Raw genomic sequence first — 123,649 nt, 5'->3', positions numbered from 1 at the left:
AAGTGATGCATGCCATTCTAGTTTCAGTGGGTTGGTCTAAACGCAGGCCTAGTGCATGGCCCAGTGGTTGATGACGGAACTTCTTGTTTCCTCACGTTTGTACATAAGATACCAACAGGTGTCAGTATTGCAAACCGTCAAAGCACAAAAATCACTTACAGGAAGCGCATGAGTACATCATGCACTGGAGGAATATTGCGTTTCAATGACACAATGTCAAACAAGGCACACGCGGGAAGACCCTGTCTTAAGCAAGTTCATTGGCATCCAAGAATTACCCCAGAAAAAAGCCCAGGTTTTCTAGATGATTCCAAAAGATAAGATCAGGTTAGACTTCAAATGCATGATTTTAGAGGGAGCTGGCAAGGCTTTTGGCTCTTTTTTGTGAGAAATGACGCATCAGAACTTCTACATGGGGATGACAGTGGTACAGGAGGTCCATGAGGTACAGGAGGTAGAGAAGTCGTTTAGTAATCAGAAGGTTGCTAGTTCTATTCCCTGTCAAAGTGTCTTTGAACAAGAAACTGAACCCCTAATTGCTCCACTGCACGTGTGCCATCAATGTAAATATAAAATGTGTATACATCCTTGTAAGTCGCTTTGGGTTAAAGCTTCTGCCAAATGACTAAATGTACATGACATGAAACCCTTTGGCAGCTTTTTTCAGTGAAAGAGATGACAAAGCAGCTTTTGAAAGAGATGACTAAGCAGTTTCCCAAGAAGAGCTCAGAGAAGCATGTAGAACAGGTTATCACATTACATACATAAAAAACCTGCTGCAACCCCAGTCAGGATATCTGGAATGCATTGCCTCTGTGCAGGAATGTGAAATGTGTATAGCACATGCAACCACTGGGCTTTGAAAGTATATACTACTTCATGACAATACACGTTCCTCAGTTTTCAGACATAGCACATGATACATAACAAAATTATATTTTGGTATAGAGAATAAAAGTCACTTTTGTGTGGCATTGTCCCTGTGATTGATAATGACTGATGACTTAGCCATGTCATCTAAATTATTTCAGAAGACCTTGTGTGGTATGGTCTATGGGCCTTCTAACCCTCTATGGGACTTGTCATTTATAAATTACGCTAAGAAAAACTGCTTTTAAAAAAAACACCTAAAACTTTGACCAATAATATTAACCTAAAAATGTGTCACATGACATCCCCTTCAACCAATAAAATCAAAAGTTGTTACATATCTTGGTGATATTTGTTGCTATAAGGAAGTATAGCAGAGGAGAGCACATGTGAGTCACATGCCGGAAGAGCACGATGGTAAGTTCAGTTTTTAAGCAATATGACATAAAACACACCAACCAAAAAAATATTTCTTGGTAGCCTAAACTGTTTTCTTATTGTTTTTGCAATTTTATGTAGAGATACAGTATGTTGAAATATTTGTGTAAAACCTTGAAAAAGTTCATGTCATGTATAACTAACAAAGTCCTATAAGGGGATAGGAATTTACGCAATTGCTCAATATAGTTTCCAATTGTCTTTCTCAGGATGTTTCTAAGTTTTATGGAAAGGTGAGAGGGACAGCATCGCCAATTCCTGAGGGAAGTGAAGAAAGTCAGTCAAGCTGTGATGAGGATGAGGTAGTTAGAGTACAAAATGACAGAAGCAGTGATGCTGAGAGTGGTGAGGAAGAACAGGATGAGGATGATATAATAAATAAATGAGCAAAAAATGAGTGCAGGCTCTGTGTGGGCCTAGTGAGGGCTCCTGTGGGCTATGTTAGGGCTGCCCACGCAGGGCCATCACTGAGGGGCCAGCATTTTGCCAATGAGCAAAAGCTCAGGGGTCCTGTGTAGGCAGCCCTCAAAGAGACCTGTGTGGGCAGCCCTCAAAGGGCCCTGTGTAGGCAGCCCTCAAAGAGACCTGTGTGGGCAGCCCTCAAAGGGCCCTGTGTAGGCAGCCCTCAAAGTGCCCTGCGTAGGCAGCCCTCAAAGGGCCCTGTGTGGGTAGCCCTCAAAGGGCCCTGTGTGGGCAGCCCTAAAAGGGCCCCGCGTGGGCAGCCCTCAAAGGGCCCTGTGTGGGCAGGCCTCAAAGGGCCCTGTGTGGGTAGCCCTCAAGGGCCCTTGTGCCACTTTTAAGGGGTCCCGTACAGGGCCTCTGGAGGCTTGCTTGCTGTGGGCTATGTTAGGGCTGCCCACGCAGGGCCAGCACTGAGGGGCCAGCATTTTGCCAATGAGCAAAAGCTCAGGGGCCCTGCGTGGGCAGCCCTCAAAGGGCCCTTGTGCCAGCCCTCACAGGCCCAGCATGGGTTTTCTGGGCAGCTTAGACTCTAGAATCTTTTGTTGGGCTATCCGGTGACAGCCCGCAGTGAACCCAACGCTGCGGGCCCCGCTTGGGCAAGCCCACACCGGGCCTGTGTAGGATTGGTGTGGGCTGGCCCTAGCCCACAGTGCCCACAGCCTGCCTGCATGGGTCCCGTGGAGGCTTGCTTGCTGGGGCCATGACCCACTTTTTAAGGTCAGACCTTTTCTTACCTATACACTTGAGAGAATGCAAAGCATCCCGCCTAGTGAACATCTCTGTGTCGATGAGCAGATCTTTCCATATAAAGGAAAAAGTCATCTCATAATTGATTTTAAATGATGAATTTTGAGATGATTTATGTTATGAGTGTTTTTCATTAAAATGTATAAAAAATATATATATGCCTCTGTGTTTTTATCAATGGTATTTTACATTAGGAAAGTTTTCTTTTTTTTTTACCCAAATGGGCCGTAGTCATTTATAAATGACGGTACCCCAAAATAAAGGTCAAAGGTCAAATGTGGAAAGTGAGCTCCAAATATTTATTCTAGACCTAAACACACTTAAAATCAAAGGTCTGTAAATGTTTTCCATTAATAATCTCCACAAGGCCCATAGAGGGATGGTAACGGTGCTTACCACAAAAGCCTGTACAGTCACCCAGTGGTTTCATGAACATTATGGGGTGTCATGTCACAAAATAGTTTGGCTCACACACAGTCAGACTGAATGCTTTTGATGAATGCTTTGTTATTTTACATTTAGTCATTTATCAGGCTCTTATGTACAAAGCGACATACAAGGGAGAGAAGTCAAGCACAAGCAATTATCTGGCTCTGTTCATCGGTTATCTGGTTTACTTAAAGCAGCAATAGGGAGTTCTTTTCCAAAACTAGTAAGCTAACTACCTTAAAGGCATGCAAAAACCTTGCAAACACCACCAACAGCCCAGCTGACACTGATAAAAGCTTGCCAACACACTTACTGGTGTCTTTTGGCAGTTTAGCTGGCAATGTCATGCGTGTGAAAGCTTTTCCTGATTATTTGCTACATAGGGCATATCCTGGATGGTTAGTGGGGAAGACACCGGTGTTTATCTGTCCTTCACATGACCATATGCTATCAAAATGAATTTGAGGATGGTACCTAAACTAGTTGCCTATAAAACCATATCTCAAAAAGTGTCAAATTGTTGCATAGTGTTACTTTAAGAAACATATCTTAAATCAGTAAGCAACCTTCCTCCATAGAGGCTCATTATGAAGATATTACAATGTGTATGCTTTTGTACAGCCAAAGTCAACAAGTATGTTAGGAAATGAGTTTGACTGAGCAAATAAAAACAGCAAGGTTACTCAGTCAAACCCATATCTGTTTATGGTCATCTGAGATTGAAAATTGAAAATCAGTGCTATTGATGACCAGACCAACAGTTGAGGCACACACATGCATGGCTGGAACTGACATTGGGAACCTTAAAATACATTTTGTTCTTAGCTAAAAATTGTGCACTGTGAAGCACAGATTCTGTGTGCTCTTCCTGATGCAGATAAACAAAAAGTCAATATCATTAAAATAACATTCAAACAAAAACATGCCAAAGAACTGAGAATGTAAAGATGTCAATTCAACCATGTGTATGCAGAACAATTATAGTGCATTCTGCAATTTTTTTATTTATAAATTCCGATACCGTTACAATATGTCAATTGCTAGACGTTGCGTATCCTGTTTGTTGTGTGCCCCTTTCGAGTGGTTAATTTTTACAGAGAAAGGGCGTTTTAACAGTTATGGGTGTTAAAAACAGGATGTGGCTTCATATTCCTCTGTCACTGCTGTCAGTCGAGAAAAGGCCTTTCTTTATCTTTATAAGTATTCAAGACATGGCATAGTGGAAATAATCGTTTTTTCAACGACATTTGGCATCTCAAAGTTAAAATTAGTCTATGTGTGGACAATGTTGCAGACAAAAAGGGAAGTCACATCAATGATGCGTGATAAAATCAAGACTCACCCTTCCTATCAAAATATAGGTCACATTACTGTTTCTGCAGTATGCACAGTGTGCAGATCAATGTATGTGATCACTTGAAGAAAATGCATAATTTTCTTCAAGTCTATTTGTAAATAATGAGAACCAGGTTTGTTCATAAATGGAAATGTTAATCACCATGGGAATCATTTAAAGTACATAGAAGAGGTCAAACTGACTAAAATATCAACTGTACATACTACATCTCAGATTGATAGATACCATGGGTACATAGTGTGAGGAAAATACGTTTTAGTGTGCACTATGGTGTTGAACCTACTGTACATTTGCAGCTGAGGGAAATGATCTGAGAAAGCTGAGGTGGCTCATCAGTCTGTAAACACGAATCTGTAGTAAGGGAGTGGTGCTTCCCGTTTTGCTTCTGAGAAAGATTGCCAATTTCCAATTTGAGGATTTTGTAAGACTGATGGCAAAATACTGATTTAGTAGCAAAACACCTCTTGCAAAATAGTAGATGACCATAAGATATGTGTAACACAGCATGAAATATATGCGCATCTGTGTTTTTTCTCTAGTTATACATGTATTGACACATAATTACTGCACATCCCAATATCTGGAAACATAAGAACATGCAAATACAAAAACATAGCATTTTATACAATATATTCAAACATATTGATTGCCTCATGTTCTATTTCACCAATATTATTCCACAAGGATAATGAGCATTTGAATTAATCTCATAATTTCCTTAAAATGACCCAATTATACACTTTCTAAAAAATGTGAGGAAAGAGAGGAGGGCTTGCATCAGGGTCTTTATTCCCGTATAGGGTGTGCCAACCTGCATACGTCACCAAGCTTCCTTCCTCACAGCCTTTAAACTCGCGAAACATCTGCTCAAACGCAGGGGAGGGGATGAGCATCTGCATGAAGCATCTCTTCAGAGGTAAGTGAAACTGCTCAAGCAAGTCATTGTTATAGTATCAATTCTTCTTACATACAAAAAAAATACACTTTAACTGTTGTATATAATTGTGATACTGTGATTTTTCTAGTTGTTTTTTTAAATTGTAGATGCTTTGTTTTGTGTGCGTGTTGTAGTTTGTTTGTTCGTCTTCAGCTGTTAAGGGGATTTGCAGGTGTATAGTTCATTTGAACTTCCGAGACCAATACAAAAAAGTAGTATTATAGTATCTGGAAATTATTTTGTATTCTTTTCTGCATTGCATGTATTTGCCAGATTTATTTATTTGTGACTTTTTAGTGCACTGCACTTGACATCTTCACATGCGGCAGTCATTTAAATCCCCTGTGAGTTTGCCAAGTCTCTTAACCACAACGAGTAGTGAAACTAGAGAGGTATTTAAATACACATGACTGTTATGGGTGTGAATCACAATTCGACACCCTTTTTCCCTTTAACCTACAAAACCTACAATTTATCATTGAGATGCACCTTTTCTGAACAAGAAGTAAATTACACGCTAACACACCCCCTTCCCTTTTTTTGTGTCAGGTTATTTTTGCCAGAGAATCAGGTCACACTTGTGTCTGTTTGTGGAGGTAAAGTGATAGCCTGAGTCAAGAAAAAAAAAGAATCAAACTCAAGGAGTTTCACTGCAACTTCAGCACCAGTATGGAGGCCCTCTACTCCTTCAGCTCCCCCACATCCTGCCCCTCAGTGTACGGCTCGAACAACTCCAGCGTCATCCTGGAGCATTACAACCACACGGGGCGTCTGCAGCACCGGCAGCCGGGGAAAAGCGGGTTCAGTGTGACCACAGCCAGCTTCCTGGCCATTAGCATCTTCATCGTCCTGGAGAACCTGGTGGTCCTGCTCGCCGTGCTCTTCCGCATCCGGCTGCGCAGCCGCTGGGTCTACATCTGCATCGCCAACATCAGCCTCAGCGACCTGCTGGCTGGACTCGCCTACGTGGTCAACCTGTGCATGTCTGGCAGCAGGACCTTTGAGCTGAGCCCGGCACTCTGGCTGTTCCGCGAGGGGCTCCTGTTTGTGGCCCTGGCTGCATCCATCTTCAGCCTGCTGCTGATTGCCATGGAACGCTACACAACCATGATGAAGCCCATGAACCAGAAGTCGGCCAAGAAGACGTGCCGCATCTACACCATGGTGGCACTGTGCTGGGTTCTGGCGTTCGCCATAGGCTTCCTGCCCCTGCTGGGGTGGAATTGCGTGTGCAACCTGAGCAGCTGCTCCACCCTCCTGCCCCTCTACTCCAAGAGTTACATTCTCTTCGCCCTCATCCTCTTCTTCATCATGCTGACAGCCATCGCGTTCCTCTATGGCGCCATCTTCCTGCACGTGAGGAACAGCACGGCGCTTAGCTCCACGCGGAGTCGCACTCGCTCCATGCGGCTGCTGAAGACGGTCATCTCCATCGTGGGAGCCTTCAGCCTGTGCTGGGGCCCGCTCTTCTTCCTGCTGCTGCTGGACTTCTTCTGCTCGTCCCGCGACTGCAGCCTCCTGTTCAGCTCCGACTGGGTCATTGCCCTGGCCGTGCTGAACTCCGCCATGAACCCCCTCATCTACTCGTTCGGCAGCATGGAGCTGCGCAAGGCCATCGCCAGCATCCTGTGCTGCTGCTGCCTGTGGGCAGGCCTGTGTGACCCCAAGACCTTCATGTCTAAGGAGACGGCCAGCACCTCAGGGAGCCGACATGACAGCCTGCGAAACAGCTTCAGCAAGGTGAGGAGCATGAGCACGAGCCCAACGCCCAAAACCAGAAAGATGCGGCTCAGCACCACCACCTCTTGCTTGTCTGTGTCAAGTGGTTAGATACTGTAAACCACAGGATACACCTTTCTCAGTTCTCAGCAGCTCCACCCAAGCACGCTGCAAGTTAAGCACTTCTCCAAAGCTGAAGTGTGCAGGCCTTTGCATTATTCCGCCTGACTGTTTGTTATTCGTAAAATGAAAGAGATCAACGCACAGAGACAACTGCTAACTGTCAGGGGGCACGGAGATCTGGTGTTTTGATGCAATGTTTAATGAACTGTTACACTTGCGACACCTGATGTGCGTTCAAATTAGCAAACAAATCAACAGATTTTCGTTTGCCCTGAGTTTTGGGGCGAACGTTTGCGCTTTGCACACAAACGGTGTGAGGAGGTAGTTCTCGGCGAACAGCATGGATGCTGGACTTTTCAGCGGGTTATCATTTGAATCAAACAACTTGAAATGTTTACACAAAAATGTTCAAATTTAAAGGTTTAAAGATTCAAATTCAAATTTGTCGGCCGACAACATTCGCCTCTGTTTGCCACATTTTAACGCACTTCTGATTTATTGCCAGTTATGTCACAGTCATGATAGTCAAATCTGTGATGAACATGCTTTAATCATGCCGTATTATTTGCTCACTATTCTCATCTTTTATCATACTTTCATGTAAGCATTCAAAATATCCTATAAGGCTGGTATATCTTTGTATATAACATAAACTTAACGTGAAAGATATATTGTTGTTTTTTTTCATATGATATTTGTATATCACATTAGTATTAAATATGATTTGAAGGCAAAACTGTGAACTGCATTTGTACTGCATCTTGCACATCAATATATTTTGTGACATTTTTTGAATGGCTCTGTATGCCTTTTTGTATTGAATATAATAAAGTTATTGTGAATATTAAAATAAAGATGTTTTCAAATTTAGATTAAGACTAACTTCCTCTACTTCCCACTGTAAGTTACACCAAGTCAACTCAAGGTGGAGACATTCAAGCAGACAACTGCGCTGGTGAAGTTAAGAACCAGCACAGCCCTTTAGTCAGCAATAGGAAGTGCTCCTTCAGTAAGGCCCAGGTGTGTGCAGACTTTCTGCAACCCTGCACTCAGCTGTCCAGTTAAAGGAAGTGGTTATCTTTAGGGAGATGCCACCTTGCCTCAGACGCTGATTTAAGGTTCAGGTCCTCAAAAGGCTGTGTTTTGTATCAACTCAGCAATGGTATTTCTGTCCCCTGCCCTTGAGATAGTCATGCCTGGGGCAAATAGACAAGCACATAGTTGATTGTTTGACTTGGCAGTTATGCCTTTTAATCTTAAATGGCAAAGCAATCTATTTGCTGCTATGCTGTTTAATGATACAGGTTAGGATCAAAAGGCGCATATCTTCAACCATATTAGTGTCACTGCTTTAAGCAAGATGTAATTAACTGATTATTTCACAGCGTAAGGGGAATCATAATCTCGCCCCACTGTGACTTTGTGACATTCCACCCAGAATGTGGGAACATATCATGTGCAGTTACAGTTACAGCTTCACACACTGGTAGGGTTCTGAAGACGACAGTAGTAGAGCTCTGCAGACGACAGTGGTTATCCTCCTCCTCAGTTTTCCAGGTTCTTCTCCCTTCATGTTCTCACCTCAAGCCCATTTAAAAAAAAAAAAATAGTCACGTGGCCGTTGGGTTGAGCTCTGGGCGAAACAGCTGTCATAAATCACTCTGATGGATCACTCACCGGGCAGCACCATGGATAATCGATGAGGGGAGACAATGAAAAATCCTTGGTGCAGATGAAAGGGACATCTCATGATCCGAGTGACAGGGTGCGCCCGTCTCCAGCCGTGCCATACCATATCAGGGCTGCTGTTTGGAGCCAGATGAGGTGTGCGGAGAGGGGGGAAAAATTCATTTTTTTCCACCCCCTCGCTCCGTTTCTCTGTGTGATTGATGTGCCCTAACATGGAGGCATGATTCATTGCCTTTAATTCATTTGCCCTTTTTTGCTTTCAGACGGAGGTCAGAAAAGCTGAGATGGAGGTGTGATTCAAATCTGCTCCCCAAGGTTTTCTCTGTAAGCAGAGCGTTACTATGGTGAGCATGCGAGGTTAATGTAATATTCTCTCTTCAAGGAGCGTATTCATAACTCAGAGCGTTTGGGAGGATCACACATACATACAGCATGTGCCAACAGTTTACAAAGCCAAACAGAAAACTGTATTAAATCACATCACATATTTTCCGCATAAAACATTAACAAGATTCTTCCAATACAGGCTGTCTCAGTGAAGGTTGTTTGTCATACAAACAAGTGGTTGCTAGCACAGACTTCGCAGACTGTTCCTCAGCACACACTGCTGCATGTTTTACTGTTAAAGTTGATAAACCTCTCCTCCTGAACTCTGGCAACAGTCCAATTCATGGCAGGGGCAAAAAAGAACCGGCAAAATTTGGTCACTGGTTTGGCCACTGGTTATGTGATATTTTGACGTGTCAAAAGCTGATCCACTTTTTCTCTTTTTCAGTCTCACACACCTATTTCTGTCTCATGTTTTATTTCCTCTCCCCTCCCTACCCCTTTGACAAGCAGTGGGTTAATAGCTGTTGCGTGCCGATGCAGCTGTGCCCTCTTTAATTACTGTGCATAGCCTCCAGGTGTGAAGCAGACAGATAGAGAAGTACTGTCTGAGGACAGTCCCCAGCTCAACGGGGCTCTACTTTGCACTTAGTTGACATACTGTACTGCTTCACCAGCCACAGTTAATATGCAATACACAGCATATGCATAATCACCATAGGCACCACAAATGTACTTTTGCTGTGATCACAAACCAAAGAGGTTTAACCACAGGTCTTATACCATATGTGTCACTTTTATCTGAAAAGGAAAACCATGAAAATAATGACAAAGTACTTTTGGAATGGTGTGATCTGTAACAGCTGTTTAATTGTGAAAAGGTTTGCACGCACCTTGAAGCGGTACTTGAAATTGAGCCTTATCTTCACCATCATAATAATAGGTAACAGAATCAACCAACGTTCAGCGTTCAACCACAGTTTTCCTGAGGAAATCAAAAGGATGTCACTGGCAGTTATTTGGTACATTGGCTGTTCTGATTTTAGAGGAAATTATAGGAGCTGTATCCTCAATGCACATTAGGGGTATTATGTTAAAGCACAGACCCCTCTAAAAAATACCAGAACACAGATTAGCTGTATAGAACTGATTGTGAAATCTGCTAACTTATGTCCATATATGTTTATTGTGCAACTAGGTACTAGATATCAAATGTATGGGCTTTCAAAATGCCGTTGAAGCTGGTATGTTATTTGGAATAACTGGAAAGACCACTCAGTACAAGTTTAGTTTCATGGTTTAATTTAGACACAACAACACAACAAAGGTAAGTTACTGACATACCATTTATGAACCAGATAATCAAATCCACGTTATTAGCTCATTCCTGAATGTGCGAATCACAGAACCCCTGACCAAATTCTAGTTGATACATTTATTTAATAAAATAACTAGATCTATAGTTTAAACACTGACGCATCTGAAACACATAGAACTAAAACCAAACTGGATTGATCTCTACGCTGTGGAGTTCTTCATGGCGTGACCTGGGGCAACCTACAGAGGACAGAGGCCATGGCAGCAGTTGTTTCTCACATGGCTTTGTTGTTTTATTGCACAGATGGTTTTGCTTAGTGTAAACTAATTATAAAGGCTGCCCACAGCCATGGCCAGGACCAGAAAGACCCTGATTGAAGAGTGATGCAGGCAACAGAACAAAATCAAACAACATAAAACAGCCACATCACACGGGCCGGTCAGCGTCAGGCAATCTGACATTTCTATGGAAACTAAAATAAGTAGCTGGTAATGAACGCCACTCTTTTGTGTTGTTACCCTCCTAGAACTGGCTGAGCAAGGAAGTAATTTATTCACCAGATATCATATTTTCATCATTTCAAGGAGTTGACCTGTGGTAAACTATTACAGCTCAGACTCAGCTACTGGAAACAAGGGACTGAATGTACTCCACAGTTGTCTCAATGGACTCATGCAACTTACACGACTAACATGAAAAGACAAGTAAGAACAGACTATGGCCATCGGTTTAATAATTCATAATTTATCATTTTCCTGGAAGAATACAAATTTAGATGGAATAAAAAATGTCAAATACATGCTGATGTCTATGGGCTCAGATTTTAAGCTAGGTGAGCCAGGTGGAAGATAGCTAACAAGCTGTAATTTGATCCCAAGTCCAGGTCAACCCAGAGAGCGTCATGATTCAATGTTTGTATTTGGGAAGACATGAGAGGGGGAAAGGGCAGGTACGGACACCTATGATTCACATGTGGTTGAGAAGCAAGGGTGGGAGAATGATGATAAGAGTGCAATTGCTGCGCCAAAAAAGAGGTATGATTCAGCCTTTGTGTGCAGAGGGAGGGAGTGGTGAGACTGTGGCTGGAAAGGGTTGGTGGCACAATTATGTGGTCATTATGGGAGGAAGCAGAGGTGAGAAAATGGAAGGGGATAGGAAGAGATAAGGGACGGCTCACAAAATGGCGCTGTCTAGTCTTGTAAGAGGGGCAGCGATGTTGCAGATTTAAGATAAGGCATGCTGTGGCTGATCACTGGAAGTTGGGCGAGGACGCCTGAGGTTGATGGCAGTGCTGATGAGATGAATGCTCCCACACTGTTCTGTCATCTCTGGCTAATCTTAAGATGAAATGAACAGGCTGTAGCCAGTCACGCAGAGCAGGATAGTGGAACTGTTGCTATAGGAGGTGAAAGTGAGAAACGCAGTGGCCAGAATCCAGATGGGTGGGACGAATACTGGAGCTAACATGAAGCGCCTGAGAGAGGGAAGTGGTTGAGCCTGGATTCAGTCTTGTGTTGACATCACATTCTAAATGAGGGTTGTTAATATAAGTGGCTGCTGGCTTGTGGAGCCAGAGGTATGATGGTGGAGACTGCGGGATGGGACTGGAACGAGAGAGTTTAGGCTTGATGGTGGTTTCGTTTTGGAGTCAGTGGACTTAGGCCTAGAGGCTGAGGGTTGGGGAGGCAGTTCTGGTGCAGGTCAGTAGACATGATGAGCAAGAGCCAAAGAGGTGTGAGTGAGACATGGAGCTTGAGACAAGCACGCACCACTGGAGATGCGCATTTAAATTGGATGATGGACTAGCGATGTCAAGCTAAACTGTTAAAAAATGAAACTGGAAACTAATCGCTGAACTCGGTCTAGACTTATTTGAGCTTTTGGCATGGAGTCATTTCAGTAAGGGGAGGAGAGAGTGAAGTACATCAACTCACTTCACCTTAAGGCATGATGACTAAAATTAGATTTTTCATTTTCTTCTGGGCAAGAATTTGGATGTTTTGTCCATAAAACTCGTCATGGAGGTGGGTTCCATGCCTGTGTTGAGGGCTTGGTCTTTCGTCTCTGAATTACCTAATATGCTTAAGTGAGCTTGAGGAGATGGTGAGGCGATGAGGTAACCTATAGGGCTGCCACTTAAACCACCAAAAGCTGCTTCATTGTTCCCCACTCCTGGTGCAAAGCTCTTAAAATAACCTCTATCTCTAGACACTAGAGAACCTCATCTGTAGACACCAGAGAACTTCTATCTGTAGAGACTAGCGAGGCACAGCATAAAAGGGTTAAACCACCCACATCAATCATGACTCTGGCACCTCCAGCTTTGGGCCGTTCTAATGAGCACAATTTACAGGTACAAAACCAGACTTATTGGCCTTATCCCACCTTTCAGGGACTCTTGCTGGTTGATCGAGACACCCAGACAAGTGGAGGATGACTATAGGGAGCATAGCGGGAATCTCCACGCTCATTACAACTCCTTTAAAAGTCTGCAATTGTCTGGTGAAAAGTAAAGGCTGGCAGATCCACTTACAGCAGAGGAGACAGATGACAGCCTGTGATCATTGGATTATTGGATTAGTAGATTAGTAACAATGCAACTGAGAGAGAAAGAACAAAATTCCAAAAAAGACACAAATTCCATGTGCAAGGCAGAAAATAAGAAAGAAGTTATAGCTTTTACATAACTTAATATTCCTGGAAAAATTGCTGGATTTGACAACACTGATACATTGCAAATTTTAAACTTTAGTTTGAATTCTTTGTTTTACTCACCACCAACAATTTGGTCATGTGTTCTATTATCTTCATCACAAAACATAATGTCACACTGCAAACATTGTAGCTCTAAAATTCTGGTATCTTGGGTAAAATCAATTATAAAATCAAACATTTTAAACACTTTCAAAGGAATCTTCCACAGAGACCTTCAGTTCAAGTCTGAGATGTCTTAATGGACTTGTCTGTTTGTGCTCTCGTAAAGCTAAGAATGTTATAGTGATGTAACCTCAAAAGGCCTGTGAAGTAACACTGCATGCGTTTACAGCTAATTCATCACAGCCCAGAACTTAACTCTGCCCCTCAGAAACCTAATCAAATGTACATTCATCAAATATACACGATCACACCAGGAACCGTCTATGAGAACTGTCCTTTATGTCGAAGGGTCATAACTGATAAGCGGAATGCTCAGAACATCCCGGCCAATTACAAGTTGAACTTTTCTGGCCCGTGTCTAACCAACGAGCTGAACTCTGCTGACCTTTCTGCTGCTGCTGCTGCAGTGGTTGCGCGGAATGATGAGTGATGTTACTGGTGTGGGAGCAGTGGGCCGCACTCCTGTTCCTGCTGAACTGAGCCAGTATTCTGTGGACACACTGATACCAGTTCAGTAGGTACAGAAGGTCATAACCCGGTTCACGTGTTCTTCAGTCAAATGAACGATTCTTGAACTTGAATGGGATGCGTGTCCCAAAATGCAGGGGTGGTAGGTGAGGTCATGACAACACAATGATTCAGAGAGGCTTTCACGGAGACAGAGACAGTGTGTGCATACACAGCATATGCATGTTTATTCTGTCTTAGCCTGGCTTGGTGCAGCTTGCAGAGCTGCAGGAATGGGCCACTCCATCACAAGCTGACGGTGCCGTTCATTAGTGGGAGGATGACATGCGTGTGTGTGTGTGTGTGTGTGTGTGTGTACGCATGAGTGTGTGTGTGTGTGTGCCGTTCATTAGAGGGAGGATGACACGCACACTCCAGAAATGAAAGCAGGGCGTGTCCCTTTCTCTGTATAAATGCACGGCCTTGTTCAGGGCTAAGCGCCGACTGAAAGGGACAGGCCCACTGCGTGCTGCAACTGGCTTGACATTTGCAGAGCATTCCTTCGGTCTTTATGGGAAATGTGCGCTGCCCGCCGTGGCTGCCTCCGAGCCCACATCACTGAGTGGGCTTCCTGCAGCCCTGTGATTAACTCTCCCTTCTTCTTTTACAATGAGGTGAGCTGGGTTTTTCAGCAGAGCCTTTTTACATCCTATCAACTATTTCACTTCAGGCACTGAACTTAGCCACTGTGAACAGTATGTTTTAGGGATCAATGCTCATCAATTAGCTAAGCTCTGTGCCTTTAGCAAGTGACGTTATAGGATGTATAGAACCCGTAGGACTACTGAGGAGAAAGTGTTCTACCACCTGTGATGTACAGCTTGGTTGTTTGTTGCTGTATCATGCAAGTGTGATTTTGGATGGGTTGTGTGTGGCGGCATTGCAGACTCATCACAATCTCTGCTGGGTGTTCCATTAACTTCACGCTGTGCGGCAGAGCAAATAGCCTGCACTCATTCAATATTAAATCTTGTCAGAGGTCTGGGAGGAGTTCCCACTGCTGAGAAATCCCAGCCCTATTTCACAGTCAGTCTGCAATCCTATGGATTAAACTTGTTATTTACCCAAGTCTCACATCAGTAAAATTCAATTCTCATATAATGCAAATAAGCTTATTTGGCAGGTCGTGGATCTGTTTGGTTTATAAAACCTTAGCCTCGGCCAGCCTGGTAATCTTTAAATCTCAGCCAAATATGTGACCTCCTCCATATTCATTCAGTGCAGCACAACCTTTTCGCCCCTCGTCATGCCACTTGTCTCAGATCCAAGAGAATTGGAGTGAAGTGTGGACAGATGTGCCTTCGAGAGAAGACACACCGATGCCAGCAGTGTCCTCTCACACACCTGGAAAGCAATGAAGAAGTGGAAATCCCTGGCAATGTGATTTTTGTTTATGTTTGTCCACCAAATCACGGTGCCAGGAACCCTCCCCGCCATCGCCAGACTGGATGCACCAGATGCTCCCCAGCTGTTGCCCAGCTGTGACCTGCGGCTGCTCTTACCCTATGGGGAAAGAGAAAAAAAAAGCATCTTTATCTACACATCATGAAAATCAGAGAAGTTTAGCCCATGGAAAGATTTACCACCACTGGAACATGGATGTCAATTTCTGGAAAGGATTAGAAATAAATCAATGATACGCCTCAGACTCCTAACTGATGTAGTTTGACACCACTGTTCAGAATGAGCTCAAACGTCCAACCAAACTACTCCAGGTGAAACTGGTTCTCAGTGTATGATGTGAAAATGTTCATAGAATCGTATTTCAGAACTGTAGAGATGGAAAGTATCAGTATGATTTCATTCAAACATGAGATTCTATAAAGACTGGCATTTCAGAAAGCTGTCAATTCCTTCTTTAGAGCTCTAAAATAGCTCTTTGTCCCTGATTGCCACGATGAAGTTAACAGATCAGAATGATCAACTGCCTTTAAACATACCAGAGCAAGACATGGCGGGAAGAAGGAAATGTTTTCAGATCCAACGCTTTTGCACTCAACTGAAAAGTGCTATGTTTACCATCCTAGGAAAATTCCAAGGCCACCCTGCTGGTAACCACAAAATGCTGCGATTGTTCGTGGAAAACAGTGAATGAGCTGCAGCTCGATGAGCGATGAGAAGACGGCTTGCAAGGTAAACGCAGACTTAACCAAATTTAGAGCAGAGCAAGGCACTCAGCAGCTGAATACCATGTTTCCATGCATTGTTTTTCACACAACAAGCAGCCCTCACTGGCATTCAGCAGGAAATTGCTGAAATCCTCCTAGGTATATATAGGGGTGTACCTTTAACTGGCACTCTGGTGCAGAATTTTTCCAGAAGGGGAAATGTATGTCTCGGTTTGTGTTCATATTTAAGCCCCGTCCTACCCAAAAGAATCATGAATACATACTGTGTTTATCAAGCACTGAGACTAACATGTGAGGAGCTCACGCTACCACGGGGAGCCACAAGAAAGGAGAGACTCTGGAATGCCGGCAAAAGCATGAGATGAAGACAAACTGCGGGACTGAAATATGTTAAAAATGTTGCCCTGGTCCATGGAAAAACAGATCATGCAATGTGAGCAGGATAGCAGGCCATACCGTGGGGATCTTTTGCATGCAACGTACATACAATACTGCCTTAATGTCTGGTTGGAGAGCAGAGCAGACATTAACATAAAACAACATCCACACACAGCTTGGGATATCTGGTTGACCTTCTGACAGGCCCTACACTTACAAACATACGCACATTAGAGTGACCTGTGTGGAAAGACAAATTGAGCAGACTGGTACTTTACTTGTGGTTCAGGAAGCTTTTTTTTTTTCACGAAAAGCCAGCAAGGATTCAGCCGACAGAAAATATTCATGCCTCACTTTGAGATTTTTCCCTTCCACAGGCTGATACCACGTTTGCAAATCACGGGCCAAGCTATTTGTTTACAAAGCAGACTCTCACAGGTCCCTGAGATCTACGAGCCCCTGTGTCAGTTTCACACAGGTCCCCTTTGCCATGCCCCGTTTGCGTCCTACCAGCCATCTTTATAGAGTGGCGGCCATTAGCTATCAGAACGTGTTTACCTCGCGATGGTCAACAAATGGTCAACACATGGAAAGGTCAGCCTCAGTGGGTGCCTTCTGCTGCTATCACATCAGTGCGAGAGCTCCACTCACGGCACCAGCTCGCTTTGAAATGAATACATGGTGACTCACGGTGTGGAGCGCATGCGGAGGGTCAGAGGCGAGGGCTGAGAATCAACTGAAACACTGCTATTTTAAACTACAGTTTGGAAAAAGCACTATTTTAAGCTACAACACATTCATCTCTTTAATTGTTTTGGGTGGCAGTTTGTGGTAGAAATGTACATAGGAGGAATTCCATTGCTAACAGAATGCTCTTGGGCAAATGCGCCACTGGAAGATCGAATGTTGATTTTAATTTTCTGTTCAGAAGAGTCTGTAAGGAGAAAACTCTGTCTCAACCCTGCCCCATAATTACACATAGCCTAACAAAGGCGACCTTAATGTGTGAAATGTCAGCTCACCATACAGCATTGTTGCACATTAATCACAGACTAATTCCTTAGTAATTGGGGTGATTTGACAAAAAAAAAGACACCCTCACATCAGCACTGCATGTGATTCACAGTTGAACAAACACTTGCATACATACTTGAAGTCCAAAATGGTTGACAATATCAATCATGGTTCACTGACTGGACAACACTCCTTCCTAATCAGACATGCAATCTGTCTCACAGATGTCTCCGGCTGCAGGTCCTGAGAGACACGTCCATATTATTACATGCCAACATCTGAGTCATCTTGCCTGCACCAGGAACTCAACAAAGTACATCTGATTCACAGATTACAGTACATTGGATGGCCTAGTCCTTCCTCTGACTTCAGCGTGAACAGGTATATCATTGTCTCTGCTTCACTGAATTATGTCAAGTGCATGCTTTTTTTTCTTCCATCAAACGTATTGCAGGTGGTCAAACCTTTAATTGTACTTGTTTTCAGCTCATGGGCTGCCGCAATGGTGGCAATGTTGCCCGCACATTCATCTCTGTGACAATCATTTTGTGGTAATCATGTCATTAAGCGTGAGGGTTGTGTTTCAGCCTCACTGGCACCTCCCATGTGGGCTCTGGCAGAGGCTGGCAGGGAGGATCAGGATGCCAGTTCAAACAAATCTGAAGAAACCATGGCGTGATGCTGCCATGAGGCCATCACAGAAAAGCCTCTCCCTAAAAGAGCGGTAAAACGATACCAGTCATTTGGCTAATGGCTGGGATCTTTGGTTTGCTACTTATGATGCCTGTCGGCTTACGTTAAAGTACTTAGGACCAAAGATGCATTTTTGTTTGCTGAGACTTGAGAGAAATATTTAGAATTTAAGAGCTCAAAATTGAGAAAAGTTACATTTACATACAAGATATGATGCCACCAGTCTTCATGATTGAATAAACATTGCCTTCACTTTTGTTATGGCCTCACTAAAGATTTCTATCTGTGATTACAGACAACATTTATTTTTTACCCTATATGTACGGCAACTCAAAACTACTCAAAGTCTGTAAGCATTTTATTAACATTTCAGACCAGCCACCTGGGAGCGAAACTTCATCAGTGTCCACAAAGGAAGCAACCACCCTGGGCACAAAACAACAGATACACTCTTCAAAGTTTTACTTACTGTTGGTTTTTGTAAACAGACACAGAAGGAAAAGAAAGACAAGAAGTGCAGGGAGAGAAAACACACCACTCACCGTGTGGATTTTAAGTGCTGCTACCAGACTGCGCAAAGTTCAAATGAGGATATGAACAGTGAAGCAGAGTTCAGTTCACGCCTTCAGATTCCATGAGAAATGCGTAATGTTCCCATCCGACACTATTCCGTTTGTTGTGTGGGGAAGAGTGCGCCCCACTCAGCTTGTCCTTCTCCGTAACCAAAGGGGAAAGAAAGAACGAGAGAGAGAGAGGGGTCAGGTGTGGTGTGAACACACCCGGTAGGCTGAGTGCTATCCTAGTGTCTATCTCAACCTGATGAATCACTCCAGACAAGGCACAGGCTCCTGCACAGTCCACTCAGGCAGAAGAGGGAAGGGAGAGAGAGACAGACAGAGTGAGGGAGAGAGAGAAAGAGAGAGGGGAGGGAGTGTAAGAAGTAAAAGGGAAAGAAAGAGGGAGAGAGAGACTTTTAACTGGCAGTCCCGGGAGATGCACTTTCCATTGGAGACTTGCAATCAGTGCTGCCTTCTCTCTCCCCTCCCTCACCCCACCCTTTTTCACCCCCTTCTCTGTTTTTTTCCAGGCTCCGTTGAGACTGCTTTATTGTAGCAATTGCATTAGCCTTTAGCCAGAGAGGAATGATTCTTAGTGCCTAATGCATTCTCTCTCTCTTCCTCCCTCTCTTTCTCTCTCTCTCTCTCTCTCTCTCGCTCTCTCTGTCTGTCTGACTTGTACACGTACACACCTTCTCACACTCCCTCTTTTGGAGTCTCTCTCTGTTTTATCCCTTAAAGGGCCACTGTCTTGTTTTGGCTTTTTTTAGCTTTAGACTTTAGACCATTTCTTGCGCATATATATTTGTCCCTGTGTATTGTGTGTAATACCTTATTATCGAAGCAAAGACCTGATAGGCTTGAATAAAGCTTTGCTCAAACTACATGGACATGATAAATGCATCAGGTGGGTATTTGCATTGCACTCATTATGAATAGATTTGAATTATGAAATTATTTAATTAACATTATCAATATCAATGGCTGGTTTATAATTATTTATGAACAGAATACTGTCAGAAAACATATAGTATATTTTCACTGTTTTTTACTTTCATTTCTAACTGCATTAAATATTGTCTGGCTTTGAGGGCTGTACTAGACAGTTGACCTTGACTGACTTGGCTCCTGTAATTCTTGGCATGCTGAGATAAATAAGCTTTTAAACTTATATAAATATCAGTGGATAACTGACAGACTTTGTGTAACCAATGTAAAACAGTGTGAAATCATCAAAAGGTCATCCAAATAGCTTTTCACAGCATGCTAAACTCATTTCAGAACAACTAAAAAGTGTTAGCCAATATCTTGAACACCAACAATGGCAGATAAAGCATGTTACTGCCCATAACATTCTCACTAAAAAAGTTAGCACAGCAATGAAGCCATCAGTGCCTGATTTTAGTCTCTCCAGTTTAAATAATGCAAGAGAGCGTTTATTAAAAAAGGCAATATTCCTGTTCTGGAGAGGGCAATGAAGCTTGACAATTACAAGCACTGTGACCTAATGTCTGATTAGCTTCTTGTTTTGTGTCCTCAATCATGTTCTTTTCCAGGCTTTGGAGGCAGCTTTGAGGAGTGAGCACTGGATGAATAAGTGGGCCTCATTTTTTCTGCCCCTGGTTTATTTATTCTAAGAAAGGGCATTTAGACTTTCCAGAGCCCGGTGCCAGGCCAGCCGAAAAAGGGGTAGCCTGTCTTTGTCCGAGGGGACTGTGGGCATGAGCCGTTAGAATGCCATGCGAATTACCCGTTGAGAAACACCCACGCACAAGGGCACCAGTCTGCAGCTCTGCGAGGAGGTTGCATGGCATGTGGCAGAGGCCTGGCTCCTATGCCCGCAAATGAGCACAGCAAGAGTTCAACTTTTCATCAGAAAACCGTAGAGTCCTCAGGCCCCACAATGAGAAGTTAGCTTAACACTCAGAAGATGTATTACAAAACAAATGCTTTAATTTACACAAATATGTGTAATGAAGTGTAATGTGAATTTAATGGTGGTTTTAAGGAAATGCAAAAATCATAAACATTCATTCTTCCAAACAAATTATATCTTTATTAGCTGATGCTATTGGAATTGTTTTTTTCTTTTTCTTGTTCTACCCATGTTTGCTGTCAGTATACATGGGTAGAAGTGATATCCTGCAGAAGCAAGTTGGGAAGGACATTACATTACTTTTCTATTGAAAGTACGTGCACATGTTTTCTAAATCTATAAGAATTTAACTTTAAGCCATCTATGGAGAACAGTGTGGGGCAGACTGCTTGCCAAGCATCTAACTTTGCCAAAGCTATTTTCAGTCAGCTTTTTGTGCTGTTGCTGCCGCTGTTGTTTTATTAAAACAATCATCTGGATCATTCACAGAGGGGAGACTGTTAGACCACCTTGACTTGTTCCCCGAACTCTCACTGGCTGTAGGGTAGCTCTCACACAAGGGGTGGGGGAGATGGCTAGATTGCTGCCTCCGCTCTACCCGGCCGTCTCTGAGAGGGGCAGCACATCTGCAGCTTGCGCGCTTCCGCTACAGAAGATGGTCTGAAAATCTGCTGGGACCATTTGAACTCCCTGGTTCTGAACCGCAGCTGGGCCTCCACATCTGGTGGCCACCCCTCCTCCAGACATCAAAGGCTGGGCTCGCTCCATGCAGACAGGTGGCACAGTAATCCCTCTGGAAGCCCCTCCCAGCCCTCCCCAGCCCACCCCAGCACCCCCCCCCCCCCCCCCTGTGGAAGCCCACTGCATGCCCCCAGGGTTCTCGTGTAATGAAACGTGCCGCACCCAAAAGCAGGACACGCTATAGCAAACCTCACCGCCAGCACCACCGCCTATAAAAGAAAGATTGGGGCTGTCGAGGGCACACTGCAGACCCACATGCCTGCCTGCCCAAGCCTGCATTGAAGCGCTGCCCCCCCCCCCCCCCCCCCATAGTATATGCATAGTATATATGTTGGGGCAAAATAAAGAAAATAAAGAAAACATTCAAATACTTGCATGATTAGATGAGGCACAGGGCATCTTTGGACATTTTGATGAATGAACCCACACGTGGGCCTCTAAACGATACTAGTGAGGTGTGTGACATTACTCAATGTCACATTAATCACAGACCCTCTGAGCAACCGGACACAGTATGCTAAAATTAACACAGTGTCCTCTGTGACTAAGAGCTAGGATGTGAACCTCTTATACTTGTATGTCACAAGTAATGGTTGCATTTCAGTTGCTTAATTTCCTGTGAACATCTTGAACAGTTCGGTCTGGTCAAGCATGCACGTATCTACTCTGTGAAAAGGCCTACTGATTCATAACATGAATGGAACATGAATGTGGCTGATTAGGTTAGATTGAAACTGCTGAGAAACCACCCATTCCAGTGAATTTAGGCAGGTACAGTATATCACCTTGTGCTTTGTCCAAAAACTATTTTCATCCTACTGTTTTCTATTTGCGCCACTAGATCTTGTAAACGCTCCCACTGATATGAGACGCAGTGGATAAGCTGTAGGTCAGTACAGAGACTTTTCTTAGGTCATGTGAAAATAAATCTCATACCGCACTAATCTCTAGGTGAGCGTAAGCTTTAACACACGGAAACAGTCTTTTCTGTAGGAGATTCCTCTTGGGAAGCGCACTAGAATTTCAATCGTGTCTTCCCTGCATCTGGCCTTAGCTCTTGTTTGGATTCATAACAACCAGTGAATCCACGTGGAAAACACACAGGGGGAAAAATACCAAAAGCAATATGGTTCAAGTGGCTGGCAGGTTTCATCACTCCGCTTTTACCACAAAAATACTGATCGTCAGATGGAAGCCGGGAGACACACTGAGGCTTTGTCTGTCCTATAATCAATACGAATCATGTGTGGACAAAGCTGTCTCGTGAACTGCTAATTGACCCATTTCCACGCTGAAGAGGAAATCAAGATGGTCTTTTCAAGCAGATCTGTGTTACCGTATATCACGTTTCTACTTAAAATACAACAAGCATTAAGGGCACAAAATGGATTCCTAATTTTGTTCCTCTCCTCTTTATCCACATGAGTGATGGTCTACACTACAGAGTGAGCTGGTAACTTGACCAAATAAGGCTAATCCAAATAAACACAGAGCACGTTTTGATGGTCGCCTAATCTAACCCCATGATCTAACCCTATGGTCACCCTCCTGTCTAACTGGCAATCGCACAGCCCACACTTCCTACTCCTGGGGACATCTACTAAATAGGCCCATTCTCTCAAGCTGCTCTGGCCAGAAGGCTACGTGGGAGTTTAATTACCTCGTATTTCCATTGCTGTGTTCATTACGCTACCTGCTTGGCCTACGCTACATAGCTCCAACTTGCTGTACTTTGTTATGTGTTTGTCGGTTAGAGTCAGATTCCGCAAGTGTCGGTTAAAAACGGTTGAGACATGCGCCTGCTTTGTGATTCGCCAGCCATGCAGATCAAAACATGACAAAAGGAGATTATACAGTAAAACACGAGGGATCATTTGTGAATGTTTTAGAAAAGTAAAATGGAAAATACTCTGATGAGGCTTTCTCATTTTCAATCCCTCCCTCTGGGGACATTTAAGAATTTGTAAGTATGTTATTAAGTTCATGTAAACATAAGCCAAAATGAATGATGATCTTTTCCCCTTCCTACTATAAGGATTTGAAAAATGAAAAATGACATTAAATCAAAAATATTTTGATGTCAGCTAAACACAAACATCAGGAACCCATTCTGGGACTTTCCTGAGAAACAGTGGAGACATAGAGAAGATGCTTTAAGGCCGGATGCCATCAAGGACAGATAAATAGTGATAAATAAATCAGCAGGCCCTAGAGGACATCAAAACCCTCACCTCCCGCTGGCACCTTGGGTAGATTGCTATACCGTCTGGACATCTAATCAGGCCGCTCTCGTAGGCAATACACCTTACTCTGTTTACTGACAGTAAAAGGCAGAGGGAAGAAAAACAAACAAAAAAGGTTGGGGCATTTCAGCCTTGTGTTTATGGGAGTGAACACATGAGTCACTCTCGAGATTGAAATGAAAAGCAGAGGCAGTGCAAGACGCACACGCTGTTCAGATCTGCCCATCTCTTCTATTCTGTTTATGCCATAACCTCACAGACACATTATCAGATTTAAGTGGAAGAAGCTCAATCAAAATTCAACATAACACTGTCGCATATTGCAAAAGTTAATTTTATTTTTACCCTATCAAGCTGAATAAGCATTCCACGAAACCAGTGTTTTTCGTGAGAGAAAGTGACAATGCATGCGATCTTCTGAGATGAGATTTTGCACAGTTCTTGGTGAGGCTGAGCTCTGGCTGTGGCTGAAGCAGTCTGAAACAGGATACGCAGACATGAGTAAAAAAAAGAGACCTTCCTGAATGCATTAATGTAACTTAATGGAATCTGTGGCTCCAGCTGACCTTCCCATCCATTATCTCTGCGTCCATACCGAAGCTTACGAGACGATGACCAAATTACAGCATTGACTTCTCATAAACACTAACTCACACCCATACTAAGACATCCAGATTAGCATAATCAGTTCCGTATGTATTATTTCAAATATTGCTCTGTTTCCTCGGCTGTTTAGTGGATTTAATCTTGTTTGTGTTCTTAAATAATTGAAAAGGAGATGCACTATGCCTTGACAGTTGAGGTTCAAAGTGCCTACTGTATGTTACATGGCACATCTGACATAAAATAAAATAATGCTAAATGATTGCTAGTGAACAAATCTGTGTTTGTCTGTTTATCATTTAGAGCAATGGATGATGAAGCTATTTCTTTAGTGTTGAACAAATAAAGAGCTTTCTGTAAAATGATGGCAAAATTTAATTCAAAGCTTACCATGCATGTTTGAAGACTGTGCAAAACTGATGTTTGTAAATTGTTTAATTTACTCTGTGCCCCAAATGCAGACTAGACAGAATTTTGTAACCAGCGATAACAGGCCCTCTGCTCCATTAAGTGAGACGGCAAAACAACATCTGATGGTCTGCTCATTTGTCTTGCTAATGGAGCCACGTGACATTGAGTGAATCTGCATGACTTCATCGCTCCCATATTTGGGCACAGTAGCCTAGTTATGGTATTGTAACATTTCGTAAGCATTATTCCTATGTTTGTGGTGGTATTTTAAAATGTCAACAACAATTTTGTTCTGTAGGGCATAAATGGTGCGTTTGATATGCACATTTTTATTCTATCATCTTTACAGATTTTTTAAATGTTTTTGGAATATGAAAAGACTGCTGGCCTTTGGATTGTATGTTGATGACACCCAGGAAAAAAAACATCGGTGTGTTAAATGTACAACAGGTATAAATAAATATGACTTATGCTTCAAGGCTCTCCACCATTCTAAATGTTTTCAAAACTCTGCAAACGCTGCCCTCTGATGGCCCAAACCAGAACAGCCAATGGGCTACTGAAACAATGAATAAATTACTCTCTGGTTAGGTTTCCTCCGGTAGGAGGTAACCTATTGTTATTAGGTTTCCTCCGGTAGGAGGTAACCTATTGTTATTAGGTTTCCTCCGGTAGGAGGTAACCTATTGTTATTGTAGGCTTTCTTATTATGTTGCTGCAATGGGAGTCAATGGCAGCCCCTAGAACCATATGGTAACTTTTTGTGAAATTTGGCACACTCATTAAGGACAGTCCCTTCTTCATTCACACCAATTTTCATGGCTCTCATTAGACCACTCTAGCGCCACCAACAGGTCAAAGTTGGACTTTTGTAACACACGCAACTTTTGAACCGTATGAGCGATTTTCAAAAATGAGGTACCATTAGATTCCCTGGATCAAGACGAATTAAACCCTACCCATGGCGTCAATTTCCGGTTATAGAGATTTTCCGCTATTTCCGGTTTTATCAAAAACCTTTGAAAGCCTACTCCTCCTACAATTTTTGGCAAATCTTCATCAAAATCACCAGAGATGATCTTCAGACCTAGCCTCACAAAAGTTACTATTTAGAATTTTGATCCTCACAACCGTTTGTCCGGTACAGCCACTCAAATTTAGCAGAAAAGTCGCCAAACAGGAAGTGAGGTCATATCTTGGCAAATCTTTGACAAATCAACACCAAACTTGATATGTCACTGGAAGACACTACAACATGTTGCCATGTGCAAAGGCAACTTCATATGTTGAAAAATGATTGATATAAAGCAAATTGGATAGATTGTTAACGCTAAAACAATGCTTTACACATCAACAGGTCAAAAAGTTATACTCTGATTGAATCACAAGTTCATGTGAAGACACTTGAGAATGTTTAGAACACAAATCTGAAAAAAAAATTGACTGTAAGATGAAAAGTAGATTTTTGGTGAATATTTGAAATACGCATGCTTGGCTAATTGCTAGGGTGTTTCTCAAGTCTGCCTCTCTGCTCCTGCCCCTCTGGTCTTGCGCCCGTGTGCGCTCCAGATTCTCTCACACACACACACACACACACACACACACACACACACAGGGACAGGGACAGGCTCCTTTGACACGCGCAAGCACACACACACACAACATTTAAGGAAATTTACGGATGACCACACCCCTTCTCACTCTTAGCTTGAAGCCATGGCCCTTGAGGATCTTCAAAGTAATGCATTTGAAATGTAATATCCCATTGGCAAGTCTGCAGCATGGATTTTTCTATACAGTGACAAATTGTCACAAAAATACATTTTTCCCTGGTTCGCAATGTCTGGAGGAGGAAACCGCCATCGCTGCTTGCAGCTATATTTGTAGGCTTTCTTATTATGTTGCTGCAATGGGAGTCAATGGCAGCCCCTAGAACCATATGGTAACTTTTTGTGAAATTTGGCACACTCAATGAGGACAGTCCCTTCTTCATTCTCACCAAGTTTCATGGCTCTCATTACACCACTCTAGCGCCACCAACAGGTCAAAGTTGGACTTTTGTAACACACACAACTTTTGAACCGTATGACCGATTTTCAAAAATGAGGTACCCTTGGATTCCCTGGATCAAGTCGAATTTAACCCACCCCATGGCGTCCATTTCCGGTTATATAGATTTTCCGCTATTTCCGGTTTTATCAAAAACCTTTGAAAGCCTACTCCTCATACAATTTTTGGCAAATCTTCTTTAAAATCACCAGAGATGATCTTCAGACCTAGCCTCACAAAAGTTAATTTTTAGAATTTTGATCCTCACAACCGTTTGTCCAGTACAGCCACTCAAATTCAGCAGAAAAGTCGCCAAACAGGAAGTGAGGTCATATGTCAGCAAATATTTGAGTGAAATTTACGCCATATGGTGTGTTTAATTCGTCTTGATCCAGGGAATCCAATGGTACCTCATTGTTGAAAATCGGTCATGCGGTTCAAAAGTTGTGTGTGTTAACACAAGTCCAACTTTGACCCGTTGGTGGCGCTAGAGTGGTATAATGAGAGACATGAAACTTTGTATGAATAAAGAAGGGATTGTCCTTAATAATTGTGCCGAATTTCACAAAAAGTTACCATATGGTTTGTCCGGTACAGCCACTCAAATTCAGCAGAAAAGCAGCCAAACAGGAAGTGAAGTCATCTCAGCTAATCTTTGAGACTTCAACACCAAACTGGTATGTCACTTGGAAGACACTACAACATGTTCCCATGTTCTCAACTTCATATCTTGAAAAATTATTGATATAAAGCAAATTGGATACATTGTTAATGCTAAAATAATGCTTTACACATCTGCAGGTCAAAAAGTGAAACTCTGATTCAATCACAAGTTCATATGAAGACCCTTGAGAGTGTTTAGTACACCAATCTGAAAAAAAGTTGACTGTAAGATGAAAAGTAGATTTTTGGTGAATATTTGAAACATGCATGCTTGACTACTTGCTAGGGTGGTTCTCTATAGAATGTCTCTCTGTCTCCTCATCCGCGCGGCTCCTAAATCTCACACACTCAGTCTCCCCTTAACACACGCGCAGGCTTTGTTTTACGCACACACATTCTCACAGACACACAGCTTGGTGTCACACACATACATTCTCACAGACACACAGGGTAAGCGCACACACACAACCTCCACTCACTCTAAACTTCAGGACAAAAGCATTGTAAATGTTGGATTTGAAATGTAATATCCCATTGGCAAGTCTGCAGCATGGATTTTTCTATACAGTGACAAATTGTCACAAAATTACATTTTTCCCTGGTTCGCAATGTTTGGAGGAGGAAACCGCCATCGCTGCTTGCAGCTATATTGTTATCGTAGGTATTATTATTCTTGTACCATGGGAGTCAATGGCAGCCCCTATAACCATATGGTAACTTTTTGTGAAATTTGGCACACTCATTAAGGACAGTCCCTTCTTCATTCACACCAAGTTTCATGGCTCTCATTACACCACTCTAGCGCCACCAACAGGGCAAAGTTGGACTTTTGTAACACACACAACTTTTGAACCGTATGACCGATTTTCAAAAATGAGGTACCATTGGATTCCCTGGATCAAGACGAATTAAACCCACCCCATGGCGTCAATTTCCGGTTATATAGATTTTCCGCTATTTCCGGTTTTATCAAAAACCTTTGAAAGCCTACTCCTCCTACAATTTTTGGCAAATCTTCATCAAAATCACCAGAGATGATCTTCAGACCTAGCCTCACAAAAGTTACTTTTTAGAATTTTGATCCTCACAACCGTTTGTCCGGTACAGCCACTCAAATTCAGCAGAAAAGTCGCCAAACAGGAAGTGAGGTCATATCTTGGCAAATCTTTGACAAATCAACACCAAACTTGATATGTCACTGGAAGACACTACAACATGTTGCCATGTGCAAAGGCAACTTCATATCTTGAAAAATGATTGATATAAAGCAAATTGGATAGATTGTTAAAGCTAAAACAATGCTTTACACATCAACAGGTCAAAAAGTGAAACTCTGATTGAATCACAAGTTCATGTGAAGACACTTGAGAATGTTTAGAACACAAATCAGAAAAAAAATTGACTGTAAGATGAAAAGTAGATTTTTGGTGAATATTTGAAACATGCATGCTTGGCTAATTTCTAGGGTGATTTTCGGTAGAAGGTCTCTCTCTCTCTGCTCCTTTGCGCGTGTGTGCTCCAGATTCTCTCTCTCTCTCTCTCTCTCTCTCTCTCTCACACACACACACACACACACACACACACACACACAGGGACAGGCTCCTTTGACACGCACAAGCACACACACACAACATTTAAGGAAATGTAGGGATGACCACACCCCTTCTCACTCTTAGCTTGAAGCCATGGCCCTTAAGGATCTTCAAAGTAATGCATTTGAAATTTAATATCCCATTGGCAAGTCTGCAGCATGGATCTTTCTATACATGACAAATTGTCACAAAAATACATTTGGTTCGCAATGTCTGGAGGAGGAAACCGCCATCGCTGCTTGCAGCTATATTTGTAGGCTTTCTTATTATGTTGCTGCAATGGGAGTCAATGGCAGCCCCTAGAACCATATGGTAACTTTTTGTGAAATTTGGCACACTCATTAAGGACAGTCCCTTCTTCATTCACACCAATTTTCATGGCTCTCATTAGACCACTCTAGCGCCACCAACAGGTCAAAGTTGGACTTTTGTAACACACGCAACTTTTGAACCGTATGACCGATTTTCAAAAATGAGGTACCATTGGATTCCCTGGATCAAGACGAATTAAACCCACCCCTTGGCGTCAATTTCCGGTTATATAGATTTTCCGCTATTTCCGGTTTTATCAAAAAACCTTTGAAAGCCTACTCCTCCTACAATTTTTGGCAAATCTTCATCAAAATCACCAGAGATGATCTTCAGACCTAGCCTCACAAAAGTTACTTTTTAGAATTTTGATCCTCACAACCGTTTGTCCGGTACAGCCACTCAAATTCAGCAGAAAAGTCGCCAAACAGGAAGTGAGGTCATATCTTGGCAAATCTTTGACAAATCAACACCAAACTTGATATGTCACTGGAAGACACTACAACATGTTGCCATGTGCAAAGGCAACTTCATATCTTGAAAAATGATTGATATAAAGCAAATTGGATAGATTGTTAAAGCTAAAACAATGCTTTACACATCAACAGGTCAAAAAGTGAAACTCTGATTGAATCACAAGTTCATGTGAAGACACTTGAGAATGTTTAGAACACAAATCAGAAAAAAAATTGACTGTAAGATGAAAAGTAGATTTTTGGTGAATATTTGAAACATGCATGCTTGGCTAATTTCTAGGGTGATTTTCGGTAGAAGGTCTCTCTCTCTCTGCTCCTTTGCGCGTGTGTGCTCCAGATTCTCTCTCTCTCTCTCTCTCTCTCTCTCTCTCTCTCACACACACACACACACACACACACACACACACACACACACAGGGACAGGCTCCTTTGACACGCACAAGCACACACACACAACATTTAAGGAAATGTAGGGATGACCACACCCCTTCTCACTCTTAGCTTGAAGCCATGGCCCTTAAGGATCTTCAAAGTAATGCATTTGAAATTTAATATCCCATTGGCAAGTCTGCAGCATGGATCTTTCTATACATGACAAATTGTCACAAAAATACATTTGGTTCGCAATGTCTGGAGGAGGAAACCGCCATCGCTGCTTGCAGCTATATTTGTAGGCTTTCTTATTATGTTGCTGCAATGGGAGTCAATGGCAGCCCCTAGAACCATATGGTAACTTTTTGTGAAATTTGGCACACTCATTAAGGACAGTCCCTTCTTCATTCACACCAATTTTCATGGCTCTCATTAGACCACTCTAGCGCCACCAACAGGTCAAAGTTGGACTTTTGTAACACACGCAACTTTTGAACCGTATGACCGATTTTCAAAAATGAGGTACCATTGGATTCCCTGGATCAAGACGAATTAAACCCACCCCTTGGCGTCAATTTCCGGTTATATAGATTTTCCGCTATTTCCGGTTTTATCAAAAACCTTTGAAAGCCTACTCCTCCTACAATTTTTGCCAAATCTTCATCAAAATCACCAGAGATGATCTTCAGACCTAGCCTCACAAAAGTTACTTTTTAGAATTTTGATCCTCACAACCGTTTGTCCGGTACAGCCACTCAAATTCAGCAGAAAAGTCGCCAAACAGGAAGTGAGGTCATATCTTGGCAAATCTTTGACAAATCAACACCAAACTTGATATGTCACTGGAAGACACTACAACATGTTGCCATGTGCAAAGGCAACTTCATATCTTGAAAAATGATTGATATAAAGCAAATTGGATAGATTGTTAAAGCTAAAACAATGCTTTACACATCAACAGGTCAAAAAGTGAAACTCTGATTGAATCACAAGTTCATGTGAAGACACTTGAGAATGTTTAGAACACAAATCAGAAAAAAAATTGACTGTAAGATGAAAAGTAGATTTTTGGTGAATATTTGAAACATGCATGCTTGGCTAATTTCTAGGGTGATTTTCGGTAGAAGGTCTCTCTCTCTCTGCTCCTTTGCGCGTGTGTGCTCCAGATTCTCTCTCTCTCTCTCTCTCTCTCTCTCTCTCACACACACACACACACACACACACACACACACACACACACACACAGGGACAGGCTCCTTTGACACGCACAAGCACACACACACAACATTTAAGGAAATGTAGGGATGACCACACCCCTTCTCACTCTTAGCTTGAAGCCATGGCCCTTAAGGATCTTCAAAGTAATGCATTTGAAATTTAATATCCCATTGGCAAGTCTGCAGCATGGATCTTTCTATACATGACAAATTGTCACAAAAATACATTTGGTTCGCAATGTCTGGAGGAGGAAACCGCCATCGCTGCTTGCAGCTATATTTGTAGGCTTTCTTATTATGTTGCTGCAATGGGAGTCAATGGCAGCCCCTAGAACCATATGGTAACTTTTTGTGAAATTTGGCACACTCATTAAGGACAGTCCCTTCTTCATTCACACCAATTTTCATGGCTCTCATTAGACCACTCTAGCGCCACCAACAGGTCAAAGTTGGACTTTTGTAACACACGCAACTTTTGAACCGTATGACCGATTTTCAAAAATGAGGTACCATTGGATTCCCTGGATCAAGACGAATTAAACCCACCCCTTGGCGTCAATTTCCGGTTATAGAGATTTTCCGCTATTTCCGGTTTTATCAAAAACCTTTGAAAGCCTACTCCTCCTACAATTTTTGGCAAATCTTCTTCAAAATCACCAGAGACGATCTTCAGACCTAGCCTCACAAAAGTTACTTTTTAGAATTTTGATCCTCACAACCGTTTGTCCGGTACAGCCACTCAAATTCAGCAGAAAAGTCGCCGAACAGGAAGTGAGGTCATATCTTGGCAAATCTTTGACAAATCAACACCAAACTTGATATGTCACTGGAATACACTACAACATGTTGCCATGTGCAAAGGCAACTTCATATCTTGAAAAATGATTGATATAAAGCAAATTGGATAGATTGTTAACGCTAAAACAATGCTTTACACATCAACAGGTCAAAAAGTGATACTCTGATTGAATCACAAGTTCATGTGACGACACTTGAGAATGTTTAGAACACAAATCTGAAAGAAATTTGACTGTAAGATGAAAAGTAGATTTTTGGTGAATATTTGAAATACGCATGCTTGGCTAATTGCTAGGGTGTTTCTCAAGTCTGCCTCTCTGCCCCTGCCCCTCTGGTCTTGCGCGCGTGTGCGTTCCAGATTCTCTCACACACACACACACACACTCACACACACACACACACACACACACACACACACACACGTTTTTTACCACGAAAAACGAATAGGCCTATTGCAAAAAGGAATGGCGTAGTTGTTCTAATTCTCCCATTCATTGCTTGACATGACGTTGCATGTGCACTACATAATTATGAAGGGCAAAGTAACAAAAATAGAGGGGTAAAAATGTATATGAATTGAAAAATAGAGTGAGAGTGAGTCTTTTGATTTGATAAACTTGATTGACATTTTATTGGAACAACACTCAACTGACATGTATCCAGCAAGTACGGATCGGTTGTCAGATTTCAACTTGAAGGCCTGCCTGCTCGTGTGAACTTAGATTTAGAAGATAGAAGCAAATAGAGTTGCAATCTTACGCCTGAATTATGGCGTTTAACTAGGTCCAATCCCAAGGTCCACACTCACCAAGTCAGACTTTGAAATGTATTTCCAGCGAACTCCGCTAAGTGCATGAAGATTCTCTCACATATATGAAAGGACTAAGTCCGCACTATAATATTATTTTATTCCATTTGATTATGTAATCTACTGTCCCTGTCTTTAACCGGCAAACAGTTAACCTCAATAATGATTTCATGATTTGAATAAGTCAACCCCCATACATATCTTGCAGCATCCGTCTGTTTACCAAGCAAAAAGGTCTTTTCAATAGTACTAGCCTTAACAATGAATTCACTAAGGTCTGAAACCTGTCCTCGGTGGATTTGTACCACCTGCCTAAATTCAACTGGGCTAACAGCTGATGGGAACATGGAGCAGTTGTTGTCAGCTTCGTCATATCATCCATGTAAACTGGATATGAGGTAACCGGGTGCTGTTCTGCAGTCTTTCACCACTAAAGCTCAATTTATGGTTGTCCGTTTTCACAAACACGCAAGCGCAAGAGCCCCTTGCGTGCTTTCGAACCCCTTCTTGCGTGCGTCTCCCAATTTTTGTAACTATCCAACAAGGCTACGCAAGCCTTCGACTTCCACAGGCACAGATGTCATGGGATAGTAGGCTTCTCTAAGGTCGTCTTTGAAAAAAATAAAAACTTTGAATTGCTTTCTAACACGCACAACCCTTGGAGAACCATAAATGAAGAGTCCATCGATACAACTGCGTGGCCAGCCCAAGCACAGTCGCAGGACCATATTTCAGCCTTTAAGACGCCCTTAAACTGGTGAAAGCCAATGGTGAAATGGTACATCCAGCCATGAAACCAAACTCCAAATGCTGATAGGATGTGTAGTAGATACTTGCGTTAAAACAAGTCAAGTCAAGTCAAACTTTATTTGTATAGCACATTTCATATTTACATAGACTCAATGCGCTTATTAGGTAAAAGAAACACAATACAAAATAGTTGAAAACATTTACAACCCAATAAAGTAAATAAAAATGCAAAAGATCAGTAAAAAAAAGAGAGTAAAAGAGAAAAATCATGAATTATATGCCAAAGAGAATAAAAAAGTTTTAAGACCCTTCTTAAAAGAGAATATGGATTGAGGTGACCTGAGTTCTATCGGTAGATTATTCCAGAGGATTGGAGCACAGTAGCTAAAAGCGCCATGACCGTTTTTTGTGTGAATTCTGGGGACATTAAGAAGATATTTATTGGAGGACCTTAAGTGACGGATTGGGTTATGAAGAGATATTAGATCAGAAATATAGGGAGGGGCTAGATTATTTAATGATTTGTGGACAAGAAGGAGTAATTTGAATTCAATTCTTTGTTTAACTGGGAGCCAGTGAAGAGATTTAAGAATAGGGGTGATGTGGTTGTATTTGGGAGTTCTAGTGAGTATTCTAGCAGCTGCGTTCTGGATGAGTTGTAGTTTGTTTAACATTTGCTGAGTTAAACCAGCATAAAGTGCATTACAGTAGTCTAAGCGACTGGAAACAAGAGCATGCATTAATTTTTCACAATCATGTTGTGAGAGTGTGTTGCGTACTTTAGAAATGTTTCTGAGATGGTAAAAAGATGCCTTAAAAATGTTGGATATGTGCTTTTTAAAATTAAGATCAGCATCGAGGGTCACTCCTAAGTTTTTGACCTCCTCCGAAGGTGTTGAAAAGACAGAATTAAGAGTTGGATAAAATTTATTTCTGAGTGTTTTTGGGCCAACCAACAAAACCTCTGTTTTTGCATTGTTTAACATTAAAAAGTTTTGGGCCATCCAGGTCTCTATGGCAGAGATGCAGTGAGTGAGATCCCCCAAAGGACTGGGATCATCAGACGAAATAGACATATATAATTGGGTGTCATCAGCATATGAGTGGTACGAGATGTTATGTTGCCGGATGATCGACCCAAGAGGTAGCATGTACAAGTTAAAAAGTAAAGGACCAAGAATTGACCCCTGCGGCACCCCGTATAAAATAGGCTTTGTGTCAGAAAAAAGATTATCAATAGAGACAGTAAAAGATCTTCCGCTTAAGTAAGATGAGATCCAAGCGAGGGCTATACCTTGAAGACCAACTAAATGCTCAAGACGTTGAAGCAGAATAGCATGATCAACCGTATCAAATGCAGCACTTAAATCAAGAAGAACAAGGACTGACAATTTATGATTGTCAGTGGCAATTCTAAGATCGTTAACCACTCTGACTAGAGCAGTTTCTGTGCTGTGATTTACACGGAAACCAGACTGAAAGGGATCAAAGATGGCATTCTGAGACAGATAGGACACAAGTTGCTTGTAAACAACCTTCTCAAGAATTTTGCCAAGAAAAGGCAAGTTTGATATGGGTCTATAACTGTCACAAGTCAGGGGATCGAAGCTTGGTTTTTTTTTAACAGTGGAGTAACAATGGCATGTTTCAAACAGACAGGAAAAATACCAGATAGTAATGATGTATTAACAATTTTAAGTACGTCAGCAGCCACGCAGCTAAAAACCTGCTTAAACAGCTTAGTGGGTACAGGGTCAAGGGAGCAAGTAGCTGACCCTAGTTTCTGTACCACTTCTTCAAGTTCATTTTGGAAGATTACTGAAAAATTCTGGAAAGTAGCTGTGCTAGTGGGTAGAGTTTGGCTAAAAGGTACATGACTGAGACCCACAGTAGTAGATGACATAATGTTGTTTCTGATAGTTGAAATTTTATCACTAAAAAATGATGCAAACTGGTTGCACTTTTCTTTTGTGCGGAGCTCATCGGGTATCAGACGGGGAGGATTGATTAGTTTGTCAATGGTGTTAAACAGGACTTTAGAATTGTTAGAATTTTCTGATATAATCTGTGAAAAATACTGTTGGCGAGCTTTTTTTGCTTCACAATTATACATGAGCAAATGCCTTTTATAGTTCAGAAAATCACTCTGAGCTTTGCTCTTGCGCCATTTACGTTCAAGTTTACGACTAGTTCTTTTAAGAGTACTTATGATTTCAGAAGTTCTCCAGGGTGGTTTACGTTTCTTTGGGACAGATTTTAGTTGAATCGGTGCAATCTTGTCCATAATTTGAGTAACGGAGACATTAAAAGATCGGACTAACTCCTCACAGTCTGAAAAGAGATCAGTGCTATTACAGAAACTTTTAGTAGAAAAGATCTGGTTTGAAACAGCGTGAGACCCAATACCATTGTAAGCAGTGATAAAATCATTTGGAGTATCTACCCCAATGTAGCGTCTCAGAACAGTTTTCCGACCAGATGCATTACATAAAGTTGGCCAAGCAACATTGAAAAAGATACACAGATGATCAGAAATACCCACATCCAGAGTACCAGTTATGGAGATGTCTATGCCTTTAGAAATAACTAGATCTAAGGTGTGACCATGGTTATGAGTAGGCACAGAAACATGCTGTTTTAGCTCAAACATACATAACAGATCAGTAAACTGCATAGCATAACAGTCTTCTAAATTATCAATGTGAATATTGAAGTCGCCACAGATGAGAATAAAATCATAGTTAGTTACTATAGAAGACAGAAATTCTCCAAGCTCGGAGATAAAGCCTACTCTGTTCTGTGGTGGATGGTAGATTGTAACCATTAGACAGGAGTTTGGTTGCTTCATTTCCATTGCTAGGTATTCAAAAGAGGAGTACCAAGCGAAACATTATTACAGGCTAGTGCATTGGAAAACAGGGCAGCTACGCCACCACCTTTCTGAGAGAGCAGAGCTGAATATCCTCAAAATATACCCTGACCTATGCTGAATTCTTGGGACCTGAAAATAACTGAACGCCTTCCAGAACAGACCGTGTGGCACTGATCCATTTACACTTCCCATTTTCTCTTGAGTGAATAAAGACTTCACAAACATATATGAATCCTTGTAGAAGGCAATTCTAGCTTGTTCCTTCTTCTTTCTTTTTCATCTGAGGAGCTCTGCCCTCTTTTACATAGCCAGTCTCCTCACCACAACCTGCAGTACACTAACACATTCTCTTTGTTCATCATTCTTGTTTCATATTACTTCTTCGGCTGCCTCCTTTCTCAAATCAGCCTTTCTATTTCAGCCTGTTGTCTTGACTTGGTTTGACCTTGCTTTTCCTTCCTAACTTTCTGAAAAAGTCCACATCCTTCCATGCCATAATTATAGATGATCCTACCCATGTGATTCAATTTATTCTCCATTGTACCCTTCAATCCTTCCAAAATTCCTTTTAATTGATGCGATTCCATTCCTTGACGTGACCCTTGGTTTCTGCCCACTATCTGTTTCCTTCTTAGTCTATTTGACTTGTACTTGTCGTTTGCCAGCTACATGACCCCCACCATTCTGTGCAAGTGTGCCGAGTGAGTCCTCCTTCCACTATAGCAGGGGTACAGATATCCCGTGGTCTCTGGTGCTCAATCCACCACTGGACTTCAGCTGACTGACTTGAGCTACGTACTTCTTAACGAGTAGTGCTCAATACAGGGCCCCTCTACTCCTTCATCCAGGCACTCCTTCCTTCCATGGTGGATCCTCAAGCCTTTCTGTGAAGTTTCCCTCCTCCATCCACATAAACAAACTTTCCCCTTATTCCCTGAACTGCATGTGTCCTTGTTCATCCCCTTTCTCGTAGTCTAACCATGCCAAAGTCCAAGGCCATGTAGTCTGGCTGTTGGTCGTCTTCCACCCCTGCTCTTGATGCCTCTAGAGGTATTCTGTTGGATTGTTCTTCTAAGCTTCTGTAGCTTACTTGGGTGCATTTACTTGGCTGTGTTTTTCACAAATGCTACTGCTATGTGTGGCCAGCCCAAAACAGCCCCAGAGGAATGTAATTACCTCCTACCAGCTGTCTTTCCAAGCCTTCACATCGTCTCTCCCTTGTTGTTGTCCACTGCCCTATTCACAGCAGTCACTAGATACTTTAGACTGGTCATTTTAGCTATACATGACGTTAAATTCCTTGTGCTTTTGGTTGGGGGCTTCCCATAGCAGCCAATCTGACTGTCACATGCAACTCTTACCCAACAGCTTAACCTAACCAACTGCCCACCCATAGATCCTGAGCAGCAGGATACAACACACAACTCCTTCTTCCAGCCTGCCTGGTGCAATTGAGCAGTGTCTTTTAACCAATGTTTATGACCATATAATAATCACACGCAGGGTGCGATTTGTCCAAAAACCAGAGGGGGGGATGTTTTTTTTTTTTATCATGAAAATAAAACAAGCAATACACAGGCCTAATTCTCTTCATATACATGCATCATATATATCTATGATATGATAATCGCTGCTAGACGCTCAGTTCTTGTGCTCCCTCTCATTCACGTTGAAATACTGAAACCAAAACTGAAACTTTGAAACTGAAACGCAACTGTTTTGGACAGAACTCGCTAATTCAGTGAACAAAAAAAAAACCAGAGGGGGGGTAAATCCCCACCATCCCCCCCGGCAAATCTCACCCTGATCACACGATACTTGATCCAGAGATGGCCACAATACCATAGAACCATGAAGATTTGCTGTGGTTCTGCAACCATTTCCTCACTCTCAGTGAACAAAGATGGTTTGTCATAAAGACGGTTTAGGATCTTTGGGCTAAGGTTTTCCCACACAGACTAACTGGATCTTTCTGCTTTTCAAAGCCACCGTTTAGCGACACAGCCTACAACCTAAAGAAGTTGAAGACTGACTGTAATAGCCTATCAAACCATAATCATACATTATTTTACGCTTACAGGAGATGCACATAGTATCACTCACAGGGATGTTTGTCCAGAAAAACCGAGGGGGGGGTCACTGCTTTAATGGTGAGATTAGCCTACTGTAGAGTAATATTACGAGATTTTACACAAATATGACTGAGCATAGTTTTATTAATTGTGACATTGGCCAAGATGACCAAAAGGATAACAAAAAAAGAATAACACATTTTTGTTTAGCTGATTTTGATATAAAATATGTCACCCTTATTCATAATTTGCAAACTGTTGTACTTTTTAATCACAGAATACCTTATTTGGTTTGCTTGTATTACATTGTCACATTTCTGATGAGGATCGAGTTGTCAAATAAAACGAGGGGCAGACAACCAATAGGATTATTTTTAGTCACATAGTGCGCGTCAATATCTCGAAGGCCCTGTTTATACAAAAAGATAACACTGCATTCATATACTGTAGTTAGGTTGAATTGTGGTTAATTGTCCCATTATTACTTTGCATGTAGTGAAATAAACAATGAAGTGTCATACATAGATGTATATGTCTGTCCTCAGAAGAAATATGGCAAATTGCATCAATGTTCCAAACAGAAGACGGGTTTCAAGAGGATATTAGGTATCAAAATTCACGTCAGCCATGTTGGTAGGACTCAGACTTCCAACTAAACTGATATTTGTGAAATATTCAAGCTTGCATAAGTAAATTCACTATATTATCGTTAAAGTATTTGTACCACGCACCCAGTTGTTTAAATCACATTTTATCAATTAATTTCTGTCCATCCCACTTCACAATTGTTTACCTTGTGGGTCCCACCAGCATAAGCCCTTCTGGTTTCAAAATTTCTGTTCTGCAATACAACGCTCAATGAGCTCAACAGCACGCGCCGGTTGTTAGGTGGCAGTTGACATTGCCTGTTGCAAAATGGTAGCAGCGTGCTGCTAGCTAACAAGCCTCTGACAGCGACCGGTGTACCCAACGTCAAACGATTGCCGGAAGAGACACGTTCAGTTGTCACGTTTCCCCTCATATACTTGGTTCATTTAAACGCCAAGATGTTCGAAGAAGCGAGCGAAGTGTTTGAGAACATGTTCAAATCATCATTTCCTTTGACATTCATTGTATTTTTGCCGGCTGTGCTTATTTTGGTGTCACCGCTTCCAGCCGAAGCGGCACATGAATTTACAGTGTACCGCATGCAGCAGTACGACCTGCAGGGACAACCCTATGGTATGTTACATTTTGAAAAGTGAATGAGACATAATACAAATGCAGACTTTGAAGAAATATACCTAAGTTATATTTAAATACGTATATGAGCGTTAAGTAGGGTAGTTTGCGGTGAATGTTTGCCACAGTATTTTGATAGCTTGCGTTAGCTTAGCTATGCTAGCAAGCTTGCTAGCTTAGTTCTTATTTCAGTCAAGGTTGCTTTCTAGCTAACTTCATTGGCCAGATAAGAAGCTAACTAGCTGTGTTACCACTGGCTAATGTGTCCACTAACTAGATATATTAACTGCCTACATTAAAATGGTCATTCGGAGGCACTCAGACACCTGCAGGTTGCCATTTCAATTTAGGCTGCATGATGTATTTGGTTGTGTGGCGTAGTAGCAGCTATTACTGTAACCAAAGGTGGTAATTGACAGTATATTGGATGTATGCTACCAGGTTAAGTTGGCTAATAACGGAGTAATGTAGCCAATTTTAGCTGGCGGATACATCCAAGTTCTTGAAATGTTTTTTTTCTTAGTATGAATGTAACTGCAGAACAACAGTGACTTCTACATTGATGTGTTATACGTCCTCTGTCAGGCACAAGAAATGCGATTTTAAATACCGAGGCTCGCACGGTGGAAGCAGAGCAGCTGAGTCGCCGCTGCGTGCTACTCCGGCTAGCAGATTTCTCCTATGAGCAGTACCAGAAGGCTCTTCGACAGTCTGCCGGAGCTGTCGTCATTATTCTGCCAAAAAATATGTCCACCATGCCGCAGGACATTGTGCAGGTACAATATTGTTTGGAATATCCTGTCAGGTTATACACTTAAATTAGTAAGATAAATATGGTTTAATAGTATTACAAGATCACTGTGAAGTCATGTATAATTCAGCATGGATCATCATGATTTATATTTGTATATATATATGTGTGTGTGTGTGTGTGTGTGTGTGTGTGTGTGTGTGTGTGTGTGTGATAAAACATTTTCTTAGTTACCATTGACAAGTTTCTGAACAGTACCCCCAGTACCCTTTAGCATAAGTGTGCTGAATTATTAGTATTCTTTTTTGTAGTCATATACTGGAGTCCATACCATTTAGTTTTTCTTAATTTCACCTGACACACCGTGTATGCCCTCTGAACAGCAATTCATGGAGATGGAGCCAGAACTCCTTGCCACAGAGACCATTGTTCCAGTGTACTTTGCACTGGAAGATGATGAACTGCTGTCCATATACAAGCAGACCCAAATCTCGTCATCATCACAAGGATCTTCATCAGCAGCTGAGGGTATGGAGCAGAATCCCAATGAACACTAAGATGCATTGAATAGGAGCATGTAGCAGCATTTGTCATTCCAGCTAGACGTTATTTGACCACATGCTTACTAGGTGTGTTTTCTTTATTCTAGTGCTGCTGCACACAGCAACTGCCAATGGTTTCCAGATGGTGACCAGCGGGGCGCAGAGCAAAGCAGTGAGCGACTGGGCCATCACCAGCCTGGAGGTGAGCAGATTCATTCTAGAGCGCTCTGTCTCAGGAAAGTGTTTTAGAGCTCTCTGTCTCAGGGAAGGGCTCTAGAGCTCTCTCTCTCAGGGAAGAGGAGTCTGGGTATGTCAAACTGTGTTCCTCTTGCACCCTGAAGTTTGGCATACACCTGATGCCACTCACTGCTGTCATTTTGCTGCTCTCCTTTCCAAAATCTTTCAGCCTCCCCATCCAGTTCCTTTCCTACTCTACCTTACTAACCCTCTTTCAAAACAAAATAATTGTGCCCCTCACTGTTGAAATGGCAAAATAGACAAAACTGCAAATTTCGCATAAATTGCACCTGTATATATAAATGTTGGTTCTATATAGTATATTTATACATTAATGTAGATAAGGATCCACATTAAGAAGTCATTTCACTGTACACGTTTTAATTAAACCATGGGTAGGACAATCTTTTTTTTTTTTACCACATTAACTACACATTTTAATTTACAATAGTAAAATAAGAATAATATAGTCAAGACATTTCTATTGACAAATGTGGCACTGTAGATGGTTTGTTTTTTGGTTAATTCATGTTCCCCTTGGCATTTGTGTGTTAAATTATTTTTCAATGGCCTTGCGGCCTGCATAATGGAGCTTTTATCTTAAAAAGGGACCGCCTGAATTAAAATGGAGATACTCCAGGAATACACCAGATTGTGTTCTTTATGTGAATTGATATAACACATTCGATTTTTTTTACATTTTCATCCGTTTTCATTCTTACAGGCCAGTTTCTGCTAGATTTAATCACGTATAGCCTTCAAACAACACAGATACCCACAATATTTCCCCAAACTACTTCTGTCAAAATGTGTTGTGTTGGTTATTCTTTTTTTCTATTTTGGAGGGACTGTATTTGACACACATCCCTATGAAATGTGCAAAACTGACTAGAACCTAGTAGACCAATTGCATCTCTATCACAATAAGCAAAGTAGGCATACATTTTCAATAAAGCTTCAAGAAACCTTAAACTTTTATTGTATAAATCCTGTAAAAGTGCCTATAACTTAGAAGATAATGCGAAATTATATTATACTAATATTCGAAATGTGTGATCATAGTGATCGATCTTTTACCATTTAAAAAAAATTATACAAAATTGAGATAGGGAAATAAAAAAACAACAACAACAAAAAAAAAAACAGTTGAATTTACATGGAATAGCCCTAATAGCATTTTGCATGTCTTCCATAAACATATTTTTGACGTTTACAGGCTGTACAGATAAACGCAGTTGCAGAGATTGTCTGGGTCCCAGGTGTCATTTAAATCAGTGAATATTCAAAGCAAATTATTAAAAGAAATGTTCAAACTGCGTGGAAATGACTTCTGTCACATGACTCACTCCACATTCTTGGGTTGCTGTATGAGGTGTGTGTGTGTGTTTGTGCATCTGTGATCACCACAGGCATATAGAACCAAAGCCCTAGTTTGAAAAAGAAGTTGGATAAATAGGCTTAGTGATGCTGGACAGGGTGGGGGGACGGGGTCCAGCCCACAAAGAGCCCCTCGGTCTGCAGGCTTTTGTTCCAGCTACGACCCGTCACCTGATCAGTTTAATGGCCTAATCACCACTAAATCAAACCGTGAAAGACTGCAGCAAGAAAGGAAAGCTGCCGGTTCAACTAAAAGAAAAACCTACAGATTGAAAAGGAATTTTCATACCTTTTTAAGTGTGTCAAGGCCCTTACTGTGAACACCTCTGCGGGTTGCATTTTGTTTACAATGGCTTATCATTAATCGGAACTGTTTGAAAAGATTAAAGATTACATATCCTGGCTGATTATTCTGTATGAACCGACTTGCCATACTGTTCTGGCAGCTGGTCAGCCCAGGAGCTCAGTGCTACTGATTTACCACACATGATGATATGGTTTTCACAACTTTACAGCTCTACGTTTCACAGCATTGGCAAATTGTAAAACACCTGTCTGAATGTTTTTTTTTTATTGCGTAATTGAATGACACGTTAATCACACCTATGACTGGGCCTACTTTCATCAGGATGTTTTAAAATAGTCAGACTTTATAATCATATAAACACCACCTATTTTGATACATTACCCTTGCATCAGCCAAAGGTGTTTAGTCTGCACATTAATGCATCGTTCATTTCCATGTCCCACCAGGGAAGACTGACTGGTGTTGGAGGAGAGGACCTGCCAACCATCGTCCTGGTGGCTCACTATGATTCCTTTGGAGTGGCACCGGTGGGCTTTGTTCCTTCCCTCTTTGACTCACTAGCAGCAGGGGATGGTTTTACATGGTAGATGTTAAGTGGTCTGCCTTAAAGTTTGAGTTTTCCTCTTACTCTTTATGGGTTGTGTCGTCCCTTGTAGCATGAGCCCCTAAACTTTCTTATTGCATGGCACCGGCCCTTTCTTATTGCATGGCCCCGGTCCTTTCTTATTGCATGGCCTCGGCCCACTTGGAAAGCCCTAATCTGATCTGATGTTCCTCCTAACAGTGGCTGTCCTATGGAGCTGACTCTAATGGGAGTGGGGTGTCTGTTCTGCTCGAGTTGGCCCGCCTCTTCTCCAGACTGTACACGTATAAGAGGACACATGCTGGGTATGTGTCTTTCCCAAAGCAGTCAAGAAACAGCTTCATTATCTCTCCCCATACTGTCCCTGGCAATGGAGAGAAGCTGATGGACTGATATCACAGTGTCAATGGACTGGTTGGCAAGAGGCCAGTTGCACTTGTCCAGTTGGATACCAGAGACAAAGGCAGTTGGGTCACAGCGTGATGAATAGCTCTTTGAGTGACTTGCACTCAGCAGTATCTTGTTTAGAGCCATCACTAAGATATTTAGCAGATGTTGAAGAAGCTAGCACAGACGTCCTGACTAGGATTTTTAGTACCTTGGCAAATGTTTTTTTAACTGTTTGAAATATTAATAATCATGAATTTGAAAAGAAAAGTGCCAAGCCAGTGTGTGATCTTTTAAAAAGACTGTCAATAAATGTGTCATTAATTCTCATATATTATGTTTAGGTACAACTTGCTATTCTTTGTATCTGGAGGTGGAAAGTTCAATTACCAAGGCACCAAGCGTTGGCTGGAAGATAATTTGGACCATACAGGTAAAATGATGCAGAATTCAAAGCTACATCTTCCACACAATTATGTAGTCACAGAGGTATAATTGTAATTGGATGCAGTGCTATAACAGGATACTTGCTTTGGTTTAAAATACAGTATTTTTATTGTCCTCTTTGAGGATGCCTGCCACCTGAAGTACTGCCATTTTAGGCAGTGTTGCTTATCCATGGTAGGGTGACCTAATTTCCCTTTCCACACAACCCCAGACTCCAGCCTGCTGCAGGAAAATGTAGCGTTCGTGTTGTGCTTGGACACTCTGGGCAGCGGGGACAGCCTTCACCTTCACGTGTCCAAACCTCCAAAAGAGGGCAGCCCACAGTACGCCCTGTTGAAGGAGCTGGAGACCGTAAGCCTGACTTCTGACTTCTCATGGATCACAGTACTATATTGAAGCTAATGGATAAGGATAAGACTACATGGGGCGACTGAAAGTCCTTAATGAATAATTTAGTAACACATTGGGCTCTTTTATATGGGTCCTCATCCTGCCTTGTGATTTATTCCATTGTTTTGCCACAGTATCTCCACCACATGCTCTCTGTGAGAGGTAATTATGTTCTCAGTCACAAAGATCCCTTTAGCGGTGAACCCCTATAGAGCCTCACAGCTGGAAGTATGAGTAGATTCTAGATGAATAGACGCTGCCATAGATTTGGTCTTTTTTGCGCATGACAAACAATATCAAGCGGAGTTAACTTGGGGTGCGTCTTCAGGAGAGCCTTGATCTTCAATCTGTTCCCTCGCTTACCTCTTTGCATAGACCACTAGTGTTCCTGCTTGCATGCCTGACCTCCTCTGTGACACCTCCCTCAGGTGGCTACTAGCCAGTACACCAATGTGTCGTTCTCCATGGTCCACAAGAAGATCAACCTGGCCGACGACACTCTGGCCTGGGAGCACGAGCGCTTTGGGATCCGCCGCCTCCCGGCCTTCACGCTGTCACACCTGGAGAGCCACCGGCACGCCCTGCGAGGCAGCATCATGGACATGCGGTCAGTGTCCCCCTCTCAGAATGGGGCGGGAGAGGTGACAGCTGGGTGGGTGGACGCCGCTCGCACATTTGTTCCGTGTTTGTGTCCGACCACACTCTTCACCCCCCCCACCACCACCACCACCACCCTCATGGCACCTCACGTCTCCACCCGACGTCACCCATTAGGGCTGCACGATCTGCACGAAAATTGCGATTTCATAAACAAATGGTATCGAGAGTCTACTTGCTTGAGCAGCACACTGGAAATGTGTCAGTCATGTGACTTCACACTTCACTGCCTAAACCGAGACTGATTGGTCATCTCTTTGTTATAATAATGAGCACAGAATAGGTCGTCATGTTCACACTCGCACATTTTTAATTTGATTAATAGCAACCATTCGCAGTTATGTAGTCACACACATCGCGATTGTGGTGAGATTGATCGTGCCGCGCCTATCTCCCATTATTCCCTTCTCTCCATCACCTTTGTTCATCCTTCCTTTTTTGTCTGAAGAAAAATGAATATGTACTGTGAAAGGTAACTTGGCGCTTGTATTCGCTTGTTTGTTTTGAATTTCAGGCCTCACGTGGACTTAAAAAAGCTCAGTCGCAACACAAAACTGATCGCAGAGGCTCTGGCCAGAGTGGTCTACAACCTGACAGAGAAGGTAATGAGCCAGTGACCATCCATCTGCTCCTCCCACCACACACTGGATCTTTATTTATTGACCACCAGAAGGACCACCATGTTTTGACTTCCAACTGCCTTATGCTCTCTGTAAAGCCTAGATGAAAGGAAGGCCGCAGCATACAGTGGATGCTCTGCAGGGTTGCTGGTGCACACTGGCTGCAAAAGTACCTGTTTTATGGGGGGGGGGGGGGGGGGTTCTGCTTTGCATTTGTCATAAGTGATCTATCTACTGTATGTGAGTTTCTGCAGAGTTACCACAACTGTGAAGTAACAACCAGCACCACAGAGTTCTGTCCCAAATGTATACTTAACTTTAAGTCACTGCATAGAAGTGTTTATTAGTGACATTTAGAGATCTTTGATTATATAAGATTGTAAAAGATTTAAATCATTTGGGTAAGGTGTTAAACATAAAATGATTCATGTACATCTCCTTTTGTCATCTCTTAGGGGGCACCAGGAGACCTCAAGATCTTCACAGAGCAAATGGTGAGTATTAGCTTCTGGACCTTCATGTGAAATAACCTCAAATGAACCCCCCACATGGTGGTATGGTAGGAATCCCAACCTTCCCCCCTGAGACACACACACACACACACACACTCAATCACACACTTACACTCACATATCCAACATTAACTATCGTCTGCATATGTGTGTGCACCTGTTCCTTTCTGCGTCTGTGTGTTTGTGTGCTATGCATACTCTGGCTGCTGTGTGCGTGTGTGTGTGTGCATGGCTGACGGCTCTGCTCTTTCAGCAGGTGCAGGAGGAGCAGCTGTCCTCAGTGGTGGACTGGCTGACAGCTCAGCCCAGAGCTGCCCAGTTGGTTGACAAGGACAGCAGCGTAGTCAATACACTGGAGTACTACCTGGGCCGCTATCTGAAGGATGTAAAGCGGCACTACGTCAAGGCAGACAAGAGGTAATGCGTTTGTCCCGGCTAGTGTGTGTGTGTGTGTGTGTGTGTGTGTGTGTGTGTGTGTGTGTGTGTGTGTGTGTGTGTGTGTGTGTGTGTGTGTGTGTGTGTGTGTGTGTGTGTGTGTGTGTGTGTGTGTGTGTGTGTGTGTATAGTGTAGTGTAGGGGGGGTGTAGAGGTTTGTCCCGGCTACTGAGTGTGTGTGTAGTGTAGGGTGTGTGTGTAGAGGTTTGTTCCGGCTCCTGAGTGTATGTAGTGTAGGGGGTGTGTGTAGAGGTTTGTCCCGGCTACTGAGTGTGTGTAGTGTAGTGTAGGGGGGGGGGGCGGGGTGAAGAGTGTATGAGGACCTACAGCCACATACGTTTTGCACCACAGTAGCCCCTTATACATGCGTCAATGTAAAGCTGTTACATTGCGCCTACCACGATAGAAACTCGCGAACGTGTTACAATTGCCTCATGTATAAGGGGTCTAGATGTAAAACGTTAGTTTTTCCGCCGATCGTCTGAGCCTTTCGAGAGAGGTGGTTTACCACGTTCATTCGTCTTAGAAAAGGGCGTGTCAAATCAGGCCGATGTGTCATGGGGGAGGCCGTGCGTGACTGGGGGGAGACGGTGACAGGAGGCTAGAAAGTTCACTCCATCATCTCTTTGAAATTCCTTATTCCATGAGTGGTAGGCTACAATGACTGGCTGTTTTAAAATATAACTAATAGCCTAACGAAACAAAATAACCCAGGAAGTTTCATCTTCGAGACGTTAAGGCTTCTTCCAATACTGACAGCTGACTCATAGCTTGCAGGTTTGCGGGAGACGCGACATTTGAGGGATGTCACTTAATTTAAACCTTTTTTGCTTCCGTTAGTGTGTGTGTGTGTGTGTGTGTGTGATAGAGACAGAGAGGACTCAGTAAAACATCAGAAAACACCGTGTCTCGTAAGCCTTAAACTATCAATCACCCCCACAATGAAATATGCCATTACAGTCGCGACAAACTTCTTGGCATTGTGGTGCGCCCAAAACGCAAGCTATAAACGTAGCCATCCTAATGTAACCAAAATATACCTCTGCTGATATGCCTAACCTTCGTTCTATTTAGAATTTGTCTTAGCACTATGCAGGAATAAAATAGCATCTACAGTGTCAGGATTCAGGCGCTCTCGCCTGGCTTCTATAACGCGCCCTGCTGCACTGAAGGAGCGCTCACTCGCAGCACCTGTTGCTGGAACGCATATAATTCGTTTTGCAAGGTGCTGTAGTCGTGGGAACGACTGGCCTGGTTTCTCCCAAAAGGAAAGTAGATTTTCCTCTGCTGATCCCGCGTCTGTATGGAAGTTTGTAGAGAGATTGCCGGGGAGTAAAATGCTCCCTTTCCGTTACGTCTGCTGCTGGCTAGTAATACAGACAGCCGGAAAGGTTAATAAACGGAATGAAATAGCTACACATTACACACGCTATGTTTTAATAAAAGCCAAGTTACTCACATACTGGTTAACACTGTTTGTTACAGCACATAAATGTTTGTCGCTACATCCAAACTGCGTCACCGTTGTCCCTCCCTGTGCTCCAGCCGCACCATTTTGCTTGCAATGTGAATCATTTAATTGAAATATGCTTATTGGCATTTGTTGCACCTTAATCATTTTCTACAAACATGATATGCTATGTATGGTGTAGTAGACTGAGACTCTATTCACTACTGCACAAAAACTAGACACGTTTGAAAAACTAGACGTTTGCAATGAAGTAGGTTAACTTTCGCCAATATCTCCGTAAGGGAGATGGGTTATGTGCTCAAATTTCCTGGGATCAAAGAAGACGTTAGTATTCATGTGCAAACTAAAAATCACGTCTCAGGATTGCTGCGCATGCAAGTTATTTCGGGTGTCTCAACTGTAACTAATACCACTGTCATATAATTATGAGTCCAGTAAAAGACGGAGCAAACACAGTTTTCTACCGTTGTTGAAACACATCCACGCGTAGACTCGTTTTCTTTCCATCCGAGAGTGGTTATTCAAAGAAAATATTAAGAACTATATGCTGATAGAAAGAAGGGAACTTTAAGCCACTACACTGCCTGTGCCCGATGCGGATCCACGTTGATGTTGTTAGTAAACAAACCAGGTGGGAGCACATCTCCGTGGTCTTTGCGCATGCCCGAGGCAATGTAACCGCTTTACATTTTGCACATGTATACAGGTAACGACAAGAGCCGTTTCCCTTGAAAATCTTCACACCTACACGCGAATACGATACGATAAACTGATCTGATCTCAGTGGCACATGTATAAGGCCCTAGTGTAATTGGTAAAGTAGTGTTCAAGCACCTTTTTGAAGCAGGCTTTCTCCCTGTATGTCTCCTTTAAAGTCCTATAATCTCTGGACACATCTTTTGGCTGCTGATTTTTAAAGTGGCTCATTTCTTCTTCCCCACAGAGATCCAGAGTTTGTATTTTATGATCAGCTCAAACAGACAATGAATGCATACAGGTGAGTCTCTCTTCCTTCTTCATGATGTTTGATCATCGCTGTGCTCTGGCACATTCTACTATATTGTTGTTCACTGTGTGATGCTCAACAGGGTAAAGCCAGCCATCTTTGATCTGCTCTTGGCAGTCTGCATTGCTGCTTACCTTGGAGTCATGTATTTTGCAGTACAGGTAAGTTATCAGTCTGGTCCCTTTTTAAATCGGAAGTGTTTTGTGAGGAGGGAAAACAACGAGAAAAAACACTCCATATGCTCTTGCTGACGTGAAACCTGTCTCTGTTCTTTGGCAGAACTTTGTTTTTCTCTACAACATTCTGCGCCGTGTCACCCAACCCAAGGCTACCAAGCAGCATTAAGGCTCCGGATCGACTTTCTCTTTTCCACTGAAACAGGAAACCAGACCCACAGTCGTTTGTCTCTGAAATGAGCTCTGCAGCTGGTCCAGTGACTTCCTACCCTTGACCCGCCATGTTTACGTTAACTCACTAATGCCATCAACCACACTCCCCTATGCCCCAACTAAAAGTGTTTTGTTTTTTCGGAACAATTTTACCCTAAATTACTCCCTTCTACATGTCAGGATCAGCTTAGGTGTCTTCCTCCTCTCTACTGCCATGTTTGTCTGTTTCTTCCAACACATTGAAATTTGCTCTCTTCTCCCCAACTCCTTTTACTGGCCAAGTTTCAGAGGGTGGTCTTCTCAGGCAGCTAAGATGAGCTTTCACTGTGTAGGAGAACTTACTGGGACCCTTACTACTGAGATGAAATCTCTTTGATAACCTGCCTTTTTGTCTATGCTATCTGAGATGATGCGTGTGGTTTCTTTCGTTTTCTGCATCTTTTGTGCCCCAGATCTTTTAAAACTTGACCTTAAAGTGGAATACTCTTTAGCCATTATAGATATTTAACTAAAACACACATTTTGAGGTTATGTCCTAAACCAGGATGTCCTGCTGTGAAAATGACTTTGAAGCGATGGGAGATGATGCGCTGCATTTTTTTTTTTTACATTCAGATGCATCTCAAACCAGACCTCAAGAGTGATTCTGAACTGTATGCAATGTTATAATAAGATGTGTATTTTGTATTTGAAAGCAGTGGCAAGAAACTGATTTCCTGCATGCCCTCTGGTTTCATAAAAATAAATAAACATTCATGTAGTGAAGTTCTTTACTGGTAAAACATTTCATTACAACAGAAATACTGTACGGTACAAGTTGTAGAGATTATCATTTATGGAAGCTATCCAGGCTTCACTTTGCACTGTAGTTTGATATCACCAAACATTTTTACAACAGGGATGAATGATATAAAAATAAAGGACATCTGTTGAAATACAAATGAGAACCAAAGAACTTTCATTTTTTTTCCTCAGACGTTTTTAATTGAATGGGAAAACAATACAATAACACTGGTTCCATGGAATTATTAAAACTGTTTCATTACAAAAGAGAAAGTACCTGTCATACCCAAGTGGTCAAATTTTAGAAAGTGGTCAGATCGTGATGTTACGGGGGAAAAGGGCAAAACTGGATCCTCCAGTACAAGTGACTGGTCCAAGAAAAAAAAAAAAAAGTTAAAACACAATATTGAATACTTAATTTGATCCAAGTCTTATGAAACAAGTTCATAAAAATCCCCTAGTATCTTCCCTATTTCCTAATGAACAATACAAATAATAGTAATAAATTACAGTGCAATTTGTAAGAAACACCTATGGGGCAGCCCCAATCTCCTTGTTTCTTCCCAGGTTACTGTCATAACACTTCTCAGTGGTTCACAAGTTCATATTTGGCACATTCTCGAAAGATACATACTACACCACCAAAGAAAATGCATAGAATCAGACTTTGCAAGCAAAGTCAGGTCCACATTTTTAACCCAAACCTGGATGATTTCGTGCTCCAATGCAAGAAAATTAAATCTGCAAAAAAATAAAAAATTCTACAACCCAATTTCTTTCAAAATCGACTGATAATTTACTATTAAAATTGATGCAATATTGTCAATTGCACACTGCAAGACTGTTTAGCTCTCCCTTGTGGTGTGTTTGTATGACAGTCCGCGAGGAGACGGGCAGAGACCAGCGAAAGTGCACCCTGTGGACAGTACCGTGGTAGACAAAGGGCACCTCATCTGTACAAACAGTTAACCAATGCATACAACAGGATAAGGACAAGACATCTACAAACAGTGTTCTCAGAGAGAGGGAATTAAAAACAGCAGCGACTCAGATCATAACAATGTCCTGACAAAAATTGGAAAGCTAGTTTCCCCCGCAGACTAGTGGAGAGGCTAGTCTGGAGAATGGAAGACACGTCCATGGATGTTGGACTCCTTTCTCTACTGGCATCTGTGGCCTGTTCCAGCACAAGCATGCTGTCCATCAAGACGAGAGATAAACAGTAGCATGGATTTGATCAAAATGACAGCACTTGGTCTCAGCATGTTGCAAACACACACATTATAACTCATGAAAACATTCATAACAGTATGTAGGCAAGTAGATTTTCTTTGTATGTATGACTGTGGTCTCTGCTCTTGAGAGCGACGTTGCATGTCGATTAGGTACATTTAAATAGTTTTCATTTAACTTTTGTCATAGGTCTACTTCATAACATATTTGGAGCCATTCCAATATCATGCATTTCCAGAATACCATATGTGCATATATATTTGTATTTGCCTCAGGATTTACACAAAATTCAAGGGCTAGTCATGTCAATTGGTTTCTGTTATTCACGGTTTTTCAAAGAAAAAAATAAGAAACATCCAATTTTCTTTTGGAATAGATTATGCAACCCATTCAATCAATTCCTGCTATGTCACGATCATACGTAATCAGTGGTCAGCTTGTATGCCTTCATTTCAGTGCAACAACAGATGCTATAAAAACAGAAAAATGTGACGCCACATTTTCCCGAGACAGGAATGCAAGCAACATTATCAATCCCTATTTATCCACACCAAAAAAGTGAAAACAAAATTAATTCCCTTAAAATCATGTATTTTTTTTCACATTCAAGCACACCATTACTACAAAGCTGTGGCTCGCGCAAGAACAACAGGTCAGGCTGGGTAAAGTCCATTTGGTCTGGAGTCACCAATGCAATGATATGGATCATAAGTGCATGTCTGCAGCAAATTAAAACCAGCGTTTAAACATGCACTCTCTCATTGTCCCCTTTCTCTCTCTCTCTTTCTCTCTCAGAGACAGGATACAAATAAACCAATGTTTCCCTTTATACAGCCGTCACTCCTGGAATTAAAATGAAAATCAACTATCAAAACATTAAAAGCCACCGGCTCTTACAAGAAGATTAATTCTAAATATGGTCGGGTCTCGACAAAGCACAATTCACCAGTGTTACTGTGAATGCTATATGTCCCTGCACTGTCGAGGGATGTTTTACACGTTGAGGTTAAGAAACAGAGGTCTCTTCCGCTGTTACAGCATGGTGAAAGAGATTACACTATTTCTATAAACACCCACCAAGCAAGAGGAACTTCACAGAACTTATACATTACTTTTGGAGGAAAAAAAGGTGTAAGACATAAGTCACCTGAAATAACATTCACAGTGCTATAATAAAAAAAAAACAATAATAGAATAGTGTAACTCAAAACATTTCAATGTCTAAACGTGTTTTTTTTTCTGCAAAACCATCTAGCAACTTGGAGCACAAGTCAATGTAGATCTAGTTTAATTGTATTTCTAGGTATGTGCCAGGAGGTGGTGCTAGAGAGGCCCTTATAGATGCTTCTCCTTGGTGATCCCATTCTGCATGTGTTTCCTGTGGTGGGAGAGGGGGGGGGGACAAAAACCAGGTGATCAGCAGATGCACAATAATTCCAAGGGATATCACTTCGCCTCAAGGTTAGCAGATAAGGGGAGGCTCATAGCATGCCTAGTAATCACATCTAAATAAGCTCTTTGATCCTATCTGCCTGTTACACAAAGCGGACGGTATCTTATTGCCCTGAGATTGTGTTACTGACAGTGGGAGATTGCCACCACCCTCCCACCCCCTCAAACTCCAACTCATCATCGTCCCACGTCCGAATGTAGCCCTGCTATAGCTGCTGAGAAGGCACACTGCGTGATCAGTGGTGTGATAGTGTACAGATGTGCAAATAGTACTACCTGCATCTGTGTGAAGTTAGTGTGAAGTGAGTGTTTGTGTGTATATATGTGTGTGTGTGTGTGTGTGTGTGTGTTTGGGGGGGGGGGGGGGGGGGGTTGTCATGTTTCTGTGTGGGTGTATCACACAATTATCTGGGGCTTCCTTGTGGGAGCGTATCTGTATGTGTAAGTGCAACTATATACATGCTAATAGCATACTAACATGCATACTAACCCTTCCTTGTTGTTCTGATGGCCAGCATCAGCGTTCTGCTTCTTCAGCTTTCCAGCCTCCTCTTCCTCATACTCCCGCGTGTCTTTCACTTCCGTCATCTGACCTGTCAACACCTTCACCACAAACAGCACGATGAACTGCAAAGAGAGAGAAAAAAAGAGAGAGAGTGAAAGAGAGAGAAAGAAAGAAAGAGAGAGAAGGAGGGAGAGTGAAAGAAATAGAGAGATGGGCAAGAAACGAGAAAAAGATAAGTCAGTGCAAGACTGGACTGTTTCAGAGAGAGAAAGATATATATCATATACCAAGAGAGGCATCAATTTAGAGAGACAACGAGAAGATCAGAAGAGAACATGGACCTTCAAATGGTGTACAACCGCACTACAACCCAAACAAAGGAGAGAAATACAAACCAATACAAATAAAAACAAACAAACAAAAAAATGCACCAATTCCCAACACCTCAGAACCCCCACACCATTGCCTCTAATCCCACACCACTCGCACCGGCCCGCACCAGAACCAGAACCTCTCCCCGGACCCTCCCGGAACCCCTCGCCACACCCACACACTCCTCCTCACCGACGTACGTCTCTGAATCCGGAATGTGGGAATCTGCTGCTTACTTTAGGGGACGCTGCCGACATGCACGCGGGAGAGGAATCACACACAACATTCATGAACAGCACTCATGGAAACTCATTAAAATGGCATTGATTAAAGATGAACGGCAAGTATGGAGACACGGCTACGTGAACATTCCTGTACAATCTCAAGCTACAATTGAGCCAGTGCACCTGACAAACAGCACAGATTAAAGCAGACACATCAAGAGAGGGAGAAAGAAGGCACGAATTAGACAGAGATGGAGTATGTCTCAAAGAAGAGATGGACTCAGACAAAGAACGAGTTAAAGATAGAGTTTGAGAGAAAGAGCGAGAGAGCTGGAAAGTGCCTGAACCCTTGACTCGAATGCATGTAAGCCTCAGGCAGCTCTGACCAGTGGAGAGCAGGGAGTTACGGCGTCTTACCAGGAACCAGTAGACGTTCATGAGGAGCAGGGCGAGCAGCAGAGCGTTGAAGAAGAAGTAGAAGGGGATGTTGGGCACCAACTGAAGGCTGGACACGCAGGAGGCGTACAGAACCTTAAGGGGGAACCAGTACAGACGGAACCAAAACCTGCCACAGAGAACAGAGGGAAACACTCTCAATCTCACTTGCTTGTGTAAGGGATCATGACCAACTCTCTCTCTCTCTCTCTCTCTCTCTCTCACACACACACTCTCACACGCTTAATTTGAAAGGGTAACAAGCTGTGCTTCACGCATGTAGCATAATGACAGTGGTACAAATGGTACAACATAACAGGGGAAGTCCAGAGGAATTGTTTAGCTCTCATAGGATGCTGGAGTAGCGGGAAGCCTTTGCTGGACAGGGAACTTGTCATGTGTCGTTGAATTTGTGTCTTTTGATCAGCATTCGCCACATAGAGCTAAATGTGACCAACTGAGTAGTCCATGTAGCCATTTGGATCTTATTTTGTTGAGTTAAATGATCGGTCAATTTAGTAACTCAGTGGTTAATGTTATGCTGTCAAACTGGGAAGAGAATAGATGAAGATGAACCTGCCAAACGTTGAAAACCAAGATGCCGCTAACATGCAGATAACATTCCTCAAAACAACTGACGTGAAAACCTACCGTTTTGATCAAATGGACCCAAATGTGTTGAAGGCGCTTAGCTCTGTGCACGTTATGAAATTACCAAATGAATGTGCTCTTGTAATCAAAATAGCTTGCCCTTCTTTGTTGCGCACAAGAATCGGCGGTGAACATCTATTCAATGAGGGCCAACAGTTACCAAGCTGCTGTTTAGTCTGTGAATAAATAAGTCATCTACTGGCACAAACAGAGGTACACAACAAGTCAGCAACGATATGTGTGTGTGTGTGTGTGTGTGTGTGTGTGTGTGTGTGTGTGTGTGTGTGTGTGTGGTCTGGTCTGCCAGCTAAGCCTCACCAGGTTATGCTGAAGCTTACAGAGCCCATGTTGGAGAGGATGTCGTTGATCAGGTGGTAGCTCCCACCCCGGGTCTTGAAATAGACATTGAGTTTGGTGAACTCCAGCTGAATGTCGTTGATGTCGTGTAGGAAGAGCACCAGTACCCCAATGTTGTGATATCTGAGGTGGGAAAACAACGTGTTATGTTCCAGTCTATCCAAGGGATAACCTACATCACATGTCAATTTCCCTACGGGGATAGAAAGTTAAAATAAATGAAAGTTTCTCTTATCTTCTCTCATCTTAAAAAGGACCATACTGTACATGCAGTTTCGGTTACTGCCTGATGAACACTCACCAGGTGCGGACTGGCTGTTGGGAAGTTCAGGAATTTCCCCCAGTTTTTTGTTTGTTTTTCTTTCCCTTTCCCAACCCCTTAGACATTATATAGCCTTAACAAATATTCAATAGGCGGTCTCAGCTGCAACGACACGGCTGGTGCAACCGGTCATAGCAGTGAGGGGTTTTGCCATCACTCCTGAACCATGACTGCAAAGTTTCCAGGCCGGTTCGTTACTGAAACATGGTAAGAAAAAGGAAACCCGTAGCGGGCAGTGCAGTAAAGGAGCCGTCATGGAAGGTGCTGTGAACTAGCTAAATTAAAAGAACAGAAGGTTTTTCTTAAGCTTTCCATTGCAGAAGTGAAGAAAATTAAATTAAATTTGTGTGCTCCAACTTGGAAAAACACATGTAATCAGCTTTGTTGGACTGTAAATTGGTAAGATAAACTATTTACAAGTTACATTGAAAAACTATCCCTTTTATGAACTAAGGGGAATAGACTGGTAATGTCCTCATCAGCTAATTTTGAGAATGAATGATAGAGGAAGAAGGAACATTAACCAGCACAGATCCAATCAGAGGTGACCTATTGAAGTTTACTGTGTGACAAGTACATTAGAGCACAATTTATCAATGCATTTGATCAGGTTTGAATAGTTAATTCAAATGATTTACTGTTGCATTAAAATAAATAAAACAAATGGAAAGTATGATGCACAATACACCACATGTGTTTGCCTAACGTTTGACTCATCATTCTGAATTTAGAGAAGACAGCAGAAAGTTTGATGCTAATGTCAGACAGTCCAAATGATGTCTGTTTAATGCATTTTAACAAACAGGTCAACCTGGGCCACAAACATGGGAAGGAAAACTTTTGAAAAAGGAGTTTCATCGATTCACATATTATTCTTACACAAACGATACAAATCAATGAATGATACGTCAATCAATAAACACGTGTTAGTTTGAATTCGGTCTATCCATTAAGAGCCACTTGACATCAAATTCCCAAGCTGCTTTTTGTTGCCAGTCCGCCCTTGACGTTCACCGCCTCTGCCCACATGTCTCACCTGAAGGCATAGGAGAATGTAATGAGAGCCAGAGTGATCACATGATGGACCACCATGACGGGGGAGTCTTTCCTCCAGGCGTCCATGGTGACGGTGGCGTATATGGAGTGCCCGTAGAAGCTGCCCTGGATCAGATACGCGATGGCGATGTCTGTGGGCACTGACATGCCACTCTTCCAGTCTGTCATAAATCATTACATTCAAATAAATCATTTACATTACATTTACATTTAGTCATTTAGCAGACGCTTTTATCCAAAGCGACTTACAAGGATGTCTACACATTTTACATTTACCCTGATGGCACACTGCACATCAGGAGCAATAAGGGGTTCAGTGTCTTGCTCAAGGAAACTTCGTCAGGGAATCGAACTAGCAACCTTCTGAACTAAATGAGTTCTCTACCTGCTGTACCACTGTCGCCCCTGAATCATCAGCATATGCACCGATGTGCACACACACACACACACACACACACACACACAGTTCCTAACAAAGACACACTCTAACAGACACATTCATCCACGTCCATTAGCTTGAGTCAAAAGCACTAACCAGCCTAGCTCCTCAGGAAAGGAATTTGTGTGCGGCTGATGCACCATTGGCATCTCAGTCGGAGCCGTCATTAGAGTCTAACAGGCAGTTTTCACGGGATATGGAGGCTCAGCTTGATAGGATGGGATGCAGTATTTATGGAGCTTCCCCAGGGGACACATTAACCTGGAGGTTTGAAGAACTTTCCATGCTGAGCTGAGCTGAGCGGCTACCTCTGTTGCTACTGCTGCTGCTGCTGTTGATGCTACAGCCTTTAATGCATATTGATCCCATCCTTCGTCATTAAACATTGAGAACACGATAACAACAGTGTCAGCCTGGTGCCATTAGGCGGCTTTAGACTAGGAAGCGTTCTCTGAGAGTCTTGTAATGAACCCTTCAGCATTTGCTGTAAAGCTTCCTGGTCGTGTTGAAGGGATCATTCAGGGAGAGTGCTCATCGACACACTACAGTATTTCACAAAACCAGAGCTAAGAGTTAACATCTGTCTGAAAACAGCAGCAGGTATGAAATTAGTTGATAGAAAACCTAAAATTTAGGTCAATACATTTTTATTGGTGTTAGTGAAGAAATTAGTTCATAACCACACGTCAGTAATTCACAAATTGCAGCATCTCAAGCCAAACCAGGAAAGATACACATGAGGCCTATTGTTTGCCAGGTAGACATAGGTCTTGGGGTTTTAGTTCTAACATAGTTCTTAGACATCCATGCAGAGTTGTGTGCTGCCTGTTGTTTACGGTCAGTCGACTGAAATATGGTACACCACAACACCATAAACATTTTTGATCTCTGGACCTGGCAGTATCTGTGATCCAGGAAGATCCCAGTAGTTTAGCAGCAAACTAAATGTCATGTCATTAAGTCAACAAAAAGTTTCAGACTTCAACTAAAACAAAAAAACTTATTATGAACACCAAATACATACATGGAACAAAAGTACACCAAATAAAATTAGGTTAATGTGTCTTTGGACTTTGTATAAATCTGCTAATGTGGGTTTCAGCATTGTCGCCTGTCAAACAAACTTCTTTGTTCTCTTGTCTTGTCCCACAACAATGGTCTGCTAAATACCGTGTCATGAGATAACTTGTTAGAAATTACAACTGATATGAATTTATGCTATATTCATGGGGAACACTAAGCCCCTACTCATACAAAGGTGAGTTCACCGACCAATAGATAAGATCAGTATATAAAGTTTTACAACTCTTTTTGTTTTTACAACGCCTTTCTGTTAAGATTACACGGTCACCGAGTTTCCTATGCCTTTTTTGTGTGTTTGAAGAGTTTGTGAGTTGCTTTTAACGGTTTGAATAAAAAAATACTGATTTAATATTAGCCTTTCCTGTATATTTATTTAACTAAGCAGTGCCATTTTTATCAAAACTACTGGTGTGTCTGAAAACTTGTGGGATGCGACTGGGATTTTAAAACTTGATACAAAGCTGAAACTCTAAACTGTGACACGTGTAGGATTAATAAGTGGTCATTTGTCAAAGCACTTTTCAAACCACAAGTAAAAGCAGTGCTTGAACATCATCCGACACCAGCAATTTAGAATGTAATAGGAGACGGAGACCTTTTGTCTCCATCAGAGAGGCCTGCGCCTCTGGCTTACCGTAGAAAACTGAGGGTGGGTTGTGAAAGAAGGTGTAGTTGGTGAAGAACAGAAGGTAGGTGCTGTAGGACCACGACATGGTGTAGAAGACCAGCTTCCACGCACTCTCCGGCATCTTGGCAGTATCTTTAGGCTGGAGACAACAACTATGTGCAAACGGCTGCAGGGACACAAAGGAAACAAGGACATACATCAAACATGGGAGACACACTCCACCAGGGACATCAAACATGGGAGACACACTCCACCAGGGACATCAAACATGGGAGACACACTCCGCCAGGGACATCAAACATGGGAGACACACTCCGCCAGGGACATCAAACATGGGAGACACACTCCACCAGGGACATCAAACATGGGAGACACACTCCACCAGGGACATCAAGCATGGGAGACACACTCCACCAGGGACATCAAGCATGGGAGACACACTCCGCCAGGGACATCAAGCATGGGAGACACACTCCGCCAGGGACATCAAGCATGGGAGACACACTCCGCCAGGGACATCAAGCATGGGAGACACACTCCACCAGGGACATCAAGCATGGGAGACACACTCCACCAGGGACATCAAACATGGGAGACACACTTTGCCAGGGACATTCTCATATCAAACATGGGAGACACACTCCGCCAGGGACATTCTCATATCAAACAGGGTTCATTCAGGGTCAATTGCTCAGCCCATCTGTGACTGCACAAGTGTTTATATTATGAAGAGTTTGTTTTAAAAACACATGAGGGGACACAGTAGGGAGCATGCATGAGGAGTCGCTCCACAGTTCTGTTCATGTGCTACGCCAGCATAAAAGGAGGAAGTTGAAAAGCTGAGACGTGCTTCCTCTGTCAGAGAATCCTGGAGTAACCTGTGCTTTCACAGAAGCAGGCGGGTTAGGCGTTAGGTGAAGCGGGCGGGGTGTGTGAGCTGATTAGCAAAAACGCAGTGCTCACGCTCAGATAAGCCTGGGGTGGGGTGGGGGGGTGGGAGTAACAGGCGTACGAGCTGGTCAGAGTGAGAGCAAACAGGCTTCATGGTCATGAAGGGCACGGGGGCAAAACTGAGAAACATATCCCTGAATCTTATCTCTCCACATGACAGAGTATCTGCCGCTGCCTTGCTGCCCGAGCGACAGTCACCTAAGACAGCTTGTCGTAACCCAAGATAAAAACGCGAAAGGGCGATTTACCCCAGTGAGCGTCGTAATCATTTATCTTTTATCGGTAACGGCAAGGAGCCAGGTCATCTGCAACTATTCACTTTCATTCCAGGGCAGCTTCACCTAAACCCCCCCCCCCCACACACACACACACACATCCTGATTCCTGACCCCCCCCCCCCCCCCCGACACACACAGCCTGGAGCCTGAAGGGAGAGGAGGCAAAGAAAGAGCGGAAAAGAGCGTGCACATGTCACATGACCATATCTTGGTTGCTAGTCGGCCTCTGATTGGTGCAGGATACCATGCCATGCGTTCGTGGGAGTGAGTCATGTGCAGCAGCGGCAACAACGGCAGTGGCAGCAGGATATCCACCTTCCTACCCCACGCTCCTCCCCAGCGCATTTATTTATAGGGGCCAGCTGTCAGCAGTACGTCCACCACTCTACCCTCCCCTGCCCCCCACCGCCTCGCCTGGGCATGTCTGCTCACAGGCAGGGCTGGCCACATGCCACAATGTTTGGGACTCATCACCCATGCCACACCAGGGAGAAGGCACAGGTGCTGTCTCCAGTCCGAAACCCAACCGAGCCGAGGGGCACCCTTCTGAGTTTTGCTCCGTCATGGTCTCTTGCTTGGTGGAGATTCTCTGCATCTCTTGTATTACATCAGTTCTGTAGATGTATATGGTGTGCTGCACTAAACAAACAGCCCGACAGCCTACAATGGCAATATAAGAAATGGCCTGATGGGCTTTGATGAGGTGCAAAGATGTTTGATTGTAGAGAAAGATGATTTGGGATCTAGTGCTTAAATCAGAGTATTTCGTTCTAAAATCACTGACTGCCTCAAATTCACTTCAATGACAGGGTTTTTGTGAGACCCTATGGGACCTGTGAAATCTAATTCTCACAGACAGAATCTGAACTCTCTTTTAACCGATTCTTGGAAAAATCTCCATTCTGTTCCCTTTTTCTGTCAAGGAGAAGACCCCTGTATCCTTAGCAACCGCTTAAGGATGGCAGGTTTCTGTTGCCAAAATCTCTAAGGCCTCAATCCAACCAGCTGTTGCCCACAAGTAACCCACTCAGTTGTGTCTTCCTTTCCATTTTTTCTTTCACTTTCAGCTATGAAATTGCGCGAAGGGGCTTCATCTGCTGTGTTGTCAGGGGATCCCTCTAGTAGAGCTTGCCATTCCCCAGAGACATCTGCCGGCGTAGGACAAAGCAGCCAACCCGAAAAACAGCCCCCCTACACCTTCCCAGCATGCACCACTGACTCACTGCAGGGATGAGCGGGTGGGGGGAGAAAGATTCTATGGTAAATAACTGCTGCAACTGAGTGGAACTCAAACCTTCCAAAGCAAAAACACTGGTTTGAATCAGGGCTATTGGGCATGAATTTGCCCCACAATGAGCTTGTTTGCATCATTCCATGAGACATCAAAGTGCAAAGCTCATTTGACCCGTGCCTGGGAGACAGCAATACCAACATTTTCTGAGGACTATCTGGAATACTAACTAGCCCCATATACATGTGTCAATGTGATCCGATCAGATCGTGTGTGATCCGATACAAACTCGGAATGCGCTTACAATTGCCTCATGTAGCACACGCCTAAATGTGATCCGGTCGTATTTCCGACGATGTCTGAGCCTTTCGAGAGAGGTGGTCTTCGCCGATCGTTCAGCTCAGAAAAGGGCGTGTCGAATAAGGCCGATGTGACGGCGGTGACAGCCTGCGTGGAGATGACCCCAGCCTCTTATAGGGAGTGCCAAGGCAGGGCTCACTCACAGCGAGTGATCTCAGGGGAGTCATGGTCTCATGTGCAGAACATATTTTATGTGAATAAAGGTTATCTACACGACTTTTTATACCTCTAATCGACTCGGTTTGTTGTTTATATGCTACACGAATGCCGTGAGGTCAAACGGAATAGTGACGGTCTTAACTGGAGCTCAACTCAACTGAACTATTACAGCTAGCTTGACGCTATCACTAACTGAAAACACATTGGAACACATAGTGGCTAGGTAGCTAGCTGCTAATAAGTAACATATTAGTAACATATAAGTAACACATCAGCAGTAATGAATCAACTGTACTGATATTAAATGTACTAATAACATGCCATTCTCAAATTAAAGCCAGTGACATGCGTATTAGCCTGACGATTAACGAGTTAACGATGGATACCGACAGTTAGGCTACCTAGCTAGGTAGCTTTACCATTGGATGTGAATGACAGTTATGCTAGCTCTCCCTTGCTTTCCCCAAGAAGGAGCATTGTTTCCGGGGATTTTCACTTGACGAGCGGGGGCAATACAGTCATCTGGAGAGTTCAAAATTATACTAAACGAAGGGAAATCTACTGTATGGAGATATTTCTGCTTAGTAGACAATGCAGATTCTAATTAGGTTGTTGGATATGTCCAATGTAAGGAGTGTGAAGTTTTAATGAAATATGATTGATGCAACTCTCGTTCTCCACAACAACATGGATAAACCTGGATGGTTGGATGTAGTTTCAGAACGAACGTCGGCGTGCAAAAAAATCTTCAATGGTAAGACTTGTCTGTTGTGCCTCTGTTGGTGTCTCATAAAACGTGAGTTTTATTAAAGCATAGCGTGTGTATTGTGTAGCTATTTTATTCCGAGATGGCAGGGGAGTAAAATGCTCCGCTGCCAAAATAGATTACATACTTTGGGGTTAATTCCCTTTCCTTTACGTCTGCTGCTGGTTAGTAAATACAGACAGCCGGAAAGGTTAACAAACGGAATGAAATAGCTACACATTACACACGCTATGTTTAATAAAACCCACGCTACTCACATACTGGTTAACACTGTTACAGCGGGTGTATCAACTGTACCCATGTCTCAACTTTACTAATACCACTGTCAATTATGAGTTCAGTAAAAGACGGAGCAAACACAGTTTTCTACCGTTGTTGAAACACATCCACGCGTAGACTCGTTTTCTTTCCGTCTGAGAGTGGTTATTCAAAGAAAATATTAAGAACTATATAGCCTACTGATAGAAAGAAGGGAACTTTTACACTGCCTTTGCACAATGCGGATCCACGTTGATGTTGTTAGTAAACAAACCAGGTGGGAGCACATCTCCGTGGTCTTTGCGCATGCCCGAGGCAAGGTAACCGGATCACATTTTGCACATGTAGACACGTAACGACAAGAGCCGATTCCCTTAAAAATGTTCACACCTACACGCGAATACATGGGTTTCTTGTAACATTGAAGGCTGTGCGTGCGCAAATCCGCGGCAGAAAGCCATTTACCCTAATACAAATGAATACAGAAAGCCCAGTTTAAATGTATTGTTTATTACTTATTTAGCCTACTGATCCCTATTCTGTTGCCATGAATGCTTGCACACACCCTCAACATATTCCCAAACGTAACCTTGTACATTGTTGAGCCTTTTTCTATATTTTATTTGACGTTAAGATGCTAGCTGCTTGCTAAGGTATATGCTTCCTCCTAGGTATACTGAACATCTTACCAACTCTGTTAGAGCAGTTCATCACACAACAACTCCCTCTCATGTTGCCTTCCTCCACAGCTTTCTCATCCACGTCAACGTTATCTTGCTTCTTTCTGCCACGAGATTGCGCACGCAACCAGTGATGACGTAGCCGAGAAACGATACGATAAATTGACCGGATCACATTGACACATGTATGGGCCTACTGTCAAACTTTTGAGACATCCCTCTCCTTCAGATGACACAGCTGAGCACAGTGCTGCCATCAAACATCACCATCACCTTTGGGGTTTCTTAGGAGAGCCCACAATGATAAAAAGGCATTTACCGTCATTTAAGACCACAACCTCCTCCTTAATTCCTAACAGTTAAAAGACAGAGAGAGGAACTGTTGAGAGGTGGCAGAGGAAAGGCCTGTACTCCTGCCCATGACTCGCATTATATTATATAAATAAATATATATACAGCCGCGGAAAAAATTAAGAGACCACTTCAAAATTATCAGTTTCTCTGGTTTTACTATTTATTAGTATGTGTTAAAGTAAAATGTACATTTTTGTTTTATTCTATAACCTACTGGCAACATTCCTACCAAATTTCAAATAAAAATATTGTCATTTAGATCATTTATTTGCAGAAAAATGACAATTGGTCAAAATAGCAAAAAAGATGCAGTGTCTTCAGATCTCGAATAATGCAAAGAAAACAAGCTCATATTCATTTTTAAACTACACAATACTAATGCTTTAACTTAGGAAGAGTTCAGAAATCAATATTTGGTGGAATAACCTTGATTTAAAATCACAACTTTCATGTGTCTTGGCATGCTTTCCACCAGTCTTTCACATTGCCGTTGGGTGACTTTATGCTATTCCTGGCGCAAGAATTCAAGCAGCTCGGCTTCTTTTCATGGCTTGTGACCATCCATCTTCCTCTTGATCACATTTCAGAGGTTTTTTATGGGATTCAGGTCTCGAAATTGGGCTGGCCATGACAGGGTCCTGATCTGGTGGTACTCCATCCACACCTTTACTGGCCTGGCTGTGTGGTATGGAGCATTGCCCTGCTGGAAAAAACACTTCTCAGAGTTGGGGAACATTGTCAGAGCAAAAGGAAGCAAGTTTTTCTTCCGGGACAACGTTGTACTTTGCCTGGCTGAGGTTTGTAAAAGACCATAAGGATTGAACCAAAGCGGACTGGAGGTTCTTCTAAGTTCGTCTTCTCTGATGAGTCCAATTTCACAGTAGGTGCAAGACTCTGTGGTTTGTAGGCCTCTCCAGGTCTCCGTCTAACCATCAGACGACCATGTGTTGGGCAAAGCTGAAAATTGGACTCAATGAATAGCTAGCTTTAAAAATGAATATGAGCTTGTTTTCTTTGCATTATTCGAGATCTGAAGACACTGCATCTTTTTTGCTATTTTGACCAATTGTCATTTTTCTGCAAATAAATTATCTAAATGACAATATTTTTATTTGAAATTTGGTAGGAATGTTGCCAGTAGGTTATAGAATAAAACAAAAATGTACATTTTACTTTAACACATACTAATAAATAGTAAAACCAGAGAAACTGATAATTTTGAAGTGGTCTCTTAATTTTTTCCGCGGCTGTATATTGAGTATCAAGACACATACACACACATATTCACATCCACACACACATATCGACATCCACACACACACAGTCATACACACACACACTCTCTCATACAGACATATACATACACATAGCCCAGCTCGACTGTCCAGCGCCTTAATCTCAGGGGAAGCACTATGCCGGCCATCCCCTTAATTGACTCGCAGAATGAGATCAAATGAACATGGAAACACTTTGTCACGGGATTATGCACACTTATCTTCTCCAGAAACATGAGCTACAACCGCCAAGGCACCCGGAGTCAGTGCTCCCTCTCTCTACAAGTTCCCATCTCTCTTTTCACCCATCTGTGGTGAACCACCAAATTGCCTGAGAGACGCACTTACTTATAGTATTTTATTTATTTATTTTTAAACAATGCAACATTAATCAAGACTCTCTCTCTTTAATGAGATTCTCTATTTCTCTCTGTTTAATGAGACAACACATGATATAAATAATTAATGTTTTTTTTTCAGTAAATGATGAGGTTAGGCATTCATCAAACTTGTCCACGTTTAACGATGTTTATGTGGGCAGTCGTATTATCCGACACAGAACGTCACCACGTATTGTCTGCTGTGGATTTCCTCCAGTATGCACCAAAACACAGATAGAACACTGATTGAATTTGCGGTTAACTTCACTGCTAACAAGAGACAAAACAGTTACTCAGCCAAAGTTTAAAAATTAACTTTTGCAGCTGGTCTAACTAACAGGAGTTCTTTAAATCATCTCCAATTTACTGGTACAAAACGGCGGCCAGCAGGCTAAACTCTTGTTTTATTACCCAAGGCTGTTCCTTGACTAACCATATGGCCATCATATATAATGCAACAGGCTGGCATCCTCAGCAGAGAAAAAGTGAAAAGTGGGGCTGGCACAGTAATCCAATTTCTTCCATTCAAACACCTCCTCTGGAGGGGGCTACCATACGGCACTCTAAATGAACACGTCTCATCACCACTACCTCAGCATTGGGGCAATTAATATGTAGTCTTGCACTGAATCCAAATGGGTGGGGTTGTTTGGGAGCGTAGGCTATACATCACCATGTCAACAGGAACTATATTGACGACAACCTAAAGAATAGGCCTACAGCCTCTCGGTATCTGTGGAGGGTCTCTCCCCATAATAACTGCCAGATGCCTTTCCCTGGCTTGCCTTACAGAGATGCAGAGAGGGAGGAGACCGCTAAAGCAGGACGACAATTATAGAAAAATTTCTCTCCTTTTCCTGTTTTCCAATCCGTGGGGACAGTGTCCATCGATGGCCCCGTGCAACAGGAGACTAAAAGTCAGTGATTAAAGGCAAGGGCAAGTCAGCAGGGGGCCCAGCAGGCAATCACATGGATTCAAAGCACTCCACCGCTTCAGGACCCCACGGCTCAACACTGAGGCTGTTAGCATGCAGTGGACTTTGTGTAAATAGAAAGTACACTTCCTCTTTCTGACTTAGCATGCATTCGTCCAGGCAATTGTTACTGAGGTGCAAAGAAGTATTGCTTGTCGTCTGTTGCTCGCAGTCACTAGAACATGTAGGGGTGAATGCAAAGGAACAAGACTGTATCCTTGAATAAGAATTCTAGCTTGTAGCACTTCTTCAGTCAGGTGGCCTCTTGAATTTGATGGCTGTCCCAAAAAAAAGGGTTCAGCAACATAAATTTGTAGATAAACATCACCACCACCGTAAGGTCTCCAGTCTCCTGCAGCTTCTCAACGGGTGGCCAGTGAGGAATTTACAAGAGGAAAATAAAGTGCGGCTAAATGATCTTACTAGGGGAGGGCATTGCTTCCTGCCCTGTGAGTGCATCTGGAGAGCCCATGTATCAGTGAGATATTGACCGTATTAATGATGATGCAGTGTGCTGAGCTAGCACAGAACGCTGTGTGTGTGTGTGTGTGTGTGTGTGTGTGTGTGTGTGTGCTCACGTCATGCATGGGCTATTTCCATGTCCCACATGCTGCAATGCCTATGCAGGAAGTGAAACCATTATATCCGTCTCTCATTCACACACATGGCGCTTTCAGACAGAGACACATTACTCTGTGAAGCCAAAAGGAGACTGCTGGTGTTGTGAGCACACAACCGCCTTATAGGCTTGAAGTGTTACTTGACTCGGAATTTCACACTTATGTTAGTCCCATATCCAATTGAATATCATAAGAGTTGGGCTCTTATTGACAAGGGTGCAGTAGGCTACCATTTTGCCCCTTTTACAGTCCTTACTGATGAGCTGCCTTCTTTTCTGCCTAAAAGGTCTAATGTTACTTTGTTTAAAAAATACATGAAGATACAAGTATGTATGACTGAGGTAGAACTCTTGGTTGAAAATACCTATCTATTTGACATTAATTCTGCACCATTCATTAGAGAAGACTGGTCTAGATACATTCTAATGTAATTTGGGAAGAGATTTATGGAGCCTTAAGTTAAAGGCACTTGTTCTTTAAATTGAATCCAGTCTATGTAACTCCATCTCACCTGAAGCCCCATCTCAAATGCTCCTTAATAAACATCATGCCATGGATGCCAAGACCGAAGCTTCCTTTAAGTTTAAAATATTTATAGGGTCAGAACCCTTCTCTTATAGTTATCTAAAGGAAACCAAAGATGAGTAGTAGAGTGGAAAAGTATTAGTAGAGAAAGCTGTAGACTGTAAAACAAAAAAACATGACATTTTAAAAGTTTACTACTTTGAATTCGCCTTTCAATTACAACAGTAAGAGGCACCAATACATAACCTATAACTTCGCTCGCTTTCATTGAAACCATTGAACATTGCCAGTCCAAGAAACTGCTGGAAATTGATGGCACACACAGCCTCTCTTCTGACATTGAGGTGGTCATAAAACAGATAAGGGCCTGTGAGTTTCCTCATCTGCTCCAACCATTGTGCCTAAATCTTGTCAAACATTTTGTGTGGTATGCGAATATCGCGTAAATGTTGAAAGAGAATGAGCTTTCCGGTTGAAACAGGATCTTCCACAACTAATGATGACTGTTGTTGCAGTTCAATGAAGGATATTGACAGATATATTTAGTTGACTAGAGTGAACAGAGTCACACAATATGCAAACTTCTCGACAAGTGTTTACCTTGAATAGGCATTCGGTCAGCCCCCGTCGCATCTGCGTCCACATAACAGCGCAGATAAAGAACAGCCCCATCTCGGTCCAGGTAATGTAGGCATTGTCCAGCAGAGTCCTTCTGGAGAGCGACAGCCCGCAGTCGCTACACTCCCTCAAGGCACTGTCCATGACGGTATATGCTTTAGTGATGAGTTCCACATAACCAGGCATGGGATCCTCAGCCACGCCGACGTTCATACCATCATCTCCGTTATCTTCGTCCATTGTGCTGAGTAACTACTAAAAGACTTGCTAAGAAAATTCAGGTGACGGAGAAAAACAACTCACTGGCTGTATTCAGTGTGCGCAAAGCCCGGCCAGTTACTTGGCTAACCTTATAACGTGAAAAAACTTTAAGCTGCTTAACCTCTCAAGTAGCCTAATACTCGATTTCTATATAAAGACATGAATATAGCAAATACCCATCTCGAAAAACGATATCTCTCAGCCTTCGTTAGTATACTTATGTCGTTGTCCTCCAAACCTTTAGCTGGCATATTTTGGGACCGCAGATGTATCGGTTGATAGTGGCGGCTAGCTAGCCAGATAATGGTGATATAAAATTCAGAATGTGGCGCGGTCAGCTAGCTATGAGAGCTGGCTAACTGGCCAGCTACGAGGACCACGTCCCCTCTACTACCATACTAGACTGAAGGGTGCTTGATACAGGTGCAATCTCAATTAAATGCATATTAAACGAAGGATCTGGTTTTCAAGTGCAGCAATGAGCCACGATAACTGGCACCGTTATTAGCTAGCTAACGTTAGCTGGTAGCTAAGTATTAAGCGAGCTGTCTGAAGCCGCTCACGTTAAAGTAGCTGTCAGCTTCTTTGCTACCTTTCTCTGAAGATCAATACATTCGCCAAATTGATGGATAGTCAAGGTAGTGAACACACAAATGCAAGAGTTAGCTATCGACCAATATCTTCAATAACGTTTCAACACCGCTATAACGTTACCGTTAGCGTTGATGATGATGGATTCGGATATCACATGCAGCCTTTGAGAGAGGCAAACGTCAAAACGACTATCCGCTCCTTTCTATTATTCGCCTTATATAAGATACCTTCCTTGTTTCATTTGGTAAAATATATGTCCCTGCCAAAATAATCTACAAACCTGGAACATCTTTAACACTAAACAGAAACGTTGATTCGATATTATCCTAGGTAATCCTCAGTGATGAGCGCTTTGAGGAGTGCTGTGTCTGGTCACCGTGTCCAGGGTGAGAGACTGGCTGCTGCGCCTTGATAAATCGCCTTGTCTCTCAGCTGCTGTTGGATGAGCACAGGAGTGCTCAGTATTGTGACAAATTTCCCATAAACTGTTTTTATCGTAAAGGACACGTCTTTTTCGAATCCGAGAGGCACACTACCGTTAAGAGCGGAGGCTTTGAGGAAAAAAGCAGCGGTGACGTGACGTAATTAAGGCCCGCTATCTTCAACTGCGAGGATTAAAGGGGGGAAACCGAACCGTTAAAGACACAGAGCCTCTTTTGCTAGTGTGGACGGTACAGTGGGTGCTTTCGTAAAATGTTAACATGTTATTTGTTACAGCAAAGTCATATACATTGTTGATTTGTTGACGCACTGAATAGGCCTATGTCTGAAAAGATACCCTCAATATAAAGCATCATTTTACGACGGGCAAGTTGAACAAGTGGGTGCTAGGCATTGTAACATTAAGAACACAATTTAGGCAATCTGTCCTGCTTAAATCTACCTTGCACAATCACTTGGTAAACAATTTACATAGATGAGTATTCCTTTTAATAGGCTACAGGTTACTGGACAGGTAGCCTACATGCTGATAGATAATATGGAAGACGTAGTCTGAAATGGTACAATATTACTGGAAATTCTTATTAGAGATGAGCCTACAAAACTGGATCTTTCAATTAGCTGTTATAGGTTTGAAAAGCATCAGTATTTGTACCCATTGTACGATTTTAAACTTGTATGTTTATGTAGTCGCCGAGGCGGTCTGTCACAGAAGGCGTTTGTAATCCGTTACATTTGAAAACGTTTGATTTATTAGGTTGTTCTTTTCGAGCTCACTGTCTGTGACGTCAGACGAACTAACACGATCTACTTAACATAATTTAAATAATATTTCAATTGAAATCTTGCAATTGTTTTTGTTGTTGAGTTAGGCCTGCAATTTTCATACATATGCTAAGACCAGATACCTCTTCAATACTTCCTAAGCCCTCTTTTCCTGCCGAGTTCAGTTTGACATCCTGGAGAGCCAATCCTTCTGCCTGGCTTGAAGGTTTCTATTATCCTAACTTTAACACCTTTTGCGTGTTAAAGACTTTTTGACTGTTGAAGTATGTCATTTTACCAAGGTAAGCGAATGGTTAATTGAGGCTGAGCTTTCAGGTAACTTGGATATGAGGCTCCTATTATGGTGCCAACAGTTGTTGCCATGATTGACATATGGTGCCATGATATGCCTTTTCTGGAAAGCCACCATGTATTCAGATCACCCTCAATGCATCTTAGCAACATATTTTGTAATTTGGTGAAAATCCTTGGTATGCTCCCATGCACTGTTTTTTTTAGCACATTTCAAACAAAACAGACTTCCTACGGAACTACTGGAAGAAATATGATTAAACATGGTGCCCTTTCATTGCTGTCTGTCTGCTGGGAAAGCCTGAAGTAGTGAATTATGGTTCAGGCTTGTCGGGTCAGGTTTCTGGGAGAAGTTTCTCTGATTCTGTCATAAGCTTACTCCCACTCAGATTGACTGACACAATCACATTTTACACATGTACACAGATGATTTACGCAACTATAGATCCTGATGTGACATGATGATACAACACAGATATTTAGGTTTGCAGCCAGTTAAGGGAGAGAGGAGATTTGGCTATTTTGTATGGGAGTGAATTGAACCCTGTCATGAGTTGGCCCAGAGGCATAATTTGAAAACCATAAAGAGCACCAGAAAGTCATTTCAGTTTAAGTTTGTTGTCCTGTCCTAAGCTATACTGTGAAAGAAGGTCATCTTCACCATTATCCTCTCAATGTTTGTTGTGATTTTCATTTGTTTGTTTTGGTATGTTTTTTTGCAAGGATTCTTTACCTTTTACTAGTGTATTTTACATATTTATTTGGATTTAATGTAATTAAATCACCAACATAACATGATGGAGTCTCAAGAAAGTCACAAAAAAGCTGCAGTTTGTGTGTAGATATTTTAGTTCTGCCTCAACATTTTTTTTTTGTTTTTTGAGAAGAAAAATTAATATGCAATCCCAAAGGTGAAAGATGGCATGCACTCAGGGCCTGGGTGTCTTACGAAAAAGACAATCAAAGCCTACTTTGACCTCTACACAGAGAATGACAGGAAAGTACAATGATTCTATTGATTATTTACTTACTATCATCTCAATCTGGCAGCTCTGCACAATTTACTATCAGTGAACTTTGTGTCCTGTTGTGTAGGGCCACTACTTTGGTTTTCTGGAGTGAGTTTGAACAGGTTTAGTGGATCTTGTGCAAGTCTTTAGCCTGTAGCTTAATCACTTGGCTTAGGCAAAGAATACATTTAAGGCCAAAGACATACTCATAGGGTGAGCCCTACATTATACAAATCTGATGAGACCTGCTCTGCAAACAATAACTTACAGAGTGCAAAGTCCAAGTGCAGGGGGTTTCTTACAGAGCTACGTCAGCAACATTGTTGTGATAATTGTCTGAACATATCTTCCCTGGAATACAAACAGTGTTAAAGGTGGGTTGCATATGAGCCTTAACGGAAATGTTGAAAAGAGTTATGATTTAGATTTATACGTAATTCTTTGATGAGCAACATTACAGACACTGAGCACACTACCACCTTGAAAATGTCTGGCAAAATCCTGTTGGTATTATTTAACCAAGTGTCACTGCTTCAAGACACACTGGACCCAATCTTGAATATGACAACTTCACTGGAGAACAGCAATGTAATTTCATATACAATGGCGCCATCTATAGGTTGTCTATAAGCCAAAAGACACCACTAAATAGTGCATGTTTTTCAAAGTGACTTACAGAATTGCTGTATTATGTAATATGGTCATAGTATGTGAGCTAATCATGACCCTATTGCATACACATATCATACATACATTTTGTTTATACCTTGCTCTACCAATTGACCTACAGGACACATGGTGCACACAGGCGACTTCATGAGGGCATGCAGGATGTTTGCAGATGATATGCTATTTGTTGGTATATAGAGTGTGCCATCAGTAACTGAGTCTGAATTTCTGCAGTCTAAAGTCTATTATAGGTCAGTAAAACACTCGTGGGTCACCAGAGTGGTGATTTTTGGACATTTTTCATTAGTCTATCAAATACAAATGTAGGCTATACAGAAAATATGTAACAAAAATGTTGTCAGAGATTATGGTCATTTGAAGTAACCCAACCGAGTTTTACTGCGTACTTGGATGGCGAAATGGTAAGTGACTGCCATTCTACAGTGGGAAATGAATGAAGTGATGTGCTCTTAGTTTCAGCTCTTTCTAATTGTTTTGAAAGATTCATCACACTGTTTGACTGAGGCCTGTGTTTTTTTAATGTCTTCACCATGAACTCCGTAGGGTAGAGTGAGTACAGTTGAGACACTTTTTGCTTTATTGTCTACTGCACAAAAATTAGACTCTCAAAATACTCTGAAAATAATTGATACTTTATATGACGTTTCCTTTGATTGTATACTAAAATATTATCAATCAATAATATCCATAACTTGATTAATTTATTCATAATTTGCTCATAAACATGAGGTGCGATTTTGTCTCAACTGTACCCATGTGTTTTACAGTGGGGTACAGTTGAGACGGTACCCGAGTACAGTTGAGACACCCATTGAAACCCATTGATGGTGACTGACCAATGACCAATGATTGAAAATACAGGCTAGCCTAGCTGTCTCAACTGTACCCGATCGACCACCTTACTTATTTAGACCCCAACATCAATTATTCTTATCACTTTCATGTTTGAAAAGACACCCATTAATATAGGACAGGTCTTATATCAAAAATATGTTTTTTTTTTTTTTCATTTGCTTGGTTTTTTGTCTACTTGACTTCTAACCTGCTGATCGCGGGTACAGTTAAGACACAGTGTCTCAACTGTACCCTGCTGACCACCTCACGCTTTTCGCTAGATTATGCTAGATTATTGACCTTGCATGACATGATAGCATGGAATATGTAGATTTATAGTGCACAGAATAACGTTTGCAATGATGTAATTGTGTTTGTTGACGACGTATGGTTAGTAAGATATTCAATGTAGAATGGACATGACAAAATCAAGATCAAGCTAGGTAAAAAAAACTTTCGCCGATATCTCTGTACGGGAGATATGTTAGGTGCTCAAATTTCCTGGGATCAAAGAGGACGTTAGTATGCATGTGCAAACTAAAAATCACGTCTCAGGATTGCTGAGAATGCAAGTTATGTCGGGTGTCTCAACTGTACTCATGTCTCAACCGTACTCACTCTACCCTATAAGCCAAACCTTAATTAAGCTTTTAACTAAGCAAAAGCTTAAGATACTATTTCACAGCGGAACCCCTATTGTCTCCCAATACTCCATCTAGTGGGTAAAATAGGGACTATATCATTTTGTGTCCTCCATGATAAAAAAAGTCTTTGTCAAGCTATAGATTTTTCTTTAGATCAGTTAAACATTAATCAGGTAGTGCTGTATTTATAATTCAGGTGGACAGAATGCATATTGAAGTGTCAGACGAGATAATGCAGTGAGGCAACGTTGAGTGGATAAAATAATGATTTGCTCTCCAATTTACTGTCCAAGAGCAAAGAAAGTTGTCATGTGAGCAGCGTACATATTTCACTTTCAAATACGAGGAAAAGTTCCTTTTGACAACATTCTTAGCTAGCCTAAATGTCTGTGAATTGGTTTTAGGAATTGTATTTGATCTTTAATTGGTTCTTTAATTTGATCTTTAACAGAAAACAACGACGTTTAAAATATGAAATCTCATCACATTCTTCCCAACTCAATCTTAGCTATTAAAAAGGATAGACTGACACCCTTTTCATGTTACACTGTCTGGAGTAGTCAGTTATAAACTAGGCCTATTGTGCCTACTTAGGCTACAACACATTATTCTTTGCCAGACTTCCTGCAAAGTTCATCATGGAACGGAAAATAACAACATTGCTGTCCAGAAAACATCCGGCTTCAGCGCACCTATCATTTGGCACGTCTGGATTTATAATCAGCTCGCGCTGTGTGTGCTTTTGTGTGTGTGTGTGTGTGTGTGTGAGAGAGAGTGAGTGTGATTAGGCGCGCGAGCGCCCGCTGGGCGGGAATGAAAAAACAGCAGGCCAAGCCATGCAAACAAAATGAGCCTACTAAATTAACGCCTGAATGCTGTCTCCTCTGTTAAGTTGAGTAATATGTATGCTTTTTTGTTTATAGAAATGTGGCACAAGTTCCTCTTCATTGTTCTGCTAATGCGACTTCCTTTGGGAAATTCTCAGCCTTGGATTTCGAAGCTAAATGAGGATAATTACTGGAAACCGAATGGGGGCAGGGAAATTGAGACTCTAACGGACCATTTGCTATTTATGATTGGTCCCGTGAACTCCTACTCCGTGCAATGATTGGTCAAATATACTATCAATCCTCATTTTCTGAAGACCCTCAACTTTGAAACTTTTTGCGAGGAGGAGTCAGATTACTCACTCCTGTAACCGATCTGGGAACATAGGGAAGAAAATACCGTTTCAATTATTAACAGCAGTGCAGATAGAAACACCGAAGGGGTTAGGAGACCTAAAATTGTTTCCTCCAGCGGAGTCAGAATCTACAAGGTCTTTATCAAGTTTTTTTTTTTTTTTATCTTCTGCTGTCACCATGAAGATTCGGCGTTTATCTTGATCTTTGTATTGGAATAGTTGGATGCATCCAAGCAACATTGTAGCCTAGATCACGGTTTTCCCCCGCCCGTATCCGGTTCGAAGTTAAGATATCCGAGGAAAGGTAAGGAAACTGTTCAATAACAGCAATGTTTAACATAATCCTGCTCCATGCTACAACCAGTTTTGAATGAGTACAAGATGTTATTTTGTGTGTTTGTCTGCAGGCTACAGCCCCATTCCTCTTCTGTTTATCTACTGCGATCAGTTTGGATTGTTAAAAACGAATGTAGCTTAAACTGAAAGAAAGCCGCATTTCAAGTTAAATATCAGACATTTTGAAGCGTTCTCTTAGAAGATCTAACTGTCATTTAGCATGTAGGCTATCGGACCATTACTGCCAAAACGTCGCAGAGGGTGATTGAATGGACTCATGTCATGTCTCCATCTGCTATGTGGGTCAGGGGAGTGAGAGGGATAATTGTGTGAAGTGACCATGTTACTGGACACCAGAAAGAACTGCGCCTGGACACACATAACGCTCACTAATTGCTAAATAGCCTACATTTCTATATGTCCAAAAGACATAACAAGCATTCCATATGCAGGCTACACACATTTGAAAGCAAGTTAATCAGTATATCAGTGCTGTGGGTATTATAATAATTAACATAGATTTGCTCACATCAGACAGTCCATAGTGTAGTCAACATCAAAAATGATCCTAGTTTTAAAATAGGTTTGTGAATGGATAGGCTAGGCGTTGCTGAATGCAACGTGGTTGGGGTGTGGAGGGTTGTCCAGTCAATTCCCTGTGTATAAGTGTTACAAATCTTTGATAATATATTACTCTTTGTATTACTCATTTTAACACAGTGGTGCTTACAGTCAGTCATTTATTGACAGACGGGGTGATGTGTTTGACCTGATTTACTAGACTGCAAAGTTCAGTTGGGCCGGCTGCTTCATTTGTTACCAAGGAAACATTAGGCTACCAGTTTGCTCTTAGATTTGTGCCGTCAGCAGGTTTGAAGTATGCCCTTTTGTATTATTTCATTATTTCACACTCTCCACAGCACTACTACTAGCCTGAAGCGTTTTAACACGCAAGCATTAATTCTGGATACGTAGCTTATTAACTGTGGATGGTGTTGTTTTATGGTGTGAGCAGGTGTCCCAGTCTTTCTTGGCTGTAAGATATGTTATTGTGTGTTATCAGTGTTGGTCAGAGCATTCTTCCGGTGGTACATACTGAAATGATATTAAACTCGCCATGGAAAACATGTTGTCATGGTGTGGCTATTCTATTCACTCACAGTAGGACATACAACAATGCTGCACTCACATAACTGTACCCATAGACACCATGTGGGGGTGCAATTGTGGAAAACTACAGAGCCTTCCTGACACCTTAACTCTCCTTCATCCACATTGATGTGATTTTGAAATAATTCACAAGTGGTCTAAAGCAAACTCCATGTAACGAGGCTCTAATGTGTAGGCTATATGACCGAGTGATGAATCTCTTGCCTTCTTCATGACAGGCTCACTGGTGGCTTGGAATTTTGCATTTTGATTTCATACAGCTGACGCATAATTTAACGCCTATTATTTATTCGGCATCAGTTGTGCTTCTTAATAATTCATTGCGCCACAGGCATCTCAAGGTGTAACGAGAGCAGGCTGAACATTACTTGCTTTTTTTGTTTGCCGATCAAGGGCCTGTTAAACTCTCAGCATTCTGCTCAAAGGCTGGCTGGCAGTGGGAGGATGAGAGACAGCAGCACACACACATCACAGCCAAACTAAATAAGGTCCCGCTCCAACACCAAGTGTAGTGATTTGTCTCTTATGTAACAATGCAAGAATAGAGAGAATAACCTGAAAAAAGAAAGACAACTGGTGCCTCCTTCAGTCAGTTTTTAAAAGTATATTGTCACAGTTTGCAGAGCGTGTTTGCTTTACTCGTTGGTGGGATTCAGCAGTCAGTCTTCGGAGGTTTTCCAAATGTAGAAAAGCAGAACTTGATTGGAAGACTTGTGTTGCAGTCCCCAGGTGAATCCAATCTCACACCCTATCTCACCTGACCCAATCAGCCTGCAGCACGCCCTCCACCCCACAAACACCCCACCCCACACACACACACACCCACACACACATTCACCACCCCCTTCATTCACTCTGCTCAGTAAGAGCTGTTTAGTGTGGCTGAAACTCATGAACCTCCTTCCCCATAGAAACATAGCCACACAGTAATCCCTTACAATGGAGCTAGAGGCTGTTCTATACATCTCTGAGGGTGAGTAAATGTTGAGAAAATGGGTGCTAAGGAACCAAGAACTATTTGTTTACCGACCCATTGTTTCATTTAGCTTGCTAGAGGAGTTTGTTATTCATGCCACACTAGATCAGAGTGAATTCACTCTGCTTAGTTTAGTTGGTGTATTGCAGCGTCTGCATTAAATGTGTTATGGGATTTATTGTTATGCACACAGGGAATTATGAAATCAGTTCAAATTGCCTTATCCAAATTCTGAGGTCGATGAGCCTTGCTGGAGAAGCATCTCCTTTGTGTTTGTGTATTCCTGTCACTTCTAATTCTCCTTAAATCATCCGAAAGATTTGACTTCAGATTCGCTCTGTGGGGTTGGTTCCTGTATTTGGCACCATCACTTGAAGTGTAAGGCACACAAGAGCACCTAACGCTTCCTTCTGAACGGTACTTCAGCTCACCCCCTCACCCCTCCTTCCCTCCCCGTTCCCCCACATCGTTTACTCTGAGGAAGCAGTCATCTCTTCATGGAGATAAAAAAGGCACCTTTGCCAGCCAATGACAAAGTGACATTTTTTGTGCTTTGCTCAGTGCTCTACTGCAAACTCTAGGAGGCTTGTGCCAACTCTCAACTCAGAATTATGCACATTAGACTATATTTGAGGAGCTAGCCATCAGTTGAATCGATGTTTGGGGCCGTACCTTGAAAGTTGTAATTTAATGAGCTCACAAATGTATTAAGATTGATTTTATTTAATGTGTTTGTTTGCTGTGGGTGAGAGGGTGACAGACAGGTGTATAGGTATAGGAAAGTCCTTTGATATCTGCAGCCTAATATCATGATCTCCCCTAGATCCTCAAAGCATTTCAGTTTGATCCCGTCTGTCATTTTTGATTAACTGAGGCAGAGAGAGTGGGAGATTTACATCATCTGAAATTCCTCTCATGTCGCCACCGTGGTACTGTTCCTGCGGTTTAATACTGAAGGATTCCATGGGAAAAAGGCCCAGCTAGCATACATGAGAGAATGCAAATTATGTTCTTTGAGGGATAATGTCACTGAATACAAATGACTTGTCTCTCACAGAGCACATTCTAATTCATGTAATGTTGCTCCATGCGCAAAACATAAATTCAATGTGAAAAGTAGGCTCATGAATTGTTCACTATAGTTCACTATATGTCATGGTTGACATTTACATTGTGCATTGTGTCACTGAATTTTGCATTTTATCGCTGGCGCCTATCTCCTCACCATCTCCTTCAGTGGCTTACCGTATAAATCAGATAATTAGTATGTTGTGACGTGTGATTCAACGTTCCAAAGATATAATTAGATTGTATTATAAGAGTAGATAGCGCTTGAGTAAAGTGGAGTAAATCATTTGAACAGTTGATAAAGTGAATTCCAAAGTGAAAGGCCTCTTTCCACCAAGTCTGACCGTCTTCATTCTTATCGTGTTAGAAACACCACGGGCAGTGCTTCTTTCACGTTGAAAATATGTGTTTTGACATGAAGCTCTGCTCTTCCGGTGCATTTGTGTTTTTTTTGGCTGAGATCAACGCGTGAAGTAGCAGTGACTCACTGCACGCTGGCAGGCAGTACACCGATAACTCGCGGCCCCGCCTCGCTCTCTCACCGCTGATGGTTTGGTGCTCTCAAAGGATGTTTCAGAGATTGCCTCGCTACTGGCTGCTCTGCGTGAGATGATTGGTAGTTTTCATCTTCCCTCTGTACGTGCCGACTTTTTTAGGACAACCAGGCCACAGATTTTCTATCTGCTTTGTTTCACATTGGTTTGTGGGGAATGGAATCTATTGTTTTGAACTGAATGAAGAAGTGGAAGCAATTAGTATGCTGCTGTTTCAGGGGCATATTCTTTTCATTGATGCCTTGATGTCTTCAAAGAGTTGTCTCTGTCTTATATTGGTCTTTTCTACGTTGTATGTTTTTCTCTGCATGGAACATGAGTTGATAACCATTAGTTGTTAGAATAGGAAATTCTCTGTTGGAGTCCATGAGGAAAGTGTTTTAAACTCTTCTGCTTCCACTCCTGCAGACATCATGGACTCTTTCAGCACCAAGAACCTGGCACTGCATGCTCAGAAGAAGCTGATGAGCAAGATGGCCAACAAGACGGTGGCGAACATGTTCATCGACGACACCAGCAGTGAGGTGCTGGACGAGCTGTACCGCGTCACCAAGGAGTACACGCGGAACCGCAAGGAGGCACAGAAGATCATCAAGAACCTCATAAAGATGGTGGTGAAGCTGGGTGTCCTCTACCGCAACAACCAGTTCAACAGCGAGGAGCTGATGCTGGTGGAGAACTTCCGCAAGAAGGTGCACACGCTGGCCATGACCGCAGTCAGCTTCCACCAGATCGAGTTCACCTTCGACCGGCGCGTCATGAGCGGCATTCTCAACGAGTGTCGTGAGCTGCTCCACCAGGCCATCAACCGCCACCTCACCGCCAAGTCGCACTCCCGCATCAACCACGTCTTCAACCATTTTGCCGACTGTGACTTCCTTGCGGCACTTTACGGCCCCACTGAAGTCTACCGCGCCCACCTACAGAGGATTTGTGATGGTGTGAACAAGATGCTGGACGAAGGGAATCTCTGACCCACACCACCCTCTTTTTTGCCCCCACCTTTTTTTTTAAGAAAACAGTGTGTTTGTGAACATTTTAGATGTTTTTCTGTGTGTACCTATTGGTCTTTGTGTGTCCCTTCTATTCCCATGATGACTCTTAAGAGATCTCCAGACTCCAGACAGTTTGACCCTCACTCCCCCTCTCTTGCCTTACACATCTTTTATGATGGCCCTTATAATGCAGATCCACTTCTTTTAATGACTGAACTAGCTACCTAAAATAGTCTTTCACTGAAAGACTATGATCAAATTTGTGAGCGGTGAGAGTGGTCTTGAACTAGTGCAGTCTAAGGACAATCTGATGAGCCAACAAACCCTAATGTCTAGTGAGAATATGAAGAATTGAAAGCACAACTTGAAGCAAAACAAGCACTGCAATTTCTTAAGTATACTTACATGTTGGAGGACCATTTAAGCCTACAGGTAGGGTGTGAATGTATATGTATAATCCCAAGTTTACATGTAATCCCCAGCACTATCCCCATGCCTACTTTATTCTTGTCTATGCACAGGTGAGTTTGTTTTATGGAAAGTAGTTATAGATTACAGCGACACCAAAGCCTGTTTGTTTAAACCATGTAGTTGGTGCTTAACAAAGCTGACATTTTGTTTGGAACTGCAATGTATATTTATCAGTTATGAAATCCCAACTGAAATTCAACAGTACCTTAAACATAACATAGGTTCAGTGTAGTTTTTAAATATGTAATAGTGTTTAAATGAAATACAGTACTAGCATGGTTCCGGACCTGGTGGTTTTATAATGGGAATAACGATAGGATTGTACTGATTGTACTAATTCCAGATTTTACTTTGAGACCAGGATCTAGTGTTCCAGTAGTATTCACTTAGTCCACTCCATACCCTGTACCCCCAGATTGTACTTTGAGACCAGGATCTAGTATTCCAGTAGTATTCACTTAGTCCATTCCATACCCTGTACCCCTAGTTAATGTGATAGTTAGAAATTTGCTCTCCGAAGCCCTTAATCAGGAATTAAGTTTTATGTGAATAATCTACTTGCCTTAGCACATACAGGTTATTTTAGATGTATTTTTGTAATGCTGTATGTGAAAGACATGTTGTCCTCATTTAATGTTGTTTCTCGCGAAGGATCAGAGACACCTGGAAGAGAGTTCATTCGTGGGATACACCAGATGAGTAATCGTTCTGTCACTGAGTCAAAAACCTGTAGCAGCTCTGCCAAAGAGATTTCAAATGAATGAATGAATGTCAGAGAGGACCCAAACATTCCCCAGGAGATTCTGTTTTTGGAATGTTATGTTTACATTCCAAAGGAAGCTCAACTTTGGAATGCTACAACTCATTATCTATGCACTTAGTAGATTAGTGGTTAATATTTTTGTATTTTGGAAATATACATCTCCCAGCTGTAAAGTGATCACCTGTTGGACCGTTCTAGCTGGTTATGTGACACTCGAACACATGAATAAAGGATTTGAAAGCGTATGCCAACACAAGTACTAAAAGGAGAATAGTAGACTGGGATATCTTTTTATGGAGCTGTAAAGTTGAACTGCAATCAATGCCATTCACCTCTCAGTCTTAATCACTCAGGGTTGAGTCTCTCATGGCTCCTGTTCTCAGTAAGTGAGCCAATAATGAAATGATGGTGGACTGTTGTTTCTGTATATATTTTTACACAAGCTCACCCTGACCATAAAGGGAACATATTTAAATCCAATTCTACATGTACCTTTTGATTGTGAAGGTGATTTGAGGTGCGTGTGTAAATGTCAACCTAAAGGTTTTGTCAACATCTGTTCTCTGTTCTACATTTGCAGTATCATCAAATACACTTTTTTTTTCCGTAAGAAATAATTGCATTGTTTTTTCATCTCGGTACTTCTGTAGCAGATCACCAGTATTAGAGCCTCTTAAAAACTGCCGAGAGAACATTCAGCTAATCTCCATGCATCTGACCTGGATTAGTCCATACAAATCACTCATTCTTGGCCAGCGCATTGTTATATTTAGAGGCTGTACTTACTCTCCAAACAAAGCACTCCAGCATTTCCCCCACTCACAGAAGTAGTCAAGTCAGCTTACCATGATGAATTTTTATGTTATCTAGATGGAGAAAAGGCAGAATCCTTATTTGCGTTTCATATTCGCTAAAAAAATTTAACTCAAGAAAGAACACAATGAAACATTAATTAAAATTGATTTTCAGTTTATGTGAATTTTTGGAAGTCAATTTTCAGTTTGTGTTAAGTAGATTTGCATTCCCAGCCAAACAAACGCTCCTCGCCGCTCTGTTTCTATTTCAGTGCCGCTCACTGCCACTGCTCTTTGCCTCAGTCTCGCTCCAGTGTGTTTGCTTAATATCGTCTGCCTCCAGGCAATAGGAAATATGACAGTTACCTCAGACTCAGTTCCTGAGCCCCTGCAATCTCACTTTTTCTTTAAAGTGTGTCCTCTGAGGAAACAAGACTGGCATGTTTATTTGAGATAAAACGGCAGAGGTGTACCCTATAAAAATATGTTCCTTACAAGAGCATAAGCCAACACTAGGTATGGCTTAATGTATTCCACACTGGGCCTGGACCCCACGCGTCAAAAGGTCACTTGACAAACAATCCACCCTCCAACTAGGAAAGCCACAGACCCGCTATTGTGAAGGCTGCCCTGTCAGCCAGTGCCAAGACAAACACCGACCCTCAGGAATACCAAACAACCAAGCCCTTGAATCACAAATAGAGGTGACACTAATGACCCCTGCCATATTCTGTGCCCCGCTTTTAAAGTTGTCCACCCACTCTTGAGTGCCAATAAACGTGGCACAGTGTGTGACTATTATTAACTGTCATTCTCTGTCGTAGGGCTAGCAAGGAAATAACATAGTTTATGTAAACCATTTATCAGTATGTGGCTGAAGTTGTGGGGGGTGGGGCCGTTGAACGGTCTCCAGTGCACGAGCACCTGAACAGATGAAGAGGAGAATTGAGAGGCTGACAGCTGACAAGGCCGGGAAGTTTTCCACTGCTACAGGTACTTGTTGTGAATTTAAAATAATGTAGATTTGGGCCTATTTATAGATGGTGCACAGTGAGTGGGTGATGGCTGAAATGAGAGGGAGTCAGCGTGATGTAACGCCCTAGCAGCCAGGGCCCTGATGAGAGAGGGCTATATAGAATGTCATCAAGTGGTGGGAAGTTTCTGTTCTATTTCCATCAAGAACGGGAGACCAAAGCCCTTTTCCCTAAGAAATGAGAGGAGACAAAAGCTTTGACAGCCATTATTTTCTGCTGTCTAAGATAGGATCAGCTGTGCAAAGACTGCAATGTGTCCATGTAATTCAGTTTCATTCAAACCAGCTTCATAAGTTGCTGTGCTGTGAGACGCATTTGAAATGAAATTACACCACAGTCACTGCTGCTGAATGCAGTAATTTGGTATGAAAACATGAAACACAAATAAAGACAAGACTTTGAAGGCGCAGTGTGTATCCGTGTGAGTAGAAACGCTGAATGACAATGAAGCCAATGTTTCATGCACAATTACATCATTTTTTGCCAGTTTTCTATTACTCAAGTCTGCCCCCTCTTTATAAGGGGGGGGGGGGGCTTTCCTTATATTCCCCTTCTACCCATCCTCCCCACCCCACACCCCTGCTCCCTCTTTCCATCTTTGTGATCCCATGCTGTGTTTAATTGTAGAGTTAAAAACCAAAACGTGAGTGAAGTAGATCAGAACATAGGCAGGGGACTCACGTAGAGGCACAATGTCTATCCTAGGATTAAAAGCGATCTTGATTGAAGTCAGACTAGTCCACGCAAGTGAATAAGCAAAGGGAACAGCTCAGAGAGTGAGTGAGTGAGTGAGTGAGAGAGTGTGGGAGGAAGAAAGAGCCAGAAAGGGGAGACAGCGCAGTATGTAGGGGGAGTGAGAGAGTGAGAGAGAGAGAGAGAAGAGAGGGAGGGAGGGAGAGGCAGGAAGCGTGCCACTGCTACTGAGACAGAAATGCACGGAGGGCGCAGGAGAGAGAGGGGAAGAGGGAGGCCCACTGCAGCAAGGGGTTACAAGGGAAAACGGTAAGAGGCAAGAGGAGGGGAGGAAGAGAGAGAGACGGAGAGCATCCAGGAGGAGAGGAGGGGGGGCAGAGGGATAACATCAAGACACAAGCCAAAGCAGGAAACGGAGGACTGGAAGGAGGGGGGTGCGCGAGGTGCACCCGGAGCAGAGTAAAGTTGGAGGAAGACGAGAGGGAGAGAAGAAAAGCCCATTCAATGCTAATTCAAGTGGCGGGAAACAGACGACAGGCTTTGCAGGACTCCTCCTCTGCACCGACCGGACTTCTCCACCATGCTCGCAGATGCCAGGCAGGGAGACCGGGACAATATCTACCAAAACAACAACAGCACACACCACCCGTGGCCATACAAGGTACTGGGGAAGGAGATGGGGCACACTGATAGTGAACACAAAATGACATGTGACAGAAACAGGCGCTTGCGTTTTGCGGCAAAAGAGCACATTTCCAAATCCCAGGAGAGCACCGGCAGCAGCGACCTTTCAAACAGACCCTGGCGTCAGACAAAGCTCCCTTTTGCCTCGCAGGAAGGCCAAGCGCAGCCAGATGTGGCCGGATACAGCTGTGCGCCTGAGGCGAGCTCTGTGAAGTGGAACAGGTCCGTGGGACGCGAGCAAAAACACTGCTTGTTTGTGAGGGACTACTACAGAGAATGCCGCTTTGTTAGGAACTTCCACCAGACCAACACACACCCCTCAAGGAAGTGCTCGCCTGCTCCACCAACACAGTTCAAAGGTCAAGAAAACTGTAGAGTGCCTGTTTGCGGGCAGGGACAACAGCGGGGCTCTGTGAGAGACCCCTCCCAGAGAGAGCCATATGGAGCTGACATGCTTGACACAGGTAAACAAGACCTGCCTGCACACGACTATTTAAAAGCTACTTTAAATTTGGATTCTGATTGCAAACTGGATAACGGCCAGAGAGGTCAAGTCACACCCAAGGTCCTGAAACAGGAGAGCCTCAATAAATCCAGCTCCAGTAATTCTTTCATCCTTCCAGAAGGTCCTTGTGGGGAACTGACTAGTGCAAAGCAGCATCAACAGAACCATTCCCAAATGGGGGAGAGCACAACTACTTCTGGGGGACTGGCCTCCCGGGCAGCACAGGGACCGAAGTGTGAGCCCGAGCCCGAGCCTTGCCTACTGTGGCCCAAGAAGAAGCAGAGGGCCGTGCGGGACCAGATCCGACGAGTCATCGTGGAACTGGAGGGGATTTTGCACGGCCTAAAAGAAGTTCATTTGGAGATGAAAGAGGTACAAATTACATTTCCATTTCTTGCCTGAAGGATTGAAAAAAAAAAGACTAAGTCTCAAACATTAATGGCATAAATTATTAATGACCCACAAGTACTTTGATTTGAGCTGTTTTTCAAACATTCTGATTGGTTTCAATGTATTCGCATAATTCAGTGTTACGAATTGCTGGGAACAAATGTGCCAGCTTCATTTGCATATAAACATAGCATTTACAGAGCAATTATGGGCTACACTGTTTATTGTAATCCATCCGGAAATACAGCTGTTATAGATAATGTATGTTATTTCATTGTGTCATGACCGCCTAAGCATGGTAGCCCAGAACAATTCTCTGAATGTTTAATGCAGGAGGGGAAGTGCTGTTTGATATGCTCCATTTATCAAACAGCACTGGCAGAAGGCAATGCTCATACTTCATCTTTTTCAGTGTCCACTCATCCACAGATGTTGGAAACAGCTGGAGCAAGTTTTTTCTTTTACCCATGCGTGTATGCATGCATTACCGTGCCTAATGGTGTAATTGCCATAAAAGCCTTTCCATAATATGGCCACTTTTGAGGCGTTTTTTTTCCCCTCGCCAGATACTGGTCTTACAAATGCAGGGATGGGATCACTTTGGCTGTGCATGGACAGCTGCTGTGGAGATGTAAGTGTCCTCTTTCTCCCACACAGGTGGTCAAACAGATTGATCATCTGACCTCTGCCATAGACTTCACCGGGGACGAGCCACACACCGGTCTCCATAGTGACACGCTGGGCAGCAACAGCTCCAGCGGGGTGATGGTGGGTGGGAAGGCGGAAGGGGAGGACAGCGGGGACGTGGAGTCGGGGAGAACCAACAGTGCCCCCTCCTCCCAAAAGAGCGTTCCCTCGGAGACCAGCAGCACGGTGTCATCCAGCACTGTGGCCAACTCTGCCGAGGACCACAGCAGTACGTCACCAAATGACCCATCTAACAGTGATTCTCCACCAGCTGAACAATCCACTGACCCACAGATTAAGACCAGGAAAGAAGGAATGACCCCAGCTTTCTTCAAGGAAGCCACTCTGGGACCCAGGGGTAAGAAGCCCCCACCGTACCCCCACCACCACCCCAAAACAGCCAGGGCAGACAAGGAGAGAGATGGTCCGAAAGCTCCCCCATACCCCGGGAAACGCAGGCTGCTCTCCACCACTGTCTGAGGGACCAGGGGTGCTGCTGCTGCTGGCTGGCACAGTTCTCACCAGCTGTGAGAAAGGTCGGTCTCCACGGTGACAGGAACCGTTCAGTGAGTATGCAGCTGAAGCCCCTGCTGTGTCCCAACCGAAATTGATGTGTTCTTATTTAGCGGGCTGCTTCAACTGGCTTTGTGCCAAATGATAACACACATATACACACACACCTCTTTCGGAAAAAAAAAGGCTTGTGCTTCTATGTTAAATGCTACGTTCCAAGGCATTGTGACAAAAGGAAAGAACAGTGCGTGTAATTACCTGAGTGGGTCCCTTACTGAGGCTCCCTGCCAGCGTTTTGGGAGCTGCATACAAGGCATGCAAAATATGCTAGCTAATCAAAAAAACATTATTGATACGTCCGCATTTGCTGCACTACGTACTTAATAGAATTACAGTTTTAAACTAAGTACCCAGAGTAGATACACAGTGCATTACACCCCCAAGAGGATGTTGTGAGTCACTGCAGCTAGTGAAGAGGTCAACATACGTAGATGTTGTCCATAGGCAGAATTTTGTAATTCAATTGGGCATATTTATGCTAATTTGTATTTGATTAGTTTGTGTTGTATTAGACCACCAGTGTCCTTGATATCAAACATATAACGTTTTTTTGTGAATCATTTCAGCTTGACATATTCTTCCTTGCTCCAAAAAAAGGCAATAACACCTGAGCAATTACAACTGTAAAAAAAAAATATTTATTGTACAAAAGTGGCTGCTCAATACATTTCATAGCAACATTTAAGGGGGGGGGGAGGATGGTAGTGACAGTTTGTGAGTAAAGATGTGCTGTGACCCCCCCCCCCCCCCCCCCCAGGATAGACCCATGTTACTGCTGAGGGAGCATGCACCACAATCAGTGGTGAGGACCTTTGCACAACTAATGGACACCCTGGCGATCGATGCTGCAGTAGATTGGGTAAGTTAAATCAAGCTTCCGCCATCTTTTTGTTGACAAAATTACTCTATTACTGGCTGATGGCTTGCGTCACTCTCTGTGGAAGATCAGTGCGAAATACTGGGATTGTTGTTACACCAGATAACATGTATTTCTTACTTCATTTTCTCGGAACAGCCCTAGTTTGAGACACTGTTTCATCAGATACAATCTAACTTTTGCTGTGCACATGACCATCCTAGCAGATTCTAAACCCCTGGTTTAGTTTAATGTAATATCCCCATAGAAATCCCCCACCCCATTTATCCTTCACGAATGCCTCGTTAGAAAAAAAATAATTAACTGTACTATTCAATATTGTACAAAGCAGATGCATTTCAGTACAACTGATACAGTGAGCAACTTCTTTCTTTCACATTTACAGTTCCATCCGTTCTTTGTCACCAAGGTTTCTGCAGTAATGCAATCTTCCTGATTCTTTCTTCATTCGCCTGACGAAAGCCCACTCAGTTGATCTTCCTTCTCGTTGCTAGTCACAGCTCGTCATGTTTGGTCCGAGCAATCATGGTCACCTTTGAGAGCTCGGCCCGGAACTTGCCCTCCCTTTGTGTCACTGAGGAAGAGAGAGAGGAAGAGGAAGAGAACAGGGCAATGCTTCACTTCAATTGTTCACACATGAAAGAAAAGCAATAACCTGGCTTTGTAACTACCTACAGAATGTCACCCAAAAGAGAATAAAGGCAGTTTAATGCCCCTGATCTGTATGTCAACTGTCAAACTGGCCCATGATGGCAGCCATAAGAAGCTAGCTGCTGCTCAGGAAAATAAAAAAACCTTTGATCTCAGTTCAAAGTACACGCTTTACAAACTGTGGTTGTTGAGATGGCTGTCAGGATATAGTGGCAGTATGGAGGGGTAGAGAAGCTGACAGGTAACGGAATACGTCAGCCTTGAAAAATCACCTGAGGAGTCCCCAACAATGTACTCTTCCTCCTTCAAAGGCACATCCTTCTGTCCTCCCACAGCAGACTGGGACTGTAGGGTGGGGGGGGATAAAACAAAAATAGTTGCGGTGATGGGATGGGATGTGACAAACACGAACATCAAGAGGGCTGAAATACAAGGAGACACTGCATCCTGAAACAACCCAAATCAGAGATGAATGACAAGGGCAGGAGAAGTGTACTCGATTATTTTTTATTCTGTTTATAAAGTGTGTGTGACTTTTTTTTATGATAAAAAAAAATCATGCATTTCTATACATAGGTGCTGCTGAGACAGGAGCTGTATGGAGGCCAGGAGACAACCGTCTGCTCAGTGAGTTGGAGTTCTGAAAGACTGAGCCCTGACCTCGTCATCCTGTACCGAGCCGCCTGTTCGTATACTCTTCCCTTGTATTTCTTCGTAATTGAGCGCGGATTTTCTAGATCACAGCGCGGCACAGAAACAGGACCTGCGACAACAACACTTCCTGTCTGTCCTGCTGGAGGACGATTAAGGATTCTGGGTCGCCCATGTGGCCTGTTTATTCTCCACTCAGGGCACCGATTGGTGCACACATGTTTGGCCCGTGCGGAGCAGACAAACTATTCTCTGGCTGCTGATGACATAGCTGGCCCAGGGAGGGCAGACAACCTTTCTCATTGGCTATTCACCAATCAATCAAGCACAAGTTTGAGTTGGTGTGACTGCACTGCTTGACAGAAAAAGGAGCTTTTGGTAAAGAGTGCATCACCTATGCAGAGAGCCTGTGCACACTATATGTGTGACCCTCTGTACATTTGCAGAATCAAGCTTCACATTCCAGTGTATTGCCATGGCTACATACTACAAGTATCATTCATCAGGCTCACACATGGAATACAAAACAGTTAAGCTGGTTTGACTACTGTGGGTTTGGAAAAACATGAGATGCATGTTTTAGAAGTCAGGTTTTCAGACTTAACACTTTTCAGCATCATATTCAACTTCACATATCTCTTCTAGTTCTGCTCAGAATGTTTCTCAAGCCTGGTAACATCCAAATCAAACAGACTTGTAAGATCAATTTAAACCAAAATGTCTACATTCTATAATGGTTTCCTCTACATAAAATATGTATGTTGTATGGCGCAGCAGTTGTTAAGAATGTGTTACTGTAGTGTACCTTCACCAGCAATAATCCAAACATGAACACAGAGCAGCACATGACTTAAATAAAGACAATCATTATGAGTTTGTTGATGAGGATACTCACAAAAGCACTCGCGTATTCCATTTTTGATCCTGTGATCTCCGCCTTAAACTGAGTGAAAAACAGGTAGGACTTCCCTTGTGGCCTACCAGAGAAGGAGAGAGAGACAACAATAAATGTACTATTCGCTTGAATTGACATTGACAGCAGGTGGCAACACACAGTGTGTGTGTGTGTGTGTGTGTGTGTGTGTGTGTGTGTGTGTATGTGTGTGTGTGTGTGTGTGTCGACAGGGGGAACGTACCTCCACACAGAGCAAGAGACAAGCCTGTCATCATCACTGAGGCCCACGCTCATGTGCCATTGCTAAGGAGGGAACCATTACAGGAAGTGTTAAAATGGATTTCTTCGAGGTTTGTGAACTTGACAAGACCATCTCAATGTAGCTCACAGTAGCTCACCTCATTGGTTCCTCCTTGTGATGCGTACGTGAAAGAGCATTCGTGATCTTTCTGTGGGGTAAGAGGGGAAAGCCAAGAAATAGAGACAGACTCAGAATTCAAATGGAAGTGATGCTCAATGGATGTAATAGCCTACATATAATGCCAAGGAGTCTCTAAAGAAAAAAAAGAAAAAATACAAAGCCAAAATACTTAATGAACTGAGTTCATTGAATTCTGCCACATTACAACAAATATTGTTTCAAATATTAGATTAGTTTGACATTCACATTAAACTTTGATGCATTCAACTTTTTCTGTTACATGAACATGGTGATACACATCAGGGCCGGAGTGGGGTCACTTTTCAGCCCGGGAATTTCAGGCCCAAGACCGGCCCACTTTTTCCATGGTAGTGGAAATTGGATAAATGAAGCCACAGTTCAGCTCTTACTATCCTGTAGTTTTTTTTTATTAATACCATGGTTCAACAAATAATGTAAAGGTTAAATAATAATCCATTCAAGCTAAGAAGTTAATGAAAAATATTTCACAATTCCACAAGGATAGGTTGATAAATTAACAAAAGCAGAAATAAATGAATAAAGCATTTGAAACATATCCAACTCTTCAACAAGGAGGCATATTGAACTAATGTTTACAGTTCAACTCACAGTACAGTATAGTTACATTGCGAATAGCACCAACAGCATCTACACTACAGCATCAGTAACCATCTGAGCAATGCACTGGTTTCAGCCACTTTATCTACTGTATAACTGTGTCGTTGCTTATAGACATGAGGATTTCCTTCTCTGTGCACATTAACATGAAAGCCTCCAAGTTGTCCGGACTCAATGAGCTTCGTAGCCTATTCTTCACAAATGTTAAGGTTGAGAAGCTTCTCTCACTTGAAATCTGTGTGATGGACAAAGTAAACAGAAACTTTGTCCAAAGCTAACCCAATGACATGATAAGCATCTGTGAGGAGGTTGTACTGTGAGAGTATTACGTGGACACAAATGGCACAGTTTTGCAGGAGGAACAGGTCCTGCTTTCAAGCTCCATCTCTGATTCTTCCATATATGGTAGTCCGCCACTATCCTCCTGACTTTCCTGTGCCACCTCACTACATGCCCTGATAGTATAACCTTCAAGAAAGGACCTTTTCAGTCTCTCCCAATGGTATGCCAAGCTAGACAGTTCAGTTTGTAATGTGCTAACAGTAGCTCTGTCATCTAACGTAAGCAGACATTTGCTGATTTCCTGGAGTGCTGAGTTAGGGAGCCCATTTATCTTTATTTCAGGAAAGTTTTTAGTTTTTTCTGAAATCCTCCTATCCATGCTACCTGCCACAGTGTCCAGAACAACATTATGGACATTCACCTCAAAGGCAGCATCAGATGAGGCTACTGGTTCATCATCTAAAATCTCCCCTGGCATTCTTTTCTTTCATCAAGTACTGTCATATACTGCTCTTTCTTACATTAAATACCTTGAATTCATATGGTTTACTCTGTTATCGAATTCATATGGTTTACTCTGTTATCCTCTCTACCTGTACGTGTAATCATGGCCTCCTCATTGCAAATTTCGGGCTCATCATTTTTAGCAGGAGTCATTTTACTGCATACACAGATCAAGTTTGAGTTTTTGCATAATATTTGCGAATCTATGGATCGCCATATATTGGGTCTAAAAAGGCTAATTTAATATTTTGCTTGCGAATAGGTTGACAATGCTGCTGCAACGATATTAACCAACGCTACAACGTATAGTTACGTTGCTTATCATTAGGCCTATGTCTCTCTTTACCAGTTGCCACTTGTGTTTGTCCTCTTGGAAATAAATCGGTAAGGGCAGCATTTGGCAGCATCCTCCTCCAAAGACTTTCTTTTTTTCAGCCCCTCCTGGCCTTTACCTCCCATCCATCCTCCCTGCCTCGTATCGTTGCGGTAGGGCCGGCCCAGCCTATCTGAGAAAACTTTTTTGGAAAAGACGTGCTATGGACCCAACCAACTGTATTCGGGAGGGGAGAACTTCCTCGCATGGTAAAACCCATGCAGAGGCTGCTGTGTCATAATGCACAACGTGTGTAGCCTACTTTAAGAGAAGATGGACTAACGTGACAAAAATAAATAAATAATAATAATAATAATTACAAATTAAATTCTCGACCGGCCCAGAAGTGAAGCGGCCCATCGGGAATTCTCCCGATTCTCCCGATTACCCACCCCGGGCCTGATACACATCACTGAACTGAAACTTTTTCCTCAGCCTGACCAACTTGCAGCACTGAGTGATAAGTTACAAGGGAGACCATCCCTACTTCTGTAAGTCAAACATTGCTTGTGTGGAGTTCAGTGTTGGCTCTGACCAAACTCTGCAGTGTGACTGCTCTTATTTGCTTTAGAATAAATTTGGTAAAGCTCTTAAATATCTTAATACAAGCTGGCATCTAAGGGTTTCAGGGGTTAGGGTTATTCCACTATGTGACCACTAGGCGGTTACATATGAAAGGCACTGTAGGTGGCGTATTGTGATTAGCCACCGATGCTGCTGACGTTGGGGTTTCATAACCAATGAATAACCGAATTGTTTCTTTTCCTTACTGACGTGTCAAAATTTAAAGCACTGCTTTCTGTACCAAATCCATGTTTGCCCTTCTTTGAGTAAACAGTTGTTTATAATGAGGAACACAAAGCAGAGCAAAGCACAGCAAGAGTTAATTAAACAGAATGTATTTCAGCATATCTCTCTGCATGATGTTGCCCCAGATCTCATTTAGTAGGCTTGCTGCTGGTTGTGAGAAGATTTTCTGCCCACGTCAGCCGCACAGCAAGTTACTTAGCAAGAGCTAAGGAAATACATGAATTAAAAGCTATGTTAATACTTCCTTCTACTCTCGCATAGATACAACGTGACGTTAGTAAATGTAATTGTATGTGCCGAATCAACTACTGGTCATTCATACAAGACCAAACATCGTCCTTTCAAAGCAGCTAGCTAGCTAAGTGAGCAATTCACCTAGCAGGCTGCAAAACAGAAAGGGCTACCCAGCTATTGCAACCGGTTAGCTACGTTTTTGCATAATACTAATTTAACTCTTATATAATTCTACAGTTAAAAACAGACATCCAAATACAATGAAAGAGTATATTTTAGTTGGTTTGTTGGTGTAACAATATTGCCCAGATGAACAGTTGACTCGTGCATTTGGCACCATTGTTTGCTAACTAGCTATCTATGGTAGCTAAGTACTTACAATTTTCTCAGAGAAAGTGTGTACAACTCCCCCAGGTTTTACGTTGAATTCCACCGTTTTTGTGCTCTCGGATGAAGCGACTGCAAAAGCAGACACGACGATGAGAAAAACAGTTCCAACCATAGCATTAGTTGAGGTACCTGCACTTCGGCTGTTACTGTGGGACATTTTAGCTTTTCGGTAGCTGCACCACGAGCGCATTGGTTGAACGCAAGGAGGTCCAGAGTTGCCAGATAGTATTGCGTGACATCACGAGGGAAAATGTCAACAGTAAAGCCTTACTATTGTCATCACTTTGGATTGAAAAAAGGTTTACAATTTGATTAGGCCTAACATAATGTACAGTTGCTTCATCTTTATCAAATGTCCATGAACAAATCTTAGAGATCCATAGAGATATTCTCCCAAGAATGTAATTATCGTTACAAGATCCCAAGCAATGTGCAAGTCCCAAGCAATGTGCACTTGTTTGTGATGCCATCCTACGTGGTGTGATCATGTTCTGATAAATTGTTTGGTCAGATAGCAGAATATTAAGTTTGTTATTATATGGATATTCAGAACATGAGGTGTTTGTGTTCTACTCCAGTGGCAGCTAATAGGTTGAGTATGCAGTATGAGCGGCATGACTTTTTTCAATGGGTTCTGACTAATTTGACCATGAGGAATAAAACTAGGGTGCTGTCATTTCATGTAACCCGAGCGAAAATTGAGATTTTGCCACGCCCTTTTAGCGAGCTTGCGGCCCGTCCAGCGCATCTGTATCTCAGCTTCTGAAGGTCGTAGACACTTGAATTTGGTCTCAAACTGACCGGAATATGCATATTGATATAGCAGTGATTCTTGAGACAAGGGACAAAACAGGTTTTGATTTTCCCAAAAAATATTTGGAGAACTTCCAAAATACATGATTACATTTATGTCAAATTAAGTTTTGTCTATCCAAACATGTTTTGGTTCAACCTCCCAGTTGTAGATTTTTTATGTTAATTGAATGTTTGCTGGGTCAGCACTTGATTTTTGTCAACTCCATCATGAACATAAATATGCTTATGGAAATTATTTTAACTGATCTTATCAGAAATATTTTCACTTATTAGTTTTCCCAGTTCCCCTTATAATATACACAGGTCTTTAAATCATTAAAAACAAAAGTTTAGAGCCAAAGAAATCAATGTTTAATGAGTAGAATTGAAATCATATCACGAATTACATTTGTCTTTAACCTTCAGATTTAACAGAGACATTTTTAAGCATTAAAAATACATATCTACATTGGAAATGTGTTAATCTTTGAACAAATATCCTTCAAGGAATGAAACAGATACCATTTAATAAAAAAAACTATAAAAAATATATCTGAAGGAGTTGACACTCTATATCTAAACTAGATATAATTCGACACATGAAACTTAAATAGCAATAAAAATGCATAGGAAGTGATATTTTTGTTATAAACAACATTAAAATGATTAAATTGGACACTAAGATGGCCTTAGTCAACACCATCAGAGAAAGTCAACACCATCAGACACAAATTTTGATGGTGTTTGATGGTGTTTTGATGGTGTTGACGCCTGATGGTGTTGACAAAAAAAGTACATTTCTCCTTATATCACACAAGATTCTCACAGGAGCCATCTTGTTTATCATCTGTTGATCATGGTCCAGCCAATCTATATAAATAAACACTAGATTGCAGAACATTTTACTCTAATGTTGACTCTTTAGCCATTTTGGAGTTGATGCGCTATGGTTGTGACATGTGCATATTAGTAAATAGATATGAAAAACAAAGTATTATTAAAAACTTACCAGACCTCAAATTTTCTCATGTCACCAGGAAGACCAAGGAGGAAGGAAAGGGGTCCTTTGAGTTAAAGCTGCACTAAATTATTCCTGATTTTTTCCCCAATTTAAAAAAGTCTGATGGTGTTGACGAAAACTCTGGACACATGTTCAACTGACCAGAAAGTACATTCAAAATGTTTCAAAATATATATTTTTAATGTTTGTGAAATAAATACTATGTTATTTACATATGATATAGATAAAGTTCAATTTTATATCACTTTTCAGACTTTTTAAAGCATTGGAGTGTGATGTGACCTGCTTTCGGACATGGGTTTTTGTAGGTACTGGTCACATATCATATCATAAAGAATAAAAACTAAATGTTAGACAACAACAAAACACACTTTGTTGTGCTACCCTTGTCCTGTTGATGAGTTTGGTGAGGCTTTTAAAATATATTACGTACATTTTAAGATAAAAAAACTGTGATTTATGTCACGGACATGTTTTGTCCCAGGTCTCAAGAATCACTGATATGCACCATTAAGGTTTCTAAGCTCTAAACCCTTTACTTTTCGAGATACACAAGAAAAAACATTGCGTGGGGCGCTAAAAGCTTAAAATCACACACATTGTATTTCTACTTCAGCAGGAGCATTCAATATGGCATTATAAATGTCTTCGTAGCAATTTAAAAAACAGTATTAGGCCAATTCAATGTTCTTTTATTGAGGAGAGGATTAATTCCATTCCACCCACCCAATGTGTCATCTGACCTGATAAGCCAATGGCCACAGACCACACACCCACTGTTTACCTGTGCTCAGCCGGGTCCATGACAACAGATGAGGCCAGAACAAACACATGAGCACATTCAGAACAGACACTCAAACTGCACTTCCTCAGTACAATCATCGTCCAATCAGAGAGAGCTTTAGCCCTGTCTGACAACTTACCAGGATTCACTCCTCCCCATACTAACACATACCTGATGGCATCTGACCCTTCATCACCTTCATCACCCGAGCGAAAATTGAGATTTTGCCACTCCCTTTTAGCGCTCTTGCTTCTTTTATTAAGTCTTAACCACATAAACCAACTAAAAGGCCCTTACATTTGATTAAAACTAGACACTGACAAGGTTTTTTGGCTGAAAACAGTGTTTTAATTCTCATTTATCCATTTCAAATCTTTTCAACCACAACAAAACATAAACATATCATGAAAACTTCAGAAACTGGATCATGTTTCTTGATCAGATCTACCCAAGATTGCAGAATGTTACCCACTCAATCAGACAGGGAGACTGGTTCCTTTTTGTCAAACCATTCGTGAATGCTTACCTTCTTTGGACTTGGTAGAACAAACTACTCAAGGTGGGCTCCATTGTTTTTGAATTGCAACAACGGTTTGCAGACTTATATAACCATTTCATCAAAGGCGGTTGCGCGTCTCTCAAATCGACAAGGTAGTGGGGTAGTGGGGACATGGCATTGGAAAAGGCATACAATAAGCCTGCCAAGATAGCAGGAGGCCTCATCGGAATCACTGCTCAAAAGAAGGTGGTTGCTTTATGGGTAATAGTTAAACATGGGAAGGATAAGCATCTCACTAATGTAATGGAGTGGTGCAGCATTGGCCGAGACAGGGATACAGAGCTAGACCGGCACCACAACAGCAGCCAAACTGAGCAACAGTCGAGTGAGGCAGCTGCTTCAATACTTGAGACTGGTTGGCAGTCCTTTTGACAGTGATGACACAGCGCTCAGAAATGTTTGTACTAAAGCTAGTATAGCACATAACGTTGTATCTGGAATCCTCAAGTGCATTGATGTCGGTGAAACTAGCTACAAGGTATATGTAAAAGACTGCCTGGTTCTCAAAGTTTCATCCATCTATGACACTATTTCCACCAACAAAAATGTTGTCACGCCCAACCCTGAAGTGCAGACAGCTGGTCCAAGCAAGAAGGTGATTAACTGCAAGAGTGATGACTCTGATGCACCTCACTTCATTGACAACGCTAAAGAGCGAGGTTTTTCAATCGAGGAACTGTTGAAATTTGAGATATCTCCCATATCCTTCTTCCTGACAAGGGAGACAAACGCTGGGATTTCATTGGCTAAGGCTGATAAATCCGCATTGACAAGAGCTCTCGTCAATGAGCTTCCGAAGGATGATAGAAACGTTATTACTGAAATCAATCCACAGATGACGGTGATTGATTTTATGGCATTCATCTGAAAATTACCAATCAAAAAGATGAATTTAGGAAATTACGGGGAACTTGCAGACACACTGCTGAGCCATATTGTTGCTGCATCAAGGGGTTCATCACGGATTGATATCGTTTTTGACTCCTACAATGATGCACCAATCAAAGATGGTGAACGATCAAGGAGAGGAAACGCTGGACACATAACAGTCACCATCAAGAGTAACAGGCAAAAACTCCCTGTTGACATGCAGTTGTTCTGGAACTCAGCTGAGAACAAAGTACAAATCCAGAATTACTTCATGAACTGGGTAGTTAAGAACTACCATGGGCCTTTGAAATTTTATTTTGGCAGGTTTGATGGAATGTCCTGCATGAAACTGGTTAGCAGACAGTGCAGTAACATTCCTCAGCTGAAAATCCACATTGCATTCACATTTGCAAGTAGTGGCAAAATATAGAGATTGCATGCTGTAAACAAACTGTGGGGTATTTTTTACACATTCAGTTTGTGACATTATGGCAACTTATTTCTTGTTTAGTTAACAAAGGTGAACATTTTGAATTTTTGTTGAACACTCAAGTAAATGCACCAGGACCATTTCAAGCCACCATCTTCTCTTAAAAAAAACCTGACAAAGCAATGACCAGCTGCTTAAATAATTGTATTTATTTCCACAAAGTTGCACATTGAGGGATACTTCCACATCTTGGTGACCACATTGTTCCTGGTATAAAATGGAAAAAAGCACATATTCTGACACCTGAAGTCTCCTCAATTATTCTTGTTCTGGAAATATTTATTAAAAGGAATGTAGCCAGCATGTCATGTGGGACTAACGGGTGTGTTCTCCACTGGACTAATGAGTGCGCTCAGGGTTCATGAATGGGTAATTCTGAGAGAACACCTGGCTCCGAGATTTGGTCTTGGTCTTTGGTTGGTCAGGATCAGAGGGATTAGGAAACTTGACAAAAAAAGGTTTGAAGAGTTCATTGTAGAAGGGGATCTGCTCCTGCAGACTCTGTTGTGGTGGAGGTGCTGCTGAGGCACATTTTTTATCACGGCAGCTGGGTGCTGGCAGTTCAGTTGAAGGTTCTTCTGTAGTAGTTGGAGCTGCAGTAGTTTGGGAGGGAGCCTTCGCTGGCATGAAAGGGTTAGAGTATCCTGTGTACATGAAGTAGGGGTTAATCAACTGTTGCTGCTGCTGCATCAACTGTTGCTGCTGAGGATGCATTTGTGGAGGAAGCTTAGATGCTGTGGATGAAGTTGCTTCTGTAGTAGTTGGAGCTGCAGTAGTTTGGGAGGGAGCCTTCACTGGCATGAAAGGGTATCCTTGGTGCATGAAGTAAGACTGCATCAACTGTTGCTGTTGCTGCTGAGGATGCATTTGTGGAGGAAGCTTGGAGGCTGTAAGAAATGAAGGAGGTTTCTTTGTTTCCGATGCAGCAATCTTTATTCCAGTAATGTGCAGTGACGAAGCAGCCTTACTCCGGATTCAGCATGGTAGCACTGAATCACAAGCATTCACAATTCTAGGCATATATACTGTTTTAAGACCACTCCTAGGCCTCTAATGTAAATGAGCTAGGCTTGTAATGCAAACAGGTCTGGCAACCTTTTGTTGTGGTGTATGATAATCTGGTTTCTCTGTCTGAGATGGTTCTCAATGGCCTCCCCCATTCCCATACTATGATTAATTGCAGTCACTCACACCTCAGTTTGCTTCCTGACCCCAGGTGTCTGAGGAAATCCAGTGTGGGACTTTCTCTTTGTGACCATGATAAGATAACCATTTTGGGTATTCTGCTGGTGGTCACAGCAGCTGCTTGATCATGAATCTTACAGTCCACCCCTTGATGCTATGAAGCCATACATAGCATCAAATCAACTTTCTTTCTCAGAGTCACAGCTTTCACAGAGTTGTCCAGTGGCGGGTGATGTCCTGCCTTAGGTTGCCCCCTCTGTGGCCATTAGGGAGTCTTACCCGTCATTGGACTCATCACCCTCGCATACACTGGTCATCTCCCAGCCCCAATAGGTAACTTATCAGGGGGTCATTCTGTAATTTGATACTATAAGATAAATATCTTTTATCGGGTTTGGAGAAGCATTTGAGAACCACCACAGCCAATGAGACAGTCTAAGATAATTGAGTAAAACACAAAGGCATCTGACATCCTAAACACAAGTAAATATAAATGTAAATGGTCCCAATTGTTATCAAACATCAAAGCATACATCTTCTTTTCATCTTTTCGTGTTTGTTCGTGTGTGTGTGTGTGTGTCTGTGTTTTGTGGGTTCGTTCGGGTAAGGATATGCACCCAGTGGTGGATATGCATATTTGTCCTGGGGAAAATCACTTTATCAAATTTCAGAGAAGACGCTCTCTGATTCTCTCATTGTCTTTCTTGTCCATGCACTCTATTGAGTGTGCCTTTCACCTTTCAGCAGATGAAGCTCTGAAAAGTGTCGAGATCTTTGATTGTCCATTGGGTTGCTTTCTTTATTGTCTTCATCAGTTGTGGTCCATTTCATTCCATCAGTCAATCTCTTAAGGTGCATCTCTGGGCTTGTGGATCTCAGATCCATGTATGGTCTCAGGTCCTTTGGATTCCTGGTCTGTAGAAACCTGTTGTGTGGTGGCCGTCTGGATTTTTCTTGTTGGTCCCAGTTATGCTTTGTGGTGGCCCTTGTCCACACCTCAAGCCTCTGGTCACCCAAATGGACTCCGGTCCCACAGGTTCCATTTCCACAAGTGGTATCCCTTTACATTGGGTTAGTCATCTGGTGTCTGAAATTTTATATAAAAGAAAAGAAATAATGTTGCCCCCCCCTTTCCCGACAAGAATTTCCACACATCCAACATGTATCAACAACACAAACATAATCAAAACACAACATAAAAACAGGATTACAAATATAAACTCCCCCCCTTTTTGATACAGCACACATTTTCAAAGTGTGCTACTATCAGCATCATTTGGAATCCCAATGTTTTGGCTGCTTGTGTCTGAGTAACAGCCATTCTCTTCAAGCAGTGATTTGTCTGGCCAGGTGTTAATAGGTTCCTCTTGTGGTCTATTGTCTTGATGCAATGTCAGTTGACTCTGTAGACTATGTACTTTGTGAAATAGTTCTTGATAGTTGTCCCTTGTTGTCTGTGAAGAGTTACAACTTCTGGCTATGTGTCCACTCTTTCCACAAGAAAAACAAACAACATTCCGTTTTTCTGATCTGTTCTGATTTCTGCAGTTCCTTGCTATGTGTCCCTCTTTTCCACATGAATGACAGTCAATGCCTTGATGTCTTCCCACTCTGTCTTGGCAATGTCTTGCAATGTGACCCTGTTCTCCACATGCATAACAAACATAGCGTTCATACCTTCCCCCACTACCAGGGCAGTGTCTTGCAATGTGCCCATCTTCTCCACATGAATAACATATAACACCCACTGGATTGCTTCTCCTGAAGCCATTACCTCTGTGTTGCCAACTAGACGAACTGGTTTCTGGCCCTCTTTGTCTCCTGTTCTGCTGGGCAAGCTTACATCCTACAACTGTAGCGGGGTGTGATTTCTTAGAAGTGGCTTGATTGTTGTAAAATTGTGTCATTTTAGCAATAATTTCGTCATAGCCTGAGAGATGAGTCACAAACATTTCTATGGCAGAGCGAGTCTGGGGATCACTCTTGTTGATCAAAGCATATTTATAGCCAATATCCTCAGTCATGATGTCAGGGTTACCACTGTACGTCGTGAAAGCTTCCAGTAACCTATGTGCAAAAGCTGCGGGATGTTCTCCTTTTGTCATTGCCACCTCTGCTAACTTTCCTGGATTGACAGATGCAATCCCCAAAACCTCCAGTAGTGCTTTTTTTCGGTCCTGATTATTTCCCATCCTATTCTTCACTTTATCTGTCAAGGCTCTTGATAATGTAGATGGAAGGCACAGGCTCAACACAACACAAGCATCAAAATCTGTCAATCTGTATATGTCCACGCAGTTCTCCAGACTGGATAGAAATTCTACAGGATCCTGTGTCCCAGGTTCAAATATTCCCACACTCTGTACCACTACTGCTAACTCTGAGGGGCTAAGCCATTTTATGGTGTGTGACATAACCTCCTCACTTGCTCCATTCCGCACAATGGTGGAGTTAATTGGTGCCATTGGGTACTTTACCGTGACACCTGAATATTGGCACTGACTATCCTGTGAACCTGACTGTTTCTTGCAACATTCCTCATTGACGGCATTGCTGCTGCCAATATCAGATGTGCTAATGGAGAACTGGCTAACCCTATGTACCACCACATCTAACTCACGTGACAACACTTCCACTGATGATTTCAACAAGTTGTTTTTAGCCATGAGAGTTTCCATTTCTTTCTGCAACTGCCCATTTTCTCTTTTCAAAAGCGTTTCAGTAATCTGAAGATTTTCTATGTGTGCCAAGCCGTCATTAAGACGTGATAAGAGTGAATTATTCTCTTCTTTCAGTAGGTCTCTCTTTGCTTCTACGTCGTCTAATCTTTTCTTGGTCACTTTGTATGTGGCAAGAAGTCCTTGAAGGGCATTTGCAACTTTCCCTTTTTTGTGTTTTGGTATCTTGGCATAATCTTCGAACTGGGACCCTGCCCACTCGTAGGGCGTATCCTCTGCGTTCTCTATTCCGTCAAATATTCCATGCGAACCGTGTTTCCTGATGTATTGAACAATAATATCTTCCATTCTAAAGTTAAAACAAACAAAAAAAAAACTAACAACAACAATCTCCGTTTTATGTCAATCAATCTTGGTATTATGCTTCTTATGTCACGTATTGGCTAGGCTATGACGTTTCCGTCCTCAACAATGAAATAGCGCCTTTCAACAGTCAACCCCACAATTGAAATTCAAATGATTTATCTTTCCCGTTAAGTCGGATCCTATCACAAGCTTATGGATTTGTGCCGTAAAATCTGAATGTATGTCTATGATGCTTCATGTTCAACTACTGGCTATTATCCAGACAATTTATGCCACAATTCGTCGGGCTGACTACTACACTAGTTTCTCACACTCACCAATACACCGGTTAATAATTATGCCTCTGTCCGTCAGGCACAACAGTATGTGTTCTTGAAATTGCCTTAGGCAACAGGACTTAGTGCCTAAACCACACTACTTTTCAGCTACTTGTTTCAGTTACTTCAAAAAAAACGCTTTCACAGTCTGGCCTTTGTTTCAATTACTTTAGGTTTTCTGATACAATTCTATTACCACACTACTTCGGGCTGATTCAGTTACTTTAGAAAAACTGCACAGAGCTAACCCACAGCCAGACACCTCCTGCTTATTAATGGAATAAAGACATGAAACAGATCAATTCTATTCTTAAACCTCCTTTCTAGGTTGTTTTAAACGTGCAAATTTCCTAAAAAAAAAAAAGTTTTTTTAGTAGAATACTTACCAATTCCCCTCTTCTTCTTTTTTTTTTTTTTTTTTTTGAAATTGCAAGATGGGCTGGCTCGCCAATTGTAAGAAATGAAGGAGGTTTCTTTGTTTCCGATGCAGCAATCTTTATTCCAGTAATGTGCAGTGACGAAGCAGCCTTACTCCGGATTCAGCATGGTAGCACTGAATCACAAGCATTCACAATTCTAGGCATATATACTGTTTTAAGACCACTCCTAGGCCTCTAATGTAAATGAGCTAGGCTTGTAATGCAAACAGGTCTGGCAACCTTTTGTTGTGGTGTATGATAATCTGGTTTCTCTGTCTGAGATGGTTCTCAATGGCCTCCCCCATTCCCATACTATGATTAATTGCAGTCACTCACACCTCAGTTTGCTTCCTGACCCCAGGTGTCTGAGGAAATCCAGTGTGGGACTTTCTCTTTGTGACCATGATAAGATAACCATTTTGGGTATTCTGCTGGTGGTCACAGCAGCTGCTTGATCATGAATCTTACAAGGCAGTGGATGAAGTTGCTTCTGTAGTAGTTGGAGCTGCAGTCGTTTGGGAGGGAGCCTTAACTTGCATGGAAGGGTTAGAGTATCCTGTGTACATGAAGTAGGGGTTAATACACTTTTGCTGCTGTTGCATCAACTGTTGCTGCTGCTGATGGATTTGAGGAGGAAGCTTGGAGGCACTGGATGAGGTTGCTTCTGTAGTTGTTGGAGCTTCAGTAGTTTGGGAGGGAGCCTTCACTGGCATGAAAGGGTATCCTGGGTGCGTGAAGTAGGGATTAATCCACTGTTGCTGCTGCTGCTGCATCAACTGTTGCTGCTGCATTTGTGGAGGAAGCTTGGAGGCAGTTGATGAAGGTGCTTCTGTAGTTGTTGGAGCTTCAGTAGTTTGGAAGGGGCTTTCACTGGCATGGAAGGGTTAGAGTATCCTGTGCACATTAAGTAGGGATTAATAAACTGTTGCTGCTGTTGTTGCTGCTGATGGATTTGAGGAGGAAGCTTGGAGGCAGTGGATGAAGTTGCTTCTGTAGAAGTTGGAGCTGCAGTCGTTTGGGAGGGAGCCTTAACTGGCATGGAAGGGTTAGAGTATCCTGTGTACATGAAGTAGGGGTTAATAAACTGTTGCTGCTGTTGTTGCTGCTGATGGATTTGAGGAGGAAGCTTGGAGGCAGTGGATGAAGGTGCTTCTGTAGTTGTTGGAGCTGCAGTAGTTTGGGAGGGAGCCTTCACTGGCATGGAAGGGTATGCTGGGTGCGTGAAGTAAGACTGCATCAACTGCTGCTGCTGTTGCATTTGTGGAGGAAGCTTGGATGCAGTAGATGCAATTACTTCTGTAGGAGCAGGAGTATGCTGAAGTGGTGGATCCTTAGGAGATTGTGAGGCTTGAGTTGACATAGGGCAAGAAAGGGTTACTGGATTGCCTTGCCATAACATCTGGAGCAAATGGTTGCCATCCTGGAGGGAAAATAAATAAATAAATAAATACCAATAAGAAGATGCAGTCATGCCCAGTATTCAAACTACACACCATCCTACATGAGCTGGAATGCTAAAGATTTACTTCAGGGTCTTTTTGGCACCATCTCCAGAACTAATTCTGGTTTGAAGGTTATGTACACCCAGTTGGCATGTACATGCACACTACAGGCTGTGTGTAAGGCCTGATCCATCAAATTAGCCAAGTAAATATAGGCTACTAAATTTACAGAAAGGTTGAGTCAAAAAGGTAGGAGAACAGGACAACATTACAGGGGGGAAAAAGTTTACACCATGCACACAACAGTAAACACATCTTGGTTTAGGTAGATCCTAGCAAGCAAAAGAACATATACAGTAATACAACTCGGGTCACAGGCCCAGAATGGGGGAAATAGCCAAGCAACGAGCAGTTAAGTTAGTGAATGTGGCTTATTCCAAGACCTTACCCACCTCATACATGCAAAATACAGTGTTAAAGGCTAGCCTAGCACAAAACCCTCCTGCTTCTGGTCAACATCAGCATCTCCTCTGAGGGGTCATTCACCTACTGGCTGTAGCATGAATTATTGCTAAGTTAGCCTTGTTGCGGTCCCATTAACAATGCTTTAACAGCGCCCAATTTAGTTTACTGCTACATTCTCAAGTAAATGGACGTTGTTTACTTCACTTCTGGTCACAGAATGTCAAGAGAAATGAACAGAAGACCAACAGTGTCTCAAAGTGACAGCACATTTTAGAGTAGGATTTGTTTCCATTTCAGGTGGCTTGCATGTTGTTGGGGTTTCGTAATTTATTTAAGAGCTACATTTTAGAATGTTCATAATATATTTCATGATTTGATATTAAAGGCACCCCATGGTCAGCAGCAGTCCAACAACTAGCCTAGGTAGAAGAAAAAAAAAGAAATACAAAAATTCCATAGCTGATAAAAATGGAAATGCCTTCTGGGTGCCATGAGTGCATTTACTCCTACACTATTGGTAAGTCACCTTATAGTTTATAGATGACAAAGCCTACCTGATTTATAACATCACAACCATCATAGGGGATGAGAAACAGAAGGCCCAGTACGGTCCTGGACACAGAGTAACCACAGTCCTGCGGCAGCTGGTTTAGCGAGAGGGGTTTTCCTCCTGCTGGAAAAGAAAGGACACCAAGTCTTGAGGTTCATTACGAGAGTTTACAATGACCCCACCACAAACAAGGAACAGAAAGGTTAAGAGTCTACTGAATCTGACAAGCCTTTGTATTAGTGTAGCCAGCGAGTGGCCCCGGTGAGTTGCTGAAAATATTTGTCCCCAAAACGAGCAGTCGGCAGAAGCCCAAGATTAAAGAACTACCCAATATAAGCCATTTACCTCCGTCTAGCTGAAGTGAAGAGAATCCAGGGCCTTGGGCCGAGAACATCATGAGGTCCTTAGTACATGACACAGATGGTCGCATACTAGCCCAGGCTGCCTTAGAAGAACTGGAGTCATCAATGACATCTTGTCCACCCACCAACCCACCAGCGTCGGCTTGAATGTTAAAGCCATCCTCTTCAGGGTCCTCGCTAATGTGTCGATTTCCTTCATTTTTTACTGGGCCAAAATCAGGAATATCTCCTCTGCCGAACAGAATGGTCCCCACTCTAACATCATCTGTTTTTCCTCTGTGTGTTTCTCTTGTCTTCGCATGATTTCGAGGCTCACACAGCATATTTGGCTGAAACAAAGAAAAACAAGACACAAAAGTAAAACAACATCCCTGTTTGGTTTAAACCTCATTTTGGAAATTTCGTTCATAAACAGGGAGCTGAATCAACGCGTGTCTCGCGACTCTTTTAGTTGGGTATAAAGCCTGTGGTTCCCAATTAACATCAATTGATGCCAGTCCAAACGATATCGCTAAATACTCATTGAGTTAACAGCTGAACAAAGTTGTAGTAATTTTCCCATAAAGGACGAACTGTGTGCCGATCTAAATTGTCCGAAAGTCTCGTAGAGGACATAGCCTATTATTTTTTTTTAACTCTAAAGACTTATTATCTCTAGATACCAAATGGCGGCTGCCCTACTCATTTAATCTTTGATGTAGTTGACCATAGACCTACCCGAGCATATCAGAAATCTGATTCACATTAACAAAGATCTGTAGTAGCAAAAGGTAAAAGGCTCCTCATTGCTTTTCCTGTCCATTTAGGGAAGTCTTTCTGGCAAGACATCCAGAATTGGATGAGCGGTCTTGTGTCGTATGTATTCCTGTATGGACTGTCAGTGGATAGTTCAATGAGCTGATCTTCCTCTGTCACCGTTAAGTTTGAGCCATCTGCTGCACTGTCTTTGAATGGGAACTGTAACCATGTCTTGTCTTTGCACCACAACTCAGCCTAAGAGAAGTATTTCCCAAACTCATCATCAAGTGCCTCCAAATGTGCAACAATTGTGTGTGTTAGGTGATGACACAGCGCTGCAGATTAACTTTTACAGATTTTTACAGATGGAAACATGGAAAAAGTGCCCTTTCTGACTCGATCCCTCCATCTGCTGATTTTCTTCAAAAAGCCCTCTATCCTGTCATTAGATTAGATTAGATTAAATTAGATTCAACTTTATTGTCATTGTACAGAGTACAAGTACTGAGACAACGAAATGCAGTTTAGCCAAAGTGCAGAGTATGTGCATATGTAAAGTGGAATAAGTGAATAAATAAGATATGTACAGTAAGAAATAGATATGTAATATGAACAGAATTGGGACTAGCAGCAATTGAGGTAAGAAGTGTATAAAAAGTGCAGGTGTAAGCATTAGTGGTGGTAATAAGTGAAATTAAGTGAATAAGGTAGTAGTAATAATGTTTGTATAAAGAACGTTGTATGATGTCAGTTAAAACAGTTAGTAATAAGTGGGATATACAGTAGTAAAAAAAAGACATTCTGGTGTAAATGTTCAGTGGCGCTGGGTGACGTGTGTATTATGTCCTTGCATAGATCTCTTCAGTCTGTTCAGTTCACAGTAAAGGTCTGAAAGATATGCAAGCTTGGGAAGCCAGGCATTGTCACTCAAATGTTTGGCCAGCTCTGCAGAGTTGTGGGTTAATTTCACTGAGGAGGCAGACTACACAACATGCGGGTGCACAAACACAGGAACATGTGTACGTGTATGTGTGATGTGTAGACTAGAGAGTAGAGTGACAAAGCCCAAAGATCAGCATCCAATGTATTTAATACAGCAAAGTGAAGGAAAACTACAACTTGCATAAAGCTGTGGACCCAGTGCCTACTATACTGCTGACTGATACCGCATCAGCTGTATTGGCAAAAAGGCTTTTTTGCATTGTCATTGTGGATTATTGTGTGAAGATTGATGAGTCAAATTAATGATCCACTCTGTGGGGTTTTGGCGACTCAGTAGATTTGTTTATTTATGGCCATTCATGGGATCTCTATGGCTAAGTGGATTTTGGCTGTGCAACACCTTAAATTCTTCGGACCCAATAATTTCATACAAGTATTCGAAATCAGTAACAATTTCAACAATTCCATGTCATCATGCATGGATGTGACAAAGGCTGCGTGTACCTTTGTAGGTATCAGTGTTTTGCTACAAAATGATTTATCCTCCATATAGTTGTGTGGCAGGTTGGGCAACGCCTCCACAGTTAGTCCCCCATTCAACCTGACCTCCCAGGTGCAATGCGTGGAGTAATGGCAACACAGATTGGCTGGCGGGCTCATGTGTTTAGGTATAAGTCCGCGGCATAGCACCAGTAGATACTCTTTGCCTACCTGTCGTGTTTGCTTCCGGGGTGCCCCATTAGTTGGAATGGTGGGGTGGCTTTCATATCTGGCACGTTCAGACGAATGCTAGTTAAGGTAAGCCACTTTTGACGTTTAGCCACATCGGCCAGTGCTAGACCGTTTCATAGGTTTTAATACTGCTGTGTTACATGTCTATGTAGTGGGATTCATTTGCGGTTACTAGCAAGGCTAGTGTTACATTGCGTGGATACCGGGTGCTCAGTGGGAATCAGCTGGAGGTAGGCTGATTCGTTTAATCATACCGCGCTGTGTTTTCTACGTGCACTTTTAAGGCATGAATGACGATACTATTTGTATTCTTTGTTACGTTAGCCGGAGCAGAGCTTCCATAGCTGCGTCCGTGGCCTGTTCCTGAGCCTGCAGTAATTGCTGCTCTGTCTACAACGCAGAGACCCAACAAGTGTCCCCGCTCCACTTCAAGGCTGCTGTTCTGTGTGACTGTATAAGTACATGTTTTCTTGTCGGTGTCTTTATTGGTTTTACGCATGTACGGGGCTTGCTTCGGTGATGCTGCTGTCCATTTCCGCCTGACCTTGTATGTTTTGTTCCTTGACATTCATGCATGATTCCGTTCGTTTATTTTGCTTTAGCGCATGATTCTGTTTTGTTTGGTTCTTTTACGTTAGCGCACGATCCCGTTTATTTTGCTTTGTGCATGATCTCGTTTGGTTGCTGCTTTGCTTTAGCGCATGATTCTGTTTTGTTGGTCGTTTCTTTTGTGTTAGCGCATCTGTTTGGTCTGTCTTTACATTAGTGCATGATCTCTGGTGCTTTAGTGCATTCTGTTTTGTTTCTTTGATTTACTGCCTGTTTTGTTAATTGTGGTTGTGGGACTCTGGCTTAATCATCGTATAACCTAAGTCTGCTTCTCGAAGTGTGTGTGTGTGTGTGTGTGTGTGCGTGGGTGTGTCTGTGTGTGTGATTTAAAGTACTACAGGTCACTGTTATCAGGACTGTTCGTTCCTGCTGGCCGCCCCTGTGGCTCCAGTGGACTGCCAGAGGTCCTCTGTTCCTAACCTCCCGCCCAAAGCTAAGTAGCTCTCCATAGCGCAGCGCAGTGTAGTTACTTAGGCTACTCTTAATGCCTCTTGGTTGGTATTGCTAATTCCAGTGCCTCTCTACCCCTCTCCTCTCCCTGGACAGGTGCAGTGGGTGCTACCCGAGCGACAGGCGGACCCCTAGGTGGTGGAGCTCCCCCCTCTCACTTTTCCCTTGCTGTGAGCACAACGGTTGCCCTACTTTGCAGTGCATATTTGTTTCCATACACGTGTGGTGTGCCTTCTGGGCCTCTCCCCTCCCCCTATCGGGAAGTCCTGCTCGCCTTGGTAAGCCCTTGCCCTGCTCCACCTACACTATCCCAGGCTACTGGCCCATCAGCAAAGCTTCGACCCTTCTCGCAGGCTCCTTATTGGGGCCCTAGCCTATTGAATGCCACTTCCATCTGTATGTCTATGGCTGGAAGTACTACATTAGTTGCTGTGTGTGCTATGATATGCAGGTGTGTCTAAAACAGCCCTATATGGTCAGTTGTGTGAGAGGCAACGGCCCGTGTTGAAATTGTTCTGTATTTGACCTGTCCTGTTTTATTATTCTCCTGACGCCTGTTAATAAATGATTATTTATGGAATTCCTGTCTTTTGCCAATGAGTGTTACGAACTTGTTTGCCTTGTTATATGTAAGGTAAGATAAAGTCTATTCCTAGGGTGACTCCCTAGGTGGCGTAGTCGACATCTAGTATCTTGTCCAAATTTCCTCGCCACTGTCACAGTTGCATTATTGGTGTGCTAAATGATGTATAGAATGTACATCTCCAGTCTCATTACTGCTGGAGGAGATGGATCTGCCCACAGCTGCTGAGAGCATTGGCACAGGACCATGCAAACAGGAACGTGGCACAAGCAATAAAGAGCAGGGTTAGATCTAAGTTCACATTAAGGATTTGCCCTTCAGAAATGTACGCTATCTCGGCTCCTTCACTCGCAGCTTCTCAACCATCTTCTTCTCAGCAGTTTTTTCCATCTCAGTCATCCAACACTCTCTGCCACTCCATGTCTCTCTGACTGGGTTTCTTCTCGTCTTTTGTGAATAGAGATGTTCAGTATGAGAAAAATAAGGGGTTTTTCGAACATTAAAGCATATAAAACTATGGTAGTAGTTCACAATTTTTTAAATTATGAACACTGAAAATGAGGTCCCCTTAAAAAAATAACCAGGGCACATGTGGGAAAACAGGGGGAGGAAAACTGCACATTTAGCAAAGTTACACCTGTGTTCACAACCATGCTGCTCGATATGGAGGCAAGACACATACTCACAGGGCCAACTGGCTGACTTTCATATGTACATTATAAATATGGAATAACACTGGCATTAAAAACTGCAGCACTACCAAAAATAACAGGAGAGCTCCAATCTTACAAGCCCCTCACCTGCCTCGTCCGGCTGGCTTCACCACGGCCCAAAAACAACAGCATTTCAGGATGTTCATTAGTCTAAAGTTCGAGAATGTAGTGCACAGATGTTATGCAGACCGTTTGGTATTTATTCAGGAGCTATGAAGGGCACAGTTTAGAGGATGCCCTACATTGGACAACCTGTCAAGAGTATGATCAACAAGCACTCACAAAGCCCATCTTTTGTGAAAAATGGGGCCCCTTGTTAAGACCAGGTAAACATTAACTCCTTTTCAAGAAACAAACATAGGTTGTCCCTGGAAACAAGAGAGGCATTTAATATAATGAGCCCTCTGACTTTCCATGCCCTCTCAAAAATACAGAGTAAATACTTGCACAGAGTGAAAAATAAACACCGGTAATTCTGTCCCTCCATAAAACTTCCTACTGTCATTAATTTTTCTTCCTCTCAGCAGACACAGACAGAACAGACCAGTGCTGTGACCACAAACTGATGCTGAGAAGTGAGATATATCAAGAACTCGCAAGTTAAATTGCCACCTGAAAGAACTGTAATCCAATAGCTAATTGCACAATGTCATTGCATCTTTTAGAAGTGACTGGTAAAGATTCTCCACACGTTAACGTACTTCAGATATTCAGGAAAACTATATTTAGAGCAAAGTTTACTGATGAGGTGCGTATTTAGTGAGGCGTTCTGCAACACATGCTGTTTAACTGCCCCCCACATATTTCTGTGCTATACAGTGAGTTGGGCCACACTCTGTGCACTGTTCCACATGCTCTCTGTCTGACACAGTACCTGTGGAATTTCTCCACTGCGTGCCATCCCCAACCTCCAGCTTCATGAGAGCTGCTACTGGCCATGTCTGAAGCTTAACATGTTGGACCTCAAAAACCTTTGGTCATATAATTATCAGCTCTATTTGCACCTTAAATTAAAAAAACAAAAACAAGCATTAATTCAGACATTAGCACAAAGTGACCAACAGTGTGCTTTATATCAAAGTTTTATCTAGTTCAATCTTTGGGTGGATGTGCTTCACAAGTGCCTGTTAATGTAAACACAGGACACACCTAGAACACGGCACACACGTGATGAGGTGTTTGTATGGGAATGCTGTGGTCTTTCTATTTCGAATGAGGAAAAAAGATTCATGAGCTAATGCTTATCTTTATATGAAACCTTTAATCAAAGATACAAAGAACTAACACTTCAAGTGAAAATGTACAGTAATTTAAGCTTACACAATATTTTGAGTGCAATATTGAAATTATGCAGCTCATACATAGGAACACGTATCAAGCTATTCTTAAAATTCTGACACTAAAGCATTATTTGTGGAATGTATAGTAGGATATAGCTGATAGAAAAGATTACCAGAATAATTAAAATACTTTCTTAATATTGAGATATGGATACAATATTAATCACACAATTTTTGCCATAGTTTTTATGCATCATAGTTAAGGGCTAAGCCATGTTTGTGGTTATATAATTTCATATCAATGATAATGACTGACTGAACTGCACAACATTGCATCAACATAATACAAACAAAACATATTACTCTTATCTTTTACTGTACTCAAATAAATAGAAATCCTTAGAATTTCTTCGACTGAATCCTCTTCTTCTACCGGAGCAGTTAGGTTCTGTGAAACAACAACAGCTTGTCAGTGAAGGAACAAACTTGTTATGTCAAACGCTTTTTGTGTCACTACTTACTTACCCAGTTATTCTGCAGTTGCGAACTTGCACATAAGGGCCTGTGTATCTAACATCACACCTGACAACATTGTTCGAGAAATCAGACTCCTCCACCTGGAATGTGGGGTTCACTGTGACCTGCAGAAAAGACACAGCTTTTTAAGCAAACTCCACGTCTGCTTTATAAAACTAAGTTAAGGTAGACTACTTAAAACTTCACCTTCAGAATGTAATTTCCTGGAGGCACATCGGTGATATCAATCCACTGGCAATCAATGTTGGCATTGTACAAATCATAGCAGCCAGGGCCCAATCCCTATAACAATCACAAACACATCTATTACGGCATAACACAGCTAATTGCAAAGGACTTTCATCAAAAAAGCACCTCACCACGTTGGGTATCAGCACTTCACTACAACTGAATTACAAGACAGAGAATTGTCATATTTCTCTGGTAATTTTGTCACAGAAGCCTGTGATTAAGGAGCTGTGCAGGTCATTTGTTTTACCTGTGTGTGAGCCGTGCAGGCATAGCGTCGCCTTACACCGGGATCACAGTTTGTGTCCTCCAGACAGAAACTGGCCTTGTGTCCCTCAGCTACCTTTCTCTCAGTGGAGATTTCCAACAGGTCGTAATTACTGAATGCCTCCATGCTGTGGTAGTGCCTGAACGAATATAATTGTGAAGAAAAATAGGTTTACTTATCCGGGAGTAGCTCTAAATATAAATGCCATAAATCTTACTCAGTTCCCGCTCTCCACGCTTTTTCTTCTTGTTCTCTGAATACTACTATTGCAGGTGCTTGCATAATCTAAACACAAGACACACACAAAAAAGAAGGAAAACACATCCTACTTCCAGTGCACTTCAAAAACAGTGATACTAGTAGACTTCTAATTCTAAGTGCAGTCCAGGGCTAACTACATCAGTGGAACTTAGGTGTTGGAACAGGTTGTGTTGGGTCAAGCTACAAACATGATAATATGATGCTAATACTGAATTTAATGATTAACTCACTGATGGCAACTATGCCACTCCCACTGGTGTCTTGGTTTCAAAGGCAAGAAGTCAGCAGTTCCTTGATTCTTGACTCTCTGGGGGAATCGAAGTAGCACTCTGTAGTCGAGGTCTCTGATGCTTTGACTATAGGCAGACCTTGATGGAGAAATATAATTTTTGTATTAATGTCTTGCAACATGCACTGAAGAACTAGTGTATATTTATTCAACCACTAGATGTGATTCATAGCTGTACCATGATATGTTAATTGTGATTAGGAGCGATAAAGAGATTAAGTTACCGAGAGAGACAGTTCTCCTCAGCTGCGCATTTCAGTGCATACATCTGCACACGCTGGACATAAGATGCTGCCTGAATGTAATAAGGGTCAGGTATGAGGTCTGGAAGACCTGGAAAAAAAAACAAAAAAATAGAATAATATAGAAGTTATTACAAACACAGACATTATGAAATTATCTTCTTGGTTTAAGTCAGAGGTTATCCATTGGCCAGGGGACATTTTGTGAGAACAATTTCTAGCATCCCATCCCATCACCTACCATTATGGAAGTACCTGGTGCCATAACCAGAGGCAGGTGGAAGATGGGCTGGTGGTCTCATTCTCCCACTTGAGGGGTACATATTGTGAAAAATTGAATTTCTGTGATCCTTGTTGCGGGAACCATCATTGGTTGTATTTTCTGGATTTCTCAGCTGGGCGTCTTCCTCTGTTGTGTTATAAGAAGCAGCTGGAGGAAATACTTCTTGAGGGAACTCTTGAGATACCTCTGTACCTCTTCCTTCTGGAGGTAAATACTGGCTTACCTCTTCAGTGTTGCCTTCAGTCTCAGGTCCGTTTAGTGACGTGTTTCTAACAGCTTGAGTTTCGTTCAACTGTGTCTCAATGTCTGAGTGTTCGTCTGCTGTTATTTCAGCGTTATCCTGTGGTGATGTTTGGTCATGCGGTGCTGCTGGCAAAAATTCCTCTTCGCCGTGACCTCGCTGTCCCCGCGATCCATCGTTCCCAGAATACTCCTGCGTTAAAGTTTGAACACTTGTGCCATATAGTGCATCATTCGTGCTAGGGTTGGTTGGATTTACAATCACAGCATCTCTGCGGAAAGACGCCAAATACCTCTGATTGCTGTCACTGGAGATGAGGTTGTTTGTCATCGTGTAGGGAACCCGAACTGCAGCATCCGACCTTAAAACAGCCTCTGATTCCCGTGAAGGCTGTGGCAAAGTAGAGTCCACCACACTGGGATGAGGTCGCCTGGACCCCGACTCTGTATCCGGTGCCCTGGAAGCGGCGGACCTTCTTGGAAATCCCAGAGCTCTTAATGTAGTTAAATATACTTGACTTCTTCTCCTTGACTGCACGGGTGGGTAGAATTGTGATCCGGTGCTCAATAAACTGTGGACATGGCCGTTACTCTCCCATTGCACTTTGTGCCGCCATGGTCCAGCACGCGCGCGTAAATGGCGCTGTCCGGTGCTTAAATCAACCCACGTATGGAACAGTATTAAAAGCAGAACTATAAACTTAATCATGGCAAATTGATAGCAGACTGTACCACTGTAATATTTCCTCTTGTAGTGAAAAGCTGTTAAACTTAAGCTGGAATATTCAAAGTTCCATTCTGGCTATTGAAGAGGGTGGTGCGTTATAAAGGACGGAGACGGCAAACCGGAGTTGTAAGAAACCTACTTGTTCCAGAGTTTGTCTACGCATGCACAGATAGAAGTGGGATTTCTATAAGAAGCACCGTATAAGACTTAACCATTTCGCTTCTGAAACCCTTACACAAGGATATTTGTTTAGTGAGCTAAACCTGGCGAGTAGGTGGCACCAGAGGCGGTTTTCACGTGGATGGCTGTCAAATTCAAACGTGCAGTCACTGGCAAGTAATATTGTGAATATAGTGAAACTGTGTGGTGAAAGTAAAATATTGACTGGTGATGTAAAAGTGATGGCTACCTGGACATTTTTTTTTAAAATTGTGCTTGGATATGGGCATTGAATTAAAGTCAGGGTATTGTTCTTGTTCCTTGCCTACGGTTAGGCCACTAGAACACCTTTATTTCCATCTGGTCAATAACAGAAAGCAGGGGGCGTCTGGGGGCGAAACTTGGCCCCAGTGCGCCACGCTTATAAAAGAGAGGAGAGTTTACATGAAGTGCAAATACCAAGGTCATGGAAAAGCAGAATTTTTTTTCTGACCACTACTGAGAGATCTTACATTTTAAAATGACCAAGACATGAACTGGAAACTGTGCAGAGTGGCTGCGTGATTGAGTTATTGTCGTTTGTAATGACTTCCTAAAATGCAAAGTGATTAGTGGAAAAAGAAAAGGAGTGAAAAAATAACTTGTTTGTCTGCCATCGATCACCAGATGATGGCGTTGGCGAGCGTCATTCCGAAAACACTTCTTGCCATGCTGGTTCTTGAGTCATATAATGATCAGAGAGGACTTCTGTGACATCCATCTCATTTGAGGGTACAAAACAATATAGGCCTAATTAAAAAAAAGTCTATATATATATATATATATATATATAGAGAGAGAGAGAGAGAGAGAGATAGAGAAAGAGAGAGAAACCATACAATCTACTCTAGGATTAAACTGTTTCGGAAGTCATAAATAAACAGTAGATTCTGTTGTTCTCTTACCGTTTCTCTTAAATTTACCATGTGTGAAATACAATGCCATTTTGAGACAGATGGAAAGTGTTATTTCAGATCACCTCACCTTTCCCCTGTATAGCTGTCCTCAGTCTTAGGGCATGGAGAATGGACGTGATGAGGACAAAGTGTCTTGCTGATAGGCTGAAACGGGCAAGAAGCCAGCCATGCTGAGAAGAACCATGAAGTGTCGACCATTATAAAAGCCAGTCTCTGCCACCCTGACATGGCAAGAATCCCAGCTAAATATAAACACACAGTCTGTCCATGTCCACAAGCACTTTCAGGTCTCTCAGCAATGTGTGACTGAAAGACAAGCTTTCAGTTGTGGGCAGTTAAGCAACTGCCATTTAGTGTGAGTGAATCGGAGGATTATTTAATTTCATTACATTTGTGACAAGACTATATCATTATACTATTTTCACAAGGGAATTTGTCCTTTTACAGTTCTCTCAGTGTTACTCTGCATATCCAGAGGAGAGGCAGACTATTTCTAAATAAAATTAAATTCTAAAAAGAATTTAAATGACACCTTGTTCTCCCTCAAGGAAAATGTCTAGACAGTATTTGTTTTTGCTTAGGTCAACCTTCAGTGCAGACACCAGTGCAAAGCCACTTTGAGTATTTCTGGCCCTTTAAAACAGCAAGTGTGGAAAAGCTGATCACCTGGCTGGCTGACTTTCACTCAGCCCTCCTACCCACGTCTGCACGTTTGTTCTGGGATTCATCACCATCCATACCACATTCATAAAAACCCATGGAAAATATTTAAGATTATTTTTGTCACGCCTCACATGGTTGTTTGGTCATTGCTAGCTGCCAAGTGCATACTTGGCATTTAGTTGGCTTGGGCTGAGTTGTGGTCTGTCCGAGACGACCGCTGCCCAGAAACCAGTAAACACAATGACACATCCAGGGGTTGTCCCCTCACACATCCACACGTCACTGGCACCCAGTTAAGAATGTTCAGGGGGGACAGTTGGAACATCATGCAGAGACAAATTTATGGCCTCATGCAGATGGGGGTGGGGGACTCAAACTACAACTCTACTGTTGATTTCCCCTTATTAAGATATAGATCATTATGTTTAGAACTAATTCAGACCTTTATCTTGCTCTTATCATTAAGTCAACATGGAGCGTCTTGGATAATGTAACATTTTAGAAGTGTGTATCAAATAATGGCATAATTATTGTAGGTATCGTGTTTTACACCTTAAGGTGCTTAGTGGAGATACGTTTTCCTTTACTGTGTGTAAGTTTGAAAGAGGTCTTATGACTGCAATATGCTTTTTAGTGCATACATTCCGTGTCATAAGGAGGAACATGAGAAACATATAAGCAGGACCATGTGGACGCCCCTTAGGCAGACATAAGCCACAATGTAACATAGCTGGCCTAAACAGTAGCAGGAAAGGACACTAACTTACACAATTGACACCATGGGATGGAGCATGTGATGACAACAATTGGTAGACGAAGGCGGAAGGATGTATATAGTGCATTGTGAAACCCCCCTTGAGTCAACACTTTTTTCTAGACTTGATAGAAACCAGCCAAAACTATTTTGGTCATACAGCCGCGGAAAAAATTAAGAGACCACTTCAAAATTATCAGTTTCTCTGGTTTTACTATTTATTGGTATGTGTTAAAGTAAAATGTACATTTTTGTTTTATTCTATAACCTACTGGCAACATTCCTACCAAATTTCAAATAAAAATATTGTCATTTAGATCATTTATTTGCAGAAAAATGACAATTGGTCAAAATAGCAAAAAAGATGCAGTGTCTTCAGATCTCGAATAATGCAAAGAAAACAAGCTCATATTCATTTTTAAACTACACAATACTAATGCTTTGACTTAGGAAGAGTTCAGAAATCAATATTTGGTGGAATAACCTTGATTTAAAATCACAACTTTCATGTGTCTTGGCATGCTCTCCACCAGTCTTTCACATTGCCGTTGGGTGACTTTATGCTACTCCTGGCGCAAGAATTCAAGCAGCTCGGCTTCTTTTCATGGCTTGTGACCATCCATCTTCCTCTTGATCACATTTCAGAGTTTTTTTTATGGGATTCAGGTCTCGAAATTGGGCTGGCCATGACAGGGTCCTGATCTGGTGATACTCCATCCACACCTTTAAGGGCCTGGCTGTGTGGCATGGAGCATTGCCCTGCTGGAAAAAACACTTCTCAGAGTTGGGGAACATTGTCAGAGCAAAAGGAAGCAAGTTTTTCTTCCGGGATAACGTTGTACTTTGCCTGGCTGAGGTTTGTAAAAGACCATAAGGATTGAACCAAAGCCGACTGGAGGGTCTCCTAGTTTGTCTTCTCTGATGAGTCCAATTTCACAGTAGGTGCAAGACTCTGTGGCTTGTAGGCCTCTCCAGGTCTCCCTCTAACCATCAGACGACCATGTGTTGGGCAAAGCTGAAAATTGGACTCATCAGAGAAGACGAACTAGGAGACCTTCCAGTCCGCTTTGGTTCAATCCTTATGGTTTTTTACAAACCTCAGCCAGGCAAAGTACAACGTTGTCCCGGAAGAAAAACTTGCTTCCTTTTGCTCTGACAATGTTCCCCAACTCTGAGAAGTGTTTTTTCCAGCAGGGCAATGCTCCATGCCACACAGCCAGGCCAGTAAAGGTGTGGATGGAGTATCACCAGATCAGGACCCTGTCATGGCCAGCCCAATTTCGAGACCTGAATCCCATAAAAAAAACTCTGAAATGTGATCAAGAGGAAGATGGATGGTCACAAGCCATGAAAAGAAGCCAAGCTGCTTGAATTCTTGCGCCAGGAGTAGCATAAAGTCACCCAACGGCAATGTGAAAGACTGGTGGAGAGCATGCCAAGACACATGAAAGTTGTGATTTTAAATCAAGGTTATTCCACCAAATATTGATTTCTGAACTCTTCCTAAGTTAAAGCATTAGTATTGTGTAGTTTAAAAATGAATATGAGCTTGTTTTCTTTGCATTATTCGAGATCTGAAGACACTGTATCTTTTTTGCTATTTTGACCAATTGTCATTTTTCTGCAAATAAATGATCTAAATGACAATATTTTTATTTGAAATTTGGTAGGAATGTTGCCAGTAGGTTATAGAATATAACTAAAATGTACATTTTACTTTAACACATACCAATAAATAGTAAAACCAGAGAAACTGATCATTTTGAAGTGGTCTCTTAATTTTTTCCGCGGCTGTATGTCTGTTAGCCATGTACCTTTCACTGAAATAATGGGACTGTATGTGTGACATGAGTTGAGTTTGTCCCCTTTGCCCCACAGAGCTTTGAATATGTTGCTTGACCCTTGTGGTGCTTGTAACTTTCCCCGGTGCGGATGCCAGTGCCGTGAATACATCTGCAGTCTCAAACCTGTGTTGCCTGAAAGTTTTTCCCACATTACCCTTACCTGGACACAGATTATTTCTCTATAAAAGGTTTTACCTGCATGCTATGTTCTGAGAAATAAGTTGTTCCTAAACCACTGCCCTACAGGAATGTACGTAAGTTATTTTTTATCCACAAGCTAAATAAATCTAATTCCATGGCGAGCCTGCAGGTTTTAGACCAGGTCTTGCATCAGCTCTGGCCAGTGGTGCAGCGATCCTTGGATAAAGGGTTTCTATGGTCCCTGGGGAGTTTAGCCTACCAAGTAGCCGGTTGATGTGCCCTCCGCAATTATTGGCACCCTTAGTGAATGTGACTTAAACAGGCTATGAATAAATATTTATTTGCTGTTTATCCTCTTGGTCTTTCAATCAAAATATTCACAAAAATCTTTTCATTGGAATAAAATTATTGAAAGAAAACATTTTAATTTTACATTGAATAAATATTATTCTCCTAAACAGGTGTTCCACAATTATTGGCACCCCTTAATTTAATGTTTTGAGCAGCCTCCCTTTGCCAAGATAACAACTCCAAGTCTTCTCCTATAATGCGTGATGAGGTTGGTGAACACATGGCACGGATCTGAGACCATTCCTACATACAGTATCTCTCCAGATCCTTCAGATTCTTAGGTCAACGCTGGTACAATAGGTTTCGGCTCTTTCCACAGATTTTCTATGGGGTTTAGGTCTGGGGACTGTGATGGCCATGGTAAAGCCTTTATTCTGCTGTCGGTGAACCATTTTTGTGTTGATTTTGAGGTGTGCTTCGGATTATTGTCCTGCTGGGAGGTCCAACCACGGCCCATTTTAAGCTTCCTAGAGGGGGTTGTTAGGTTCTATCTGCTGGTATGTGATGGAGTCCATGATACCAGGTATCCTAACAAGATGTCGAGGGCCTTTGGAAGAAAAACAGCCCCCCAACATCAGAGATCCGCCACCATACTTCAAAGTGGGTATGGGGTGCTCTTCTGTATGGCTATCTTTCTGTCTGAGCCAAACCCACCTTTGATGTTTGTTGCCAAGAAGCCTTATTTTGGTCTTATCTGACCATATAACTCTACTATAAAAGTCTGACTTACATTTGGCAAACTGTAGGCACTTTATTTTGTTGTTAATTGACAGCAGAGGCTTTTTTTCTGACAACCCTCAAAGATGTAGGTGCAGTCTGATGGTAGGTCTGGAGACTTTCCGATCCTAGGACTTAACTAACCTCTGCAATTATCCAGCTGTGATCCTTGGAGATTCTTTTGCCAGTCGAACCATCCTCCTCACGGTTCGTGGGGTCAATTTACAGACAGGTCCTCTTCCAGGCTGATTCCTTACATCTCCTGTCGCTTTTAACTTCTTAGCTATTGCCCTGATTGTGGAAGTGGGTATTTCCAACTGTTTAGATATTTTCTTATATCCCTAAATCCGGGTTCCAGCAGCTCAACAACTTTTTGGCGCACTTTGACACTGAGTTATTTTGTCTTTCCCATGTTGATACTGACTAAGGGTATTTGGCCTGTCACCTCATATTTATACCTCTGTGAAGCAGGAAGCCATGTTTGACCACTTAAGAGTTCCTAATCAAACAGGTGAACTCAAAAATGTAAAAAATTACTGTTAATATACTTCAGTTAGATTTTAATTATAGGATTTTCTAGGGGTGCCAATAATTGTGGCACCCATGTTTTGGAGAAAAATATTTTATGTAATGTCAAAAAAATTAATTCTTTCAAGAATTTTACTTCAATGAAAAGGTAAGATTTTTGTGAATATTTTGAGGGAAAGACCAAGAAGATAAACAGCAGGTATATTTTTTCATAGCCTGTTTTGGTCACATTCACTAAGGGTGCCAATAATTGCGGAGGGCACTGTAGTTGATTTTTTACATCTTTAAAGATATTTTGTGGTTACCACATTGAAATATACCTGTTCCCTTAGGGCTCAGATACACATACGCGTTTTTGTAAAAACGGGACGCGAGCAAATGCATTGATTCCTATGGTACGGCGCGTTTAAAGCGTGCGCCCCTTCTCCACCACGCGTTGCGTCTTTGAAGCGTTTTTTAGGTGCGCTTAAAAGTTGAACTATTCTCAACTTTCCAGCGCAAGGCAGGGAAGCGCACCGCTTCTGTTTTGGCCGCCGCACTTTGCCAAGGCGTTACTGAAGCGTTTCTGCCTGAAAAAAGACGCGTATGTGTATCTGAGCCCTTATACTGCCACTCATTCTAATCTCTTTAGGTTTTCAAGTCATTGTTCCAGAGACTAAGTTAAGTGTAGGTGTAGTGAATTGATGTCATACTAACCAGATTAAAATGTCAAAATAAATGATTATTTCACAAGAATTACAAAATTATAGCTAAATATACCTTCAATTTCATGGCAATAGTATCATCCAATGTCCAGTGTAGATTCCATTTCTAATCCTCCATAATAACCCTATTTATAACTTTTATTTATAACATAAGAATGTGTGACATGGTCATGTGCAAGAAACTCATATGGTGCAAATCTAGGGTACTGATGACCTAGAGCTTGTGTTCTGCCCCTCAAATTATAGCTGCTCTTAAGCCCAGTTACATTTCAATCACAGCTGGAGTTTATCAGATAGTATTAGTTATTACAATGACTTCAAACAGTAGGTAAAATAAATTCACTTAATATCCACTATCATAAATTGTTTTAACTTAACCAGTTTACATTTATCTCTTAAAGTTTTAATAGACTGACTGGTATTAACAGCTATTTTGTTAGCTTTTAGCCGTGTGACATGGCGGGCATACAACTGGAAGTGTATTTCTGGCTAATTCAAGGCTAGCTGTTATGTGTATTTGGAATGTCAAATCTGCACAATGGTTGTCAACTTCGATTAATATCTAAAACATTAGTAAGAGGATTATCAGACAACTGATATTGCTTATTAAAAGGTGAGGTATATAGGATTTAGCAGCATTTAGTGAGGCTGCAGAATGCAACCAGATATATCGGGCTAATTTTAAGATAACGAAAACATAATTATGAACATTCAATTTCTTATAGATCATCACCCTAATTTCTTTACACCGTACCTTTAAGAAAACTGGAATGGACGTGAATGATCTGTAGATGGCAGTATTAGTTACATTATAAACACCAAGATTGTACCGTTTTGTTGGACTCTTTATAGCAGGGGTCTTCAACAGGGGGTCCGCGGAGGTACTGCAGGGGGGTCGCGAAATCTTTGGTTGATAAGACAATCATTTTTTATATTTCTAAAAAAAAAAAAAAAAAAAAAAAAAAAGAAAGAAAAAAAAAAATTCAACCATTTTTTTCCCCCACAAATTTAAATGTCTTCCGAATCAGAATTGTATTTATTCCCTTTAAATTTACATTAACATAAATCCAAAATATTGTAGCGAACGTATGAATTGATCCAGAAGATGTTATCTTTCAGTCCAATCGACACATTCAGCTACCCACAGGAGCTCTCTCAAGCTGGGCACCGGTTCACTCACAGCACCTTTCATGCAAATACGACAGCACAGGCACTAGCCAATCAGATCGCGTTTCTGCTCAAGTCTTAATAGCGCGAAGATCAAAAATAAAAGATGGCGGACCAAACTCCGTAGCTGGTCTTGTTTGTACCTATAAATTGTTAGTGTGACATTTTTTTGCTTAGATTTTTAAAAATAAATAAAGAGAAATAGACACTGTACAAGGTCAAAAAACGTTAATTGTAACTGAAAAATAATTGTAACTGAAAAATAAGTTGTTATATATTGTTAGCTCAGAGTTGTTTGCAAGATGTATGTTAATAAATGGCAGTGGCCCGGCCACCCTGTACCTTTCATGTTGTTAAATGTTG

At 42.2% G+C, this 123,649-nt stretch overlaps 6 protein-coding genes across 10 annotated transcripts; 3 read left to right on the top strand and 3 right to left on the bottom strand.

Moving 5' to 3' along the window:
• Positions 1–5,909: 5,909 nt before the first annotated feature.
• Positions 5,910–7,070, top strand: s1pr4 (sphingosine-1-phosphate receptor 4; the record flags this gene model as incomplete). The annotated part of the gene is made up of 1 exon (XM_080860836.1): positions 5,910–7,070. One exon carries the CDS (start codon positions 5,910–5,912, stop codon positions 7,068–7,070), a length of 1,161 nt encoding a protein of 386 aa, XP_080716962.1.
• A 32,314-nt stretch (positions 7,071–39,384) lies between these two features.
• ncln (nicalin) lies at positions 39,385–50,524 on the top strand. Of its 5 annotated transcripts, none has more exons than XM_080832213.1 (15): positions 39,385–39,644; positions 40,230–40,420; positions 40,779–40,923; positions 41,045–41,139; positions 43,305–43,385; positions 43,643–43,746; positions 44,173–44,261; positions 44,487–44,626; positions 45,094–45,272; positions 45,837–45,924; positions 46,398–46,436; positions 46,711–46,871; positions 49,304–49,357; positions 49,449–49,527; positions 49,646–50,524. In XM_080832213.1, the coding sequence occupies exons 1-15, from the start codon at positions 39,470–39,472 to the stop codon at positions 49,709–49,711; spliced, it is 1,686 nt and encodes a 561-aa protein (XP_080688339.1). In that variant the 5' UTR covers positions 39,385–39,469; the 3' UTR covers positions 49,712–50,524. The 5 variants fall into 5 exon arrangements, with proteins under 5 accessions (XP_080688339.1, XP_080688338.1, XP_080688337.1 ...); XM_080832212.1 differs by having other exon boundaries at positions 46,708–46,871; XM_080832211.1 differs by having other exon boundaries at positions 45,094–45,317; positions 46,717–46,871.
• Positions 50,525–50,681: 157 nt separating this feature from the next.
• Positions 50,682–70,110, bottom strand: cers1 (ceramide synthase 1). The gene is made up of 7 exons (XM_080832214.1): positions 68,706–70,110; positions 59,302–59,461; positions 57,126–57,306; positions 55,729–55,890; positions 54,742–54,889; positions 53,714–53,850; positions 50,682–53,149 (listed from the first exon to the last, which is right to left on the bottom strand). Exons 1-7 carry the CDS (start codon positions 68,961–68,963, stop codon positions 53,107–53,109), a joined length of 1,089 nt encoding a protein of 362 aa, XP_080688340.1. The 5' UTR covers positions 68,964–70,110; the 3' UTR covers positions 50,682–53,106.
• A 5,458-nt stretch (positions 70,111–75,568) lies between these two features.
• tnfaip8l1 (tumor necrosis factor, alpha-induced protein 8-like 1) lies at positions 75,569–81,189 on the top strand. The gene is made up of 2 exons (XM_080831842.1): positions 75,569–75,761; positions 79,970–81,189. Exon 2 carries the CDS (start codon positions 79,975–79,977, stop codon positions 80,533–80,535), a length of 561 nt encoding a protein of 186 aa, XP_080687968.1. The 5' UTR covers positions 75,569–75,761; positions 79,970–79,974; the 3' UTR covers positions 80,536–81,189.
• Positions 81,190–87,919: 6,730 nt separating this feature from the next.
• mydgf (myeloid-derived growth factor) lies at positions 87,920–94,053 on the bottom strand. Its single transcript, XM_080832074.1, has 6 exons — positions 93,867–94,053; positions 90,623–90,673; positions 90,466–90,527; positions 90,225–90,306; positions 88,951–89,023; positions 87,920–88,601 (listed from the first exon to the last, which is right to left on the bottom strand). The coding sequence occupies exons 1-6, from the start codon at positions 94,032–94,034 to the stop codon at positions 88,522–88,524; spliced, it is 516 nt and encodes a 171-aa protein (XP_080688200.1). The 5' UTR covers positions 94,035–94,053; the 3' UTR covers positions 87,920–88,521.
• Positions 94,054–112,748: 18,695 nt separating this feature from the next.
• On the bottom strand, positions 112,749–114,906 carry loxl5a (lysyl oxidase-like 5a; the record flags this gene model as incomplete). The annotated part of the gene is made up of 6 exons (XM_080859738.1): positions 112,749–112,868; positions 112,951–113,046; positions 113,243–113,399; positions 113,752–113,889; positions 114,035–114,143; positions 114,294–114,906. 6 exons carry the CDS (start codon positions 114,904–114,906, stop codon positions 112,749–112,751), a joined length of 1,233 nt encoding a protein of 410 aa, XP_080715864.1.
• Positions 114,907–123,649: the final 8,743 nt, after the last annotated feature.

Source organism: Sprattus sprattus (assembly GCF_963457725.1).
Source record: "Sprattus sprattus genome assembly, chromosome: 2".
Classification (NCBI taxonomy): Eukaryota; Metazoa; Chordata; class Actinopteri; order Clupeiformes; family Clupeidae; genus Sprattus; species Sprattus sprattus.
The sequence above is the reverse complement of the archived record's forward strand: the minus strand, read 5'-3'. Positions and strand labels throughout refer to the sequence as shown.

Coding starts and splice junctions, on each gene's coding strand:
- mydgf (XM_080832074.1), bottom strand. CDS start 94,034: ATGTCCCACAGTAACAGCCGAAGTGCAGGTACCTCAACTAATGCTATG. Junction 90,674..93,866: donor ACACTTTCTCTGAGAAAATT/GTAAGTACTTAG, acceptor CTTACCCCACAG/AAAGATCACGAATGCTCTTT. Junction 88,602..88,950: donor CATTGTTGGGGACTCCTCAG/GTGATTTTTCAA, acceptor TCTCTTCCTCAG/TGACACAAAGGGAGGGCAAG.
- ncln (XM_080832209.1), top strand. CDS start 39,470: ATGTTCGAAGAAGCGAGCGAAGTGTTTGAGAACATGTTCAAATCATCA. Junction 40,421..40,778: donor TGCCGCAGGACATTGTGCAG/GTACAATATTGT, acceptor CCCTCTGAACAG/CAATTCATGGAGATGGAGCC. Junction 43,386..43,642: donor ATTCCTTTGGAGTGGCACCG/GTGGGCTTTGTT, acceptor TCCTCCTAACAG/TGGCTGTCCTATGGAGCTGA.
- tnfaip8l1 (XM_080831842.1), top strand. CDS start 79,975: ATGGACTCTTTCAGCACCAAGAACCTGGCACTGCATGCTCAGAAGAAG.
- cers1 (XM_080832214.1), bottom strand. CDS start 68,963: ATGGACGAAGATAACGGAGATGATGGTATGAACGTCGGCGTGGCTGAG. Junction 59,462..68,705: donor TGACCGAATGCCTATTCAAG/GTAAACACTTGT, acceptor GTGTCCCTGCAG/CCGTTTGCACATAGTTGTTG. Junction 55,891..57,125: donor ACATTCTCCTATGCCTTCAG/GTGAGACATGTG, acceptor TTCCCACCTCAG/ATATCACAACATTGGGGTAC.